The 121896-nt window shown below is 41.1% G+C and overlaps 1 protein-coding gene, 1 long non-coding RNA gene and 1 pseudogene across 31 annotated transcripts; 2 read left to right on the top strand and 1 right to left on the bottom strand.

The window, feature by feature from the left end:
• Positions 1 to 346: 346 nt before the first annotated feature.
• On the bottom strand, positions 347 to 29713 carry LOC140613763 (uncharacterized). Of its 19 annotated transcripts, none has more exons than XR_012014619.1 (7): positions 29510 to 29713; positions 24030 to 24293; positions 22595 to 22725; positions 18621 to 18679; positions 14323 to 14388; positions 9123 to 9399; positions 5144 to 5996 (listed from the first exon to the last, which is right to left on the bottom strand). It is a non-coding gene; the product is annotated as an uncharacterized lncRNA (long non-coding RNA). The 19 variants fall into 19 exon arrangements; XR_012014618.1 differs by lacking the exon at positions 9123 to 9399 and adding an exon at positions 6089 to 6138 and having other exon boundaries at positions 29510 to 29711; XR_012014623.1 differs by lacking the exon at positions 14323 to 14388 and having other exon boundaries at positions 29510 to 29712.
• Positions 21132 to 21204, top strand: LOC140614536 (U4 spliceosomal RNA; annotated as a pseudogene).
• Positions 29714 to 29862: 149 nt separating the features above from the next.
• On the top strand, positions 29863 to 116340 carry OPA1 (OPA1 mitochondrial dynamin like GTPase). Of its 12 annotated transcripts, none has more exons than XM_072792103.1 (33): positions 29905 to 30027; positions 30426 to 30643; positions 33848 to 33905; positions 37249 to 37567; positions 38223 to 38319; positions 40057 to 40164; positions 40664 to 40717; positions 41365 to 41433; positions 50027 to 50139; positions 54878 to 54931; positions 57819 to 57923; positions 59784 to 59870; positions 60992 to 61105; positions 63734 to 63814; positions 63941 to 64015; positions 64323 to 64394; positions 64478 to 64577; positions 64919 to 65049; positions 67627 to 67699; positions 67786 to 67858; positions 69786 to 69901; positions 70761 to 70825; positions 71599 to 71675; positions 77713 to 77878; positions 79873 to 80025; positions 81587 to 81695; positions 82194 to 82273; positions 85932 to 86072; positions 87848 to 87964; positions 89478 to 89571; positions 90280 to 90390; positions 111147 to 111214; positions 112244 to 112501. In XM_072792103.1, the coding sequence occupies exons 1-32, from the start codon at positions 29996 to 29998 to the stop codon at positions 111209 to 111211; spliced, it is 3327 nt and encodes a 1108-aa protein (XP_072648204.1). In that variant the 5' UTR covers positions 29905 to 29995; the 3' UTR covers positions 111212 to 111214; positions 112244 to 112501. The 12 variants fall into 12 exon arrangements, with proteins under 12 accessions (XP_072648209.1, XP_072648211.1, XP_072648212.1 ...); XM_072792104.1 differs by lacking the exon at positions 112244 to 112501 and adding an exon at positions 113406 to 116340 and having other exon boundaries at positions 29907 to 30027; positions 41365 to 41432; positions 50029 to 50139; XM_072792101.1 differs by having other exon boundaries at positions 111147 to 112501.
• The last annotated feature ends 5556 nt before the right edge of the window (positions 116341 to 121896 follow it).

Below are 121896 nucleotides of genomic sequence, written 5' to 3'. Positions count from 1 at the left end.
TCCAATTGGCTGCAGTTACTAATCAGGTTACTCTGAACAAGGTTAGCTAACTTATTCTGTACTTGAGAAATTAGGAACTGAAAGGAATTATTTATTTTCAATTTGTGCCACTGTTTACATAAACTGAGATCAGCTTTGATTAAGGCCAATTGGCTATGATCAAAACTCGCCACAGTGAAGGGATAGAAGGAACATACGTCAACATCATGAAAGCCATCCACGAAAGGGCCACATACCATTCTCAACGGGAAAAACTGAGAGCTTTTCCTTTAAGGTCAGGAACATAAAAGGGATGTCCACTCTCACCACGGTTGTTCAACATAGTACTAGAAGGCCTAGCCTCAGCAGTCAGACAACAAAAAGAAATAAAAATAGCATTCAAATTGGCAAAGAAGTCAAACTCTCACTCTTTGCAGATGACATGATGCTTTATGTGGAAAACCCAGAGGACTCCACCCCAAAATTGCTAGAACCCATACAGGAATTTAGCAATGTGTCAGGATACAAAATCAATGCACGGAACTGGTTGCATTCTGTACACTAACAATGAGACTGAAGAAAGAGAAATCGGGAATCTATCCCATTTACAACTGCACCCCAAACTATAAGATACCTAGGAATAAACCTAACCTGTACTCTACCTAGATCTGTACTCTAAAAACTACAGAACACTTCTGAAGGAAATTGAGGAAGACATGAAGAGATGGAAAAACATTCCATGCTCATGGATTGGAAGAATATTGTTAAAATGTCTAGGCTTCCTAGAGAAATCTACACACTCAGTGCAATCTCTATCAAAATACCACTGCCATTTTTCACAGAGTTGGAACAAATAGTCCTAAAATGTGTAAGGAACCAGAAAAGACCTGAATAGCTAAAGTAATGTTGAAAAAGAAAACCAAAGCTGGAGGCATCGTAATTCCAGACTTCAAGCTCTATTACAAAGCTGATCATCAGGACAGTGTGGTACTGGCACAAAAACATGCACACAGATCGATGGAACAGAATAGAGAATCCAGAAATGGGCCCTCAACCCTAAGAACCCTTTGTCATCTTCGACAAAGCAGGAAAGACGATCCATTGGAAAAAAGACAGTCTCTTCAATAAATGGTGCTGGGAACATTGGGCAGCCACGTGCAGAAGAACGAAACTGGACCATTCTCTTACACCAGACACCAAGATAAACTAAAAATGGATGAAAGGCCTCAATGTGAGACAGGAATCCATCAAAATCCTAGAGGAGAACACAGGCAGCAACCTCTCTGACTTTGGCTGCAGCAACTTCTTGTTAGACACATCTCCAAAGGCAAGTGAGACAAAAGCAAAAATGAACTATTGCGACTTCATCAACATCAAAATACTTCTGCACAGCAAAGGAAACAGCCAACAAAACTCAAAGACAACCTACAGATGGGAGAAGATATTTGCAAATGACCTATCAGATAAAGGGCTAGTATCCAAGGTCTATAAAGAATAACTTATTAAACTCAACACCCAAAAACCAAACAATCCAGTCAAGAAATGGGCAGAAGACATTTCTCCAAAGACCTACACATGGCCAACAGACGTATGAAGAAATGCTCCGCATCCCTTGTCATCAGGGAAATACAAAGCAAAACCACAATGAGATCCTACCGCACACCTGTCAGAATGGCTAAAATTAACAAGACAGGAAACACAAGTGTTGGAGAGGATTGGAGAAGGGGAGCCCTTCTGCACTGTTGGTGGGAATGTGAACTGGTGCAGCCACTCTGGAAAACTGTGTGGAGGTTCCTCAAAGAGGTAAAAATAGACCTGCCCTACGACCCAGCAACTGCACTGCTGGGGATTTACCCCAAAGATACAGATGCAGTGACACACCGGGACACCTGCACCCCAATGTTTACAGCAGCAATGTCCACAATAGCCACACTGTGGAAGGAGCCTCGGTGTCCTTGGACAGATGCTGGACAGAGAAGCTGTGGTCTGTATGTACAGAGGGATATTACTCAGCCGTCAGGAAGGACAAATACCATTACATCAATATGGATGGAATTAGAGGGTGTTATGCTGAGTGAAATAAGTCAATCAGAGAAAGATAATTATCATACGGTTTTACTCATATGTGGAAGATAAGAAATAGCACAGAGGATCATCTGGGAAAGGAGGGCAAACTGAATGGGAAGTCATCAGAGAGGGAGAAACCATGAGAGACTCCTAACTCTGAGAAACACACTAAGGGTTGCTGGAGGAGGGTGGGAGGGGGGAGGGGTTAACTGGATAATGGGTAGTAAGGAGGGCACAGGATGTGATGAGCACGGGATCTTATATGCAACTGATACATTATTGAACTCTACATCTGAGACGAAGGATGTACTACATGTTGGCTAACTGAATTTAAATAAAAAAATAAGGGGCACCTGGGGGGGCTCAACGGTTGTGTGCCTGCCTTCAGCCCAGGGCGTGACCCCGGGGTCCTGGGATCGAATCCCACATCGGGCTCCCTGCAAGGAGCCTGCTTCTCCCTCTGCCCGTGTCTCTGCCTCTCTCTCTCTGGGTCTCTCTTATGAATAAATAAATCCTTAAAAAATAAAAATAAAAGAAAAGGAAAAAATACTTGAAAAACGCATTTGTACTGTATGTAACAAAAACAGCAATAAAAAAGATGGTGTTAAGAGGGAAAAAAAAGACTGCTTGGCTTCAAACCGTCAGTTTGAAGAATTTCCTCCTGCTTTTTTTAAAAGGAGATTTTCATAATATGTGGAACAGAGACTGTCCAATTTTCTCTACTATGACATTACCACATCCCATTGAGCGGACTGCAATTTTATTTAATCTGCCAACCCCACAGATGGAAGGCCTTTGAAGACTTCAGTAGACTCCAATTCGGAAATATAATCACTCTGAATGAAGAAACCTCAGTAAACAAAGTGTGCTGTATTTGGAAGAAGTAAGGTTGTGCTGAGGTAAAGCCTTTTTTTGTGCTAAAACCCAGATAGTCCTTTGATTTCTTGATGAAGATAAGCAATCTTAAATGCTTAGACCATTTGACTTAATAAGATGTACATTTAACTTACTCCATCATAGTTCTGAAATCAGTTCCTTTTGGACTCTTCTAGTTTTCTCAGGTTGGGAAAGAAGATGGGTGGGAGCCCGCTACGTGTATCCCGCCTCTTGGGAGCTGGCTCACCCATCTTCCGTCAGCCCATCTTCTTCCTCTAACTCGAAACAGCACCTTGTGACGTTTGTCAACCTTTTATTTATAGAATTAATTAAAAAAATATTTTTATTATTTGACAGGCAAGATTGTTTATCTACACTAACGCCCCGGTTTGCATCACAATACACGTGGCAGGTGATCTGTGGAACCGCCAGTTCAGAAAGAAGTAATACTACTAATGATCACCGACATTTTTGAGCATTTGCTTTATAACAGCTACTCTAAAAGGGCTCTTATTTGATCCTCATGCCAATTCTGTGAGGAAAGAGCAAATCTTTTCTTCTGAAATTTAAGAGTTCAGCAAGATTTGAAATCTCATTTACTGTAGCTCTGCTGGCTTGCGTGGTTCACAGGATTTCTTTTGTTGTACTTTACTCTTTAGGCTGACCTTGACCTTGAAATGTAAGGTGATTTGATTGCCTTGAAAGAATAGTTCTTGAAGGTATAAAAATAATTCTTAAAATAATTCTTTCTCACTTCGATGCAGTTATAGGAGTTTTTCTTCCCGTGATCATTAGCAGCAAGTCCAGAATGGACAAGACATACTTGGATCGCCCTGTGACCACATGACAGAAGATGGAGAAGGGAAGACAAGTCCTACGCTATAAGGGAGGACTGATTCAGAGAGGAGAAGAACACATGACCAGACCTGTAGCTTCTGTTTCACCAAGTACTGTGTAATGGAGAGAACTGAGCATTGGGATTAAACGAGGCCCGAGCATCTGCTGTTTACTGATGTCGTCATCCTGGACGCACTGCATACGCTCTCCCAGCCTCAGCTGTCTTCAGGAAACAAAGGGTAGAAAAGAAAAAAAAGTTTCGGTGGTGAATGAAACCTCACACTCTAAGCAGGTTACAACCGTGGGATACGCTCACCTGGAGCATCACTAGGACTGTAGGTCCTGAGTAAGACCCTCATTCTAGTGCTAATGATGCAGAGTAGTAGCAGGGGCACTTTCCCGGACGCTCACCCTCTTATGCCACCCCTCTGCCCAGGATTGGTCTCTATGAGGATCCAGGACCCCCGGAGGGTAGCTGATTCCGTGGCATGGCCTGAAAATCCTCAGGATTGATCTGGAGCAAAATGAGAATGATATCCAGGGCTTGAGGGGCTACGCTGAAAGAACACAGGGGTTGAGCTAGAGGGCTCCCGTCCCTTTGGCAGTACAAATATCACAAAGAAAATGGTGATTACAGTTCACTGGAATTGTTGAATTGGTAAAATGTTAGATATGTAGAAAACTTAATATAAAGTGGAAAAAAGGAAGTTATAGAATAGGGACTACAATAGTGCGTCTTAGATGTTGTGTTGATAGTAATTAGTAGAACAGTAGTACGTGGGGCTGCTTCTTTTGGCTACACCTCCTGACCAACGCTGGGCATCATGCAAACTGGTGACTGTGACGACAGAGGGCGAAGAGCACTACGGGGCTCGGCTCTGGCACCGATGCGGTGGGCTTGCTGCTTTGGTGGAAGGGTGGGCGTCGAATTTCCTGCAAGGTGGTGGTGGCGGCAGGGGTGCTCCGGAGCCTTGCACACATAGTGGTTGGTTGTGCACTCGGGTAATACCACGTTCCTCTTGCTCTGCAGTAGCTTGAAGGTAACGATGTGCTCCTGCTGCTGCCAATCTTTGTGTTGAATCTCCATCGTCTGACATATCTCTGGGGTTTGGTTTTCCTGACGGGACCCCGAGTGATACAGCCAATCTCTTCTGCCTGGAATGCTGTATACTGGGAAGTTATCGAAACAAGTAATACTGTATTTTGTACAAACTTGAGAAGGCTTAAGAACTATAGAAATCCTAAGGACAGAAGTCGGTTTGGTATTTAAAATAGTTTTGTCATGTTTGTTTGAGCTGCTCAGAAATTACTTATTCTAAAATTTCATTGTGGCTCAAATAAATTAAGGTAATTTACATAATCAAGGCTCAAACATATAAGAAAATCGATTTTCAAAGTTTTATTACACTTGTAGGTTTTAATAAATTGAGCATTAAACAAAATATAAATCACAAGTGCTCTTCCTATGGGGAGGTCTCAAAAATGATGAATGTGATCAGTTTCCCGTGTGGGGGTGGGTTAGAGATTTTATGAGAATTAAACGGACTATGGCCTGAAAAGCAGGATATAAACTTTCCCTTTAAACAAATATAGTCAAGTTTTATTGTCTTTTTTCTTCCCTTGGGTGGTAAAGAGCTATTTGGTCCATTCTGGGTGTGAGGGCAACTTTCTCCAGGGCTGAGAGGCAACACCTCTCTTCTCTCCTTGAAGATTAGAATAGTGGGTTTGATAAAGACTGAGCAGCACTAGTCCTTGAGGACTGACACGGTGATGTCACTTGCTAACAACTGGGGCCCCACACTGATGGGACGACGGAGAGTCTTCCCAACAACAGGCCAACCACAGATAACGTGAGGGATGAGAAGAGACGAAGGCTTTGGCTCAGAGCACAGAAGGGGTAGTGGCCAGAGGAGAGAGGCCACGGAAGTCAGGGGAAACCAGGTCCCCCCCAACTGTGACTGTGATCCTTAGACAGGTGCCTGGGCCTCGAGGCAGCCTCAAGTGGGTCAGATGAAGAGCGACTCCCCGGGAGCCACAGTGGATTACAGCCTTGATGAGGCACTGCGCAGGATTCACAGTATGGATCTCCCACTCTCGCTAGTCCCCCTGGTGCTACTGAAACAGAAGCCCTGGCGCCTGTCACGTCGGTCATCACAGTCGTTTAACATCTAATCCCAGGAGGAGCCGGTTTATCCTCGCTGTTCTCTCTAAACAACGTTGTCTTTTCCTTGACAGCTCTGCAGAGGCGGAGAAGAAAAACCACTTTAAACAGAAGTTGAGCTGGAAATGGGAGTGGCTTACTTCAGGGAAAAGGGGGCTTGATACCCACCAGCTGCAGGGAGAGCTCTGGAGAATGTACCCGAGCTACACATGGGCCATCTTTATTTCACAATCAGAGGGACAGCACATGAAAAGCAAGGAGAAATGTCTTTGTCTATTAGGGTGAATAAAGACTCAGGTGAGTTGAGGACCCCGACTCTTCCGCCATCTTGCCGGGTGACTAAAGACTCAAATGGTATTCCACTAGACTTCTGGGGCAGGAAGAGAATCTTTAACAGTACAAAAAAATTAGGAAGCTCAGTTATCTTGACTAGACTGCTCAACAGTTGCCTAATGTTTAAAACGTCCAGTCAAAACAACTGAGTCCCATTTTAGTCCCTAAGTCTATCACGATTTGCTTTCTTTTGAAGGATGGAGACGCATGAACGAAGTCATCAATATACTGTAAAGCTCCAGCCCCCAGGGTGTGAGTGAACCTTTACTGTACTTGGGATAAAAGTTTGTACGCTGGTTATACCTTGTGCTGGAATGGTGGGGAGTGAAGCCAAATATACATTTTAAAGGAGAGGACAGAACCCTACCATTGGTTCACGCAACAAGCATTTACTAAGAGTCTACGATGTACCTCTGCCAGGCATTAGGGGAAAATCAGTAAGCAGAACACACACGGGCCTCGCCCTCATGGAGATCCCAGCTTAAGGGGCGGAAGACGACGTTAATCAAATAAGCCCACACAGGACTGCATGGTTGCATGCGTGACAAATTCTTGAGGGAAGGATTCTTGGTTCTGGAAGAGGTCAACTCGTCTGGAGCAGGAAGTTTATTAAGGAACAGACGTTGAAGTTGAGATGTCAAGTACTAGCGTGAGCCAAGAGCCAAGGCCAGGGGTGGGTGGGCGCGGGGGGCCGCAGCAGCCTGGACAGAGCTGTGCGCACCGAAGGGGCCTCGTGGATGTTTGAGGAGCTTCTGGATGACCAGTGCACTGGAACAAGAAGTGGAAGGTGGTGGTCAAGGAACCACTTTAGGCCTTGGTCTTTGTTCTCACATGGATGAGAGGCCCGAATGCTCCAGACACAACCACACTGTCCAGAGAGTCACTCTGGTTGCCCCGCTGTGAACCCTCGGGAACAGGCAGTGAGGAGCTCGGTGAGGAGGGCGCTGCTGTAACGTGTGGCACTCAGTCTCCCCCCCCCCCGCCCCCCACCGTCTATCCATCAACCAGAAGGACATCGGGTTACGGGACACTGGGGGCAATAACCTTTCTCAGGCGCTCAGCGCCGTGAGCCTGTGGTGGGGCTTGGAGGGGCCCCCGAGGTTGCAGAGGCACCCCAGCCGTGCTAGGTACTGTTAGGACGGACGCAGGGCCATGAGGCCTCTCCGACAGGACTCCCACGTCCTGCTGCACCCCATGTGCTGTTTGTCCTGTTTGAGTTCTCTCCAATCCTAACTCCTACGAAACCTGAGGAGCGCGGCTTTGGGCCAGACTTTGAGCAACCTTAATACTTAATGAAATTCAGTTCTTTTTTTCCTCTTTATTGACCCACTTTTACTTACATCATTTCGGGATTAATGAGGAGTTTTGAGGCAATGCCCACGTAAAACGATACGCTCTTTCAGACCCTAATAGGGAGAAGGGAAGTTATTTTTCCCTGGCGGAGTTATTAGTGAACTGTTACTTTTTTGTAGTGTTAATTTTTCATCATGAAATAATAAACAGTAACAACAAAATAATAGGATATCAGCCTTGTGCTCATCAAAGCTAGTTTTAAGGAATCTGAGCAAGGTTTAGGGCTATGCGTATCGCTATGTCGTAGATGCAGCAGTCAACACAGATTATTCAGGGGCAGATGGTCTTGACAAAGCACTCTGCTCCTCTCCAACTACGGGAGATTCTTGTCCTATGGGGAGAGCAAGCCTAGCCTGTGCCTCACGTGGAGCCTGCGGGGAACAGGACCCCGGCGGGGCGGGGGCGGGGAGCCTGGCTCCAGGCCGAAGCCGGGACAGCACAGCACACGGTTCTTTTTCAACGGCAGGTGTGATTTAGGCCCGACGTGAACTGAATTCTCCTAGTGCGGGAGACGCGCTGTGAGCCTAAAGCACACGGCAGTGAGTCCTGGCGGCAGAGCAAACGAAACCAAGCGGGACCCGAGGAAGGCTCTAACCCACGTAGACCCGGGAGCCGTAGAACCCACGAAGCGGCCTTCCTGCCCAGGCCGCTGCGCGTACATTCCTCGCAATCCCGTATCCTCAACGGTTTAAACTCATCGAAAAGTAGATAAAATTGTTGCATTTGTTCTCTTGAAAAACCAAAACCCAAAACCAAAGATACCAAGTTCTGAGGTATAGGGAGGGACAAACAATGGAACGCGGAGCCTTAAGGTGAGAGTGACACATTAGGGACCTGCCCTCACGTCGCAGAGGCCGCCTGAGGCCGCCTGGCCGGCCGACCTTCCGCTCCCCGCCTGTTCCACCTGCCCCGGGGACCCCCGACGGCCCAGCTGCGTCCCTTCTAAGGCGATGACTCAGGTGGAGGTAAAACCCATGTCTAAGCAGATGAAGCCGCTGGGCTGCTTGAGGCCAGGGCAGCCAGAGTAGGTCACGGGCACTAGGAGGACTCAGGGAAAGAGGCCACGCGCGAGCCGGAGACCCCGCGGAGCTGGCATCGTATCCCAGCTCAGGCCCGGGGGGATCAGGGGCCGGCTGGAGGGCAGCCGGGTGGTGTCACAGGCCGGTGGCGGGACGGGCTGCCGCCAGCCCCCCGGACAGCAGGAACTGGGGTGACGGGTGACAGGCCCGGTTGCTCAGCAATCTGGGAGGTTTGGGCTGCACATGGCTAGAGCACTCAGAAAACGGCCAACAGGACCACCTGACTCATTCGGGTGCCCGCTACTAAAAAAAAAAAAAAAGAACTGGCAAGGATGTGGAGAAGCTGAACCCCTGCTGGTGCACGTGTGAAACAAGCAGCAGCCGTGGAAAACAGTAGAGAGGTTCCTCAGGGAATTAAATAAAATCACCGTATGACTCAGCAGTTCCACTTTGCCTACAGACCCAGAGTAATCGAGCAGAGATACTCATACACCCACGTTCGTAGTAGCTTATTCACAGGAGCCAAAGCGTGGAAGCAACGGTGCCACCGCGGACGACGGACACGCAAACCGTGGCGTGCACGTGCCGTGAAATACTGTCCAGGCTGAGACGGAAGGAAATTCTGCAGGAGGCTGCCACGTGCATGAACCGTGAGGACGTTACGCCCCGTGAAACGAGCCAGTCAGAAGAAGACAAATACTGTCCGATCTCATTTATGTAAGGTCCTTGGGGTGTCAACATCATAAAGACCGAAAACACGATGGTTGGTGGGGGCTAGGGAAGAAGAAACTGGGAGTCATTGTTTAATAAATATAGTTTCAGTTTCACAAGATGAGAAGACTTACGGGACGGACGGCGGCGATGGCTGCACAGCAACGTGGACGCACTGGACCACCCAACTGTACGTACACAAACATGGTCGGGGGCGGCTGGCTGGCTCAGCTGGTCAAGCGGCCGACTCTTGATTTCCCAGGTCATGATCTCGGGGTCCTGGGATCGAGCCCCCTGTCCAGCTTTGCACTCAGTGGGAGTCTGCTTGAGGATTTTCTCTCCCCCTCTTCCCCTCCCCCCTTCCTCTAAAATAAATTAAAAAGTTTAAAAATGGTTGAGATGGTAAAGTTTACGTTGTGTGTATTTCAACAACAACAACAACAACAAACAAACAAAAAACCCAAACAAAGACAAACGTGGCTCGGTCTTAAAAGATGGAAAGAAACAACTAAATCAACTTCAACAACAACAACAACAAGAGAAGGCACCAGCAGAACGGTTAAAGCAAATTAAACCGTTTTATCCTTTCTAGCACCAGGACAGTGCCTGGAATTCCAGGGAAGCTGATGCCTGGCCACGTACGGAGGCTTCCTGAGACCAAGGAGGACTGTCCCTCGGATGGCCTCTTCGGTCCCGCTTGTGTCCTGGCAACCGCTGCTGGGTGTGGAGTCCCTCCCCGGGACTTCCATGGCAGGGCCTCCGTCCTGGCCGGAGGAGAGGGTGCATGGTCGGCCGGCTGGAGGCCACCTTCACGGCCGGGCTTCCTGACCACAAGCCCAAAGCCGCTCCATGCCAGGTCCTACTAACTGTCCCACTCTCCAGGGCCACAGCCCAGGGAGCACCACCCGGCTCTGCCTCCTGGGGCAGCAGGAGGGCTGTGTCCAGCGGTGTCTGGCCTAAGTGTGCCTTTCTAGAGTGACCTGCGACACGGGGTTGGCACGGGCCCTCCGCTCAGCCACCGTCTCGGCCTCGGGGGCAGTGCTGTCCCACTGACCTATGATGATGGAGATGTCCCGCGGTACCTGCTACGGTGGCCACCAGCCACTTGCGGCCGCGGGACACCTGAAGGGCCCAAGTGCGACTGAGGAATTGAATTCTAAATTGTAGTCAATTGTAATGATGTGAAGTTTCAGCAGGTGCATGCACCAGCGGCTGCCGCCCAGGGCCCGATCAGAAGGGACGCGCCCGCGGCCTTGGTGACACTCCGCCCTGGAGTGTCAGACCGTCTTGGAATGCGCTCCGGTTCTCGGTGGCAGAGCCACTGAGGACTAGTCCCATCGCCTTACAATCACCTCACTAATCCAGCAGCCCCCAGTCAACTGCCCCCCACGGACCCACAGGTGCCTCCAGGCACCCCGCGGTCTGCTCTCTCCCTTCAGACGGAATTCTGACATCATTTTCTACACCTGTTGGACGTTTCCTCACACCTGCGGGCCCCTGCTTCCTGCCACCTGCCCTCCCATCATGCTCTCAATGCAGCTCCTCCCATCGGTCACCAGGACTGCGGAGCAACACGTGTTGCTACGGCTGCAGCGCGAAGTACCGCCGACTGGGGGGGGGGGGGGGCTGGGGGCGCGGGGGGGCTCACACAGTAGAAATCTAGCTTCTTATTATTCTGGGAGTTGGCAGGCCGAGGTCGAGGTGTTGGAGGGGTCGGTTTCCTCCAAGAGCTCTCTCGTCGGCTTGTGGGGGGCCACCCTCTCCCTGCGTCTTCAGTCTTCCCCGTATAGTGTGTGCGTCCCGGTATCTTTGTAGGACACCAGTCATGCTGGACTCAAGCCCACCCACAGGACCTCATTTTAGCTTAATTATCTCTTTAAAGATCTCACTTCCAGACACAGTCCCATTCTGAGGTATCAGGAGTTAAACGTATGGATCTCGGGGGGCGCAGTTCAATTCAAAACAACTGCTTCGCTGCTAAATCCGACATACGCTTTTCCATCCTTACGGTGCCGTATTTCCCTGCAGCACTGGGTACTGGTGGCCACCCACACCTACAGCTCTGGCTCCCTTGTTTCCGCGACTCCACACTCCTCGGTTCTCTCCCAACTCTCTGGCTATTTCCTCTCAATCTAGGCTATAGATTCCTCGCTCTCTCTCTCTCTCTCTAACCTTGCCTTTAAATATTGGTGCTCCTACACTTGATCTTAGCCAAAAGGCCGAGAAGCTGCCTTTAAATGTCAGTTCCTGATGTGATGAGCACTGGGTGTTCTACGCAGCTGATGGATTATTGAACTCGACACCTGAAACTAATGATATACTCTGTTGGCTGATTCAATTTAAATTAAAAAAAGGAGAAAAAATGTTGGTGCTCCTCAGGGTTTTGTCCCAGTTTTCTCTTTACACACTCTTATCCACATCTATGGCTTTTGTTGCCATCTTTGTGCTGATGCTGTCCAAATCCTTGTCTTCAGCCCAGATCCCCCGATTTTTCTTCTTTAAAGTGTTGAGGTGAACTTGAGAATGCTCGTGGTGTGCCAACCAAATCTGTGCTTTGTTGACTTCTGTCAACAAGAGCAACCCTCAGTACAACACTTTCCTCCCATCTTCCCATTTCCCATCTTCACTGTGAACAAAGTACATGGACTCTGCACTCACTCTAGGGACTCTGCAGCCAGTATGGGGAAAGTCACGCCTCCCTGCACCAGACCCTCATTCAGGTTGAGTTCAAATCCCATAGGAGCTTCCTTGCACCCACCGCTCGGCTCTCCGTGGCTGTGTTTAAACTTGTCTAGTCACATTTTGCCTCCCCAAACCGACCGTAATCTTTGAAGGCAGGAGAGTTCCTTGCACATTGGAGGTGCCCACTTCATAGGTGACAAAACACACAACAGGCCATTAAGTCTGAGTGAATGAGAAAGAAGCATCAGAGGCAAAACAGGGTTGGCGCTAGGCTGTAGGCATCCACAATGTATGAAAAATGGTGGGTTCTTCTGTCACTCATTCATTCATCCTCTCATCTATTCCAACACGCACTGAGGGCCTGGTATTTGGGGTGGCTAGCGAACGCGCCACTCCTATTTCTTCATGTCGATAGGAAACACAGATGCAGGAGGCGCAGGGAACAGGCCTGCTGCACTAACGTCCCTCCTATCGGGGTGGGCTCTGGCCCTTTCCCTATTATGACACCTTTGGCTTAGGAAAAAAGATGAACGAAGTTCAAATGAAGTTCATCGTGTGTGTTTGTGTGTTCCTTAGAGCTCATACTTGGCAAACCTCAAGGGAGGACTCTGGCTGAACCCAGCGGACTAGGGGGAAAGAATCACAAAAGTCTGGGATTTGTTGACCAGAAAAATTCCCTGTGGTCGGACAGACTGCCATTTCCCACGTGGCCCTGCTCATCAGAGACAGAAGTGTCATTTTCAATTGGCTAAGCTGCTTCTTCTGGATCTTTCTTCCATGTGTTTAAATAATATGCTTCTGTATTGACTTCTCAGATTTAGATATAAACTCTTGACTTCCTCCTACGAAACGTGAGGATTTAGCAATCTTGTTCTCCTCATTCTTCCAACATAAATATATCATAATATTTGGTTAAACCAGTATTCAAAGTTAACACTGTTGTGATGATTATAAATATCTTCCCCAGCTAAGTCGTGCCGCATGGACTAACAGGGTTTCCTTTGTTACACAACTTTTTCCTCCCTGGGGTTCAAAATTCCCTTGTTTTGATTTATACTTAGCCAAAACCGTTAATCTCCTCTTAATAATTCAAAGGTGGGGCACCTGGGAGGCTCAGTTGGTTAAGTGTCCAATTCTTGGTTTCAGCTCAGGTCATGATCTCAGGAGTCATGGGATCGAGCCCCACATTGGGCTCCGTGTTCAGTGGGGAGTCGGCTTGAAGATTCTCTCCCACTGCCCCCCCACTCCCTCTCCTTCTCTAAAATAAATAAATCTTTAAAAGAATATCAAATTCATCAAGTACTCTGTTGATTTTTAAATTTTTAACACAGCCCTTCTGCAGCCCACTGGCCTCCTGCTCTCATGTGTCATCCAACTTCCCTGAATTGGATCCCCTTTTCTTGAGTCCTGAGTCTTCTTTTTTTCCTAGTTTATTCTCTCATTTTGGCAGAGTATATCCTCAGGGAGTTTCCCTTAAAGCATGCTTGGATTCTATTCAATTTTTTTTCTGTTTTTATATTTTTTAAAACTGAGAACTCTTTTTCTATGAGCTAGTCTTTTTGTTTTTCTGTTGATACAGTTATCTTTTATTATCTCCCTGAAGATATTATGGTTTTCCTGACAGTTTCTTCTGCTCTTTGTATGGTCTTGGTTTCCTCTGGATTTCTATGTTTGATTAGGATTCCCAATAATCAATGTCTATAAGTTTTTTCTTTGAAGAACTCAAGTTTCCCTAAAAAGGAAACTGCCAGCTGCTGCCTCAGGTGTCTAAGCTAGGCCACCAGGATGCTCTGACGTGATGGGAGAAAGTTACTCACCATTCATTCAGCATGCCAACTGGCCCCCAATCTTCTCCAGTATGCTTTCTGTGGGGGTGAGGGAGATGCCTCATGGGGCGGGGTGGAGAAGGAATCTAATGATCTCCCTGCATTTAGTACAGGCTTTTAACCAACACTCCAGCTCCAGAGCAGCTCCTGGTGCCTCCAATCCTGCGCCGTCAGGGGCGCTATGGGGCCAATCTGTTAGCTTCCTGCCTCCTGCACCCCATGCCCAGTCTATGAGTAACTCATCACCATCTGCTTTCCAGGTGCCAACACTGTGTTCATATATTTCTTTCCATTCTTGTTACGTTTTTAGTTTGTCCCCGAGGATTTTGTTGTCTTTAACAAAATCTTCATATTGTAATGAGGTTTTGAGAAGAAATGTAGAGAAAACAGGTGTTTATTATGTTTAGTTGAATGGTTACCATCTTTCCTCAACGGGAAAAAAAAAATTTAAAATAGATTCTGTGGAAATTCTACCTACCTCGAGAATGTTTTAATAAATCTTCACGTTTCTAGGCCCAGTTCACGGCCTTCACAGAGCTGGTGCCTGCCATAAACAGGTGAGCAATTACTATTTGTTGACCATTTGAATGAATACATGAACCAGGTGTTCACTGGTAGTGCTGCTGACTCCTTTGGAAGCTAAAGGACTCTGAAAACTCAGAAGAGGGGACAGTAAACTAGGGAAAAGTGACTCCGGCATTTGGTTGCACATTAAGAACGCTTGGGAAGAATCTAGAATTACAGATCCCTGGAGACCATTCCAGAACTAACTGAATCCTGTTCTCAGGATTCTTGGGGAATCTGCATTTTTACAAAACCACCACCTACCTCTAGCATTTTTGTTGCATGAAAAAATAAACCTCTGATGTCTAAGATGCTACTAACCATATTTTTTGTTGCTTGCAGCTGAAAGCATTCCTAACATATACATGGGGCCCATGAGATTCCCAAAACACTGACATGGAAAGGGTGACCCTTCAGAGGCATATGGAAGGGGCCTGGCAAACATCTCCAGGAGTACACAGCCAGCTGAGGGCCTCCTGGGGGAAAGGTGGTAATGGGAAATGCTCCAAGGTGCTCCCCAGGTTCCCGGTGCTGACCCGCTTTTCTCTATCTGTTCCTCTCTATTCCTCCCCTTGCCCACCCATTAGACCTACACTGGTGCCCCTGAAGACACTGGGATACGGTTGTCTGGCAATTCCTCTAGTTTCTCTCCTTGCTCTGCGTTTCTTCATGTGCTTTATGCCTCAAACTTCACTTTTTGATTCTCTATTTTAGAGTCACATAGCTCAGCAATAACTATTCTTAGCTCTTTTAATCCCTCTCAATCAACTCTACTCTTCCATGGGGCCACTTGCTTACTGTAAAAGCAAGTGGGGGAAAAACTCCACAGATTTATATCTCAAGATAGTATCTTACCAGGTTTGTTAACGATGGTCTGCCTATTGTTGCACCCAATCCCCAGTCCTACCCTCAGCAAGAGACGCTGGGTTTACTCCCTGAGCCACTAGAGGCAGATTATCAGGACCCTATGGAGATAGCAGAAATACCAAGAATTCTGGGGAGACAGCAGTGGCTAGAACCCAAGGGAGGTCCCAGGGACTAAAGAAAAGGAAGGGGAGGCCTTTTTTTCCCCCTGGGTGAAAGGAAATGGGTGAACTCTAGGGCAAAAGCCCCATGTCAGGGAGGCAATGGGAGAGGGGATACCCCAAAAGGATGGTGCACATCCTTTGAAGGTTAAAGTTGGACAAATGTAGCAGAGTAATTTTCTCTTCCTGGAGAAAAAAAATTCTGTTGCAGAAATTATGGCCAATGACCTGAGAGCTTGCCCAAGTAGGCAATGTATGTTAGGGTCAGAGGTGTGGGGTGCCCACAGACAGGATCGAGAAAGTCAAGTGATACTCATGAAATAATAGCTCTTGGGGCAAAAATTAGTGAAGACAGAGGGAAATGAGTAATGTGCTCCTTGCTGAGGAAGAGACCCATATTTTATTTTATTATTATTTTTTAAGATTATATATTTATTTATTCATGAGAGAGAGAGAGAGAGAGAGAGGCAGAGACACATGCAGAGGGGAAACAGGCTCCACGGAAGGAGCCCGATGTGGAACTCGATCCCAGGACTCCAGGATAACGCCCTGGGCTGAAAGCTGCGCTAAACTGCTGAGCCACCCAGGGATCTCCAAGACCCATATTTTAAAAATCCTCTCTCTACATGATTATGATCCTTTGGATCATAATCCTGGAGCACTTCACTGGGTGCTTGACAAGGACTCCTGATTGGTCAGGTACCAAGATGCAGCTGCAGATTATGTTTATCGTTTCACAACACCAGGACTCGAAAATCCTAAGGCTGGGATCCGATCTGGTAATCTGCTGACATCGACAAAATTCACTTAGGAAAATGCAGATGGAATGCAACAGTCTCATGTAAGGATGTACTATTTGCATAGTGTTTTTTTTTTTTTTCTTAAAGATTTTATTTATTCATGAGAGACACAGAGGGAGAGACACAGGCAGAGGGAGAAGCAGGCTCTCTGCAAGGAGCCAGATGTAGGACTCAATCCCAGGACCCCCGGGGTCACGCCCTGAGCCAGAGGCAGACGCTCAACCTCTGAGCCACCCGGGTGCCCCTGCATAGTGTTTTCATTAAAGTACTGGAGATGTTTTCTAGAGGTCTCACTAAGCAAGAAATCTAGGTGATGGATGTAGCTCACTGACCTGCTGCTGCCCCTTTCCAACTGTCCCTAGGGCAACTTCAAGGCCAACTTAGCCACTACTTAGGCAAATCAGGGGTTTTGTGATCAAGAGTCCAGAATTAGTAGTAACTCACTCTTCAGATCAGTTTTGAACTTAATCAACGATTTCCCTCTCAGTGGATTTCAGATCTGTCAATTTTTTTACTTTTTGTATTTTGAAGCTGTTATTTGGTGTGCAAGGATTTGAGACTGTGCTATTATTTCTACTGTATTGACTCCCTAATTGTTATAAAGGGTTTCTCTTTCTCTTGGGTGAGACTTCTCGTCTCATAATTTATCTTGTCTGATACTAGGAGAGCTATACCAGCTCCTTGTGGTGAATGTTTGCATGGTGACTCTTTCTAATCTCTCAATTTCAATCTTTGTTTTTATATATTTAAATGTGTCTATGGCTGAGTGGGAGGGTCCAACATGGTGATGTAGAAAGACCTTAAATTTACCACCTCTGTAGACACATTAAATCTACATCTTTTTATAGGGCAATTCCTCCTGAAGAAGAACTGAGAGCTGAATGAACAGCTTGTGCCCCACAAAAGATAGAGACCACACAGAGAACCGCAAGAGAGATGGAGACACAGTAATGAAGAGAACCCTGGGGCCTGGTGCTGTGAATTGCAGGGGGGAGGGATAGTACCTAGGGACTGTGAGCAAATTTGTCTGCCTTGCAGCACTGAAAAAAAGATGCAGTTTATTTATTTATTTATTTATTTAAAAAAATATTTTATTTATTTATTCATAGAGACACAGAGAGAGAGAGAGAAAGAGAGAGAGGCAGAGACACAGGCAGAGGGAGAAGCAGGCTCCATGCAGGGAGCCTGATGTGGGACTTGATCCCGGGTCTCCAGGATCACACCCCGGGCTGCAGGCGGCGCTAAACCGCTGCGCCACCGGGACTGCCCAAAAGGTGCAGTTTAAAAGGGCAACTAGACTATAAAGGAATCAGCCCTAGAAACTTGCCAAATGGCAGAGGAGATGCTGGAACTCTTTCTGGTTCAGAGTAGCTGGCGAGCACCACAGTTTACGTTCCTCTTCACCTTGACAATGCAGATGGGAGCAGCGTCCAGGTGCCACAGCCAGCCTGTGACCTCAGCAACCCCTGTGTCCCCAGACCACACTAGCCCTGATCACCCTGGGGCACACACACAAAAGCCATAGTATAACAGAGCAACTAAACCCAAGGCCATGTACGGAGTCAATGCAATCTCTATCAAAATATCAATGGCATTTTTCACAGAATCAGAAAAAATAATTCTAAAACTTGTTTGGAATCACAAAAGATCCCAAAGACCTAAAAACAATCTTCAGAAGAAAGAACAAAACTGGAGGTACCACAATGCCAGATTTCAAGGTACACTACAAGGCTGCAGTAATCCAAACACTATGGTGCTGACACAAAAAGAGACACAGAGATACAGGAACAGCATAGACAGTCCAGACATAAACCCACACTTACGTGGTCAGTTCTTCTATGACAAAAGAGGCAAGAATATACAATGGGGAAAGACAGTCTCTTCAACAAATGGTGTTGAGAAAACTGCACAGCTACACGCAAAAGAATGAAACTGGACCATTTTCTTACACCCTATACAAAAATAAGTGCAAACAAAATGGTTTAAGAACCTAAATATGAGACCAGAAACCATAAAACTTCTATAACAAAACATAGTAATCTCTCCGACACTGGCCTTAGCAACATTTTTCTAGCTGTCTCCTGGGTCAAGGGAAAGAAAAGCTAAAAATAAACAAATGAGACTAAGTCAAATTGAAGAGCTTTTGCCCGGAGAAGGAAACCATCAATAAAACAAAAGCCAACCTACTGATTGGGAGAAGATATTTGTAAATGAGATACCCAATAAGGGGTTAATATCCAAAATATATAAAGACCTTCTATTACTTAACACCAAAAAACCCCAAATAATCTAATTTAAAAATAGGCAGAACACCTGAATTGACATTTTCCCCAAGAAGACATTAAGCAGATGGCAAACAGACACAAGAGAAGATGCTCATCACTCACCCTCAGGGAGATGCACATCAAAACCCCAGTGAGGTATCGCCTCACATCGGTCACAATGGCTAGAATCAAAAAGACAGACATAACAAGTGTGGGTGAGGCAAGGAGAAAAAGGAACTCTGGTGCATCGATGGCAGCCACGTAAATTGGTGCAGCTACTGTGGAGAAGAGACTGGAAGTTTCCCCCCAAAATTAAAAATAGAAATACCATATTATTCAATAATTCCACTACTGGGTATTCACCCAAAGAAAAAGAGAACATTAATTAATTCAAGAAGATATATGTCCCTATGGACCCCTATGTCCACTGCAGCAGTATTCACAAGAGCCAAGATACGGAAGCAACCTAAGTGTCCAATGATAGATGAACGGGTAAAAAGAATCATGTATATATATCATTCTCAGAGTGGTTTCTTTCTTTCTTTCTTTCTTCTTTCTTTCTTTCTTTCTTTCTTTCTTTCTTTCTTTCTTTCTTTCTTTCTTTCTTCTTTTCTTTCTTTCTTTCTTTCTTTTTTTTTTTTTTTTATAATTTTTATTTATTTATGATAGTCACACAGAGAGAGGAGAGAGGCTGAGACACAGGCAGAGGGAGAAGCAGGCTCCATGCACCGGGAGCCCGACATGGGACTCGATCCCGGGTCTCCAGGATCGCGCCCTGGGCCAAAGGCAGGCGCCAAACCGCTGCGCCACCCAGGGATCCCATCTTTCTTTCTTTTCTTTTCTTTCTTTCTTTCTTTCTTTCTTTCTTTCTTTCTTTCTTTCTTTCTTTCTTTCTTTCTTCTTTCTTTCTTTCTTTCTTTCTTTCTTTCTTTCTTTCTTTCCTTTCTTTCCTTTCTTTCTTTTCTTTCTTTTCTTTCTTTCTCTCTTTTCTTTCTTTCTCTCTTTTCTTTCTTTCTCTCTTTTCTTTCTTTCTTTCTTTCTTTCTTTCTTTCTTTCTTTCTTTCTTTCTTTCTTTCTTTCTTTCTTTCTTTCTTTCTTTCTTTTTTTAAGGATTTTATTTATTTATTCATGAGAGACCCAGAGAGAGAGGCAGAGACCCAGGCAGAGGGAGAAGCAGGCTCCCTGCAGGGAGCCCAACGCGGGACTCGATCCCAGGACCCTGGGGTCACGCTCTGGGCCGTAGGCGGACGCCGACCACTGAGCCACCCAGGGGCCCTGCCAGGCACAGTTCTAAATGCCTCTCATATATTAGCTGTGTTACCATGAGGTAGACGCATCAGCACATATCACGATGCCATGGTAATAGAAGGGTGTGGAAGTACGAACCGAAGAGTCACTGAACCCCAAATTCACCACACACACCTTACCGTATTCCTTCCCTCTGTCCTTTCTGCTTTTCTAAATCTCACCCATCCTCAAGGAAGAAGCAAGAGGGCAAAAAAAGGAGACAAAGGGAGACGGGGTTCTAATTTGTGCTTGTTTTGTGTGAACCTGTGAATCCAACCCTGCTTGTTGGGAAGTCCTTGGGCACTGCGCGCTCCTATCGTCTCTCCTCCTGGAACAGGTAGATGTTTATGTATCACTTTGCCTTCCCGACATGCCGGCACCACGGCTGTGCAGGGGGTCCCCAGGTCAGGAGAGGACCGAGCTCGCCTTCCTGATGCCGTCTGTGAGCTGTCTTAGGATGACAGCACTCGCCAGCTACTGCCTCAGCTGGTCACCGTGGCCCTTCCTACTGCCAAGGCACCTCAAGACCACCCAGAGGATGCGAAAGGAGGAGGGCTGTCAACAGCCTGCAACAATGAGCAGCAGGATGTGGGAGCCTGTCCCTCTGCAAGGCAAACAGGCCAGCCTACTGGCGCTGAGGAAGACACTAGTATGGGTAATGCTAGAGGGACGGCCGTGCAGAATTACTTACGGACTGATGTGTGCTTTGTTTCTCACAGAGGCCAAGGTTGGGAACATGGTGGAAGTAGAGGATATATTTTTAGTCCAAAAAAGGAAGCAAAAAGCAATGTTCCCAAGTGTGAGCAAAAATAGCTCCAAGCAAGAGGGAGAAAGCCTCAGAACCTGGGGAGTGGAAGGGAGTAATAGCCCTGCAGGCTTTGCTCATGGCGCTGGCCCCCAAAACTGAGACAGCGTGTGAGTGGTCAGAGAGAGAGCAAACTTCAAGACAGATGAAAAACTAAATGGCAGAAGTTTTCAATGACGGAAAGTTGGAAACAGACCGAAGGGAAGAACTGGTGAATCACTCGAGCATACATGTGCGTGCCTCTGGCACGCTGCTAAGTGTTCAGCACCCAGCTCTACAAAAAAATCACGCATATATATGAACGTTTACTGTACATTTTACTAGGAATAAATGCTTATTTTTATTGCTATCTATTCAGCAAGAAGTTGCTCACATCACTGATTTATGAGTTCAAATCTGACATGAATATTGGTGGCTTTTTGCCTACCCACCAACAAGTAAGAAGACAGTGAAACAAAGACATATGTGAGAACTTAGGCAATTCATAAAAACGTGCATGACTTCTTTACTGAATCAGATAAAAGGTTTTAAATACTGAAGGAAGCTTTGCACAGTGGCAGTATCGTAGCCAATGAGGTTAATCCAAGGCGCGATTATTGCTAATTAAATACTGACGGAGGGCAGCCCCCTGGCTCTCGGTTTAGCGCCACCTTCAGCCCAGGGCGTGATCCTGGAGACCCGGGATCGAGTCCCACGTCGGGCTCCCTGCATGGAGCCTGCTTCTCCCTCTGCCTGTGTCTCTGCCTCTCTCTCTCTCCCTCTGTCTCTCATGAATAAATAAATAAAATCTTAAAAAAAAAAATACTGAAGGAATATTTCCTCAGTTTTCTGTGCTCTTCAGAATGAAATAGCCACAGGCAAAACACATTTAACCTGTATTAAGTAGTACTATTTTACGGGTTAAACAGTATTAAATATAATATTTAACCTGTATAATAGTATTATTATTTTTTCCCATAACTTCCTTAAGACTAAATGGTCAGGGGCACCCGGGTGGCTCAGTCGGCTGAGCGTCTGCCTTTGGGTCAGGTTGTGATCTCAGGGTGTGGGATCGAGCCCCTCATTGGGCTCCCTGCTAGGGGAGGTGGTGGTGTCTACTTCTTCCTCTGCCCCTTTTCCTGCCTCCCCACCTGTGCTCTCTCTCTCAAATTAATAAAATATTTTTCATTTTTATTTTATTTTATTTTTTTAAAGATTTTATTTATTTATTCATGAGAGACACAGGAGAGAGAGAGGCAGAGACACAGGCAGAGGGAGAAGCAGGCTCCATGCGGGGAGCCCGACGTGGGACTTGATCCTGAGTCTCCAGGATCATGCCCTGGGCTGGAGGTGGCGCTAACCCTCTGAGCCACTGGGGCTGCCCAATAAAATATTTTTGAAAAAGACTCAATGATCAACAAAATAATACATGGAGCCCCGACTGGTAGAGTTTGCTGACTTCTGGGGTAAATATTGCCACCATAACTAGTTTCAAGCTACCAAGCAGATGTCAGTGAAGGCGGAACTGGAAAGACATACACAGTATTGTGCTACTAGATACTTATTTCACCACACGGATATACTGGATATAGGTAGCCACATGCATAGAAAATAGCGCTTTTTCTAATTAGTGGTCATAAGTAACCTCTGGGGCCCCGCAAATTCCTAGTCCTCATGACCCTTTTGAATCTGATGGATCAGCTTTTCTGATCATGCCTGGGTGGAATCTTCTGGGGGGCTGAGAATCCTCAGAGGTCTGGATCTCTTCCAAGTATGGGGAATGGTAGTTAGGTGAGAACATTCTCCTCTTCCTGGCCTCCAGGAACCTCCTGGGCTCCTAGCAAAACCCTAGCACAGACTTAAGCTTTCACAGAGAGCTTTTACCAAAAGAACCTTTGACCTCCCCACACTTCTTTCCTACTGACATCCATGAGGCAAAGGAAATTACAAAAGCTGCCTATGCTTTCAATGGGGAAAGGAAAAGAGAAGTCTGGAAAAAGAACATAAATCCAATTTAAAAGCTTACCTCACCTCAGGGGTGTGTACAGCTGAAGCAGTCTTCAGTCTGAGTATCTACACCGGAGCCATGTTTTCTCAGCCAATACGGTATTTGGTTAGCTGTCCTTGGTGCAGTTTTTTTTCTAATTACTAGAATACCTGTGAAAACACAACAAAAATATAAAAATTTATAACCAGATTCACAGAGGAATAACCACTAAGGGTAAGACCCATGCAGCAGATTTAAAGTTTACAGTCATTGGTCAATACATCCTTTGCTAAATAAAGCAAAGTAAACCCTCTGGCCTTGGAAGAGCAGGGAAGAAAGAAAAAGATGAAGTCCGTGAAAAAATACCGTAGGAAAGAATGGAAGGAGATACTATACACGAAAGCTAACACGGCGCCCAGCACATTAAGTGGGTGTCGGCTGGTAACAGCAGTCACGGTAGTCATTACAGTAGGAAGGGCCAGTGGAAGATTGTGTCTGTGAGTTTATCATCTATGAGTTTATTCATTCGAGGAGCAAGAAAAAATTTTAGGCAACAATCCTGCATCTTTGATAGGATGAAAAAGCTTGAACTTTAAGATGTAGGCACAGAAAGATAATGGTAAGTAAAGGAAATATTTCAAGATTCACAATGCAAAAGTAACTTTCAGAAGCTGCTTAGGAGGCAAAAACGCCACTGCAGAAAAGGAAATTTGTGACATGGAACGCAGACTTGAGATTCCTTTTTAGATCGCAGGAAAAAAGAGAAAGGTATGAAAGTCATTACAGTTGGGGCGCCTGGGCAGCTAGGTCCTGATCACGGTCCTCGACATGGAGCCCCGCGTCAGACTGTGGGCTCAGCAGGAAGTCGGCTTCCCCCTGCCCCTCTGCCCACCCCACAGCTCTCCCTCTAGTCGTCTCAAATAAATAAAATCTTAAAAAAGAAAAAACTAAAAATAAATAAATAAATAAATAAATATAAAGAACAAAGATTAGAGGCACAATTTTAAAACTACAGCTATTTCCACGTGGGGCTGAGCTGCATAAACTTGTCTCTCTCTCTCTCTCCTTAGTTTAGTGTCAGAGAGACATCATTGAAAGTAATTTAAATGGAGCTATAAGACAGGCAAAATAATGCCTCCCACAAAGAAGTCTGCATCCAAATTCCTGGAACCTTTGAATATGGCAAAGGAGATTTTTTTTTAATTTTTATTTATTTATTCATGACAGAGAGAGAGAGAGAGAGAGAGAGAGAGAGAGAGAGAGAGGCAGAGACATGGGCAGAGGGAGAAGCAGGCTCCATGCAGGGAGCCTGACGCGGGACTCGATCCCAGGTCTTCAGGATCACACTGCAGGCCAAAGGCAGTGCTAAACCGCTGGGCCACCGGGGCTGCCGAGCAAGGGAGATTTAAGGAGGCAGATGCAACTGAGGTTTCCAGCCAGCTGACTTTAAAATACGAAGATCATCCTAGATTACCTGGATGGGCCCAATACACCACAAGGGTCCCTAAGTGTGGAGGAGGGATTCAGGAGCGTCGGCGTCCAAGGTGTATGATGTTCCCAAGGTCATCAGCCATTGCTGGCCTCGAGGGGAGCAATGAGCCAGGAGCCCAGGATGCACGCAGCCTCAGAGCTGTAAATGGCCAGAAGCCAGCTTCTTCCTGAGAGCCCCCCAAAGGGAAGCCGCCACCCTGTCGGCATTCTGCTTTCAGCCCGGTGACACTCATTTCTTACTTCTTACCTGGAGAACACCAAGGAATTAGGTTTGTTTTCAGCCATTACATTTGGGGTAGTTTATTACAGCCCAGTAGGAAACAAATACAGCTGGAGCAAATTCCACATAGTACACGGGCTGAGTGCCTTTTGTACTTGTCCTCTGCTCCTCCTTCTCACACCCACGAGACTGTATCTCTGTCAAATCCACCTTATTTTTCTTTCTGCATCATTTTTACCTTTTTACAACGTTACTTCCTGCGTCACACATTATGTGATACATTTTAAAACTATTATTTTTTTAAGAGATGTTATTCATTTATTTATTTGAGAGACAGAAAAGCATGAGCGGGGAGGGGCAGAGGGAGGAGCAGGCTCCTCGCTGAGCAGGGAGCCTGATGTGGGCTTGACCCCAGGACCCTGGGATCATGACCTGGGCTGAAGGCAGATGCTTTACCCACTGAGGCACCCAAGCGTCCCCATGTTAAAGCTACAATGGTGAAAACTTTCCAATACATACAAAGTGAACAGACAAGTATGTGGAGCCCTCACGTGCCTACCATACAGCTTCCATAATTACCCACATTTTGTCATTCTTGCTCATTCTAATCTCCACCCACTTTGATCCTCCCCCTCAATTAGAGATGTGTGTAAAATGCACATACGCTCACCTGAAACGTGGCACGCACATTTCTTAGCTGCACATTGTAATGAACGGATACTTGATCCAAGTAACTCATACTCCTAACATTTCCATCTTCCCGAGAGGTTCCCCGGTGTTCCTTTCCCACTCCCGACACCCATGTTCCCCATAAGTGCAACATCCCCTCCTGATTTCAGCACGTCTGTTAGACTGTCATGTTGTTACACGTCTAGCAGTTCTTTCCTATTTGGCGTTGAGGAGTATTGCCTTGTGTAAATTAATTTATCCACTTTCTTGTTGACACATTTGGCTGGTTCTAGTTCTTGGCTATTGTGAATAAAACTGCCGTGAACATTTTTGTACGAGCCTTTTTGTGCACATATGTTTTCATTTCTCTTGGATCTGAATGACTAGAATTGCTAGACCAAAGGGGAAGGGTGTGTCTTACATTGTAAGAAATTGTCAAATATTTTTCCAAAGTAGTCATACTGTTTTACGTTTCCATCAGCAGTGCCTGAGAGCTCTGGCTGCCTCGCATGCTCACCAAACTTGGTATTGTCAGTCTCTTAAGGTTAGTGCCTTTCGTACTCATCAGTTTTAGTGATATAGTCGTATCTCATTGTCGTCTTAATTTGCATTTCCTTGCTGACTAAGAACACGGAGCACTGTATGTGTTCTTTGGAGATTATCTATCTATCTATCTTCCTCCGTATAGTGTTTGTTTGAAGTTTTAACCGGGTTGTGTCTTAGTCCATTTGGGCTCCTATAACAAAATATCATAAATGGAGTAGCTTATAAAGAACAGAGATTTCTCACATTGCTGGAAGCTGGGAAGTCCAAGATCGAGGTGCCAGCATGATCTTGTTGTGGCCGCCGAGAGCCTCCTTTCTGGTTCATAAATGGCTTTTTGCTGTAACCTCAGAGTGGAAAAGTTAGGGAGCTATGTGGGGTCTCTTGTAAGAGCCAAATCCCATTAATGAGGGCTCCTCCACATAATTTAAGGCCCCCCAAAGGCCCCTAATTCCAACAAAATGGGCCTTAGGATCTCAACGTATGAATATGTGACTGGCAGGGGAATGATACAAACATTCAAAGCATAGCAGGTTGTTTATCTTACTACTGAGTTGTAAGAATTTCTTATATATTCCAGACATGCACATGTTGTCAGATAAATATTCTACAAATATTTTCCCCAAATTTGATGTTTGTTAAATTTTCTCAGCATTGTTATTTCATGATGAGATGTATTTTAGTTTGATGAAATCCAATTTATCAAATTTAATTTTGTGGTATTATGTTCTGCGACCTAAAAAATCTTTGTCTACTTACAAGTTGTAAAGATATTCTAATTTTCTTCAAGAGATTTATAGTTTTCACTTCTACATTTAGGGCTATGTCCCAGCTTATATAAATTTTTGTTTATGTATAGTAATTTTTGTATATGGTATAAATTTATACTAACTTTTATGCATAGCACGTATATTTTTCCATACAGATATCTAATTGCTCTAGCATCATTTTTTTTAAATTTTTATTTATTTATGATAGTCACAGAGAGAGAGAGAGAGAGGGAGGTAGAGACACAGGCAGAGGGAGAAGCAGGCTCCATGCACCGGGAGCCCGACGTGGGATTCGATTCTGGGTCTCCAGGATCGCGCCCTGGGCCAAAGACAGGCGCTAAACCGCTGCGCCACCCAGGGATCCCTCTAGCATCATTTCTTAAAAAGATTTCTATCTTTACTGAATTGCTTTGTGCTTTTGTCAAAAACCGATTGACTGCACAGAGATCTATTTCTGAATCATCTATTTTGGGCTCTTGAGTTAGTTGTTCTTACTTTGATACTATACTCTCTTGATTATAATACTAAGTCTTGAAGTCAGATGGCCATAAATACTCTAGTTTTGTTGTTTTGAACATTCTAGGCACTTTGCATTTCTATCTAAATTTTAGAATATTTTAATTTCTTTTTTTTTTTTTTTTAAAGATTTATTCATGATAGAGAGAGACAGGTAGAGACACAGGCAGAAGGAGAAGCAGGCTCCATGCCGGGAGCCGGACAGGGTACTCGATCCTGGGACTACAGGATCGCACCCCGGGCTAAAGGCAGGCGCCAAACGGCTGAGCCACCCAGGGATCCCCGAATATTTTAATTTCTACAGTATATGTCTGCGGGGATTATGTTGGGAATAGACTAAATATACGAACCAACTTGGTTCTAATGTCTTGGCAGCCTACTAAGTAAACCAAAACTTAAGAAAGCAATGCTGATGGGAGGGGAGGGGGACGCCTGGGTGGCTCAGTGGTTGAGCATCTGCCTCTGGGTCAGGGCGTCACCTTGGGGTCCTGGGATTGAGTCCTGCATCGGGCTCAATCCCAGGCACTTGGGTGCCTCAGATTTTATTTATTTCTTCATGAGAGACATTTATTTCTTCAGAGAGAGAGAGGCGGAGACCCAGGCCGAGGGAGAAGCAGGCTCCACGCACAGAGCCTGATGTGGGACTCGATCCAGGGTCTCCAGAACCACACCCTAGGCTGCAGGTGGCGCTAAACCGCTGCACCACCGGGGCTGCCCGAAATAAATAAAGTCTTAAAAAAAAATGTCGATGAATTACTGAACTCTACATCTCAATCTAAGGATGTACTACTATATGTTGTATAATTGCATTTAAATAAAAAAAGAAAGAAAGAAAGCAGTATCTAAGGCAACCAATCACAGTCAACTAGACTTTTTCAAATAAGGCAATCAGGTAAGCTATAGCCAATCAAATGATTTCCTTGCCTTTGCTTCCCTGTCTTCCCTATAGAAGTCTTGTCCTTTGCTCCGGGTGGCGGAGCACTCCTAACCACTTCTGGCGCTGCTTAATTCAAATCAATTTTGATCACATAAATGTTTAGAATTTTTATTATGCCTCAGTTTGTCTTTTAACAATGTTGACTCCAATCCTTCACTCTTTCATACAAAGCAAAAATAAACATCACGCATGTGTTTCTGCACATGTGGGGATGATTCAGTAGACTAGGCACCTAGGAGTAGAATTGTAAGAAAAAAAAAAAGGGTTTTGTGGAATGTAAAGGTAACCCATATATGAAAGGGGTTGCTACTATTTGATTTCTCTAATGTTTTCTAAAACAACTGAGAAGTAACAGTAGCAAAGGAATATTCTTTTAAAGATTTTATCTATTTATTCATGAGAGACACACAGAGACACAGGCAGAGGGAGAGGCAGGCTCCCTGGAGGGACCCCTGGTCACACCCTGGGCCCAAGGCAGGCGCTCCACGGCGGAGCCACCCCGGCTGCCCAAACAAGGAATTTTTGCACAACTCTGCAGTCCCGGGAAAAGCTACAGTTTGCACAGGTCAGTTGAGCAAGTTTCTGTCCGCACCTGCCATTAAAAACAGTCACTGCAGTAAAAATGATAAAGAGAATGGATGGCCAGAGTGGGGCATCTGGGGAGTTCACGACCAACGGCTGTGAATGGAAGGTTACAGATTCAGGGTCCTGACGATTAAGGGAGAAAAGGAAGGGGGGGGCCCTCGAGGGGAGGAGCGCGCCAGGCCCCTGGGTTCTGGTCCAGGTCAGGCCAGTCGTCGACTGCATCACCTCTGTGGGTCACATCGCTTTCCCCAGCTTCCTCGTAAAACACCGGAGTGCAGGGGGAACCGTGTTTGGAGTCCGAGAGCGGATTCCGATGGCCTGGGGTCGGAGCGGAGGCGGCGGGAAGGGGCGCATCTGAGACCCGAGCCCCCCCTCGACCCCCCAGGGTTGGGGGAGGAGCACCGGGAGGACGCAGAGCACCTCCCGCCGAGGTCCAGGGGCCGGGGGGGCGGGCCCGCATCTGAGACCCGACCCTCGTGACCTGGGAGGAGCACCGGGAGGACGAGGAGCACCTCCCGCCGAGGTCCAGGGGCAGGCGGGGGGCGCATCTGAGACCCGACCCCCGTGACCCCCAGGGTTGGGGGAGGAGCACCGGGAGGACGAAGAGCATCTCCCGCCGAGGTCCAGGGGCGGGCGGGGGGCGCATCTGAGACCCGACCCCCGTGACCCCCAGGGTTGGGGGAGGAGCACCGGGAGGACGGAGAGCATCTCCCGCCGAGGTCCAGGGGCGGGCGGGGGGCGCATCTGAGACCCGACCCCCGTGACCCGCAGGGATGGGGAGGAGCACCGGGAGGACGGAGAGCACCTCCCGCCGAGGTCCAAGGGCGAGGGGGGCGGGGCGGGTGCATCTGAGACCCGACCCCCGTGACCCCCAGGGATGGGGGAGGAGCACCGGGAGGACGGGGAGCATCTCCCGCCGAGGTCCAGGGGCGGGCAGGGGGCGCATCTGAGACCCGACCCCCGTGACCCCCAGGGATGGGGGAGGAGCACCGGGAGGACGGGGAGCATCTCCCGCCGAGGTCCAGGGGCGGGGGGGGGCTTTGACACGAACCATTTCAACAGGGCAGCGGGAGCAAATGTCAAACGGAAAGAACGAAGGGGCGGACTGTGTTCTCTAGTTGACGGCGCTGCCCACGCCCGGCTCAGCGCAGCCGCACTGCGGGCCCGACCCCGACCCCGACCCCGACCCCGCCCCGCCCCACCCCGCCCCCGCGCGGTCTGACCTGCGGAAGGTCCGAGCCGGGCGCCCGCTGCTCCCGCTCCCACGACGCGGCCAGCGCCGGACGAGCGCGGCCCCGCCCCTGCGCCTGCGCGTCTCGGGGTCGCTCACCGGCCCGGGGTGGGGGGGTCAGCGCCCGCGTCCCCGCCCGACGCCCTCCCTCCCGCGGCCGCGGGTCCCCTCGGTCCGTCCCGGAAGCCGCGCGGGAGAGCGGTGCGCCGCGGAAGGCGTCCGTGTCCGTTTCCGTTTCCGCTGCAGGCCCGGCGCGGCCCGTTTGTGCCGCGGCCGCGGGAGCAGCCGCGGGGGCCCGTGTCCCTGCCGGACGGCGTACGGGTGCCGGGCGGGCGCCCCCGGAAGTCGGCGCGCCATTGGGAGGCCCGCAGCGGCTGCTCGGTGCCCTTGCTGCCGGCGGCTGCGTCTCGGTCGCGCCCGGAGCCGGGCCGGGCGGGGGCGGACGGCCGAGCGCCCGCGGGAAGTCCTCGCCGGCGGGATGTGGCGACTGCGGCGGGCCGCCGTGGCCTGGTAAGTGCGGGCTCCCGCCCGGGAAGCCGCGCCGCGTCCCCGCCGCCTCCGGCCTGCGCCCGGGGCTTGGAGGCCGCGTCGTGCCGGAGCCCGCGCTGGGCTGACCGCCCCCCCCGCCCCGGGGACCCCGGCCCCTCCGCGCCTCGCGTCCCTGCCGCCGCCGCGCCCCGCCCCGCCCCCGCCGCCGCCCCCGCCGCCGCGGCAGGTGCCCGGGCTCCTCTCCCTGCGTCTGCCCGAGCCAGCCCGGGGGACCTCGCGGGCGGCGGCCCCGCTGCACCGCGGCCCTCGGCGCCGAGCGGGGACCTGGCTGCGCCGTGCTGCCCGGGCCTGCCCTGGTCCTGAGCATGAAAAAAAAAAAAAAAAAGAAAGAAACCCTTTTTCTTTGCACCTTGCATTAGGATGCAAACGTGCACACCGTCGCATTCCCATCACCGCTACGTCCGCGCGGGCCGCGTCTCTGCCGCCGGCGCTTGCAGGCTTCCCCGTCGCGGCGGCCTCCCGCGCGTGCCTGTGCAGCCGGGGAGCTCGGCAGGGCCTGCCTTTCCGGAATCCGCCTCCCGCCGCCTGCCTGAAACTTCTTTCGGAAGCTTGTTTAAGGGATGCTTGAGGGATGCAGGTAACTTATGCTTTGCATAGGGAGTGGAGTGCACTTTTTTATTTTTATTTTTTTTTAATGAAGGTTCGTTTGAGTCGGAATCTGGAACCGGGCGACCTCCAATAGTCGTAGTCAGAATGATTGCATGATTATTGTTATTGTTTTTTGTTTGTTTGTTTTTAAGATTTTATTTATTTATTCATGGTAGACAGAGAGAGAGACGCAGGCAGAGGGAGAAGCAGGCTCCGTGCTGGGAGCCTGATGTGGGACTGGATCCCGGGACCCCCAGGGTCACGACCCGGGATGAAGGCAGATGCTGCACCACTGAGCCACTGAGGCTGCCCAGCATAATTATTTGTCATTTTATGGAATTTGAGTTTATTTATTTTTTTTTTAAAGATTTTATTTATTTATTCATGGTAGAGAGAGAGAGGGAGAAGCAGGCTCCGTGCTGGGAGCCGGACGTGAGACTCGATCCCAGGACCCCGGGGTCACGCCCTGGGCTGAAGGCAGATGCTGCACCACTGAGCCACTGAGGCTGCCCAGCATAATTATTTGTCATTTTATGAAATTTGAGTTTATTTATTTCTTTTTTTTTAAAGATTTTATTTATTCATGGTAGAGAGAGAGAGAGAGAGAGGGAGAAGCAGGCTCCACACACAGAGCCCTACGTGGGACTGGATCCCGGGACCCCAGGGTCACGCCCTGGGCTGACGGCAGATGCTCCACCACTGAGCCACTGAGGCTGCCCAGCATAATTATTTGTCATTTTATAGAATTTGAGTTTCTTTTCTTTTCTTTCTTTTTTTTAAAGATTTTATTTATTCATGAGAGACACAGAGAGACAGGCAGGACAGAGGCAGAGGGAGAAGCAGGCTCCCTGCAGGGAACCTGACGTGTGACTCAAACCCGGGTCTCCAGGATCAGGCCCTGGGCCAAAGGTGGCACTAAACCGCTGAGCCACCGGGGCTGCCCTAAATTTGAGTTTCTGAGTAAAGCCACAGCCCTTGATACTGCAGTAAATTATTATTATTATTATTATTACTTTTTACCTTTTTATTTCTACCCCTCACTGTTTCCTGGAGAGACATCATGTAGTTTTACTTAAATAAAAAGGGAAGAGACTTTGCAGGAAATAGCACACTTCATTGGAACAATTGAGATATGGAGGAAAACTTTTAAGATTTGAGCTTAACAACAGACTGATCAGTACCTGGTACTCGTCTATTCAGGTGGGTGCCGTTGGGCTAAATCGTTGATGTTACCAGGGACCCCATAGAGTCATAGCCTGGAAGTGTTTCTGTGCACAGCGCAGTCCGGCTACTGCAGAAGTAGAGATGTGGAAGGTCAGGAGCCTCAAGCTCCGGAATTTGTCCTTTGCTGTGTTTCTTCCGTATGTTTGCTATGAAGGAGTACATTTAGAGTCCCGTTCTCGGACGTGTTGGGTCAAAACAGTTTTTGACATGTAAGGAGATCAGTGACTAACATTCATTTAGGTGCAATAAGTATTTGTGTGAATATGTTGAAAAAAAGAATTCGTATTAGGCAATGGTGTATAGGTCAAGAGTTGGTAGAGGACAGAGAGCACGTGAGTCTGGGAGTGACGGGGCGGTGGTTTGCTGTGCATCACACTGATTTTTAGTTTGGCCAAGTATAGAAGTCTATATTGCAAATCCTCTTCCTTCAGAACGGTAAAGGCATTGCTACATTCCCCCCCCCCCCCCCCCAGCATCCTTTGTTACTAATACAGACCCTCAGGACAATCTGATGTTTGTGTGTTTGTAGGTATCCTGTTTTTCTCTGCATGGAAGCTTTCAGGGTCTTGGCCTTATCTTTAATTTCTCGAGGCTCTGTCCAGGTGTGGTCCCCCCCACTTCCACCTTCACCCCAAATCTGGCTTGTTACTCAGTGGGGCTTTCTGTTAAAGAGATATTTTTCTTCAGTTCTGGGAAGTTTTTCTTACTTATTTTCTTCCTTTCACTTTTCCTCTTCTTTTTGTTTTTAGACTCCTGTTAGACAGAACTGGTCTTCTCAGATTGATCCTGTATGTCCATGATTTGCAAAATACAATCTGTACTTCTCATATGGTTTTTTTTTTTAAAGTAAGCATGTGTCATAATATGTGTATATACACACTTATTCTTAAATTATATATGGTATCTCTGTACTACATCGTAATTCTACCCTAACATAATTTGAAGAATAAGATACAAAAAAAAAAACCAAAACTTTTTTTTTTTTAAGTACTTTTTTTTAGAAGCTTTGGTACTTTGTTCCTGAGTCCCAGAGAGTCATTTTATGTATCCTATGGAATGCATTCCACACACATCCCCACTTTGGATACCACTTCCCTGAGTCACGTAAATTTTTTCCTCACGGTTTCTACCATTTTTCTTTATGTTCTAAGTTCCCAAGAATTTCCTTAGTACATTTTCTAGTGTTGCTATTCATTTTGTTAATCGACAATTACAGCTTTAATTTCTTTGAATTCCTTTTTAACATTTATTAAACTCTTAAAGACATGTTTAATTAAAAAAAATTTGTATTAGAATCTTAGCAACAGGACTACTTGGGGCTGGAGTTTATCTGTTTGAATATATATATATATTTAATATATACATTTTTTCTTTAATAAAAGCAAACAACTTTTTGCTATAGGTAGCAAAAAGGGATAGAGAGCTATTCGTTGATACATTAGTAGAATTTAGTGTAGTTAATGTTGAAATGACATTTACTGAGCACTGACTCTATGTCATTGCTGGGTTCTCTCACTTTTTGTTTTGTTTTGTTTTGGCTCTTCTCCCCAATAACATATGTTCATCCAGTAAATGTATTAACTGTCTACTACTTGTGAAGCACCGGACTAGGCTTTAGAAATACAAGAATAAGCAAGACAGACAAGACTCCACTGGCCTTATGAAGGTTTCAGTTTATGGTAGAGACAAATATTAATCCAATCATTACACTATTACATAATACCAATTTTATGTGCATTGAACAAAAAGTATGGGGGAGCTAAGAACTGTAGCAGGGCCCTCGAATTAGCATGTTGGTTCCGGGAGAGGAGGGAATGCGGAGGTGAACCCATTTGTGAGTAACGGGAGTTAAGTAGGTAGAAGAGTCTGTGCAAGCACAGTGGGTATCAAGGCCCTGAGTGAGGAGGGTAGGAGGAGACACTGAGGAGGTTTATGCAGGTGAGTGACAGCGATCAGATTTACATTTCAGGAGAGTGGCCTGGTCGTGCTGCGGAAAACACCTCAGTTGAGACTGTTCCAGCATCCAGGTAAGGAACGGGGGTAGAGAAGATGGAAGAAATCAAAGATTCAAGATGGATGTTGCAGGTACAAGTAACAGCACTTGAGGATGAGGAAGGTTTCAAGGATGAGCCCCAAGTTGGTGGCTTATGCGCCTGGACAGGTATTTGTGCCATTTCCCGGGGGTGGGGGGAGACAGAAAGATACCATGGATTTGGACACTTTTTTGCTATCTAAGGAGTGACGTTCAGTAGGCAGTTGGACACAAGGATCTGGAACTTAACCATTTGTATTAGACATACAAGTTTTGAGAAACCTGGGTATGTAGATGTTCATTGAGGAAATGGGCATGGATAAGATTGTCCAGGAAGAGTGGGAGGATGAGAAATGACTTTACTTCTAGTCCCATGAACTCCCAACATTTTATTTTAAGATTTTATTTATCTATTCATGAGAGACAGAGACAGAGAGAGAGAGAGAGACAGAGAGAGAGGCAGAGACACAGGCAGAGCGGGGAGCAGGCTCCATGCAGGGAGCCCGACGTGGGACTTGATCTCGGGTCTCCAGGATCACGCCCTGGGCTGAAGACGGCGCTAAACCGCTGAGCCACCGGGGCTGCCCAACTCCCAACATTTAAAAAGTAGTTGGGGAGGGGCATCTGGGTGGCTCAGTTGGTTGAGCATCTGACTCTTGATTTCCAGTGGGGTGGAGATCTCCTGGTCCTAGGATCAAGGCCCTATTGGGCTCCTCACTCGCTCAGGAGTCGGCTTGGGATTCTCTCTCACCCTCTGCCCCACCCTCCATGCTGTGGGCTCTCTTTCTGTCTCTTTTTCTCTCTTAAAAAAAAAAGAAAGGTAGCTGGGGAGGAGCTGCCTGAAAAAGAGTGGCCAGTGAGTAGGAGTAAAGCTAGCTGCTGCCAGTGTAGAGGGAGTTCCAAGGAGGGGGTGTCAGATACTGCTGAGAGAGAAAAAATGAGAATTGAAAAAACACACGCCCATTGGAAGGCGTCAGGGCACTCAGTAAGGGCTGTTTCACTGAAGTGATACAAACAGAAATCAGGTTGGTTTGGCTTTTAATAGAATAGCGAGAGCAGGGAACCAGGGCTTTTTTTTCTTTTTTCTTTTTTTTTTTTGTCTCTTTAAATAGAGAGATACTTGACTAGTGAGTCCTGAAAAGGCAGGAAGAATTCAGGGGAAATGGAGGAAGATTTGCCTTTGAAGGGAGGAGGAGTACTTACTGTAACCTGGGTGGGGGGGCTAGAGGAGGGTGGGTGCAGACGCCATGGGGAGGCAACGGTGCGTCTCCTTCTAATGCTTCCATTTTCTCTGGAGAATGGTAGGCAGTGTGGGGAGACGTGGGAGCGTGGAGGAGGGTGGAGAGCATCTGAAACGGTCCTGGCAGAAGGGGGAAGGGTGAGCTGATAAAGTTAGATTGTCGGGTGTCCCTGGGGGGCCAGGTGAGATGTCTGTCCGTCCAGCGGCTGCAGCTCTCCCCAGCAGTGCTTCGTTCCCTTGCTGCAGCCATAGATGATAGTTAGGGTCATCTAGGATTTGCATTTTGCCAGACAAGTGTGACAAAAAGCCAGGGGGCAAGTGACTTTACGGTATCTGCAAAAGAGTCATTGCAACTATGAATCGGGGAACTTAGAAGGTGGCTAAGTGGGCAGGTAGGGAGATGGAGACTGACAGGTAGAGGAAGGTAGAAGTGTCCCTGACTTGGTGGTTCCAGTGGGCTCAGAGGCGGCGTAGGGAAGGCGAGGTGGCCTGACAGGGTACTCGAATTAGAGATCACGGACAGGAGCTCTGGTGCAGCTCTTACCCCATTTTAACAGATTGAAAAACTGAGGCTGTGGAGGTCGTAATATCTCTTGGTTGCAGAGAGGTAAGCCGTGAAACGATAAAGGAACCAAAGTTCATCCGGCTCAAGACACTGAGCGGCTGTCGGGACGGAGCTGAACGACCTTTGAGCTGCATGTCGTGGAGCCGTGGGCTCCCCCCCCACCCCGATCTGGCCCTTGCTCGGTTTCTGTCCCTGGGTGGTAGCGTTTGTGCCCGCCGAAAGCTCAGGAGTGCCCCGTCCTCCTTGCCCTCGTGCCCATGTCTGCCCCCGTCCGTCCTCGAGCCGCCACCTCCCTCCAGCACCTTCCTTGCCCCTGCGCAGCTGATGCAGAGTGCCTCGTCGCTGCCCCGATCGCCAGGAGCGCACGGCGCCGGCCGTGGGCACTCAGTCCTCCCAGTTCCCGAGGCCGAGCTCCTGGATGCAGGTGCCGGCGTCGTGGGGTCTGGTGACGACTTGCGTCCTGGTCCATAGCGGGGCAACTTCGTGTCCTCCGTGACACGCAGGGAGAGAGCTGTGCTGCTCGCCTCCGTACCCGGGCGCAGGCCCAGCCCGGGGCTCCGCGTCCATGACCCACGGAAAGCACACTACCCCCCACGCCTTACCGCCAGATACGTCATGTTGGGAGTTAGGCTTCCGTATATAGATTTGGGTGAGACACATGTTCAGGTTGTAGCACGTGGCCCTTAGTATCTTCTTTTATTACTGCTTAATTAATCTTATTCTACTCAAAAACTTTCAGCCAGGGGCCTTATATATTCGTGATTTTTCCTTAACTTGGGCTAGCTCAGGACCCCGAAACCTAGGGGACAGGCCAAAGAAGAGCTATTCTAAATTGCTGGAATTTTTTTTTTCCTTAAAGATTTTATTTATTTATTCATGAGAGACACAGAGAGAGAGAGAGAGGTGGAGACACAGGCAGGGGGAGAAGCAGGCTCCATGCAGGGAGCCCGACATGGGACTCGATCCCGGGACTCCAGGATCACACCCTGGGTCAAAGGCAGGCGCTAAACCACTGCGCCACCCAGGGATCCCCAAGTTGTTGGAATTTTTGTGCTTAAAAGCAGGTTTGCGTTCACTTTGTTTCTGATTTTACTGACAGTGAATAGCAGTTAATAAATTAAGTCTCCGCCCTTTTTCTTTTTCAGCTTCAATTCCCTGGATCGGGATTGTAGCCCACAGATAGCAAACGGGAGGGCAGGCTCTGCAGTCCCACTGCGTGAGTTTGAATCCTTGTATCAGTGTAGATGCGGGCAAGTTACTTATGTGTGCGTGCCCCCTTCCCCTCGTCGGTAGAATGGAGGGAGTACGAGGGTCTTCATTGTAGGACTTTGAGCAGGACTCAAGGAGGCGGCCCACGCTGCAGCAGGGTCTGGGGCACGTGCTAAATGCCCTCAAGATGTGAGGTGTGCTAGGACACCAGGTTGGGCACATGCACACGTGTGTGTTTTCTCTTGGGATATTGCTCTTCTTCTGCCGTTTCCTTTGCACTGTTGCCCAGTCTCATCTTGGTCGCATGCTCCTTCTCTTTTTCAGTGAGGTGTGCCACTCCTTAGTGAAACGTAGCTCTGGAGTCCAAGGAACTTTACCGCTACAAAAACTGCATCTGGTTTCACGAAGTATTTATCATTCTCATCATCCTACCTTAAAGCTTCAAAGACCCCAATTCAGGACATCATTTCATCAGTTCTCTTCTTTAACTAACCTTCCATTACGTAAATTGAAACTTTCTCCAATTAAATATGGCTACCAGCCACGCAGGAATTTTTGGCCAGCCAGATTAGCTGCAAGACTCTTAAAACTGCGGTATCTCATCCTAGGATCTGCTGTTGGCGGTGGCTATACAGCCAAAAAGGTGAGTCTGATTTCCCCTCTTCTTTCGGTTATTTTAGCATGATTATTTGAAGATTTTATAGCACAAATCCCTTTTCTTTAAGTACAGTAGAATGTAATTAGATGTTTAAGAATGTCTTGTGTATCTCTACCGTGTATATATTGTTTCAATGGTGCTAATAGGGAAATGCTCTTTGCATGTTGGTTATATTTACAGATGATGAGAACGGCCTAGTGGAAGGAGCACTGGGCTGGGGTGCGGTCACCGGGATCTGATTTTCAGCGTGCCACTTAGTAGCTCAGACAGGAAAGTAGGTGGCATGCCAGCACTCCCACTCTGTGGCCGCTTCAGGAGCAAAGGCAACGTGTCCTGACCCCTAGTTTGCCTTCTATTCCACAGTATTGTTGAAAGCCAAATCATGAAACCTGTTTGAAATAAGACTATCTTCTGAATTTTTACACTTTCTGTATTTCATAAAGGAAGATTTACATATTGTATATGCTTGCCTGCTAATTTATTTTTAGAAGAGCTGAGGCTACTTTGTTTCTAAAATTTTTTAACATAATGCATCGTTCTTAACAGATCAGCGTGTTTTGATTAGATAAACTAAGGTGGTTTTTCTTTATTTTTGTTTGAGATTCAGAACATTTGATCGGCACACTTTCTTTTCTTTTAGACTTTTGATCAGTGGAAAGATATGATACCTGACCTGAGTGACTATAAATGGATTGTGCCTGACATTGTATGGGAGATTGACGAGTATATCGATTTAGGTTTGTATAATCAACATTAAAACGCGTTTCTTGTTTGTGTCTTTGGGAAATAGAAATAGTGTTATTGAGATAGTTTCTTCACTCATGAGCTTACTATGTAGCAGTTTTATTTGAATGATTAAAGTAATAGAGTATCCCCCCAAAAAAAATTGGTAGGAAAAAGAAAATAACACCCTCGCCCATCACTCTCACATAGCCGCCATTATCCTTATGGACATTTTCTTTTAATTGTAGCTAGTCTGTGTGTGTGGTTAACATTTTAGTTTCCTTTTTAAAAATTATATAGCCATAGTGAACACACACTTTGGTTTCTTATCTTTTGCTACCTAACAAATTTGTCAGCTAAACAGCCTTGCGAGACGTCACTTTCAGTGTTGTATGCTGTTACCCAGGACAGATGCACTGTGACCCCTCCTAACTGGCTAACTAGATCCCTTGGTTACTTCTACTTTTTGTAACCAGGTCCCTAAATGCCTGCTAGTGTGCGTAGTAATTTCTCCCCATAGACAGTCACTGTTCTCCTTGTTCTGTAACAGGTATGTGAGAAAAAAAATGTATTTGATAGTTCTGATTGCCAAGATTAAGTTGTGATTTAAGTAAATTTTTTTTGAGTGAAATTATTTTCCTCAGTCTCTTTTTTTAGACTTTCCTAAAACTTTAGTGTGTATGGGAGTGGAATTAATCTATGTACTTCAGTGATATCATTTTCCCAAAGATAAAACCGTGCTGCATTGACAGAGGAACCTGCCGGAATTTGCAGCACTCCTTCAGTATTTTTCTGATGTTCGTGAGGAGAGCCTTTTACCTTGATGAATTTGCGAGTGCCGCAGTGTGGGCGTGAAGGTCTGGATCCTGAAGCTGGACTGGCCAGGCTTGAAGCCTGACTCCCCACTTTGCTCTGTGTGCACATCCAGATACTTAACCTCAGTGCCTCAGTTCCTCACCCTGTAAAGTGGAGTTGATGATAACTTTTTTGTAGGGTTGCTATGAAGGTTGAGCTGGTGAATGCTTTTTACAGCACTTAGAATAATAGCTGACACATATTCCTATTTTGAGAATATTTGTGCTTTGGTCTTCTGCAGAGAAAATTAAGAAAAGCTCATCCTAATTGAGAAGATACTGTAAAGCTGTACCAAACTTTGACAAAATTATTGAGTGTTTGTAATCAAAACTATGTACCTTGACCATTTTATAAATAAAGCTAGCAAAAATAAAACCACAGCTTGCCTTAGGCTCTTAGTTATTTCCAAATAGTAACAAGTGTGAATTTTCTGAGAGTCTGTGAAAGGACAGACAAAAGTATTGGAATTCTGTTTTTGAACTTGGACTGAGTTTTCATTACTTTCTTTGAGTTTGAGCCAGGTGTGACAAGAGGCATTTCTCTCTTTTTTTTTTTTCTTTTTTTGATTCTTGGCCTCTTTGTTGTGACTTTCTCCTTAAAAATACTTCTGATTCCAATACAGTGTTAATATAGTGCTTCTGAGTCCAGGCATTTAACTTATAGATCAAAAGTGTCCATATAAGGCAGACATTTGGTGAGTCTTTTTAAACAAATTTCATGGCTTATGGAATATTCTTAGAGCTAGGCATTGTTTTAAATACATGTAGCAGTTGTAGTTGTAATAGGAAGGAAAATAGAAAAATATTTTAACTTTATACATGATGATTATTTAAATTTTATCATTGTTTTAATAGTGAAATTCTTATTTTGTGAATTTTTTTTTCCATCTTCTCCAGAGAAAATTAGAAAAGCACTTCCTAATTCAGAGGACCTTGCAAAATTGGCACCTGACTTTGATAAGATTGTCGAGAGCCTCAGCTTATTGAAGGACTTTTTCACCACAGGTAAGGAAGATTCTGTTTGATTTCACTTAAAGTTTCAGAAACCCCAGAGGAAAAATACTGAGATGTATTCATGTGTTGATTCCTATCTTTTAAGTGAAAACATTTAATACAAATGAAAAACAGATTTTTGAAAGAAGCGTGCACAAAGTTTTGTTGCTCAGTGGTTTTAAATTTTGGTTAGTGCAACAAAATGAAAATTTGTAAGAGCATGAACATGCCTGGCTTTAGTCAGTGAGGGGAAAAAAATATCTCTTGTTCCTGACAGGTAGATGAGACTTCCTATGTGCTTGCTTTTCATAATTGCTTAGAACCAATTTGGTGATTTTAAAACAAATTTAACTATGATGGACAATAATGAGTAGAATATACTGAGGTTAATCTGGCATATTTGCCCAATTCATGCCCCATCATTATATAACTCTGAGATCTCAGACGTATTTGTTTGCTCATTCCTGTCAAATTTTACATTTCTATTTCCCCTTTTGCTGATTTTTCACAGGTCACAAATTGGTTAGTGAAGTCATAGGAGCTTCTGACCTACTTCTCTTGTTAGGTGTGTAAACAGACATTTTTGCTGACCTTAACATGCCTTTTAAATGCTTCTAATAAACTAGTTGCAAATAAAATTGCAGACCAAATTTATGCTGCTTATGCTGAATTTTAAAACTCCAGAACAATATTGGGCAAATTCCTTATCGTACAGGTGAAAATAATCATTTTACAGTAAAACTAAAATTCCTAAATACGTATCTATAATTAAAACTATTAGAAAGTTTGCTTAACCAAAATACTTTCTTAAAATTGATATGATTATTTCTGATAATTGAAATGAAAAGTAATTTTAGTTTGTCTCATCTGTCCTGTCACAGTTGATATTTAAATTTATCTTGTTACTATGTAGTCTGTAATGGCAGTGGTAAATGGCTGAACTGTAAGTACTCTCATGGAAGATAATCCTTATCAAAGATTGTCTTTTTTTTAAATTGTAATTTTCAGTGATATTTTAAACATGTCCTATAATATTTAAAAGGTTTTTTTTTTGCATAAGTTACCAATATATTCCTATAAGAATAGCTTTTAATTTTCAAAAAAGTGATTTTTGCTCTAAAAATCATTTGCCTTTAAATTAACTAGACATAAGTTGAATTTGGGCCGTTGGCAGTGATGGAGAATTTAAAGGACTGCATATTTATCTTTAAGGTTCACCTGGAGAAACAGCATTTAGAGCAACAGATCACGGATCTGAAAGTGACAAGCATTATAGAAAGGTAAGTATAAAAGAGAATTCTTCACATAGGTAGTCTTGAAAGAGAAAACAGTTTTTACCTACCTGGAAGATTTGAAAACAGTAACATCTGAGGAGCAAATATAAAAGCATCTAAGTAGAGGTATTTTTAATCTTGGTGCAAAGTGGAGATACTATGTGACAGTTCTTGGAGAGCCCATTTCCTTCAAATGTGTTCTGTGAAATATTAGTTAGAAGGATTGTTTTCAACAAAGGGCATTATTGTTTAATATGTATAGGAAAAGCTGATTAAGTAAAACAAGCAGGCTTTTCTTTTCCCTAGGACTTCTCAGACCTTAATATACTTGTATACATTGTGAATCCCAGGAGAAGTCAAAGTGTACAGAGTTGTCCAGATTTATTTAGCAACATAACCCTTTTTCCATGAAATATATTCTAGGGACTGATGTTTCATGGCATACACTTAGGGAAAATATTAAGGGACTAGGAAATGGGTTATTAGGGAATAAATTGAACCTGTTACATTAATAGTGAACAGTTATATATGAACTTATTTCAGTTATGTCAATTTCAATATTTGTGTTAAAATTCATACGAAAGTTTTGGGAGAATTGCTGATTTAAAATAACATATGCATTGCTCTTTATTTATATTCATATGTTAACCTGACATTCTCTTAGTCTTCATTTTATTCATCTTTTGGAATTGGTAGCATAACTGATTCCTTGAAAGTTTTTCTGAAAAAAAAAAATCTGGACAAATAGATACATGAAAAATACTCCATGAACATTTTAAAATTAAATGTGGAGTATATAGCTTTTATATTGAAGGTTATTACGGTTTTTATAAACTGAAGGGAAATAATTTATGTTTATTTAGAAAATGGAAAGAAAATAATTCCTATGCACAAATTTCCATCTGTCTCCTGTCCTTTAACTTCGAACTTTTACGTGATATTCCAGGTTTAAATTCTAGTATTTCAAAAGACTTTCCTCTGGCCTTTTAACTAGATCTTTTGGAGAAAACATTTTAAAATATGTGTGCATATGTGTGTATGTGTGTAAGTGTATTTGCCTTTTAACTTGATCTTGTTTGATACCTTTTCCATTGACATTTTAACCAAAGGGGTGCTCATGCTACTGAGGAGAAAAATTTGAATAGCAATTAGCCTATTATGCAAAGCTTATTTTGAGGCAAGGCCTTGGCCCTTAATGCAGGTAGACTTAATGTGCAGAGAAAAGCTCATCTCATGAGGGAGAAGGAAACTCTCCTGCAGGATTAGTAGTGTGGTTTTCGAGCGACAAGATGTCTTGTTGCCTAGATCAGTTAGGGAGGTCGGCATCTCTGCTGTTCTCTGGTATGGCCTAGGATTACTCTGGTGAGTGAAAAACCTGTTTCAGGGTCTAACTCAGATAATCTCCTTAAAATCCTGCTAAGATGCTTAATGAATAATTGGTAAGTGATCAGGAGCTTTGCAGTACAGGAGAATGGATACCTGGGAATATAATCACATTCTCAGATGTTATTTTACATAATAGACATAAAAGTAAATTTATTGGTTTGTTTTATAATTTACTTTGCTTGGAGGTAAATGCCCTCATCTACTATTTCCTTATAACTTTCATAATTTATGATGATTATCTTTCTCATTAAAAACTCAGCAATTACTGTTACTAAATCTGGAGTTGTAATTAAGCTGCTTTCATTACAGTCTAAATTAGATTGTAACAAATGCTAGTATAAGAATTTACAGGAATAGTATTTCCAGCCTCAACTAGTGGTTTTAAATTCTGTTACTGTGCTACATTTCGTGTTTCAAGGCTTGGCTCTTACCTGTAAATACTCTAACTTGCGAGAGCCCCAGATCGGAAATGCTTTTCAGAGTTTGAAGCAATCATGCCTTAACTTAATGGTTGTCAGGTTTGTACCAAAATTTCTGGCCAGACTTATGCTAGAAATAGAAAAGTAAAGGTGAATCTGATTTTAAAAAAATAGTAATAAATTAAAAACATTTCTCTAACTAGAATTAAAAAGAGATTTGTCCTTTCTAATAAAAGAACACAGGGGTACCTGGATGGCTCGGTCTGTTGAGCATCTGACTCTTGGTTTTGACTTGGGTCATGATCTTCCCATCTGATGATGGAGGCTTGCTTTAGGTTCCCGGTTCAGCAGGGAGTCAGCTTCCCCTCTGCCCCATCCCCTGCTCATGCCGGGGAGCTCTTGCACTTGTGCATGTTTGTGGTCACTCTCTCTCACCCCCTCCCCCACTTCTCTCCCTCTAAAATAAATAAGTAAATTAAAAAAAACACACACATCTGGAGAAGTGCTGGCAAATAGAGGCACAATTAGGACCTTTCAAAGTGAACTGAAGTGAAAATGACGGAGTTGAGAAAGCATAAATGTTAGACTGACCTGAGTTGGACAGAGTGGATAATACAATGAACTGATTACCTATTCTGGAGTCCCTAGAATTTTGGGTACTCTGGAAAGTTGTAACTGAGGTCTACAAAATGTCTACAAAAAGCTCTAAAAGCATATATTTCTGAATAATGCTGCTCAGGCTAACTAAATATCAAGTTTCTTTGATTTTACTTAGATTTATATCCATTCGGTTTATGGACAGTAGTTATTTACATCATGTTGACCAGAAGTTCTGATAATACTTTCAATAAATTTAAAAAATGGAAAAATATTGAAACCACTTTTCAGTAAATGCTGTTAATCAAATTTTAAAATTTGTATCCACTGAAGAAAAATATTAGAAAGAGCCCTTGATGTGAACTGAATAAAATCCTTGAGACCTGGAGACTTTCAGAACCACCTGAAGACAAATTGGGAATTGAAGTAATAAGTCTATTTTAGTGAATAATCTGTAAATCTGCAGATTTCTGTATATCAATCATGACACAGATAGGTGACAAGACAACTTAGTGAATCTCCGTTAGGATTCAGTAAGATTGTCTGTTCTAGTGAAAACTAATTTGCTAAATGAGACGTTTTATTATCTGTGCTTTTGTTTTCTCATCTTTCTGATTGGTCATAAACATCTCACAGAAGTAAGCAGCATGGTTATTCTGAAGGTTACAAGCACATTTATAACTTATAGAAGATATTTGAAGGATCTTTTAAAAGTCCAAATCATGAAGAGTAATATTACTGTTTTAAGTATAATTATTAGACAATAATTAATGTTTTTCCTTTTCACACGTTATTCTAATTCTTAATTTTGTGGCTTTACTTCTCTTGTATCTTCCAGCTGAAATTTTTCTTCCCTTTTCTGTCAGATTTCTTCTTATTTTTCAAGCCTCACACTATTGTCCCCTTCATAAAGCCTTCTGACTATTTTAGTACCATTAATTATACTCTTAGCACTGAAAAGCTGCCAGCTGAAATATTATTTATTTTGGCTTGCATTCTTTCTATCATGAAATCTCTTTCCTCAGAACACCTGGGATAATACTGTACTGTTGGCAAAACTGATTGATTTAACACAGTAAAAGAGAGGCTAATTGAAATAAATTTCATCAATGCCAGCAAGTAGGCCACAAATTTTATATGTCTCTTCACTGTGATCACATGTGAATTTCTGCTGATCTTTGATATTTGGCAACTACTGAGGAGAATGAGAATGTGAAAGTAGGGCAGCCTGGGTGGCTCAGCGGTTTAGTGCCACCTTCTGCCCAGGGCGCGATCCTGGAGACCTGGGATTGAGTCCCACATCGGGCTCCCTGCGTGGAGCCTGCTTCTCCCTCTGCCTGTGTCTCTGCCTCTCTCTCTCTCTTTCTCTCTCTCTCTCTCTCTCATAAATAAATAAATTAAAAAAAAAAAAAAAGAAGGATGTGTGAAAAGTAGTACCTACGCTTCATGTTCTAAACTGTAATGAAGCAGAGTTGCTTAAGTACGATTTACGTTTCTGGGATTCCTCATGCAACAAATAATGTTGTAACTGGCAAAATGAAATTCCCACGACCAACATCATGGAGTCACCACAGATCAGTAAACTTAAGTTTCCTGAACAGCTAACTGGCAACTGTACTAGGTTAGAATCTTAGCCGGGAAGCCAACCCACTTAACGTCTTTGGGTGTAGTAGTTGGGAAGCAGAGGGATCCGAGAAGAGAAGAGGGAAGATCTGCATGGAGAAAAGTAGAATGGCAAAATAGGCAATCTTATCTTATTCCTTTATAAGCACACTGTACTTTCATGTCATTTAAGAAACATTAAGTATATATACATAATACTGTTTTTTGGAAAAAATTTAGAAGGGATTTGGTAGGAATTGGGACAATGATAATAACTATTGGTAGATTGATATGTTCATCTCTTAAGATTATCAGTTGTAGAAATTATCCAAGTAGTAAAATTGGAAATGATATTTCTGAACAGAAGCAGGTTAAATAATCCAAATGGAAAGACATATTTCCTTCTGATACCCACTAATAAACATTTTTCTGTTGACCATAAATACTTTGAGCAAAGTTATGTATTACTAGGAGGGGAAAAATTTAAAAAAATAGTTATTTTTAGCTAATCAAATAGAATTATTCAAATTTTGAAAACTAGTTTAATGCCAACAGTATTTTTTGAATGGGAGAGGAAGGAAGTCTCCAATTTCATGAAGTTCTTTTCTGGACCCAAGTTACTTTTAAAATTAATACGGCACCAGTTGTCACACTCTTCCTTAAAGGGCTAGGTAGTGAATATTTTAGCTTTGTAGGCCCTAAGGTCTCTGTGGACTACTCAGCCCGCCCATCCTCTTAGTAATTCAGATATGCCTTCGGATATATTGTAGTATTACCATTTTCTCCTTTGAAATGTGGAGTAAACCTGATGGAGTCAGGGCCACTTTGTAAATAGACCATCTTGCCAACAGGATGGTGTTGGTACAGACTTTGTAGTCACTCAGATCCTGCCCCTCCTGCTTCCTGAGCTATGTGACCTTGTTTGGACAAGATCATACTCTGAGTTGCTGATTTCCTCTTCTGTAAAAGGGGGAATTCCTACTTGATAGGGTTGTTTTGAATATTGTGTATAGCCCTTTAGCACAAAATCTGCACATCATAAAACTGAACAAATATTGGCTATGAGGGTGATGATGATGATTATTACCTTACATTTTTAATTACTAAGTTAATTGCCTATTAACATTATTTGATTCATTTCCTCCCCTTAATTTCTGTGGAGTCTGTTCTGGGGATTATGAAAAATGGGAAAATAGTTTATGGGGCTGATGTATAGCTTATTTACAGAATACACATTTTTTTTTAGAAACCCAAATTTGGATATATTTTTTTGGGGGTAAAGATTTTATTTATTTGAGGTAGAGCGAGCGAGCGAGCGAGAGAGCACACAAGCTGGGAGTCAGAAGGAAAGGGAAAAGCAGGGTCTCCACTGAGCTGGAAGCCTGATGTGGGGTTTGATCCCAGGACCTTGGGATCATGACCTGAGATGAAGGCAGACACTTAACTGACTAAGCCACCCAGGCACCCACTGATTTGGATTTTATACTAGAAACTAGACGTGCATCATTAGGTAAAAGTAGGTCAGGTCACAGTTTGATTCATTCAAAGAACAAACATGTGCCAAGCCCTACTTTAAGTGTCAGCTGTAACACATCTCAAATGTCAGGGCTTATTCTAGGTGCTAGGTGTGTGAATAAACAGAATAAGGGCCTAGTTCTGCTTTGAGTTTTTAAAATGCTGTTGCAAATACAGTATTTTAAATGTACTCCCATACGAATGACTTCTAGTTTTAAAATTATTTATAATCTTTCCTTTCAAACTCTAACTTTCAGGTTTTTGCATTTTCAGCTGATATTTTGGTTTTTGGAGTTATGCCTGATTTCTTGGTCTAACATACAATTTTTTAAAAATCTGACAATACTGTAGAAATACCATTAGACTGTGAGAGTTGTGGTGTGAAATTGACAATAACTAGCTGTTTAGAGAGTGTATCATCTGTAGTTCACAATAACTTGTTATTTACAATTATGTTTTATATATAATGTATGCGATTTTAACATAATTACATGCTGTTTCTCGAGGGAAAAATGTCTGAGCTTGGGAAAATATTTATTGAACAAAATGTATTTTGTCCATTTAAGGAATGTGTCTTGTACAGTAGTCACATTTCTTTCCCTTCTTATTCTACATGGCCTTAGCTCAAAAATTACAGTTAGGGTGAGATTTGATGCCCAAAATTGAATAAAAGGTAACCTCCTTTAGTCATGTAGTATAGTGTAAATAGTTTTTTCTGTGTCTAATTCTTGTTTTCTTCCTACTTTTTTCAGGAGGTAACAGTTAATTTCAACTATCTTCACATAGCAGTGCTTCAGTAACAGACTTGGAAGGAAAGTGAGGTGTCACTAGAAAGAGGGTGTTTGCTTATAATGTAATAGATTATTAAGTATTTACCGTACAATTTGTATATAGATACAAGCAATAGATTAGGGAAGGGTGTTTAACTCAAAAGTAAAAAGGAATCCTCTGCCTGATAGACTAGCACAGTTAAGAAATGTGGAATATTTGCTCACTGCTTTGATGTTATAAATGAGAGTACTGGTGATATGTTAATTAAAGCACAGGTACGTGGCTATGCAAGCCAGCACAAGAAACCTTTAAAAGGGTGTTGTTTTGAGATATCTAAACACTGGATATGAGAAGTAACTGTAGTAAATAACTAATAAAAATAAGTTGGATTACTCTTCTTTCTGCTTTATGAAAAACAATGATATAAAAAATGAAAAAGTGACAGATATTAGGGGAATGATGAGGACAGTGAGAGTAGTCAGTTGACATTGTCTTTCTTTGATAGATCTATCTATTGCCATAAAATTACTCACAAGATCTACCTTATGGATAACCACAGGTTTTTATAAATGTGTTTTGTGCTGTTGAATTTGGAAACAGATGATGACAGTTCAGTTATGTTACCTATCATGTTGATGTTCTCTCACTTGTCATACAGAAATATCAACTAGTTTCATCCTTTGATTTATAGTAAGTCAGTTTCATTATTGTTGGCATAGCCTAATGTATTAAATCTAAGAATCAGACAAAAATCTCACAAATTATATGCTAATACTTGCCCTTAATTTAAGATGCTTTAGTATTATATTGGCTTTTCTGTTTGTATTTACTTCTTTTAAGGAAAACTTTTATTTATAGAAGTCTTTGGGTTATAAAAGTAAATTATTAAGCCTCTACATGAGTCTGTTAATTAAAATTTGAATGTAACGTTAACCAGCATTTTAGGAAACTTTTAGTTTTTTAGTTGTCTTATATAAAATACAATGTTTTAGGCAATAATTTTAAAAAGCTCTGAAGCTATTTGAAACTGCCAATTTAGATTATTTTAATGAGTATTAGTTTTCCTAGCTCTTTCTATAATGTGGTAAAATTTGAGCCCATTGTTCACCCAGAACATTGTTCTTGTGCAGATTTAAATAGTGACCTCTTTCGTTAGAATGTTACCTCTTCTAGGGTGCCTAATTGAAAAAAATATTAAGCTTGTATCATTGTCAATTCTTAGTTGTCTTTTCTCCCACATCTCCTGAGATTTGTCATCTAATAGGCCAGCAATTACAAATACTGTGCAATTACACGTATTGAAAATTACACGTACCATGCCACATGTGAATACATTATGATAAAAATTGCACCAGTTAACATTTCATGATTATTAATGAAATGAATTTTAAACATAGGAATAGTGATTGTGTTGTACATAGATCCAAACTAGGTTTTGTTTCATTTTAAATTTTCATGATAACTGTATTACCTCCAAATCTCAGTTATGTTCTTTTAGAGTGCTTTTGCTTTAGTAATTGATACATTCTTCTGTTTGTAGAGGCCATTTTTAAACTGAATATCAAAACAGCTCATAAAAAGTGAAAACTCAAACTACTTTTATGCTGTATAAAGTTAAAACGATGCCCCAACATTGTCTTTTAATTTGCAAAAAAGAGAATCCTAAATTTTTGTCAGATAAGCTTATTGTGTAAGCATGTAGAATATATGAATTAATGTAAAGCCATAATTAACTTGATGCTTGGAAACTTAATGGTTTTGAGGAGCTCTAATCCTTAACTGAAGTCATTAGGTATCAAGGAAAAAATACTTAATAATAATTATTAGATAAGCTATTACGTATACCCCATTCAGTCTTGTGAAAATTATGGTTGAGAATTAAAAGATTTTTTCCCCCTTTTGTATCAAGCCAGGAGCATACATTAGTTCCTGTTGGCTATTCAAAAGTAAGGTTTCAAGTAATAAGTTGTTAACTACAATGCCACTTCCCTCGAGGATTCCAGTTAGTCTAGGTTTTACTGTAATTTAATATGTATCTGGCTTGTTTTAGTCAGCAGACAGAATCATTGCTTTTCACTTTTTAAACTCTGCTGTTTTATATTTCTGAGGCATCTGATTTTACTGAGGGGAAAATGGAAATGTGGTATGAGCCCTATTACATAGTGGCTCTAAAGGTACATAGACACGTTTCCATTTTTGTTATAAGCTATCCATTCCTCCCTGACTTACATCTTTTCCTTGCTTGTGCCCTTTGGTTTAACATTGTTCTCCTCCCCGATTTTCCTCTTCTCCTCATTGTAAACTCACGGCAGGGTCTGCTTGGTGAGCTCATTCTCTTACAACAGCAAATTCAAGAGCATGAAGAGGAAGCCCGCAGAGCCGCTGGCCAATATAGCACGAGCTATGCCCAACAGAAGCGCAAGGTGATGGATGGTTTAAGGGGGCTACTGATGTGTTCACACTAATCAGCCATTTCTACCAAGATCATGTCACCTTAATCCATTCATGGACTTTAGTTATGAAAAATTATTTTTGACAGTAAAAATATGAAAGATATATAATACAAATATGTAACTTTGTTGGAGTGGATAAGTAAACCCAAAATATTAAAAAAGGGATTTATATTCTGAACCTGAGATTCCCTGTGAGGGTCCATGGATTTGTATTTGGAGAAGAATCCTGAATTGTGGTTTGCTTGATCTGGTTATTGTATTGAGTCACCCTCAGTTTGTAGCCAGCTTGTCTATGGTTCTCCCAAGTTTTCATTCCTAAAGTGTAAAGGATTGCTGTGGACGACCACTATTTAAATTACTAAAGAATGAAATATACTTGTTTTAGTAAAATGGATCAACGAAAACATGACTATTTCTTACAGAAGAATATTATTTTGGTATAAATTTTGCACAGAATTATTCTTATACATCCTGATAAACTCATTGATTAAGTTTTTCTACAATTATCAGTGAAGTCAACACAAATACATTTTTACCGTGGACTACTGAAGGAGTGATGTTGGCAATTTGATATAATTCAGGGTGCTAAGGAACAGCTTCTAATAAAAGTTGGCATAAACCCATATAAATATTTGTTTATAGGTATAATCAAGAAGTCCTTGAAAATATGCTTTTGGCTGTTAGATGATCCCACGGTGTAGATCCCAAGGTTAATGTTCTGAAGAGACTTATGTCAAAATGAACATAACGGCTTTAAAGTTACATTCTGAGATCTTGACATGAGCTTAATTAAATTAGGTGACATATATTAGATCAGGAAAGTTTTAAAATCGTCTACAAATTTTAGTCAGGAAAAGAGATCCAGCCATTTCATTAGCTTCCTGTAGGTCTGGTTTGAAGTCAACCAGTATCGCAGACGATGATTTAATGCAGTAATGTTGCTTCCTAACCTTACCTCATTTGGTGATGGGTAGTACTTGAGCATACTCCTTACGGTTTCCATTTGTCTTTTCAGTGCCCCTTCCTGGCTTTTCTCAATTCCATGGCTGTGGAATCAACTCCTAGATATTAGCTTTCAGAAAATGAACAACATGGGTGGAAATCGAAAATAAGTTATTTTCCTATTTGATTAAGTTCAAGTAGATGTATTAAACCAAGAAAGGGCCTATTTTAGATGGTGCTTTAGCATTCTCTGTTCTGTATGTCGTTGAAGTGCTATTTAAATATTCTAACAAATTGTATGCTTAAGCTAAGCCATCTATTCCTTAGCTTTGTTACAGAAAGAAGAAGGAACTATGTTTGGTATGTTAGTTAGAAATATGAAAAGCTCCAGTTACAAGTTCTTGTTTTTTCATAAATGGTAAAATAATTTGAAATGAGTCCCACAGATCTGCTATTCTAAGATATGGCTTAAGATTATCAATATACTTTTGAATCGGATGATTTAAAGGATATTAGTAGTGAATAATGTTCATTTTCTACATTGCCCAAGGTTAGCAGACCTATTTTACTAGAGTATTTTCAGATTTAGAGCTGATTTCTATCTCTGATGTCATCAGATCCATGTAACCCTTTTATTCTTCATTTTCTCCATTTGTAAAATAGCAGCCAACAGACCTGCACCTCCATCTGTTTAGTTTATTGAGGCCTACTTAGTAGAGCACCAGACAGTCTGGCCCACTCTGGAGTTACCCCGTGTGAAAGTAAATGGAATTTCAAAAACAATTCACACTCTTCTATAATGACATCATTCCCTTGACTGTCTTTAAAGATCATTTCCTTACTGTATCTTCCCCCGTTCCTCCCCGTAGTGGGTACGCAGATGACTTTTCTGCCCTTCACTGTCCTCATGATCTGCATCCTAAATCGTGAGATTTGTATCATTCCTCCAGGCATTTGAGGTTTTCTTGAGGTACAAAACCACAGCTTTTTGTTGTTTTTTAATCATTCTTCCTCCCTTACCTTCTTGAAAATGTTGAGTAGGCTATCATTTTTTTATATCTTACTAGTAGCAGCTAATAAACTGTCCCTATAGCTCATGCAGAGACAGTCAATTCAAACTGCCTTTGGTAGTTTTGCCTTCTATGAATACATACACATAAATGGCAATGTTTATGAGTCCTTTACCTATGTATCTCGGTATTTCAGAATGGCCGCAATAGCTCAGTAGGAAGAAATACTTAAAATATAACACTCGGGCTTGGTTTTGTGAGGAGCTAGTAAAGGTTTTTCTCTTTCAGCTTTAGCTTGTTTCTGCGGAGGATTCCGCTCTTTCTCCATCAGTTTCACAGCCCTGGAATTGTAGAAAAGCTCTGGTTTCAAGACCATTGATACCCATTTCTGTCAGGGTGAGTTTTAATTAATTTTATAATGCAAACTGAATATATTGAACAACAGGACAAGAATTTAACTCTTGTCGTAAGTAGCAGAACTTTACCAGTGAAGTGCATCAACATTAAATATACTCAGACTGCTAGTTAAGTTATTGAATAAGTGACAGATGAAAAATCACATGTGCTATTCCCTTAAGAAAATATGTAAAAGTATCTTCTCATTATCTTTAATATTTACTTTGTAAACGTAAAGGTTTTCATCTTGTTTCCCAGAAAAGATACCAAGGTCTGATTCTTGACTCCACCACAATACCTGTCTTATAATAGAATGCTAATTTTGATGTTCCATTAAACTGAGCAGATAGGAAGCATAATAATAAAACTATGCATGAGTTATGCCTAACACTTGTGCCGGAAGGGCAAATGATAAATCTAATAAATACTCCTAAAATCCAAATTATAAAAATCTTAATAGTCATCATTACTAAATACTAATATTAGTATAAATTATGTAATTGCAAAAGTCTAATAACTTTGTAACATTTTAACTTTACATATACCCTTTTTATTTTACCAAACTACCAAGTTAACCTTCTCTAGACCTTGGCTTGCAGTAAGCATTTTTTGTGTAATTGTATTACGTTCTTAATTATTGTCCCATATGTAGAGTACTATTGCATTTTCTATTATAATTTAGAATATATTGCATGAAATCATTAAATATTCACATTCAAAACTAATACTGCTTATATATTTCATCTCAATTTAGCTGCAATCAGATGAGTACTTAATGGAACACAGTTACCTTTTAAAATGAATTGGGAATTTAATCTACATAGCAAAATATTTATGACCACATTATTAGAGTATGATGGCATGCCATGTGAAAACAATGAGTTGTTTATTTCTTCATCGGTCTTCAAGATTTTGTTCTTCAGGTTGTTGGAGCCTTCCCAACTTGCTTGTTTCCTTACATTTTAGAAGACTATTAGTAATTCTTGTCCATTTTACACAAATGAGAAAGCTGCTCTCTGTGTCTGCTTGCTATACAAGAATGAGAAAACAGTAATACAGAATTTTTTTATATTTTTTCTAATTACTGAATCATTTGGAGATTTTTAGGTATAGACTTTTAGGGAAAAAATAATATTTACATATGGTTTGTCATTTTTATTTAAAAGAAGTTTAGGGAATACTTTGAGAAAGTATTTGGAAATAGGAATTAAAACCTCAGAATATCTTTATTGTGTGGACAAGAGTTATTAATATCTACCACAAATCATTTAAATATTTTTCATATATATTTGATACCATGATGTCTTGATTGCTTAAATAGCCATTGAATGAAAGTGAACAGGACTTCCATGAATTTTACCTTGAGTTTTGTCTCCTATGAAATAAATTCATATTTATGAATTTTGATTATCAGAAATTAGACAATTATTTTGAAAGACAGAGTACGACAACTTCTGTCTTCCTCATCAGGGAGTCAAAGCACAGTTACATGGACTTGTCATAAATAACATCATTTTAATTGAAATTGATCATTGTGTTTTATATTTAGAATTACACTCTGACTAGAGCCTGTTAATGCAGTAAAGTTCTTTGTTGTTTTTGGATATTTCATCTTAGAACTATTAACATTAATAGCAATTGGGAGTAGTTTCCACAATAGCTATAAATTTTATCCTATTTTTTTGTTTTATGTTTAAATCAATTACAGTTGCCTTACTCAACTTTATCGCTACTGATGCATTCACTCTGTTAAGGGTTAGCAGATTTTATGCTGGAATTGAATTTAAAAACAAGTGCCTGGCTCCACTTAAAGCTCTGAAAATACAAGTTGTTTTTTGCATTTATTAGATATTTCCCTATTTACGGAATAGAAATGGATAATAGATGCTTAACATATACACTATGACCACGGAATGTTTTCAGTAGCTATAAATGATAACATGTATCTAGTTCCCCAGACACATTTCTGTAGGTGTCAATGCTCTTTTTCTCCAAGCATCCAAATGCCTGGGGTTGAGTGTAAAACAACCTATGAAAACTGTAGTAACCATACGTGTTGATCTCTTATTTTTCTAACAAGCCATTCATCAGAAATCACTAGAATAGCATCTGGAAAATGATTGCTTTTTAAGGTTTTATGTATTAATACAGTTACAAAATTTTGATAAGCAATTTTAATGTTGAATACAGATGTTTCTTTATTAAATCACTTGATTTAAAATTTACTTTGATTAAATATGCATATAAAGTCAGTAGTTTTTATTTTAAAGATACTTTTCAAAAAATTTAACTTAAATTTACTTTTCAAAAAATATAAATCTATTTCTACTGGAATAAAATTAATCTTTTTAAATATTCAGGTGACAGACAAAGAGAAAATTGACCAGCTTCAAGAAGAACTTCTGCATACTCAGGTAATTCTGATGTGTAGAAAGAACCAGGGACTTTATCTTATACTTAAGTTTGATGATGTGGGAATTTTTTTAAGAGAGCAAAATTTGGAGTGGTTTGATGATACAACCTTATTATCGATAGATGTAAAAAAATGCAAAAGTAAATTGAGAAGTAAAGAATACAAAAGGAACTTGATAAGTATGATTAACTCCTTTATGTATAAAAACCTACTTTTGAGTGAATCTTGTGCTTCTAATTTTAAAGAAAAACTGCTATAGAAAAAAAAAGTGCAGAAAAGCAACTTTTTCTTATAGAGACCTATGCTTGCATTTTTACATTGGTAGGCTAAAGTCATAGAAAGTTGATTTGAGTCCACTATAGTTCGAGTCATCCCTCAGGATCATTTTCCTTTACTTCTCTAAATCCCAGGACCAATCAGTTAATGACTTTTCTAAATGTATTTCTGGCACTAATTTGAAAAACTCTTCTCCTCTAGTTAATTTACCATTCTGTTTTTTTTTTTTTTTTTTAATTTACCATTCTTTTAAAGACATGTTTTTCTGGGCAACCTGATGAGTTGGTAAATTCTAGTGCAAAATTGCCTTATCACCCACTCCATCATTAATTCATATATTATTATCATTATTAGTGTATTATAATGTAATTTAAATATAGTTGTAATATAAAACAGTTATGTTAATTTACATAGATAATGATATGCAATGATTAATTTTTTGTTTTTTATGTTAAAACTTTTTAAGGAAAAACTTTTGGGAAAAAAATAAAAGCGGTCTAGATGAAATTAAATATTATATTTCAAGTCACAGGTTTTCCTAATATCTGTGCATTGATTTCTTTGATACGTATGCATTGATCCTCATGTCTGGCTCTACCATAGAGTCACTTGTGCTTTGGCCATCACCATGTATGTTTTTAAAGGCTTCCTTGCCACGCAATTCCAATCTTCAGCCAGAGGTTAAGAATCATTGGTCTCAAAGTGTAGTCTCTTGGAGCAGTTGCATCAGTATCCTTTCAAGAACTTGTTAGAAATGCATATTATTGACCCCTTCTTAAACCTCCTGAATCAGAAACTCTAGAAGTAAAACCCAGCAGTCTTTCTTTTTAAAAGCCCCCAGATGATCCTGATACATCCTTAAGTTTGAGAACTATTGGTCCTAGATCTCTGGAGGACAGCTCAGTAACACATCTCTGCAGGATGGCTGCAGATGGTACCTATACCAAAGATGGTACCTTCTCTGGAATGTAGACCCCGTAATTGATTCTGTATTTACAGAGAAATGAGCCAGTGTCCTACCACCCTTGTATATCCATTGATAGCAACTCTCTGACTTGTGCAGATTTGTAGTGTCAGCCAGTGGGCATTGACACACCGTGTGAACATTTCCCGACAGTAAGCCATGGGGCTATCTGTATCAGTGGTGTGCAATAGAAATAGAATGCAAGCCACATGTGTCATTTAAAATTCTTAGATTCCAAAAAGATAAAAAGAAATAGGTAGAACTGATTTTGGTGACATATTGTATTTAACTCTGTAAATCCCAAGTCCATATCATTTAAACATGTAATTAGTATAAAAATGGTAAAGAGGTATTTTAGTTACTCATTTATTTACTGAATGGTAAAAATCGCTGAAAAATTACGCTGAACAGTACGTCTCAGTTCCGACTAAGCACATTGCAGAGCGCCCTATGGCCCCAGGGGCTAGTGGCTACCATGATACACAGCCAGGATCTAATAATCATGCAAGAATTTTGTTGTATGTGTTACTACCACATACAAATGGACCAGTGTTGTTGAAGATGCTTACGGCAGAGTCTAGCTTCTACCTATCCCATAGTACAGTCCTACTGCAGAACGTGCATTTTTAAAATTTGACTGAAGTTGGACATTCCCTGAGGATAGAGCCCTGACTTCCTGTTACTTACTTTGTTCTTAGAAGATTACAGCAACCTAAAAATTTTCCTAATGATGATTTTCCATTTTGAAAGTCATGATATAAGTTGGACATAAACATTTTCCTGGTTGTAGGAAGAAGTAATTCTTATTAGTGTCTGAACACTGTTCATGTTTAGAGAAGAAATGATAGTATACACACTGAGATGACCAAGTAGGAAAGGATCACATTTATTTGAGGAGAAAAATGTGTAGCTAAGCATCTACTTTGACAAAACAAGCTTCTTTAAATCTGTTTTTGTATCAATATTTTAAAAATTAATGTGTAATTCTCTGGCCATGGAAACTTAACCAAAATTTGGAGAATTTGAGCTCTTGACTCTGACCTATATTCAAAACCCTGTGACCTTGGATATGCAACCAAGGGTCCCTAACCTCAGGTCCCTAATCTAGATAACCTTCGCCTCATGTAAAGATTTAAGGAAGCTAATGAAGGTAAAACACTCAGCATCCAGCCTGTTGTTACATAATACTCAGGTACTTTTAGCTGTTGTTCTTTTATATCGTTTTAATTACTATATAAAATAACATGGGTAATGGAAAGAATTTGAATTTTTGTCAAATGTCCCTATTATGAAGGCTTAAATTTTTGATATAATAGGAAATACTGTTTCAGAAGAGTGCACTTAAGGACTTGCTTCTTTAAATTCTTATATTTTAGTATTATTAAATAATTCAATTTCTTCAATGTAAATAGCAAAGAATTTTCCTAATAAAATGCTGAATTTCAATCGAAAACTGTAATGAATACCCCCATTTGTATGATAGAATTTTCATAATTTATTTTATTCTCTCAACATTTTCAAAGCTTTTTAAATGAAATAATTCATTTTAAATATTCAGGAGATATGACTTCAGGATTTTGGAAGATTTTGATTTAGACTTAATTAACTCATCTTTTTCTTATGTAGTCATGGTATTATTTTGTTACAGTTAAAGTACCAGAGGATCCTGGAGCGATTAGAAAAAGAGAACAAAGAATTACGAAAATTAGTATTGCAGAAAGATGACAAAGGCATCCATCACAGAAAACTTAAGGTATTTTCATTTTACCTTAATTTTGTTAGTTCCAGAACTTTGCCACTTCGCATTGTGCATTTGTCAATACTAGTTTTTAAAGGTTCTGTCCTTTTCTTTCTAACCTGGTATTCTTGGGAGATAGGAAAATCTATTCCTATATTAAGACACTTCATAAATTATAGTCTCCAGACATTTGTTTCGTGTGAGGCCCATAAAATCTTCATCCTTTTAACAGTTCTTGTGAATTTATTTTTTTAAATACCTAATTGTTTTTAGGCTTCTTTAATTCCTACAGCTATAAATCAGAATTGTGAGTTGAGGGACGTTTAGATATGACTTAGCATCATAACTTATTTATATTTCCAGTGAATGATTAGTCCACCATCTTCAGTTTTAAATGAATTAATATTTTCTTCTGCAAGGTTTCTTAGGCATTTTAAAGCATTTTTGAAAAAGCATATGCTGGTATTTTTATCATCAGCACATTGGTAATTACCATTATCAGTAAGTTAAATCTCATTGCCCACTAAACCAAGCTGTATGTGCTGAATTAAATTGAAGTAATATTTTTAACTTTAATCTCATACAAGTAAACAATTTGTGTGTAGTAAACCTACAGTAAATCATTTCAGAAGTATTCTGAAGCCAAAGTCCAAAGAAGTAGTTTAGTTTGACCGACATGTATTAGTAGTTCTGATGCTAAATCATGACTGCCTAAAGCAAATAGCATGGCTTTATTCACAAGTGACACATGGCAGTTGAGAAAAGTCATGTCCAAGTGTTAATATACTTTGAGAGTTCACCTCAGAAATGGCATTGTCATAAAATGAAATGGTAATGAACATTTCAAGAACTTTGTTTATTTTTTGATGGAAGGAATAGCAGTTGCTTTCTATGTAATTACTTTTAGGTGTTAAGAGATGAAAGGAAATGTGGGCCCTCGTTTTGTTCCTACCGTGCACTGAAACTTGTCTTTAATTATTACATGCTTGATAGCAGCCCTTTTTTCTCCTACTTTTTTGTTTGCTCATTCGTTCATCAGATACTTTTCTGAAGCTTATTATTTGCCAGGTACCAAGTTCTGTCCTGGTTCTAGAGAAAGAAACAATGCAGGATATCTGCCTCTGATGCTCTCACACTTGAGTCTGCCCAACTCTCATAGTACACTTACTCATTCCTACTGATTTAACAGTCTTGTGATTTCTTCTTTACTTTTATCCTTTCTGAAGTCTCTCTCTCTCTCTCTCTCTCTCTCTCTCTCTCTCTTCTGCCAAACCCCCCCCCATCTCTGATATACATACCAAACTTGATACAGGATGATATCCTTGCAGTTGGTCACCTGACTCCTTGTTTGGCCTTTGTGGTGTTAATAGTCTCCCTTTGTTTACTATTTAATATTAGTTCTTCAATATTAAACAGTAACTTCCCTCTTTTAAAATTTAATCGGAAGATTGGGAAAGCCTCAGTTAATTTACTGTATTAAAATCAGCGAGACACCTGGGTGGCTAGGGGTCCCAGGATCGAGTCCCACGTTGGGCTCCCTGCATGGAGCCTGCTTTTCCCTCTGCCTGTGTCTCTGCCTCTCTCTCTCCTCTCTGTGTCTCTAATGAATAAATAAATAAAATCTTAAAAAATAAAATAAAATTAGCATATCTCTAAATAAAACAAATTGAATAAGAAAAAATGAAATTTTATTCTATACTGTTTTACTATGAAAGTGCATTTATGTAGTTAGAAAAAAACAATATAATCACTATGGAAGAACATTTTGTATTTATCAGCTTTTTTCCCTCTTGACATATTTATTTCTAAAATTTGTTCATTGTTTAAAATTTAAATTTTAATATTTAAAAATTTTTAATTTTTAAAATTTCACAGAAATCTTTGATTGACATGTATTCTGAAGTTCTGGATGTTCTATCTGATTATGACGCCAGTTATAATACACAAGATCATCTGCCAAGGGTAAGTGAAAAATTAATACACAGTGAACCTGCTCTTTAGCAAACGAACACTAGGTTTTTAAAACGTTATATAAAAAAATAAATAAAAAGTAAAAAAAATAAAAAAGTTATATATACATACATACATACCCAGACACAATGTAGACATATATATATGTACACATCACACAGACATAAACAGAGACATATATTTTTTACTTATTTATGTGCTCTAGATGATGTCTTAAGCACTAAATGTTGTTTGACTCTTTTGGTCCTTTAGCTTACTTATATTTATGTGATGAAGCAAGGTTATCAAGTATTTGGAATTATGTATTTTTTTTTTTAATTTATTTATGACAGTCACAGAGAGAGAGAGAGAGAGAGGCAGAGACACAGGCAGAGGGAGAAGCAGGCTCCATGCACCGGGAGCCCGACGTGGGATTCGATCCCGGGTCTCCAGGATCGCGCCCTGGGCCAAAGGCAGGCGCCAAACCGCTGCGCCACCCAGGGATCCCTGGAATTATGTATTATAACATCTCTGAAACTGAAAAACCTGAACAGTGGATTAAATTTATCAGCAAGTGAAATTTAACATCATAGAATTGAAAATGTCTTTATACAGAGTAAACTAGCTGTAGAACATGAACGATCTGGTTTTAGAAGTAGTGGTTTAATTAACACAAGTTTTTATTAAAAATTTGGTTATAAATAATGGACCCAATTAATATTTTGCTATTTATATTTTCAATTTGCATAGAGATAACAACCATCTTTGTTTTAATGAATGGGATTTTTAAAATTATTTAACTGTAGATATTTTAAAAGACTGAAAAATCTCAGCAGTATTTCAAATCTATTTAAAGATAAGTTTGTATTTAAAATCTGAATTAAAGGGATCCCTGGGTGGCGCAGCGGTTTGGCGCCTGCCTTTGGCCCAGGGCGCGATCCTGGAGACCCGGGATCGAATCCCACGTCGGGCTCCCGGTGCATGGAGCCTGCTTCTCCCTCTGCCTATGTCTCTGCCTCTCTCTCTCTCTCCCTGTGTGACTATCATAAATAAAAAAAAATTTTTTAAAATGCTTATAAAAAAAATCTGAATTAAAAAAAAACTGAATTAAATGTTATTTGTTCTCTGGTAAGGTTGTTGTGGTTGGAGACCAGAGTGCTGGAAAAACTAGTGTGTTGGAAATGATTGCTCAGGCGCGGATATTCCCTCGAGGATCTGGGGAGATGATGACACGCTCTCCGGTTAAGGTAGGACAGCAGCTCATCAGGATGAAGCTCCTTGGAAGGTAGCTACTACAGTGAAGTTTGTTCATTGTGTTGAAATGAAGAATTGTAACTGAAAAGAACTGATGCTTAGTATTGGGAATTACTCCCTATTGTGGAAATTGGTGGAGGCACAGCCTAGAGGCCAGTGTGACAGGAGCCGAGGGGGTGATAGAAGGAAGATGGGAGAGGAAGGCAGAGGCATGGTGGGCTGGGCTACACAGAGCCATTGTTAGGACTCTAGATTTTATTCGGATTGAGGTCAGTGAAAAGAGTCAGAAAATGAGAATATTCAAAGTGGAGTCAGTAGATACAATTTTCCAGTTTTACTGTAAGAAGACTAGAGTACTGGGGCAGTAGCAGTTGAAATATTTTGGGTCAAGGGACAGATAACATACTGATTGTAGTGATCTAGATTGAGAAGTAAAAATGATGAGGTGAGAGAGGGAACAATTGCAGTAGCAGAGTCTTTGAGGTAAAAGGCTGGGACTCAGCATGCATTAGATAGAAGTTATAACAGTTCATCCATGGTCACAGCAAGAAAGTCTGTGGCTACAGTCTTTCATTCAACAAATACTTTTCGAGTGCTTAATATATTCCAGCACTGTTCTAGACAGTGTGTTAGTTAAGCAAAACAGATTCTTGCCATAATGCAGGGCGTGTTCTAGAAGGGGAAGCAGGCAATAAATAATAAGCAAAATAAATGACTAAATTACATAGTATGTTAGAAGTGGTAAGTGTTATGCCACCAAAAAAAAAAAAGTGGAGCCAGGTGAGGGGAGGGTGCCAGGAAGACTGCATTGAAGTGACATTTGAACCAAGAATTGCACAAAGTGAGAGAAGAAGTCATGTGAATATCTAGTCCAAGAGTGTTCCATGCAGAGAAAAAGTTAGTGCAAAGCCCCTGAGGTGGTTAGGTGGCTATTGTATTCGAGGCCAGTGTGGCTAGAGCAGAGTGAGGAGTAGCAGATGAGGAGATGAGACGAATAATGGGATGCAGGGGGAAGTAGATTATTAAGGCCTTGTTGGTCATTGCACAGACTTCAGTTTTTATTTTTAATAAAATAGGGAGCAAGTCCAGGGTTTTGAACAGAGTAATATTACCTTTTTTTTTGAGAGCAAGAGAGCATGCACACACATGCAAGGTGAGGGGTTGGTGCAGAGGAAGAGGGAGAGAATCCCAAGCACACTCCGTGCTGGGTACAGAGCCTGACTTAGGGCTGATCCCAGGGCCCCAAGGTCATGACCTAAGCCAAAATCAAGAGTTGCGTGCTCAACTGAGCTACCCAGGCACCCTATATGGTACTACTTTTTAAAAAGCTCATTGTGGTTGCTATGTTGAAAGTAGACATAAGCAAGATAGGTAGAACCATGGAGACCAGATGGGGAGCTATTGCAGTGTTGAGGTGATGTTTTAGACCAGGGAACTAGCCAGGAAGGTGATAAGAGATGGTTAGATTATGGATCTATTCTGAAAACAAAATCACTAGGATTTCTTGACGTACTCGATATAGAGAGAGGCAGTTGTTAAGATGACGCCAGTGTTTTTGGCCTGAATAAATCGCAGCATGTAATTGACATGGGGGTGTCGATTTTTTCTGGGGCTTCAGCACCTTAACCCAGGGCTGCTTGATACCCTGATCTCTCATCTTCCTTCTTCAACCCAGTAACACTGCCTCAACTTTTAACTTTTTCTCTTACGCTACCCTGTGCCACAAATCTGCAAGCACCCTGAGGGAAAACAACCATAAGAATGTGCCCTGAATTCCTCTGGGGTCTCGGACCAAGGCCAAGCAGCCGTGGTTGCTCTCTGATGCCTTCAAACAGCTGAGTTATGTTGGTTACCTCGCCTGCTTAGCTAGTCTCAGTAGAAGGAATTGTATTTTAAAAGTGAAATAGAATCATTCTAAAGAAGCTTGAAAGTTACGAATGAAAAGTAAAGGAACATGAAGTTTAGAAGTTGTCATGAAAGCCCTGATAGTTGATATATAAGTTGCTAGAGAACTGCTGTGTGCACGTCACACTCCTTGGGTGAAGGCTGCCTTAGCTCCCCTGTGGTCAGTCTTGTGTGCACCTGGGTTTGCTTCACTGTCCTGTTGGCTCTGTGTGTATTTCTCCCAGGAGGTAGTGAGGTCTAAACCAGGGACACTGGGTTCTTTGTTTCCCCTCCTGCAACACTTGACGCAGTGAACCCTCAATAGATAGAAGTTGAATAAAAGGATTGTCCTTTACCTAAATTAACCTTGGGAGTTAAATGCAAGATTTCTTTTTGTCTCTGAAGTTTGAGGTTGATGGTTTTGTGCTTAGGCTTAATAGCATTGACCGGGAAAGGAGAAGGGTGGCAGCATTTTATTCTAGGTCATGAGAGATAAAGAGTAGCCGGCAGTCTTGTTGGGAAATTATAGCACATGCAACAGATGTATGGACAGTACAGATAAAAAATTCTGTAGTCTCGGCACTGACATGTTGACAGCCTTCCGGTATATTCCTGAAGTGTACTGTGAGGGGATGCCCGGGTTTATGCAGTGCAGTGGGCCGAAGACCATATAAGGCCTATGGGATCAATATGAATTGTAAATGCATTACTGCATTTCGATTTTCCGTTGATTTCAGGTGACCCTGAGTGAAGGTCCTCACCATGTGGCCTTGTTTAAAGATAGTTCTCGGGAGTTCGATCTTACCAAAGAGGAGGATGTAAGTAGAATTTACGTGAGGTTCATGTGTGTAACTCTGTAACTCGTGTAAGCTTATGAAAGACAACTAACTGGAATATTTGTTAGCCGAAGATTTTCATAGGATTTTGTTGTTTTCCATTAATAGCTTGCGGCATTAAGACATGAAATAGAACTCCGAATGAGGAAAAATGTGAAAGAAGGCTGTACTGTTAGTCCTGAGGTAAGTGTTATAATTCATTCTAACAATGTTCTATGGAAATCCAAAGTTTATGATTTGATATAAATCATGATATTGGCATTCATGTTTAGATTGCAGCTATTCTAAAATACATAGATTTTTTTTAATATTTTAAATAATGTATCATTTTATGGGTAGTTATCTAGAATAATTAACTAAAAGGATCAGAAAAAGAGTAACTTCTTTCTGAATGGGTGAGGTACAGAATTTTCAGAATATATATCATCAATAAATTCCTAACAAACCGCCCCTGACAATTAGTTTTGTTTTTGTTTTGCTCCCTGAGTAGACCATATCCTTAAATGTAAAAGGCCCTGGACTGCAGAGAATGGTGCTTGTTGACTTACCAGGTGTGATTAATGTAAGTGTATATAAAACATATATTTTGTCTTGTTCCTATTGTGAAAAATACGTATAATGACATTTAAAACCTTTTTCTTCAAGACTGTGACATCAGGCATGGCTCCTGACACAAAGGAAACTATTTTCAGTATCAGCAAAGCTTATATGCAGAATCCTAACGCCATCATACTATGTATTCAAGGTAAATCTTATCAAAAGGTTTTAACTGCACTGATATGCTTCCTTCGTTAGCAGTCTCAGCTTTGCTCTAAATGTGCGTGTTACATAAACATACAAGATAAATATGTCTTGCCCTCCTTTAAGTCATTCATTTTATTAGTAAATAGAATTGAAGTTGGGAATATTCTGATAAATTTCATGTAGGCATCAAAGATATTTATTGACTAAAATTTCTTCTCATAACTACAATAAATGAATTAGAAATATTTTCTTAACTATAATGTAGATACAAGGGTGTAGCATATAGAAATTTTGAGATCTACTTTGCAGTTGTTACAGTGTCGTTTTTCAAATTTTTTTCAGATGGATCCGTGGATGCTGAACGCAGCATTGTTACAGACTTGGTCAGTCAAATGGATCCTCACGGAAGGAGGACGATATTTGTTTTGACCAAAGTTGACCTGGCGGAAAAGAACGTGGCTAGCCCAAGCAGGGTGAGGGAAGTTCTGTACTGTCACGGAACAGTGTCTAGAGTACAAGCTTCAGCTATGACAGGGACTCGTTATACAAACAAAAACAAGCAAACGAAAACTTCTGTGGATTACTTTAGTGGGATTTTTCTTATGAAAAACAAAGTATTAGAAAGTTTATAGTAAATTCTTAAGTGCAATTTTGAGATATAAATAAAATCCCATAATTTTGGTTTGTTTGCTTCAGAAATTCTTAGAACACTATATTAATGTTGCTTACTCTGATTTAAATCTTGTATGCTGACAGTCATTAACCACTTATTAATTAACCACAAATTAGTAACAATTGTGGTGTTTCTTTTCTAATTTGTTTTTAGTTGATGTTCATAAATTAGTGTAGACCTAGTGACACTATAGATTCCTTTTGGACATTGTGTCCTCCCCCCCACCCCCACCCCAAAATAAACATTATCTTTCCTAACTGATCAAAGACTATGAAGCAGATTTTTCTAATAGGGAAGGCACTGGATTGGGGTCAGGCCTCAGCATTCTTATCCATGCTCCACTACCAACTGTCTCTGTGTCCTTGGGCAAATCTTGTTACTTCTCTGCATCTAGTTAGTGCATAATCCATCCTATTAATCTAGTTGATCTCTTGGGTCATTTTCTTTCTGAAATTCTGCAACTTTATATGCGGGGTTCAGTGTCCCTCCTGTCCTTCTCCTGTATCAACAAAAGAGTTTTATTTCAAGATAACATTGTAAGTGATATTAGGATGCAGGTCCTGACTGAGGACACGTTCTTTACTGAGTTGTAAAGGCAGACCGTAGCGGTTGAGAGTACAGAATCTAGTCAGAGTGCTTGGTTTCAAATGCTGGCTCTAGTGTTTGCTAGCTGTGTAATGTTGGGTACATTTTTAAACCTCTTAAGTGCTTTCAGTTCCTCATCTGTTGGAAATGAAGATATTAATGGTACTAGGTTGCAAAATGAGTCAAATATTCGTTGTAAAGTGGTTAAAATAATGCTTGGCATGGTCTTACATACATGGTGGCTGTCATCTGCTATTGTATCTTGATTCCCCCATAGAGCAACTTCGGATACAAGTGTGCATCTCTTGTGCTACTGCGCAGAGTTTCTCTCCTTCCACCTGAAACTTTCTGCCAGTGTGCCTCTTGTGCTGGGTTCCCAAGATAGACCACCCCAAAGCTCACTGATTCTATAGAAGGACTCCTAGGACTCTGCACAGTCATCCTTAAACCTAAGATCTGTTAACGGTGATTGGATACAAGGCCAAATCACAAAAGACAAAAGTGTAAGAGATGGTATCCGGCGGAAACCAGGCTCAGGTTTCCGGAGCCCTCTCCCAGTAGAGTCCTGCAGTAAGTGCTTATCCCTCCAGCAACAAGTTTCTCATGAGAGACTCCGCTCCTAAGGTTTTGACTGGGGGCTGTGCATGTAGGCACCCTCAGATTCCAGACACCCAAAGGAAAGCAGATGTTCAGCAGAAACCACACTACTTACACAATGAACCACTGTTATATGGGGAAACTTTTGTATCAATGTGGTAATTGTTTACCACTGAGGTCCTCAGATGCCAGCCAGGGACGAGCAGGCCTTTCCAGGACAGCAGTCTCAGACCTGCTATGTTAACTCTTCTCTGCACAGCCTCCATGACCTTTGCTTCGCCATATTTTGAGGGGGAAGGCCTACTGTGGTGGGTAGTGGTCCTGGTATGGAGGCGGGGAGAAACGAGGTAGGAGCAAATTCTGTGCCTCCTTCCCATGTCTCTTCATTTCTTTCATTCCTTTCCCCTCTTCTCTAGGTAGTGAGTTTGTATTTCTTTTGAAATACAGTTGAAGTTTATATCAGTCCTTTTTTATGCCAAAGAGTCAGCATTAGCTCAGGAGTGTAACTTGTCTTAGAGGAGGGATTCTTATCTCAGTGTTAATGTGAACGGGCTCCTGGGAGCAGGAACACTCAAATTGTGTGAATGATAGATCTCTGTGCAAATACGCATTTTTCTGGGGACAGAGTCTTTAGTTTTTATTATATTTATAAAAGGGTTTTTGACCCTAAAAGAGATGAGAGCCAGTGGACCCGAATATTTTAAAAAAGGGAGTAAGATAGGACAGTCCAACTTGGATAGAATATATCTATTTGAAGAAGAGCATGGGGAAATAATCATCGCTGCTGCCATTTATCGAGTGCCCCTGCGTCCCTGGCACTGTGGGATGTATCATAGTGCCTCAGAGAATCTTCTCAACAGTCATTTTGAAAAAAGTAATAAGGCCTTATAGCTGGTAAGTGGTGGAGCTAAAATTAAACGAAGCCTGACCCCAAAGCACTACACATCATTCCAAGTTTTAATAATACATTTATATCTTAATAATGTATCTTTTAGTGTAGTGAAATTAAATATTTTTTCCCTCAAATAGCAATTGAAAAACATTTTGATACTTCTGTACAGATTTATATATTTGACTGAACATATATATATATATATATATACAGCATTATCGTTTGCTTTCTGAATAGTGTGTTATGCTTTAAAAACCTTATATAAACGTACATCTCAAATTTTTTTCCCACTTTTAAAAATAGATTCAGCAGATAATTGAAGGAAAACTCTTCCCAATGAAAGCTCTAGGTTATTTTGCTGTTGTAACAGGAAAAGGTATGCAAAGATGGATTATTATAATTTAAGTTTTTGTTGTCTTCAGATAAGATTAGTTTTCTTAGACCTTCACCATCTTTTCCTAGGAAACAGCTCGGAAAGCATTGAAGCTATAAGAGAATATGAAGAAGAATTTTTTCAGAATTCAAAACTCTTAAAGTAGGTATATGGTTTAAATATTTAAAGATTTTGTAGTGCGGGAGTAGCTTACACTGTTTTTATTTAAAAGTTTGTTTTGTAGTTGTTAGTTTAACATTGAGTTTCCAGAGTTTGTCCCAAATAGTGATCTGTATCTAATAGCCAAGTCCTCAACTAGTCAGAATTAGGAACAGCTTATCCTATGATACAGTACATGCTGGTATAATAAACTGCCTCTGAAAGACAACACAGACACCTCTTTAGTTGTTTTACTTATAAATAAGTATTTATTTATAGTATGCCCTAAGTGCTGATATTTAAAAATCAGCACTTAGGGCAGCCCGGGTGGCTCAGCGGTTTAGCGCCGCCTTCAGCCCAGGGCGTGATTGTGGAGACCTAGGATCGAGTCCCACATCGGGCTCCCTGCATTGGGCCAGCTTCTCCCTCTGCCTGTGTCTCTGCCTTTCTCTCTCTCTCTCTCTGTGTCTCTCATGAATAAATAAATTTTTAAAAAATCATTAAAAAATAAAAATCAGCACTTATATTTTTACTTATTTATCTTTTAAAGGAACCAATCCTTCTGGTGTTTTATGTTTATTATTATTATTTTTAAATATTTTTATTTATTCATGAGAGACAGAGAGAGAGGCAGAGACACAGGCAGAGGGAGAAGCAGGCTCCATGCAGGGAGCCCGATGTGGGACTCAATCCCGGGACCCGGGGTCACACCCTGAGTTGAAGCCAGGCGCTAAACCGCTGAGCCACCCGGGCTGCCCTATTATTATTTTTAAGTAAACTCTGCCTCTGACGTGGGTCTCAAAACTCAGAACAAGAGGTGCATGTCCTACCAGAGCGCCTGAGTGGTTCAGTCGATTAAGCATCTGGCTCTTGATTTTGGCTCAGGTCATGATCTCAGAGTCATGAGATCCCAGTCCCATGTTGGGCTCTGCACTTAGCCGGGAATCCCCTTGAGATTCTCTCTCTCTCTCTCCCTCTCCCTGTGCCCCAGCCACCACTCACACCCTTCCTCCCTCCCTCTCTCTCAAGTAAGTCAAAAAAAAAATCTTTCTTTACTTTTTAAGATTTTATTTGTTTACTTATTTGATAGAGAGCAAGTGAGAAGGGGGAGGAGCAGACTCTGCACTGAGTGCAGAGCCCTACATGGGGCTCGATCTCATGACCCCAAGATCATGACATGAGGTGAAACCAAGAGTCAGATGGTTAACAAACTGAGCCACCTAGGTACTCCTAAATAAATAAAATCTTCTAAAAAAAAAAGGACTTGCATGTTCTACCAACTGAGCCAGCCAGGTGCCCCCAACAGTTGGATTTTGTGTAAATGTATTCCGTTCTCTTTCAGTATTGGAGAAAGTTGAAGTCGGGTGGGGATGTCAGAGGGGTACCCTACATAGATATTGATAGAAATTCATGAAAATAAGATCCTGACAAAAAAAGCAAGAAAGAAGAACTAAAGGACAACTGAATTATATTAAAACCTTATATATGGAATCTCTTAAAATGGCAAAGTATGTTTGTGTCTGTATTGGTATAGTAAATCAAGATAGTTCTTGCAGACATGGTCTTGAGTGTTATCTGTAGGGACCGGAGCCAGGTGTATGGCACCTAGCTGTCCAGCATGAATAGGCACTAGCCTTGGGTTACTTAAATTTGAATTAGTTAACTTTAAAGAAAGGAAAACTTCTGTTCCTCAGTCACACTAGCCATACTTTCCAAGGGCTCAATTACCCCATGGGGCTAGTAGCTACCATTTTGGGTAGCTCAGTTAGAGGACGTTTTCTGCATCACAGAACATTCATTCAGCAGTGCTGGTGTAAGATGTGAGGGTGGCTGTTCTCATTATATTATAACAAGCACATTTTCAGACATGATAGTAATGTTGTCCTTTTTGCCATTTTTATGTACTGTAGCTCTTGTTATTTTTTATTAGGACAAGTATGCTAAAGGCACACCAAGTGACCACAAGAAATTTAAGCCTCGCTGTTTCAGACTGCTTTTGGAAAATGGTACGAGAGTCAGTTGAGCAACAGGCTGATAGTTTCAAAGGTAAGTTGGCTTTTTAAAATGAACTAACAACTTCAGACATTTTATTAGATGGCAGTCTTGGGTATCCAGCAGATTCTTTATTCCCTGAGTAGTTGCGTATTAGTTCATTTTCTATTAGATAGTATGTGGAAAGTAGAAAAAATACAAATTTTCACTTGTTAAGAACACTTTTTCCTTCAGGGGAAACATCACAAGGAGCACTTTGCAGAGTTGAAACCGAGTAGAAGGTTGGCAGTACTGTTTGGGAGAAAGCTTAGTGAACTACAGAGGACTCAGATTCCCCGTTTTTTAGGGATGCGAGAGGAATGGCCTTGGGAGGCAGAGCGGCCTGTGCTTCAGCTGTGTTGTACTAGTTCCTGAGTCCCACACTTTCCTGCTCTGTGGCTTTGTTGTCGTAGTTTCATTTGATGAGAGTATCCTTTCCCTCCCCTTTCCCCTTGGCAAGGACCCCCACAGGGTCCCTCCGCAACCCTATGAGTATTGTTGTGTTCCCATTCCACAGAAGAGAAACTGGGGCAACAGTAACTTACCCAAGTGGTGCCCCCAGCATCCTACACAATAGGTAATAGACCCAGGATTTGAATCGTGGCGATGTGATTCCAGAGTCCGTGCCGTTAGCGGCTATCCTAAGCTGTGTCAGCTCTGTTTTGTGGATTGAAGATGGAGAAACTAAAGTCCAGAAGATTGGTTTGGAAAACTGTCTCAGTGGTGAGACTCTGAGTTGTGGAGAGCCAGAACACTCAGGAACCATAGGTGTACACTCAGAAGTTCAGTTAGTACAGACGTGTGTGAGATCAGCTTTAACTACTGCAGCTGGAAAGAAAGTCCTGAAACTGGAACATCTTTCCTTCTTCCTCAGCAACACGTTTTAACCTTGAAACTGAGTGGAAGAATAACTATCCTCGCCTGCGAGAACTCGACCGGGTAATACAGATGTCTTATTTAATATCGTGTTCTAACAGAATTTGTGTTGATGAGCAAAACCTGGTCAGCCAAACTGCTTTGGTTTTGACCTTAAGATTACTAATTTAGAGCTGCCAGGATACAGCTCTCTGTTTAACTGCAGGAATGCAGTTACCTCTTCTATAGTAGTTTAGATTATTTAGTACATAATATTAAAAAGTAATTAAAGATCATAAGATTCTAAAGCAAGTGTAAAATGTTTTCTGAAAAAGTGAGGAACATTTCTTTAAAAGGTCTTAGAGAATTAATATGTGAAGTAAACTTTTTAAAAATTACATACCAATTTTTTTACCTTTTCAACATTTACTGTGGAGAAATATATTCTAATTTAGTGGGACTTCAGTCTTGGTTTCCCTTGATATTAAAATGCCATCCATTGTAAAGGAGCATCAATTTGCTGATGCAAATAGACTAAATTAATAGGCGTTGATATTTTCATATAACATTTGTTACGTGAAAAACTTCCCTGACGAAATAAATGTTATGTGAAAAACTGCACTCAGAATTAAATGAATAAGGTAGACACCCGTGTCCATGTCTTTGTCCTTATATGGCCACTGGTATTTGTGAAAAAGAGGGTAGGAGGGAACATTATTTGCTAGTCATGCGTGTTCAGATGTAAGCTCAGCCTACCAGCCTGTCAGAGGCCTTTTTTTTAGTGGTCTCTGAAACTCATGGCAGGGCAGATTGACAATCTTATGAAAATCTTACTTACTTATATCTGTATTACCTAGAACGAACTATTTGAAAAGGCTAAAAATGAAATCCTCGATGAAGTTATCAGTCTGAGCCAGGTTACACCAAAACATTGGTGAGTATTTGACCTTTTCTCAAAGACTTTACTATATGGATTATAATGAAATACTAAAATTTAGATTCATAAAGCAGTGATTTATTATAGCCTTGGCTTATCCCCCCAAACAGTAAATAGGCAATAGCATAAAAGTATGTCTTTTTGCAAAATCTAACCACTATTTTAGTCTAATTATTTAAGTGCAATAAGTTATGTATCTGTTAAGTATCTTTCAGAAGAGGTATTCTGAAAAATTACTTTCTCCATGGTCCTTTTTTTTTTTAAAGAGATTTTATTTATTTACTCATGAGAGACACAGAGAGAGAGAGAGAGGAGAGAGGCAGAGATACAGGCAGAGGGAGAAGCAGGCTCCATGCAGGGAACCGGACACCCTACATGGGACTTGATCCCCGGTCTCCAGGATCAGGCCCTGGGCTGAAGGCGGCGCTAAACCACTGAGCCACCCAAGCTGCCCAGAGTGGCCAGTCCTTTCTTTTTTTTTTTTTTTTAATTGGAGTTCAATTTGCATAACATATAGCATAACACCCAGTGCTCATCCCGTCAAGTGCCTACCTCAGTGCCCGTCACCCAGTCACCCCCACCCCAGCCCACCTCCCCTTCCACCACCCCTAGTTCGTTTCCCAGAGTTAGGAGTCTCTCATGTTCTGTCTCCCTCTATGATATTTCACACTCATTTTCTCTCCTTTCCTCTTTATTCCCTTTCACTATTTTTTATATTCCCCAAATGAATGAGACCATATAATGTTTCTCCTTCTCCGTTTGACTCATTTCACTCAGCATCATACCCTCCAGTCCCATCCACGCTGAAGCAAATGGTGGGTATTTGTCGTTTCTAATGGCTGAGGAATATTCCATTGTATACATAGACCACAGCTTCTCTATCCATCATCTGTCAATGGACACTGAGGCTCCTTCCACAGTGTCTATTGTGGACATTGCTGCTAGAAACATCGGGGTGCAGGTGTCCCGGCGTTTCACTGCATCTGTATCTTTGGGTAAATCCCCAACAGTGCAATTGCTGGGTCGTAGGGCAGCTCTATTTTTAACTCTTTGAGGAACCTCCACACAGTTTCCCAGAGTGGCTGCACCAGTTCACATTCAGAGTGGCCAGTCCTTAAGTTTAAATTCAGTATTAGTAGTTTCCCACCTCCGTGTCCTGGATGATGACCCCTTTTCTCTCTTCAAAGATTCAAAATTTGCCTATTTTTAATCTCCTCTCCTTATCTTAAAAAGAGTTCTGATCTTATCTCTACTTGTTGATTGATTAATCAGATATATACAACCCAGCTTATCTTTGTTGTTATTTGTATTTTAAGCCAGTTCTATGGCTTTCTGTAAGCCAATTAGCTTTTGAATGTGCAGGAAATAGTGTGTATACACACGCACACACCCCTGTTGGCATGCAGACACACACACAGTGAATACTACTTGTCATAGTAGGTTGTATGAGGATAATGTACATGAAAAGTGATTTGTAAACTGTTATAACTAATTATGCTGCTTATGGGAGAAAAATATGGTGCCTCTGTAAATTCCTGGTATCGTCAAATGAAATGGTTAGTTTTGTTTGGGCAGAGCAGTCTGAAATCAAAGTATACCTGAACTAAGGTGAGCAAGGAAGATAGATGTCATTTATTTAACATGCAGGTGTCTGAAGGAAATTGTGAAGGGACGAGAAGCCTGTATTTCCAGGTTGTCTATTGAGAAGGCAAGGGAGGAAAGTAGGACGTCTGGCTGCAAGAGAATTATTCTGTGACCTGCTGGATCAGATGATTCTGTATATTTTCATCAGCTTTCTTTGTTTTTTTTTTTTTTTTCCCCAGACTCTATCGCTTAACAAAAACATAGATCAAAATAGCAGATCCTAATTGTACAGTTCATGCCACACTGAATTGAACTGCATTGTACCCATAGTCATTATTGTCCAACGTACTTTTTTGTTGCATATGCCTTATGTGATATTTTAGGATGCATGACTAAGATGTTAATTATTTAATTGCCAGGACTATTTGATCTACATTTGGTGATCTGGAAGCAGTGTTACAAGTACTTTATGTCCTTTATGTGATAGTTTATTATTTACTTACCTTCTATTCTACTGTAACTATATTCTTAAAAGGTTGTTGGGGGTTTATATTTTACATGATGCATTATAGGCAGAAATTGGCTCTCAGTGTCTTCACACAACATACCTGATCATCAGAAACTGATTACTGACATCAAGCAGGAGATATTGATACACCGTTAACATTATGGGACCATTATTATAGATTTATCTATTTTTCATGTCATTTAGTAGAAGTCCACTTTAAAAAAATGGTATGATGGTACGCATATAACTTTTGGTTAGAAGTATTAAGTTTATTTTGTTGAAAGAATGAAAGGAAAATGGGTAGGCATAGTTGAGTCCCCTCAGAGTTGAGGAATTAAAAAGGTTTCTGATATCAAAATCGTAGATTTAAAGGATAAAAGGTGCTAGGTAAAGGCAGTGACAAGAAAATTGCAGAGCCGGGGAGGTGTCCCAGGTAGCTGAAGGCTGTTACCTCTGGCTTTAGCATACGCGGCAAGAGGCAGGAGAATAAACAGTAGATACAAACCAGATAGCGATTATCAAGGGCCATACAAGCCGTGTTCAGAAGCTTGAGATTTATCCCATGAGCACGGAGGGCCACTGAATAACTTTAGGGCAGATTTTCATTTTAGAAAGATCCGTAGTAGGGAAAGTGGTAGGCTGTGAAGAAGGGGGCAGTGAGCAAAGAGGCAGTTGGCTGTTGGAGTTATGTAGATGAGAGGTGATGGCAGCTTGAACTTGAAGAGTGGTTGGGCAGATGGAGAAGAAGAGACAATTTTGAAATATCTGAGAAGTTACCTAGAAGACAGAATTGAGAGGGTTTAGTGATTGGATGTATAGGTATAGAGAAGTCAGTTAAACAGTGAGTACATTTTTATCAGGTAATTACATTGCTGGGAATTTATAGGAATGAAGATATATTTGACAAAGATGAACACGTAAGAATCTTTACCGTTGTTTTCTGTATAAGTATAAAGAAATCTAAAATTTATGTTTTCTATTTGGAATTAACATACTTGATTTATTCATAGAGTGGATTACTGTGGTGCCATTCACAAACATAGGATGTTGACATGGAAAACTGTACAAGTATTATAAAGCAGTCTGTAATATCCATTTATGTAAACACAAATACTTATGCAAGCATTAAATTTTTTTTTTCAATTTTTATTTATTTATGATAGTCACAGAGAGAGAGAGGTAGAGACCCAGGCAGAGGGAGAAGCAGGCTCCATGCACCTGGAGCCCGATGTGGGATTCGATCCCGGGTCTCCAGGATCGCGCCCTGGGCCAAAGGCAGGCGCCAAACCGCTGCACCACCCAGGGATCCTGCATTAAATGTTTTTATTGATAAATCAAGCCGTGAATAATGATTGTACTACTGAAAGGAATTACGGAGGACTTCTTGCTTTTTCTGTATTGACTGAAGTTATTGTAAAGACTAAGTCGTCTGCTTTAAAACAAATTTCCATTTTGAAAAGTGTTTTCATGGGATCCCTGGGTGGCGCTGCAGTTTGGCGCCTGCCTTTGGCCCAGGGCGCGATCCTGGAGACCCGGGATCGAATCCCACGTCGGGCTCCCAGTGCATGGAGCCTGCTTCTCCCTCTGCCTGTGTCTCTGCTTCTCTCCCTCTCTCTCTATGTGACTATCATAAATAAATAAAAATTAAAAAAAAAAAAAAAAAAAAAAGAAAAGTGTTTTCATTTAAATGGAGCAAATGGAGGTAAAGTTCCTGGAGATAATAAGGGGAATGAGTAGAACTGTAATGTTAATTGTAATTTGTGTATTTGTGGAATCTTCCCTGGATGATGGTAGAATTTAGAATAGAGACGTCTACAGTCACATGACATATACTAGAAAATGTAAATAAGAGTGCAAGTCAGGGTGGCCGACCGCGTAAGCACGTGTTCTGGCCTCACGGCTCTGGAGTTTCTGTGGGGCAGTTGAGGACTCCTGGTCCAGCCCGGAAGAGTGTAGGGTGAGGAGCACATGGCTTCCACTTCCCAACTTTGAGCACCTCTGGTCAGAATGTGAGGACAACCACCTCCTGGAAGGGAGAGCCAGGAAAGGTTTGAGGATGTGAGAATGTAAAGTGGTTGGTCTGTTACGGAGCCGAGTACTGGGGGCATAATGAACGTGATTGTGATGAAGGGGAGCAGGGAGCATGGACAGAGGACAGCAGCTGGGCAGTGGAAGGGCAGGCGCGGGAAGGTGGGTGAAGATGGGTGACAGCAGCTACCTGGGGTGGACTGGACCTCAGGCTTGTCAGGACTTGGTGGTCTGGGATTTTGTTATCACCTCCTTGAAGAGGTGTCTGGGATGTCGATTCCTGGCCCACAGGCTCCAAGGAAGAGACAACAGACCGAGTCTGTTCTGAGGCGGGAGCAGCAACAAGCCCTGGTGGTCAGAGGCTGGATCCTGGCCCTTTGTCCATCTTCAGAAATCTTGGATTTGTGTTTAAAATTATATCTGAATAGGAGGCCCTGAGCAGCTTCTTTCCTTCCAGCTTGCTTCTAAAATTCTCCCCCGTCCTTATCTGTCATGAACACTGTGACTAAATGAACTTTGTCTTTCTGGTGCCCCAGGGCGTACCCTTTCCTCATGCTCTTTGGTGTTCTGGTTGTCACTGAAAAAGACCCAAAAGTTAGCAAGGGGCAGCCGCAACCAAGCCCATTGACTCGGTAGACTTGATTTTACACAAGATGTTGAGTGAATATTAGGAGCTTTGGATAGGAGGAAGTGTTGACACTCCTCAACCAAGAAAACCTTTGGCCAGGAGGGATGTTTCTGCTGCCCTGAGCTTAGTGGCTGTGTAGTAGGGGTTGGGGCTACTCTTAAGACTGACTACTTTTGGTAAGCAGAATGTTTTTGTATGTTGTAGTATTTTACAGTAGAAATTAGTTTGGGAGAAGCCAAATAAATATTTTCTTAAGAGTTCAGTTTTTTTTTTCTTGATTGAAATAGTTGTCTTTTTCTTGTTTAGACATCTGTGTTCTTGTAAGGTGCCTTTACGGCAGGATTCTCAACATGATTATCTTTTATACTGTTAACCTTTGTCATGGTGTGTTAGACCGTTTTACTTAGCAATATTTCATAGCATCTCTGTGCTCTGTGTTGTGATCTGATAAATTGTTTCAAAATCATACCAAGAAGTTCTCAGACTTGGACTCCACAGTCAATACATAGAAAGTATGTATTAATATTAAGCAAATAAGCACACGAGAAGACGCTTAAGAGTATGGGTCATTAGGGAAATGCAAATGAAAGCCACAATGAGATACCACCGTCAGCCCGGCAGAATGATTAACCATATCAAGTGTTGGCAAGACGTGGGGTGTCTAGAGCCCTCATCCTGTGCCCATGGGAATGTAGAATAGTTTAGCCAGTTTGAGAAACGGTTTGAATGTATCATAAAAAGTTATATATATAATTGCCATATGATGTAGGTATTCCAATTCTAGACATTTCACCCAAGAGGAGCAGCAGTGTGTGTCCATACAGACTCGCACGTGAATGCTCATAGCTGCTTTGTCTGGAATAGCCAATAATGGGAAGCCACCCAGATGTCCACTAGCAGCTAAATAGATAAACACATTCAAGTAGTGGAGTACTGCTCGGCAATAAAAAGAAGTGAAACGCTGATATACTCAACAATATGGATGAATCTCAAAATCTGCTCAGTGAAAGAAGGCAGGCAAAATAAGAGTATGCTGTTCGGGTGCATTTATTTACAGCTCTAGAAAATATAAGCTGATCTCTAGTAACAGAAAGCAGATCCAGTGGCTAGAACTTGTAGCCATTATCTTGATTGTGGTTATGCACCAGTGTGCTCATATGTCAGAACTTTAAATACGTGCAAATTATTGGAGTGAATGATACTTCGATAAAGCAGTTTTTAAAGCCAATATTATATTTAAATTTGGTGTTCTTGAAACTTTTTTTTTTTTTTTTTTTTAATTTCAGGGAGGAAATCCTTCAGCAGTCCTTGTGGGAAAGAGTATCAACTCATGTGATTGAAAACATATATCTTCCAGCTGCACAGACCATGAATTCAGGGACTTTCAATACAACAGTGGATATCAAGCTTAAACAGTGGACTGATAAACAGCTTCCTAATAAAGCAGTAGAGGTTAGGATATAATTTAATTAAATGGGTAAGAAGCATTATCTGAAGGGAGTAGGAGCTGTGAATTTTAGGTTTTATTCCGATCACAGCCTACTGTCTCTTCTTAGGGCCATTATGCTCCGTTTATTCTTTACTCCTCATCTCTGTGTTGGGTTAACCTTAATGCTATTACCAGTTGCTGCCATCATAAAAATTTACTATTTGGTATGATGTTGATCTGAGGGTATCGGTTCTGTTTCAGAAATAGCATGTAACAAAACTGGCAACGTTTGCTTGAATGGGAAATTCTTTAAAAAATTTGTCTGTGGATAACAATTCCACAGAATATGGAAATAACAATATTTCCTTAAAATAACTATTTTAAGGAAAATATTTAATGAATGAAACATTTCATTTGTTGAGTTTCTGCAGGGTTCATTTATATGTAAATAATCATTTTCTTAGGATCCTGCCAGCAGGTTAGACGAGGAATTCTAGGAGAGTACCTTGAAGAATGCTTTTCTGTTACACACTGGCTGTACCACTTAGTAGCTGTGGGATCCTTGGACTCCTGCTTACTCTGTTTATTTGTCTGTACATTAGGAGGATAGGTTGCCTACCTCACAGATTGTTATGAGGAGTAAGTGAACATGAAATGTGTATGATACGTCCCGGGCCCATGGTAACTGCAGTAAGCGCCAGCTGCTTTACTGTGATGATGTTCATCATCAGGGTTGATCTGCCATGCGTGTTACTCTGAAGAATGATTGTTCTAGCAAAGGCTCAGCGTGTCCTGTGCTTCTGTGTGAGGTTGCTCACAAAATTAGAATCAGCGTTAAAGATAATCTTATTTTTCATTACCTTAAAAAGAAAATGTCAACTTTTAATTCTTTGGGTGTGGTTCCCCTTTTCCTGTCCTACTGCACTCCTGGCTTTTTCACCCCTTTACTCAGTGTCTTCCTGCTTCTCTTTCAAAGAACTGACAGCTGTTGTGCCGAAGCTGCATATTGCTGAGCCCTGTCAGTTCTCTCCACGTTTACCCCTAAAATAACCGAGGGCTTACTGCCACTGCCCCATTAGCTCCCCTCACAACTGTCCCTGGCATCTGTCTGGGCCCTGTCCCACGGGTATTGTCACATCCTGAGGCTCAGCAGTGGACGTGGCCATTCTGTCTCCTGCTGCTTTTCCCTTCATGCCTGGGTGTGGCAGAAAGATGTGGATCTGCTCAAGGTCAGGAAACAGGTGCTGATACCTCACTGGGTAGTCTAGGACAGTCACGTGGTTTATGCCATGATTTCTTAATGCTTGAAATGAAGAGGGCTGAGTAAAAAATACAGCATTAACTAGCCCACTGAACCATAAGAAGGTTTAGTTCTTCGTTACTTTTGACACTGTGTTCTTCCTTTCACTGCCCAAGTAATCGGGAGTTAGCTATAACGTAGTTGAATGTTTCTCGGCTGTGATTGAAGGTACTGATGCTTTGCTTCATATATTTACATAAGGGCATAGATGTGAAGAAGTCACTGTGAAATCTTAAACTTTCTACAGTGTGGACGAAGCAGGCAGACTCCCACGTACAAAATGAAATAAGTGAGCTAAGTCTGGTGGCTGACTGGAGTGCAAACCTGTCTCAAGGGGTGGCTCCTGCTTGTCTCCGGTTAGTGTCCCGTAGGAGTGCAGGTGCAGTGCCGCCAGATAGTTCGAGATTTTATATGAAGGCTATTTATAATGCTGGCTACTAATTTCTTAAAATTTAAAATACCGCATTTTGTCTAGCAAGACATATCAGGGTGCCACACCTACCCCGCCAGCTGCCAGTGTGAGATCTCTAGGCCGGAGTTTGTATTTGCTGCCTTTAAAAAAACAAACAAACAAACAAAAAAAAAAAAAACTTGTGCTTTCATATATATTTTGTGATAAGTTAGTTGATTTATTACATCTATTGGCTTAAATTCAGGTGTTTGTCATGTTACATATTAAAGTTGTATTATAAATATGGCTTTTTCTTTTAAATCTAGGTTGCGTGGGAGACCCTACAGGAAGAATTTTCTCGCTTTATGACAGAACCAAAAGGGAAAGAACATGATGACATATTTGATAAACTTAAAGAGGCTGTTAAAGAAGAAAGTATTAAACGCCACAAATGGAATGATTTTGCGGAGGACAGCTTGGTACGTCATTTGTATATTATGGTGTCAGCCTTACGGCTTTACATACTTTCTCAAATTGATACTCTTTTTAGAGGAAGTTGTCTTTATATGACCATTTCAATTAGCTTCTGAATTTAAGATAATGAGGGAAAGACATCTTTATCTGTATATAATCAGCCCTTTAACATTTCTCTGCTATTTCTTTTGTGGCTGTCATTTCAGAGAAAAGTCCAACTTCACAGTAAACAGGCTTCTGTAAACTTCCACAAATTGTCCAGTCGCCAATACATGGGCCTGAACCGCAGATGGCTCAGATAGCTGCTGCTTATTTTACTCTTGGTGGTAATGAAAGGAATTAGATTCATTGGTTTTCTGTGGATTTGAGTCATAAAATATTAGACTCCTAAAATAATGCTAACTACCACATGTTGAATGCTTAAAAGGTGCTAGAAACTACAATATATGTTGTAAGCACTATTTTATTTAGTTCTTAAGCAGTCCTATTATTGTCCTTCTCAAAGCCCTAACACAAGCCCTGCTCTAGTTACAAAGCCCCAGCTCTTGACCTGCACCAAATCCTCCACCTCCAACAGATCTTTTGTTATGGAGAACGTTCTCATCACCATAATCAAACCTGTGTTAGCACCTGCTCTGCTCAGACACTTCAGAGGAGGCACTGTTGAAAGATAAGATGCAACAATAAGCAATAGAAAAATGCTTATTTCACTGTGGGCTGGTTGTAATTTATTTTTAAACAAATACTTGTCTTCATATTTGAAAACAATATTCATTCTTGTTAAATACCTTATTAAGATTAGCTTCTTGTGAGAATAGTGTCCTTTTTCCTTCTTCTTTTTTTTTTTTTTTTTTTGAAGACTTTATTTATTAGAGAGTGAAGGAGAGAGCACAAATAGAGGGAGGGGCAGAAGGAGTGGAAGAAATAGACTCCCCGCTGAGCAGGGAGCCCAATGAGGGGTCTTGATCCCAGCACCCTGGGATTATGACCTGAGCCAAAGGCAGATGCTTAACTGACTGAGCCACCCAGGCGCCCCAGAAGTGTCCTTTTTCATTCATTCGTTCAAAAGTTATAAAATTTAGAAATCAATTTTCTTATATAACCCATATTGGCTTATGGTCTAGACATTTTAAGCTTCCCTCCTTTACACTTTTCATTGATGTTAACAGTGAGACAGTGGTTGTTTTTCTCCTCTTTTTTTGAAAATGCTAACACAGACAATATGGCAAAAAGGAAAAGTAGTGATCTGAATCATTAATTTCTGAGAACTAGTGTTTTGGGTGCAGATTTATATGTGGCTGCATGTATAATATGCCTCTCTCTGTCTTAGACATAGCCTATTTTATTTGAGATAGGAAAAAATCTTCACTGTTCATTCTTTTGAAAGAAAGGTGACCAATAGGCAGATAATAGGACCTCCTGCACTTGCGTGTGAGGGACATACTTTTATGTTGTTTTAGGTACATCTATTATTTTGTATATTTGATAAGCTGTCAATTTGAATAAAATTACTAAAATGATAAGGCATAAATCAAATTAGCTGTTTTTCTTTCCTTGTTATTTCAGAGGGTTATTCAACACAATGCTTTAGAAGACCGCTCCATATCTGATAAACAGCAGTGGGATGCAGCTATATATTTTATGGAAGAAGCTCTTCAGGCTCGTCTCAAGGATAGTAAGTAGGGACACAGGTTGTTGAGTTTTGAGTATTCCCGGTGGTGGAGAAGTTATCCAACTTGATAATTGGGGGGAAAATGTTTTTTAAAAAATAAATAAAACTAATATTTCATAGTCTTTGTCATTAATACCATAGTTAAATATTTTTTGTGAAATTTTTCGGTCAACTGCTTAGTGACTACTGAAAATATTAAAATAGACACATGTTTATATGTACTCATTTTTAAAAACTATAATTGAATTGAAGACTCTGTACTTACAGGAACTTTACAAGCAGTTATACCTTTCAGAGATTATAAACTTATATGCTTAAATTATTTCTTATATATGTACTGTATCAATCATGTAATCTTTTTGTTTATTTTAACTGATTTTATATTGATCAAGCAGTTTGAAGTAATTAAGAAAATGACTATTTATTAGTAGTTATAATTTTTGTGCTTGGTAAGTGACAAAATTCTTGGTGAATTAAAACAATTTTTAAAAATTTTTCTAGCTGAAAACGCAATTGAAAACATGGTAGGTCCAGATTGGAAAAAGAGGTGGTTATACTGGAAGAACCGGACCCAAGAACAGGTAAAAACAAATCTTTGGTCTTATAGAATTTTGTTTAACTCAAGCATTAAAATGTAACTTTTGCATGCCTACAGACCAATCTTAATAATTTCAAATGTTTTACATCAGCCTTTTTAAAACATAATGAATCTTTAGAATAAATAGAAAACTATAAAAGAAAGGTTTTTTTTTTTTTTTTAAAGTGAAGTAGCTGTGTTATTAAAAGGAAAGGGAAATGAACCATGCCCTTTCTGTGGTAGATTACTTTGTTCATTTCAATTCCTGGTTTGAGGTAAAGCGAATATTAAAGCTATGAACAAAAATTAAAAATGACAAGGATTTCAGAGGATGTAGAGGAAATATGATTAGAATAAAACCTATAGCAACTTTTTCTTTTTTTTAATTTTTTTACTTCATCTGTTGTTACCTCTGGATTTTTGTGTTGTTGTCTGTTCAAATATTCTGTTCTTCTGCATTTTTTGCTGTTGTGTGCAAAATAGGTGTAAAAATTCAGACAGGAAGTAGAACTGTAGAATTTTTTTATTCAGTAAATATTTAATGAGCACGTCTGAAGAACAAAATGGTAAAAGCAAGTATAGTAACTTGACAGATGAGTAAATAGAGGGAAGATGTACAGAACATTTAAGGCCCCACTTCCTACCATCTTTGTATTTCTTTTTTTTTGTAAAGATTTTATTTATTTATTCATGAGAGACACGCAGAGAGAGGCAGAGACACAGGCAGAGGGAGAAGCAGATTCCCCACAGGGAGCCCGATGAAGGACTCGATCCCAGGACCCCGGAGTCACACCCTAAGCTGGAGGCAGATTCTCAACCCCTGAGCCACCCAGGTGTCCCTGATCTTTGTATTTCTTATTATGGCTTCTCTTCCTATCTAGGATTTAGTTTGACACCACATCTCATTCTTATGTTCATTCCTTAAACAAAAGAGTGAAAACAAGATACAGAACATACATAAGTGAAGGAAATAATACGAAAAAGAGGTGGCATCCAATCCCCTTTCTTTTCTTCAGTCTTTGAATCCATGTAGTTAGAGAAAGGAAACCAAGATATGGAATATCAGGAAAGAAAATTTAAAAAGTGGAAAATTACCAAATTACATGTCATGCCTGTTTTCTTACTAATTTTTTGTTTTTGTCTTAAATACAGATTTAAGTTATAATCAACACCCTATTTTCTTTTAAGTTTCATGCCTTTTTTTTGCCTCATAATCTATCAGATGTGAGTCCTAATTTGTCTTAAAAAAGTGAAGGGACAGTCTCCCTCTTCTCTTTTTTCCTAATAGGATTCTTGTGGAAAAATGAGTCATTAAGAGACTGCAGAGAGGCCAAGGAAGTGGACAGAGTTAGTGGTTGGATCATGCGTGTTTTCAGGGAGCATCGGTTATCTCTCTCTGCACATGGGCTGAGAGGATGAGGTCTGTCAAAGGGAATTTCTAGGAGATCCATCAGAGGTTTCTGATTTTAAGACTAAAAGACGCATTGATTGAAAGGAACTGGGGTGAGGCAGATAAACTCAGAAGAAAAATGGTGTCTGACCATAAAGGCTTAAGGGAAATTAGTCCTAAAGTCTCCAGAATAATCAATGATGGCAACTCAGCAACTAGTGGCCAGTACACTTGGTCTAAACACTCTCAGAGAGAAATAATTCTTAGTTGTAAGTTATTGTCTCAGGAATTTGAATCCAAAAGGAATCTCTGCAAGTAGAGGAATTAATTTTAAGATTAGTGCAGGGATCCGTGGCCTAGGAGAGGAACATGGAAACGCTTCAGAGAAGAGTCTTCCCAGGGGTTCAGGGCAGCCAGCGTAAGACTCTGTGAAACAGAGGCCATCATTGGGCGTAGGAGGAGGGACCTCAGGACCACCTGGGGAACGGTTTGTGTGTGTTATGTGTCATTTTCTGTTTCAGAAGAAAGCCCTGCCTGTAAGACTCACTGAATCACGTTCTCATTCTCTGACTTTTCTCATCCCTCCCACTCCCTGTTGAAAACCACTATTCTAACCCTCATTCCTGGAGGTTATGGTGAGGAACAGATTCTGGAAGAGGTTGAGACTGTCCCCATGTCTCACGCTGCAAGTTTAGGTGGCTATGTAACAATTCCTTCTGTCTTTTTGAATGACTGATTTAGTGGAAAAAGACATTTTAGGTCGTCCTATGTTAAAGATAAGTCTCTGTTCTGAAAACTATTTTGTGCTTTTATGTTGTTACTTTTTCCTTAGTTTTCTAGGGAAAAATCCATCCCTTTGAAACATTCTCACCTTGCCTGAGCTGAACTGTGGTGATCTCGTTCAGGGTGGATGGGAGAGTAGTCTTCTCCTGAACGCTGTGTGGTCAGGGAGCAGGTGCACAGATGGAAGTGAAAACAGGACGAGAGTTGGGGAGTATCATCTAACTGGGAGATTTCCATCTTACTTCAGACCAAGAGCAAATGTTTAAGGAAACTGTAAAATTTCTCTTCTAAATGTCGTGTTTTCAGAGAATATTAGTAGTTTCATTTATAAGCCAGTTATTTGCATTTATATTTTATTCTGTGAGTACTTGGATATCGTAGTTTGTTACAGTTTGGGGCAAAGTGCTGTGCTAGTAGCTTGTTCAGAGTAATCAGTGCATTTGAAGCTAGACTTTTTTTTTTTAACATGCAATTTTGAAAGGATTGAAAAGAAAAGATAAACGTGATTTGACACGGCATAAAAATCTTATTTTTATATCTGTCACTACTATGTATCTTTTACTCCTTTGGTCATCAGACTGTGAACAGTTACAGAGAAGAGATTGGAAGTATACTTAAGAATGATAGCCACCTGGCTGGCTCAGTGGGTAGAGCGTGCTACCCTTGATCTAAGGGCTGTAAGCTTGAGCCCCATGTTGAGTGTAGAGATTGCTTTAAAAATAAGACCTTAGGGGTGCCTGGGTGGCTCAGTCTGTTAAGCATCAGCTCAGCTCAGGTCATGATCCCTAGATACTGGGTCCTTGATCCATCTGGCTCCCTGGTGGGAAGCCTGGTTCTCCCTCTCTGTCTCTCCGCCCCTTCCCCCTGCTCATGCTCTGTCTTTCATGCTCTTTCTCCCTCAAATAAATAAATAAGATCTCTAAAAAAATAAAATAATCTTAAAGAGAGGGATGATAGACACCTTGCAGAAACAGTCTAAAGCACAATTTTAATGAAAAGAGTTTTTTAAAAAATCCAACTATGAATTTCATAGTTATCAAAAAAGACAGCAGGTGCAAGTCCTTACAGTCATCTAGTTCTTAGATACGAGGCATTTATAGAACATTATCTCTCCCCATGTTCAGGGTCCTTTTTCCTAGACTGACATCCCATCCTAAGGTCAAGAAGCTTACAGAGTCAGGAACCTGGTGAGGTAACTTTGACAATAAAACATTTCAGCAAAAGCGAAATATATAACAAATAAGGCTAAATTTCCTTTTTTTTTTTTTTTTTTTGCCTTGCCTAAGTCCAACTTCTTCTGCCTTCATAATCCAGAATACCAATATTCTGTATTCATAAGCCAAGATACTATGTTCTTGTTTCCTATGTGGAGCTCGTGTTCCCTGTGGTGCATTAGCAATATATTTATTAAAACTAGGGCTCTGTTTTTATAAGCATTTGCCAAATCATGATCCATCTAAATCACAGTCCTCTTTTAAACAATTTAAAGTTTGTGCATAATGAAACCAAGAGTGAATTGGAGAAGATGCTGAAGTGTAACGAGGAGCACCCAGCCTATCTGGCGAGCGATGAGATAACTACAGTCCGAAAGAACCTTGAATCCCGAGGAGTAGAAGTGGACCCAAGCTTGGTAATACATACTGCTGATGATATGAACTTACTTCCTTAATCTCTGTTTCTTACGGTAAAATGTTACTACTTCTCACACGTTACTTGGATATTTAAGTGCTTGATTTGACTTTGGTCATGTGTACTTTTGCTGACAAAAAACAGTCATTTTGACTGTAGAGAGTAGAGATTTCTTGTTGGTATTTCTTTAAGTGTAATGCTTTATTTGTAAGTGAGGAGATTGAGACTTAGAAAAGTGAGGTATCTGGGCAAGGTCAGAAAGGAGCTCTGGCAAAAGGGGGTAAAGGCCGCCACATCTCTGCATCACGCTATACTCCTTCAGATTGCAAAATACAAGTTCTTCTGTGATAAAATTCACTTATATGTGTGTTTTCTCGGTCACATGTACCTTATCAAATATGAGTGGGTTTAGAAAAAATATGAATGTTAAGTTTTTATTAAATTGGATAGTGCCTTAGGGTTCTATCTCATTTTCCTCACTCGGAAAATATAAGAATAAAAATAATTACAGTTTAGACTATGTTTTATGTCATAATACTTCATGATACTTATTTGGGAAATTAAAAAAAAAAACAACTTTCTGGGCTTGTGTGCCCCAGTTAGGGTGTAAGGAATCGAAACTTCATTTTAACATTAGCTTAAGTTAACTTAAGTGAAACCCAATTAGAAAAATAATTCTAAGGGGAAAAATAATCATATAAGAAATTTCAGAACCACACATAAATTCTTTTAGAGATGATCTGTTTCTGCACTTGAGAAATGAGTATACTTAATGTGATTTCCACCAGAGGTCAGAACAAGAAAAGAAACCGGGTAAAACTCAAAGCAGTTCAAGCTGTTAAATCTAGCATTATTTATAAAAATTGAAAATGAAACTGAAACTAATGATACATGAAATTATTAGTTGAATGTAAGTTTAATTTATCCACATTTGGACTTTGCCCACATATTAGGATACGAATTGACTGTGTATTTTAATTATTTTTTCTCAGCAAGAAAATCTCAGGTTTTTTCCAAGAGACATTTTGTTCAGTGTATTCTATGAAGCTATAAAGTAGTTAGCAAAACGTTATGGCAAGAATAGCAGATGGGCTACATGTCAGAGATGTGGATTCTAGCACAGTTTCATCCCATTCGTTAGTAATAATACCTTTAGTAACTAGTATAATCTCTGAACATTTCACTGTTTTCATCCGTCACACAGCATTGATGATATTTGCTATACCTGCTTAACTTTATTACTGTCATGCTCAGAAAAGGCAATGGTGTGAAAGAACCTTGAACACTCTAACAAACCTCATAGTAATGACATTGGGGGGTCATTTTGCTGTGGCAGCAATGAAATGTAATAATCAAAAAGGAAATGTTGTATTGATGGACATGGTCTGAGACCAGCTTCCTAGTCCTAACTAACTCTGTCCTTCGATTAGGCTCACAACCTCTTTTCCTTGGGGCTCTTTACCTCTATCCGGGGGAGATGATAATCCCAACCCTACTACTCTGCAGAATGATTCTATGACTACAACAATCCTTGTTAAAAACATTGTGTATTTGGAAGTACATAAACTGGTAAGGGGTCAGAGTAGTGGTAAATATAATCTTTGTCTTAAAATTTTTTTTTAAATGGTTAAAAAAGGTTGGAAGAATAATAAAATCACCATTAGTTTTAATTATGTTTTTTATAATAACTTCTGTAGCTGACCTTTCAGGATAGGTTTGGTCAACCTGCAGAGTATCCAGAAACTCTTTGGTTTTTGTTTTCTTTTTTCATTTTAGATTAAGGATACTTGGCACCAAGTTTATAGAAGACACTTCTTAAAAACAGCTCTAAACCATTGTAACCTTTGTCGAAGAGGCTTTTACTACTACCAAAGGCATTTTGTAGATTCTGAGGTAAGGTGTCCAAAAACAAAGGGAAATGCTTTTAGTGATTGTTGTTTAGATGCTTAAAAGTAAAAAGTAGCTTTAGCATTAGTTTTAAGTCCTTTGATCTACTGGGAAAAGCATATGTGGGTTATGAAGAATACCCTAACTCTTGTCTTTTCTGAGGTATTTACCAATTTATATTTTACACACTAAAAGATTGTGTATGCAGATAATAGGCATTAAACCACTTTTTAATTTTTTTTTAAGAATTAGCTTTTTATATTAGAAAGTATGTTCTCGTGGAAATGCAATAAAAAATGTAAAAAAATTTTCAAAAGGACATAGCCAGTTATTTTAATATTCCTTATTAATGAATAAGTCACTTATAATTCCCTGACCTAGGAGGAATTTTAATTAATATTTTATGTGTATGTTCAACTCTTTCTATACACTGTGTATCTGCACGTGTATGACAATAACAATCCATTTGGGTAGTGGAAATCCTACTGTAAAAACAATTTTTTGTTGTGCTTTTTCCTGTCTATTGTAATTCTTTCTTTATATCATTAAAATCTCTGCTTACTTAAAAGAAGTATATAAAGTTGTACATTGTTTAATGCCACGTTTCACAGAGTAACCCCTAGGTGGCAGCAGACTGATTGTGTTTTGAGCATTTTCTTACAAGCAGAAACGCTTTTTTAGAGTATCATTCTGAAAGAGCTATTCAGCAATGATCTTATTTGAGACTCGTAAAATGCTTTTGAGTTTTCTACAGCTTAAAATAAATTTTTATTTAAATATACTTGTGTAAAAAGTGGCAAGTTTTTTGCCTAATTGTTGAAAAGACCTCTTTACAGAATAAGCTTCTTTTAAAACATATCATTAATTTATTTTTTTTACAGCTGCATTACAAAACTGGCTTGAGTGCACAAAGAAAAGAGGTTAACCTAAGGGTGTATTTAAGCTAACATGGTTGTTAACTGAAACTAAATAAAAATTAAGGTTATATCCTGTGATTTTCTACTTGTATATAAATCATGAAATTCTTTACTTCCCAAATTGATTTGCTTTGTCATTGGAATCAAAACAAACCTCTATAGGTGAGGGGCAGTTTGAAGCCAAATCATGCAGAAGTTCATTGACCTGCAGAAAAGATTCAGTGGCTTATATCTTCAGTAGGAATGTATAGGGGCACCTGGGTGACTCAGTCGGTTAAGCATCTGCCTTCGGCTCAGGTCCCAGTGTCCTAGGGTTGAGCCTTGCGTCGGGCTCCCTGCTTAGATTCTCCCTCCGCCCCTGTCATTCCCTCCACTTGTGTTCTCTGGCTCTCTCTGTCAAATAAATAAATAAAATCTTCAAAAAAAAAAAAGGAGTATATGTATTAGGTAAAAAAAATAAAAGGAATATATGTATTAGTTAGGTCTGAGATTTTTAAAGTTTAGGGTGTAGATAATAGCCTAATTTAGTAGTTGTGTGTGTTTATGGTCATAGCTTTCATTTTTTAAATTTGCATCTGTAATCTTCATTTCCTAAATTTCAGTTGGAATGCAATGATGTCGTCTTGTTTTGGCGAATACAGCGTATGCTTGCTATCACTGCAAATACTTTAAGGCAGCAACTTACAAACACTGAAGGTAAGCCACAGAGGTATCACTTTCTAATTCTAACATCAAAAAAATAGCAATAGCATTCATTTTTAATAGACAGATATCAAAGTGATTCTTTAAAAATAGATTCACTGGGGGCACCTAAGATGGCTCGGTTGATTAAGCCTCTAACTCTTGGTTTCAGCTCAGGTTATGATCTGAGTCTTGAGGTTTGCCCTGAGTTGGCAGGGATTCTACTTGAGATTTTCTCCTTCCCTTTCCTTCTGTCCCACCCTCCACGCACACGCATGCATGCTCTCTCTCTCTTGCAAATAATAAATTTAAATGAAAATAAATCTGTTAGAAAAACTGAAAATTATCATCTGCCCATAAAATAGTAATGAAAGTAAATCATAATTGGAAAAGATGGGAGATAAAACATACCAGGAGTCTCCCTTCATTACACAAAAACTGTTAGAAAAGGACTCCTAAGCATCACTTAAGTTTTTTGGGGGGAAATCTGCACTTCTTTAAAGTGTTAGGACTTGAGAATATGAGTTTCTCTGAGGATATTAGATTCATGTTGGACAAAAGTACTATATAACAGGTAGAGATTCTCCCTATAGCTGTGAGAAATCTGAACTCTGTAAGTCTGACATGAGAAAAATCCAAACTTACTCTCCATGTATTGCTAATTTATCCTCCATATGCATTCATAATAACGATGCTCCTCAAGTTTTTGTTTACTTTGAACAGTCAGACGACTAGAGAAAAATGTGAAAGAGGTGTTGGAAGATTTTGCTGAAGACAGTGAAAAGAAGGTAAAACTGCTCACTGGCAAACGAGTTCAGCTGGCTGAAGACCTCAGTAAGTAGTTCTTCCCGCCCTCCGCCCCGTGCTGCCTTTTCTCTTTCCTCATTTCCATTATTCGTTCATCCATTTAATTGCAAACTGTAGAAGTGTATACAAAGAACTTTCTTTCCATGAACTATTTGCAAGAAAGTTGCTGACCTGTCGCCCCATCACTTTCAAGTACTTTAAGGTGTATTTCTTAGAAACAAGGATTTTTTTTCCTAGCAACCATCCAGATCAGGATGTTGACACTGATACATTGCTGAATCTAATTTTCAGACCCCATTCAAGTATCCTGTGTCGTCCTAGTATTGTCCTTTTGTGTAAGAAGATGTTCATGCTCAGCCTGTACTTTCCCTGATCCAGCTTCCTTTTTCTGGAGAATGGTATTTAGAAGTCAAGAGTAGGAAGCTAGATGTGCTGATTGTTACTGGACTATCACTGTTCACAGACTCTCTCCGTGGAAAGAGCTGGGGAACAGATTTTGCCTGCATTCAGGTCTCTGTGCACGCCTGTATACGTGTGTGGATACCTGTCCACACATTTATATCTCTGTTTCTAATCACAAGTATATGTCTGTGTTGGAAGCCCTAAGTTAACAATGATACTTTCCATTATAATTTGGTAGCTCAGGGTTCATCCTAGTAGTCTCCTTTTTCTTTGAGGAAAGAGAAATCTGGCTCCCAGCTCTCCTTAATATATTTACTTACTTTGATCAGCCTTCCCTTATGTATGCAGACTTGTCACTGTCCCCTTCGTTGCGCAAGCATCCCTTTTGCCCTGTGTTGACACCCCTTTTACCTCATGCAGGCTCGGATACCCCGTGCCATGTTACCCTTCTTCACAGACTCCTTTTCAGGGAGCTCATGCACTGGCACTGTGTAGTAGGCGGATCCCCTTTTATCCTTCCTGCCTCTTCCCCTGCGCCAGCACCTCCTGAAGCCAGGCCATGCTTTGGTAGTGGACTCCCTCTTCATCCTACATGTGCTCCAGAACTCTGCAGCAGACTGGACTGCCCTGCTACACGGATACTCGCCCACTACTGGGCCACGCCACCAGCACCCTCTTCAACCGGGTCAGGCGTTACGCCTACACTGGCCCGTAGGGCTGTCCCTTCCGTCACGCGTCCCCTACCCCCAACCTAACTTGGCCTTATTGATCACTTGGTCTCTCTCTGGAGACGTTTGGTTCTTCCTGAATGCTGGTGTTCCTAGCTTTAAAGTATTTGAGTTGCATGTTAAGATTTACTTAGAGCTTTGAGAACCCAAGGAAATCCCAGAAGGAGTGATGTTAAATAAAAATAAAAACACTGAGGTTGGTGCTTCGGTTTGAGCTTACCTCGTTTGTTACAAGCTTCTCCTCATTTAATTTTCCCAAACGGTATTTTTCCTTTCAGCATATACTTAAATTTACCATCTTGGGAGTTTTCCGGTATGTAAGAGAAAGCAGATACGGAATAAGAAGAAGTTCCTCACATTTGAAAATCATTTTTAATCTGAAGTTAGGTCACTACAATACGCTCCCTAGAATATCCAAGAGAAACCAGTGGTTTTCCTGTCAAAACCCTGCCCCCCCACCCCCACCCCACCCCCGCCAGGCCTCAGCAGCGTGCTCCTCCACTGGCACCGTCGCCTCCTCTGTTACCTCAGCTCGTCATTTGCTGTCTTTTCTGCCCTTTCTTCCCTTAATCTTTATTTTGAAGTGTATCTTATTTTAGTTCATATTCTGTTTTCTGTTGCTTTTCTTTTTGTTTCTTTCATGCCACTTGATCAGAGTAAGTTTGTGCTAACTCGTAGACGATCTGTGTTTGTGCACTGCCATTCACTAGCTGTGTTCCCTTAGGCACGTTATCTCTCAGAGCCTTAGCCTCTTTGTAAAAATGCCTCCAATTAGTTATTATATTACTAGGAGGGGCTTTGGGAAAATAACTTCAAAAACCACTTGCAAGTCCCTGCCTCACAAGTTTATGCTTTGTTAGTGCTGTTCCAGGAAGAGGTGTGCCAGTGTTGTAAGGTGTACAGATATATTTCTTTTGTATCCCTCAGGACATGATTATCAGACCGTGGAATACTTCACTGTATTTTACTAGCATATGTAATTTTAAGTAATTAAAAACAATGTATCTTTTACGTTTTCTAAGAGAGCTTTATACAACCCCATTACTTTGCAGTCCCAATTTGATAATTTAAAAAAAATGGTGTATCGCTAACACAGATTTGTGCCCATCAAACCAAGATTCATGTTATCCTGCTTTTTTTCCCCGAGAAAGTACTCCTGTGACTTGCTTGGAATGATTTACTATAAAATTATGGTTGTGTTAATGTACCAAATAATGTCATTGACAGGAAGTGTTTCACCAGTGACTCGGCTTCATCTTCACAGTAAAGGAGATGAGCCATGATATGGTCCATTAGTTGGAGAAGAATCTTGGGAGTACCGTTTCCGTACTGTTTATCTTTCATGTAACACTTAAGGATATGATCTTGGATCCCTTCAGCCAGACAATTTAGCTTTAACAGTAACTACTGTATTACTTGGATCGAAGTTTTTAGTATAGCATATTCAATTAGAATATAGCGTGTTAATAGAATTTAGAGAAAGGGAAACAAAGGAGTTTTTACCACAATTTCAGAATAGTACAGAGTAGAGTATTGTGGATTTGGGAAAGTTTGGTGCATCATGTTTTTTGCCAGTCTTATTAAACTTGCTCCATTTTAAATCTTTTTACTACTTTACTTTGGATATTCACTGATTGTCTTGAGTTAGGAAAATCAAAGAGACAAGAGCCCACCCCTTCTAGTCTCGAGAAAAGAAGTCCAACATAGGAACCAGGCCTCCTTGGAGAGGTGGACTCCATAGCTGGAACAAGAAAAGGTTAGGATGAACCTGGAGCATCCGAAGGTAACAAAGTAAGGAAGTATTTGAAGGATGATAGGGACGTCAGCAAGGTGCAAAAGCCAGCTTGAAAACACTCCCGCTGGCCAAAAGTAGGACAATTTGGGTATCAAAGTAAATAATGACAGTACAAATTATAACCCACTAAATAAAATAGGATTCCACAAATTGATAATTATATAAATGAGTAAAATGAATTATATAAATAAATGAACAGAATCAGTGATGAGGAATGGGATATTTGTATAATCACGCAAAGTATCTCCACACAAAATAATTTAAAAAGGAAAAAGAGTAACTTTACAATGGATAAGCCTGGCAATAACCACCTTCATCAAGCTGTCAGAGTTAATATTCTCGGTAACAGTCAAATCAGAACTGTTCCACCTTGCAGAATGCAGTGAAAAAAGAAAAAAAAAAAAAACCAACAGCACTTCTTAGATATTTTTGCCAAAGATGTGTAACTTAAATCCAATTATGAAGATACATCAGATGAACCCAAATTGAGGCACAGTCTGTAGAATAAGTAGCATGTAATCTTCAAATGTGTCAAGACCATGAGAAACCAGAAAATAGTGAGGAACTATTCCAGGTCAAAGGAGACTAAAGAACATGAAAACAAACAGTGTATGATCCAGACCCTGATCTCGTTTTATAGGACATTAATGGGACAGTTGGTAAAACTTGAATGGGATGTTACATAGTGTTAATTTTTAAATTTTTATTGTTAAATTGAGATTGCTTAGGAAGATATCTTTATTTATAGCTAGAACACAGTACAAATTTGGGGTTTATGGGATGTAATGACCATAAATTATTCAGGAAAAATATGTTCTTTGTAGTGTTCTTACCACTTTTCTCCATATCTGAAATTATTTTTATGTAAAAAGCGTAAAAAATGGTTTGATTTTATTTTTATAACTGGATTTGCTTACATAAATGGATCATGGTCATATGAAAATGATTTAGAAAAAATGAGAATTTGAAAACTATGATCTCTGAATATTTTGGAAGGCAGTGAGTACCTCTTGGACAATTTTTTTTTTTTTTTAAGTAGGCTCCATATCCAGCGTGAGGCTCGAACTCATGACCCGAACATGAAGAGTCACGTGCTCTACTGATTTAGCCAGTCAGGCGCCGCACCTCCTGTATATAGCTCTTCTTTCCACCTTAATTCCTTATTTGCATTATCTAATTACACTTAGAACTATCTAGTGTTGAAATATGCCCATTATGACCTTGATGAAATACTTTTGACTTTGTAGCAAATTTTATTTCAAAGGATTTTTTTAATAGATATTTAAATACAGGGATCCCTGGGTGGCGCAGCGGTTTAGCGCCTGCCTTTGGCCCAGGGCGCAATCCTGGAGACCCAGGATCGAATCCCACGTCGGGCTCCCGGTGCATGGAGCCTGCTTCTCCCTCTGCCTGTGTCTCTGCCTCTCTCTCTCTCACTGTGTGCCTATCATAAATAAATAAAAAATTTAAAAAAAAATTTATAAATACAACATCAACTTAGATAGAACCTATTTGGATTTCCAGTATAATTTGTAATAATGTGTTTAATCTCTTTATTGAAACAGACTATATGTTTAAATGCTTTCTTTGAAGAGGGAAAGATTATATAGAATATAGCTCAATTCAGATTTTTCTTTTCATAATGAGCTGTTTTATGATTTATAAAATCTATTTTATGATTGTCATCATATAAAACAACTGATAATGCTAACATCTCATAGACATTTTGGAATTTGTTCTCTGTCCCACCCTGGAAATGGAATATCTGGGCACTGGTAACAATTGCTGAGTTTCAGCAAAACAGCATGGAATTCTTTTATTACTTGTTATATGAATGTCGTGTCAACTGTTAACTAAGTTATTGTTAGTTTGGGACCTTTATATCAATTGCTTGGGAGTGAGAGCTTAGGTTTCTTTCTTATTCACTAAAGCCCGAATTATTCTTCATTCTCTGTGTACATAATCAAAGAATCATTGAGACCGAGGAATTAAGGGGGCATCACAAGTCATTTAGATCACTAAGATGTATAGTCTTTCCCTTACTTTACAATGCATTTCTTTTAAAATTTATATCAAAACTTGAAACTGTTTATGAATGTGAGTTAGTATTTAGATACTTTTCCTGTGCCAGGTATTAGCTTGTAGGCCTTGTATGCGTTCTCATAGGTACAGTCATTTTCTTACTTTATAAAGAAATGGAAACCTTGAAACACGTAGTGGTAAACACGTAAGTGGTAAAGCCAAGATTTGAGTCCAGGCCTTTTAACTACTGTGCCAAGATAAGTCGAGAAAAGTTAAGCCTTTGAGAAATATAATTACCTAAAATATAGTCCTTTGCGTTTGGAAGCTTACAGTTAACAGTGTCCTTTATGGAGTGGGTCAGAAAAGCATAGTATTAGTCATTTAACATTTAAACTTTCAAATGATATGAAAACTGATAGAACATCTAGATAAGGAAGGAACGCTAAAGTGTAAACCAAGCCACTGACCAGACTGAAGAAAGGTAATTTATGACCTGTAAATATCTCACGTTGTACGCTATCAAACTCTCCCGTAGTTAATTAGGTAGTGTGTAAGTTGCCCAGAATTCAGACACAACTTTTCAATGTGATGTGTTCATGCTTAGAGTCTTAAGATCTAGTTTTAACAGATAGAGAATCTTTACTTGAGCATAAAGATTGGTGAGGGTTTTGGTTTTTCATTTTTGTTTTTGTGGTGGTTTTATGCTAGGAGTGTTGAAATGTGTGATAATAGGCTTCAATTTATTGCTTCCTACTTCTTGTCTTTACATGAATTGAAGATGTGCTTCAGTAAAAATTGAGAAACTTCCTATTTCCATCTCATTCCCTACTTAAATGTGCAACAGTGATAAACTCCTTTACTTGGGCTTGCCACTGCACAGGCTTATTTTATTTTAATTATACAGTTTGATGTCCTTAATGTTAAAAATAGTATAGCTTATACAGCCTAGCAAATTAGAATTTTCCAATATCCGCAGCTTTTTTCTCCTGCAGTTAATTTGCTCTGCTGACTCCCTACGCGAGGTGGCAACAGCTGGCCTTTCACTGGAGCCCGGGGATTAGGGAGCAGGAGTCACAGCAGCGTGCTCGGCCTCTCGCCTCTGTTGACTGTTCTTTATTGTTTGATGCCTGGGCATCTCCCAGACAGCCAGCAATTGTTTCTTAAAACTTAAAGTTTGTTTCTCTTGGGAGTATACAATGCTGGTGGGGCTTGTCTTTGTGTCTCTTCACTTTCCCAGTCTCCTCTTATAATCCATCCTGTGCTTTCTCTTGATAATGAGAAAAGAGCAAAGTTACCAGCTTTGTATCTCAGTGTGCATAAGATTCAGTTTTGACTCTGAAAACTTAAATGGAAATTTTATTTTTCTCTGAGCATCAGATATTTACTAACAGAAATCATTATTAAACTGAAAACTTTGTCCATTATTAGTATGTTAGTATATTTTTGAAATTATGGTGATAAAAAGGGCGTGACAGCAGAATGAACCATTACTGCCATTTTAAAAGCTAAAATTGGAAGAGAAACGCACCATAGCTGCTTAAGTCCAGAAAGATCCTTTATTGGTACAGCGTCGGGAATAGAATCATTGGTATTGTAATACCATTGTATGGTGACAGATGGTAGCTAAGCTTGTGGTGCCCGTAGAATAGCATAGACTTGTCACATCACTATGTTGTACACCTGAAACTAATGTAACATTCCGTGTCAACTATACTTCAATTAAAATTTTCTTAAAGATTTTTTTTATTAGATCTAAAACATAATTCTAAGGGTGCCTGGGTGGCGCGGTCAGTTAAGCAGCTGACTCTTGATTTCAGCTCAGGTCATGATCTCAGGGTCCTGGGACGAAGCCCCACGTAGGGCTCCGCACTCAGCGGGGAGTCTGCTCCAAAAGGATTCTCTCTCCCTTTCCATCTGTCCCTCCCCCAATGTGTGTGTGCACACGCTCTCTCTCTCCCTCTCAGATAAATAAATCTTTTTTTTTTAAAAAAAAAAAACCCACTGCAATAAATAAATAAATAAAGCACGATTCTAATTTATAGGATAGTTAAGAAATATATCTCTGTGCCATGGTAAAACTTGAGTAAAAAGTAGTCAGAACATATCTAGATGGAACCCTCAGCCAGAATGATTTTGTTGTTCTTTATTTAGAGAAGAAGAATATCAGGATACTCTCAAATTTAATTTCTGTTGGTTACTCCACATTCCTAAACTTCTCGCAAACCTGCCATATCCTTGAAAGTCATTATGGATGAAAATAGTGGCCATGAGGTAGTGTGAGACTGAAAATTATCCTACAAAATGATCATTATACTCAGAATCTGGAAGTTAAAGTTATGGAAAAGGGAACTCGTATTTAAAACTATTTTTCTGGGGGTAGGGCTCTGGCATACAAATTTTAACAAGTTTCCATAGGGGATTTTTGCTGGGTACCACCCACCCTTCTGCCTCCAAGTCCACACTTCAGAGAATTCTTCCTATTTACAGGAATAAAAGTTGTCATTTTATTAATTGGGATAAAATCGACATATCTTCTTTTAGTGGAGTCTTAGAAACTGTGTGACTGTTGAAAATTGGGTAATTATTTGAACTCTATCTGAAGTAGCATATTCATTTTGTGTCTGTGTAACCAGAGAAAATTAACCTTAAAGAGGTTTGAAAAGGGAACAGGTGGCATTGAATTGTAGAAATCTAGGTACATAGGCCAGATTTTTTATAAAGACACAGTCACAGAGATTAGAGTAAGGTGCCCTGGAGAGAAAGCTTGGAGTGTAAGGACTGTAACCCCTATAGTTTCACTTATATCTGACTACCGTTACTGCATTTCTTTGGCCAATAATTGTAATTTCTCCTGACATCTGGCACATTTCTGAGCCGTCTTTTCCCTTTGTCTCCTTTTCATGTCTCTCACTGTGTCTTCTTCCAGACTATTATCACTTGCTCAACCAGGATTTTTCCTCCTTGCTACTTATTTACCTTCCTCCACTGATTAAAAACCTTACCAGTATTGTTTAATTGAGCAGAAGGCAGACTTCCCACCTTAAGCAACTGTATAGATCAACTGAAATAACCAGTTTAAGAAAGAAAAATTTGAGGGGCACCTGGGTGGCTCCTCCGTCAGTTAAGCACTTACCTTTAGCTCAAGTGTTGATCCCAGGGTCCACGGCCCTGTGTCGTGTGTGGTCCTGCCCGCCCGCCCCCCCCCACCGCCTCCCTGCCCAGTAGGGAGTCTGCTTCTCCCTCTGCCCCTCCCCCTGCTTGTGTGCATTCTCTCTCTCTCTCAAATTTTAAAAATTCATGTGTATTTATTGTTCTAAAGTGATACAGTTCTTTCATAAATTCACCATACTTTGTATGGTATGTGTGGTATGTTCCGTGACTGTCTAATTATGACCTTTTAATACAGATTCTTTATCTGTCTGTATCCGCGCCCTCCCCCCCAGCCCCACCCTGCTTACAAAGGAGGAAGAAGGAAGCTCACTCTTCTCCTAAGGAACTTTCTAACCCTCTGTCCTGCCAGAAAGCAGGAAAGCCACCATATCGTTTCTCTTGTAGAGCAGCTTGCATTTGCTGCATTCACCCCTGTCTCCACCCGCCCACTCCCCTGCTGACACCCTGTGATACGACTTTCATTCCTAATGATACCACTTCTAGGACACCAGTGATTTCCTAATTGCCAGCCCCGTCCAGTTTACCAAAACGCTTTCATAAGCTTTTGTGTTTGTTAGGCATTTTTAAGTTGATTGGAATATTTTCATTCTTTTTGACATTTATGTACCTTTTGTGTATTTTATGGAGTGGTTATTAGTAGAAACTAGTATATTTTTAAAACTGGAAAGTTTGGAATGTTTCTCTCGTCCATGCAGAAAAAGATTACTTCTTTCTGTTTTGTGTTATCAGTTTGTGAAGTCTTGAAGGCACCTGTTCAGGGTAAAAGCAATTGGATTTTAAATTTTGCCTTTGTGAACTAATATTTTTCATAGTAAGGTGAAATTGACAAAGAAACTAAGGAAGGATTATTTTTACCTTGAGTCTACGTAGGTGAAGTAGACTCTGCTTTGTGTTGTAGCCAGAGAGAGAGAGAGAGAGAGAGAGACATGGCACAAAGAATACAGTAATCCTCGGGGAGAAGCCTCTGTGTTAGAGAAGTAGTTATTTACACACAGAATTTCATGTGACGAGCCTGAGTGGTGTGCTTTCCAGGTTATTGATGAGAAAATCCAGACTCAAAATGGGGCATTTAGAATCAAACACATTTTTCATGGCCTAAGTCTTATCTTTTAAAGGCAGCATTGAGGATATTGATAAATTGGTGCAAGATTAAAAAGATATTTACTTCTCTGTTATGTTATACAGGTTACTGGTGTTCAGTGTTTTATTAGCAAGTATATTCTTTTTGCCTTAAACTCAATTTTAACTTATTAAAACTAGGAATAAAAATGAGACAGGTCTTTATCATTTTAAAGTAGATTATATTTATGTGTTTTGATACGTGTTTATGTGTATATTGTGATATACAAAAAGGCCAATGTACATATTTTCAGCTAGAAATGAGACTTTTTTCACCTAATCATGCTTGCCACTTCCTTACTGAGAGTTTAAGAATGAAGTAACATCTTAAAGTTGGGATTAAATTTTGATTGTTTTGTTTTTTTTAATTATGTTTTATGTTTTCTTTCCGTTGCTAAGGTGGAAAAAAAATGAAATCTACTCATTGAAACTAAATCTAATCATAAAACAACCTACTGGCCTGTGAAACACTATGTTAAAAAAATAAAATTAAGCAAGATATGAATATATTTTTTTTAAAAGGAAAGGTCTTTTTGGGGGGGGCAGGGGCGGAGCCGCCGCCCCCCGCCCCCCACCCCCCACCCCGCCAAGCAACAGTCTTAAAGGATGAATTGGTGCATGTTAAAACTGGTAATCTCTATGAAGTAGGGTTCTCAGTTCTCAGGGTAAAGAGGGGAGTAAAAGGCAAAAGAAGTCTTAACTGTTTACTATTTTATACATTTCTAAACTGTTTCTTTTCCCAAATAAGCATAATTCAAAATTGCCTTAGAAATTTCATATTCTTAATTACTGTATTCGTGGAAATGACAAAGCTAATTATGATCAATTTTAAAAGTGACTGAATATTTTCCCAATAATTTCTTGGTGATAGTCATGCCATGAGACATTTCATGGGACTAGATAGTAATTGCACATCATGAGGTCTTCCCTGGTGGTTGGGATTCACTTTGAATTCTTTTGATTTCTAGTAAATGCCCACTGTGGATCTATATCTGCAAAATGAGTTTAAGTCTTTCTTGAGACTGGTAAAAATTTCAGCTCATGCAACCCATGTAAGATGATAGATTTTCCCTGCCTCATTGTTACCTACTACATATGGAAATAGTCCATTTTAATTTCTCTTAAGACAGCTGTTTCATTTCTTCCTTAGTATTGTCCGTTGTAGAAATGAGTTGGCTGTTTTTTATTCACTTCAGTTAGATCTGTTTCCTGGTGAAGGAATTCAAGTCTTTCTAACCTCGCCTGTTTAGTCTCCTTGAGGCACCACTTCATTCTCTGAGTCATAGGTACAGACAGACTGCCTGTCTCCACCAAGTACACTACCAGGATTTGAGGCGTTTGTTTTAATCCCTCTTATTAGCATAGAACTGGTACATGTATATATGCATCATGGAAATTAGAAAACATAGATGGCAAATCTTTAAAACAATTGGCACTACCCAGAGATAACCACTGTAACATTGTATTCTAATAAAAATTTTCTATTTTTTTTTAACAAAAATTTTAATGTGGTCTTAGGGACATAATTTCTGCACATTTCTGGAACATTTTTCCTGAGGACATCTTAGGTTAGCTTTCCCTTACCACCACCAATCTTCACTTCTTTGCCATTGCTCGTATTTCTGGTCTCTCATTTATCAGAATAAGCTAAATTTCTTCTCCTTTTCTTCATATGGTACTAGTTACTTTAAATAGGTCAGGTATCTCAAAGGCTATATTCTAGCAAAACATACACAGAACATTCAAAACGTACACTCTGCTTTGAAAGCTAATCCCCACCTGTATCCAGGACCCGGGCACTTCCTGTGTGTGTTTATGCCTGCATTATGTCTGTCCTTTCTCCAAAGATGCTCATGTCATCCCCATCGTAAGAATGCTCTGCCTTGATCTTGATTCTCTTATCCAGAAAAACCTTCAAACGTTTGCCTGCTACCACCACTTTGAACCATCCACCCTCATAGCTTTGTAATCTTTTTTTCTCACTTCTGCCAAATTTGTTTTTTCCAAGATTGCTGACAACCAAGAGAAAGCAGTGGGGCAGGGGAGCATTAAGGAATTGAAAGTATGTATTCCCGTGTAACTGCAGTATTTGGTACTTTGGGATCCAAATCGTGCTTGGAGCTCTACAACTGTCTCTGACGTTTGTATACAGTTTTACACTTTATAGAAAGTGTTACATATTTCCGTGGCATAGGAGGCTCGCTTGTAAGGTATTATCCCCATTGTTCAGATGGGGAAATTAATGTTCGTTGAGGGAAACGATTTAGCCAGTTACGTAAATATTTTTGGCAAAGCTGGAGCTCACAACATGTGTTAGAGGTAGTATCTTCTTAGATTTGTTTTAACGATTCTACTCTTTAGTCTTTGGGTTTTTGCTTGTGGGTAAGCGAGTTCATGTAATTTGGCTTTCTTTTTTATTTTCAGTGTGCTAGTTTTTGAACCTACTCTCCTAAACTAATTATTAGGAATCTTGAACAATGAATTTGTCTCCTAAAGACATAATGTAATGGTTTCATTCTTCGAAAAAGATCAATATACAGATTTATAAATCTGTGTATTCTTTACTGCTGTTTCAATTTTGTAATTTGCCTTTTCTGTAGAAAATAAGAAATTGTGGCAAAATGCAAAGGTGATTTTCTAAATTAATGAATATGTAATACTGATTCTGAAGTTATTTTCATTTCTTTGAGCCTTATCCTGACTTCTGGAACCAGCATCAACAATGATGCCTCTTTACAGGGTTATAGTGAGAAATGACTGAAATTCAGTACAGAATCAGCCTAACAAAACATGAATGCCGGTAGCTCTTCCTGTGATAAGTTTAATAATAATCCTTTGTCCTGCTGCAGCATCATAGTTAAGAGATATAATTGTATTTCATTTTTGTTTTTCATCTCGCTTAAATCGTAGCTTTATTAAAACCTGCAATTGTTAGTTCCATATTTTTTTCACAAACTTTTGGGTAGGTTCATAAATCAGAATTACAGTGTCTGTTCACATATTACTTTTTTACTTTTAAAAATTACATTAATGAGCTGACTGTTTAAGAATCATTCTCATGATTCATTCATCTGTTACGCCTCCTTTTTAAGGCTTCAGTACTGAAGGTCTTTTGACAAACCAATATTTATAACAGTTTGACAGCAGGATGAGGAACAGCGTTTGTCTTTGTAACAGCTTGAAGAAAGACCCTTTCCAGGACCCAGTCATGCAGTTACAATCTTGACCTCTTTCTTATGCTGGGAACATACATACAGCAGCACCTCCCATGTGTTTTCTTGTCCCATTGACTGTCCATTCACTTCCCATCTGTTTTGCAGCCTTAAAGGAACAGAAGGGGCCCTCTTCTTATAAATCTGTCTTCACAGGTGATAAATGATGTCCTGTCTCTTTAAAGGCTGCCTGGGTGGTTTTCCTTTTCTTAAAATGTTTCAACTTTCCTTCTAACAAAATTCAGAGTAAAATGTACTTTTAAGAAAAAGAGGGAAATAGAAAAGAAAAAAGACGATGAGTTATTTTAAAGCTTTCTTAATTGATTTAGACCGAATATTTTATTGGTCATTTGGCTAACGATTTTTTAGTCTTCTCAACTAATAACCTAAATCATATTTTAGAAATTGTTTTGATATTTAGATTTTTCTGTGGAGACAGAAGGAATATATTCATTTTGAAATAGTGTATTTAAACCCTTTGGTGGGGGAATAAAACAATGTATCATTAATGAGCTAAAATATAACTTTTAAAGATTTTTTTCACCATAATTTGAGTAGACAGATGTAAATAATGTGTAACATTTTATGTACTGGGTACAGAATAAAACAATTCACAGTAGATGATTATTAATCTTATTTTTTTTACATTTATTTAGTTTTTTTTTAAGATTTTTTTAAATTTATTCATTTATGATAGAGAGAGAAAAAGGGGCAGAGACACAGGCAGAGGGAGAAGCAGGCTCCCTGCAGGGAGCCCGATGTGGGACTCGATCCGATCCCGGGACTCCAGGATCACACCCTGGGCCAAAGGCAGGCGTCAAACCGCTGAGCCACCCAGGGATCCCCTTTTTTTATTTTTTACATTTAAAAGACAATCCTGAATCCCATAAAAACTTACCATTTTTTTTCTCCCATTGCTAAAAAGAAATGCTTTAATATATGTATTTATATCATTGGATTTTCCAAACATTGAGCAGAAATAAAAATGTTTTCTCCCATGCAGAAATTACTTATAGAAGGTTAATGGAACTAAATTAATGGACGATTAATTGTCCCCTCAATATATTTTTAAATTACTGATTTTAAAAACATTACCAGCATAAAAAGACCACTCTTCAAGTATTATGGCATATTATATGAATCAGCTGCCTAGTGGTACACCTTCTATGAACTAGTTTGTTAGGTTGTTCATTAATTCCCTGCCCTATTCCAAAAGATACGAGGCAGCTTTTGCAAAGATCTATCCTTTACAAGATGTAAAAATGCTTAAGTGGAAAGTTGAGTGAAAGGAAAGAAAGTTAAGGCAAGTGGAATGATGTGAAACTTGGGATAAGATTGGTACCCCCTCAAAATACTTGCTCAGGGGTTCTCTTGTTTTGCAAGTGACCTGAAAATTTAGCTCTGAATTTCCTAGACAGCTGATGCAAAATGGAAAACAAAGTCGATGACGTGGTGTTGCTGGTGGCTGACAGACACACCGTTGCTTAGTGGAAGCATAGGTGTTCCTAGTATACAGCGCCTCAGGGAAATTTCCTTCATCCTCACTGAATTATAGGATAAAGTAAATCAAGTGACTACATATAATCATGAGTTTCACAGGGCTCTTTACTGGGTTTTGGCTCAATGTAGGCTAATAGCATAAGCAGTTCTAGGTGAAATCAAAATGATGCAGTCCAGATACGTAGCTGTGTGACTTATCTAAAGATAAACTTACGTAGTAGCTAATGTCTAGTGTCCTCCATACAATCTTCCATAAATATGAATTCTTCTTGCAGCTGAGCCTTTTAATAACAGGTAGCACAAAGTTCAAGGTTTTACACTCATTGACAGTGACAAAAACCTGGAAGGAGCTACTCTATTAATTAAGAGCAGTTCCATAAGCATTAATAGTTAGCCGAGATGAAATTACGATTGCCATTTACTTATGAAAGTGAAAGACCCAAGTGTAAGGCTGCTCTGTGTTCATTCATACGAAGTCTTATGGAGAATTAGCTTTACTATATCATGAAAGTGTTTTAAGTGGTTTTGATTATATTAGCTAAAAGAGCCTTAAGAAAAGAGAAACTAGAAGAATATAAAGTAATTTGTCTCATAGACTTTCTTAAGGCAGCTTTCTAAATCATACTGTTTTTTTTGGGGGGGGGGTCTAATTATAGCAAATTTTTAAAATGGTCATCTTTAACGTTTGAATTACGTATTGTTAAGTAGATTACTCAACAGTGAATGAATATCCATAGACATCTATTGCATAGCAAGTTCTGTGCTAGGCCAAGTGATATTAAATAACGGACTTTTTTGTACGTAGGTAATTCATGCAAGCGGTCCCACATTGATTTCTATGCTGGGGGTGGGGATGGGGGTGGGGACAGTATAAAACTGGTATTTCTAAAATTATATAGCCCTGTGAGGATAATATTGTCATATGCAGTTGAATTTTTACTAGAGCTTAATATCCAATAAATAAAAAATACTAAGCAAATAAGACAAGTTTAAAAGGATGCAGTTAAAACATATAATCATAATAATATATTTCAGTCCTAAGTTTTAAAGCAATACAGGCTTTGAATGCTTCTGGACAGATTTCCTTACTTTATAGATAAACTAGAGCTGTGACATGACTGTGGTTGTGAAGTTAAAGGCAAAGCTGGGGCTAGAAACCTGCTTCTCCTGACTGCTGCTGTCACATAGCTTTTAATCCACTATGTCCTCATCTTTGCAAAAACCATATAAAATTACTGCTCCCTTGATTATTAAAGGTGTTAGACTAGGGGTTTGTAGCATTTGTTGTCATAAAACACACCTTTCATTATTGTATACTCCTGTGAAGTCTATGTTTTGGAAGATCTGTCTACAGTAATCTTTTTCCTTAGAAACACAGAGTTACCATTATATCTTCTATCAGCCTAAATAATCATTGTTCCTAAGAAAACTATAAAGTAGATATAGTTTGGGCCAAAGATTTCCATTTGAACTTTTGAGACAATGAAAATGACCCAGACAACTCTATTACCACCTTCAGCAGACCCCTAGAAGTCAGGGACCCCGCCTAGCTTTGAAATTACCATCTCAGTCTCAAATAGCTTTCCAGGACACAGGAAATGATGCCTCCTTTTTCTGTAAGAAGCAGAAGTATTCTGTTTGTCTTCATTAATGAGTGTTTAAAATATTCATGTCTATTTGTAGGGAAAAAAAACTATAGTGCCAAGATTCAGGGAAGTGTCGGATTTAGCTATACGCCTTTGACTATCTCTCTGGTTTTTCCTCTCATCGATGTAAAAGGTGCACAATTTTGACTTGTGCTAAATCTAAATCTTTTTGACTATACCTTTGAGAATCTTAAACCTGGTCTCTTGTTCACCTTTTTTGTTTGTTTTCTTTCCTTGTTTCCCAGTACTCTGGGTAATTCCTCTAAATACTGAACTTCTAATGAGCACTTACTGTATAATTGCCTAATAAAAGGCAGGCCTTTTTAGGAGCAACATATATCACATGTTAAAAATTGTTCTTTTAATTTTCAGTCCTTTAGTGATCAGCTTTTTTACAGCAAAATCTCACCTACAGGGTGTCTTCAAACTTGGTACAAAGTATGTATGCAGCATGTTATAAAACAGTTCTGTTAAGGTACATTTTGATCTTTGGATGTGTGGTTTACTTAAAGTACACTGCCTTAGTAAGTTTGCAGTTCGTGTCTTTGTGCTTTCTCCGAAAACCTCAGAAGTTGTAAAAGATTTATTTCAGTGCATGTGGTAGTGTTTTGTGTGTGGTTCTTTGTTCCTGTTCTAAACTGTTATTAACCACTGAAGTGAACCTTCTCCCAGGTTTGGCCTTTTGGTATTCACAGTGTATTCAAAACCTAATTACAGATTAGTCCAAATTTGAGACTTTTAGAGCAAGTATCAGAAGATTCAAAAAGAAACTGAGAGTAGCAGTATCATTTCATGTGGAGATAAAGGGACCCAAAACATGAATGGGTGTCAAGTCATCTGAAGAAAAGAAAAAAGAGAAGGAACTTCATTCACTGAGATGAACGGTTTATGAGGTGGGGATTATGGGAATATTCATGACTCAATCAAGAAGTACAATGAATTGATGTTTGAAATAGTTCATCTTTTAAGTAAACATTGGATAAATGGAAAGTAGACTCCATATTCACTACATGTAGAATTGCCTATTTCAGAACCGAAATAGCAGTTCAAACAGAAATAGCGGTTTGTTTAATCCCTTCCTGAGTTGGTTTAATTTATCAAGTTAATCTAAAATTTTATAAGAACTCTCTAGCTATAAATATTAAATGCAAATATTTAATAGAAAAAGGAGTTTGTTTTGTAATTAGCCATGCTAATCTGTGCACACATTTCCGTGGGAAATTTATAATAGCAAAATAGTTAAATACAGTAAGATCTTGGGACTTGAGAACACTAATACTGGGACATTAATTTGGAAGGATCAGAAAGTAGAAAGTTTTAGTTGCTCACACTTAACCCTATTTTTATGGATAACTCTATTTTCTGTACGTAGTCAGGTGGCATAGTTAGTATATAAAAGTGCTGAAAACTTAGAATTTAAAATGAGTGAATTCAAATACGAGAAATAATGCTGTTATTTGTAATATAGCTTCTTTGCAAAGAATGAAATAGTCTACTTTCTAAAGCTCTGTGTGTGTATGTGTGTACACGCACAAGGTCAGCATATTTTAGTCTTAATAAGTGTAATAATTAAATTGAAGTTTCTCTTTCCCCTGGTATTGTATCGTGAGATCTGAGTATTCTCTGTTCAGTGTTGCTTGTGTGGTTCGGGTGACCCAGCAGCTGTCCCTGATCTTCATTGTCAGTGTGTACGCTGCCTCCTGTGCCCAGGCTGGCTCTGGTTCTTAGCTCCTGGCTTCTGCCCTCTTGGTCACTGGCATAACACCCAGGAAGCCCGTCCAGTGATGTTTTCTTTCTCGATAACCTATAGCCTTTATTTTCTGTGCTGTATTTCTGGGAACTTCGGTTACCATTTATCAAGTATCTATTGAGTGTGTATATTGAGTCTGACGTTGTAGACATTGAAGATGCTGGACTTTCTTTGTTCAGCTTCATACTTTTGTATGGTTTTGCAAGGATTTCTTCAAATGTGTATAGATGTAGTCTTCTCAAGAGGTAATACGTATTGTATGTTTTTTAGTCCTTCCTAGGCTCAGAACTACTTAGGAGAGTACTTGGTAACTATTCCATTCCCAAACTTTTAGCACAACATATCTTATTGCACATTAAAGGTAAAACTTAAAACAAATACACTTGAAATAATAGCATTTGTTTTGTTACCATTTAGAGTCTATATATGGTAGCAAATTTAGTATGTTTCTGAATCAGAAGCATGTCCCAGAGCTAATAACTCTCCAGGCTTCGTGTCCTCGTCTTTGAGAGTGACACTTTCAGGGTCGTATGAGGACCAAATGTAACATGGGATTTTTTTTTTTTTTTTTTTGAAACACAGGATTTAAAATCATCCCAGAGTAGACACTTCATAGACTTAGAATGAAGTAGGTAGGAGGTGACTGAGGAGTTCTTCTCAAAGGCAAGAGGGCATCTGTGTGCCCATATTACTCCCTTGAGTGCACTGTATAAAATGAAGGGGCAAGAAATGAATTTTTAAATTTATAAAGGATACATTTATCACAATTACCCTTTTTTCTTTTAACATTTACCTCTTTCCTCTCCTCTCCTCCTCTCCCTGCTCCCCCGCCATTACTTCTCAGTGACTTACTTAAGTAAATACCCTTTGTGTCATTCTTGAGGTTTCAGAATACGGTGGCATGGTGTCCTGATACTCTAATTGTAAAATATTTAGTAAAAACAGCTTTTTAAAAGCAAAATTTGACAATTTTATTCTGTGGTTTTCTTATTAAAGTAATTAGATAAGTCTGTTTGCTTTCATTTGGGAAAAAAATTGCCTGTCTTTAATTTTAGAAGTATTTGAATTTGATTCGGACTCTACAGTTAGTCACCTGCATTAGAGTAGCCCTTGGTCTCTTTCAGTACAAACAGATCTTGCTCTGAACAGTGTCTCGTGAGTGATGCTACTGTACCGCCCGCTCACAGATTGTCCAGCTATGGATGGAGGTCAGTGACAGGGAAAAGGATGGATGGAGCTGGCCCTGCAGCTGCCTGATTGTACTCAGATCATGGAGCAAATAGAATCAGATTTCCTCTCTTCATACAGTACAGGTTTCCCAAGGAGAAATAGTTCTTAGTGAAATGTTTAAAGGGGTTTCCAAGGCTTTCAAACACCTGTTTAAATTTCATGCGTTGTGCTATTTAAGCCAGATGATTTTTTTAAATACCCTGTTCATTTCCAAATTTCTCAGAGGCCATATAGAAAACTCCTTTTCTCCTACTCTCCCTCCCCTTTAAAAAAAAAAAAATTTCTCCAGCTGATGAACTGCACTATGTGGAACTCTCTAAAATGTACTGAAGAAAATAGGTGAAGCTATTTCTAAGCAACTAGATGAATTAATTTTAAAAATAAGAATGTGGCCTTATTTTGAGAAAGGATGTAGTTTACGGGGTTTGACTGTTCTTTTACAGATAGTACAGACTAAACTTCCAAGAGATGGGCTAGGATTATTTTTTACCATTTCTCCAGTTTACTTTTGCAATTAAGGAATTATTGCCACCTCTGCGATAACTATTCTCATATTTGCTCAGTAAATAGTTTGATTAAAAAACAGTAGGGTTTTTTTTTTTTCTCTTTTGATTTTGTGATAGTCTCAGACTAATACCAAGAGGTAGAAGTGTTAAATTACTGGCAAAAAAAAAAAAAAGATGAAGACACTATGTTCTTGATATGCAGCCTTATAGGCTTTGTTGAGTTCCTGCACTGCTAATAAGAATTCATAAAGAGGACAGTTCTTCCTTTCATTGCTGTTCATCACAACTGCTTCAGTAGCCCTTGGTCTCTTTCAGTACAAACAGATCTTGCTCTGAACAGTGTCTCGTGAGTGATGCTACTGTACCGCCCGCTCACAGATTGTCCAGCTTCAGAAATGTTTATGTCTTCAATTGCAGATTATTTTTAAATATAAAATATAGAAGTGCTGAGGTGCCTGGGTGGCTCAGTCACTTGAGTGTCTGAAACCTGAAGTTTCAGCTCAGATCATGAGCTGAGGGTCAGGAGATGAGCCCACGTCGGGCTCCATGCTCAGTAGAGTCTGCTTGAGATTCTCTCCTCACTTTGCCTCTCTTCCCACTCAAACACATGAATAAACAAACAAATAAATAAATAAAATATTACAATGATTTTTCCAGATACAAAGCAGAATGCTTTACAGTTTTGCCTCTAGACCAATAGTTTTGAACCAGTCACTTCACTTTAATTGCTAATTCCCACTAATATGTAGAATTATGTTAAACAGGCAAAAAATATTTGTTACTGGGCTTACCACAAGCTATATTTTAAAGGAGGAGTTGCATGATTAAATTAGCGATGAAGTAGAATAAATCATGACTTATTTATTTATTTTTTTGACATTCAGAGGTTGACGTGTACTGTGACTAGTTTATTTTTCTGTGAAGGAAATCTTTCAGAGAGAAGGTATAGATTTTATTTGGAAGGCTGTAAACATGAAAATATAAAATTCAGATAAAATAATCTAAGTCTTTCTCCAGTACCTGTGGTGTTTTTAAACTTTATTAATTTATAGCTAGAAAAGTAATTTTTTTGTATGTATTTTTAAAGTGTTTTTCCCTTTTCATGTTTGTTGCAAATATTTCCTACAATTTCTTTTATCTTTTAAATTTAGGACATTTTGACATATAAAGTATACGATTTAATGTGGTAATACTGGTAATCTTATCCTTTATAACTTTTCCCATTTATCCTAGAAAGTCTCTTTCCAGTCTAAGGCCTATTAAATGCTCACCTGTATTCTCTTTTAATTTTTAAAAATAGTTCCATTATTTTATTTTATATTTTCTTCTGTTCCAGATATTGCTGAGTCCTTGGTTGGACTCCAGAGAATCAGAGAACTCCTTAAAATTCTATAAGCAGTTACATATGTTTTTATACATACATTTCTCTACATAGATTCCATAACTCTTAAAACATTCTCAGAAGAGTCTGTCACCAACCCCATAGTCCTTCCCTTTCCAAAAAATTGTTAAGAGCTACTACTACAATCCATTTGAACCTTTTTTGGATATCAGATGGTGTGTGGTGCTAAAGTAATTTTTTCCCCTTTTCCCAAATAGAGTATCCCAGACCATTTATTGAATAATTATCTTCTAAGATTTGTATTGTCTTTGAGAAAGAAATTCACTTTTAACTAATTTGTTATCTTTTTTTACTCCACAGAGAAAGTTAGAGAAATTCAAGAAAAACTTGATGCTTTTATTGAAGCTCTTCATCAGGAAAAATAAATGGTAATAAGTCAAAGTCCTCTTCCTGCATTGGTACTGACTAGATGCAAAATTTATATTTTTTAACTTATTATTATAGTTTATCATTGTATTTGACTATATCCTGCTTATTCCTTAATAGCAATTTTAATGTAATTAAATCATTTTAATGGCAGGAATCTCTGAAACTAATTCTACATTTCATATGTGTAATGTTCCTTTTCAATACTTGATTGCCTCTGGCTGAACTAAAAATATTCCCTAGAACTCATTTTGGACAGAACAAAGGTAAACAAAGCTAAGCTGTTTCATAATACGCATGTGGCTCGTCAGTTTTCTGCATGTAAAGAATTGAACTGTAGCTCTCATTATTTTATTCCTCATTGTTCACGTTCAGTGGATAATTACGTGTGTGTTAAATTGCAAAGCATTTATTTGGCTTGATTAATAATCCTAACTGTTGTTCTTAATCTTATTCTCTTATATTTAAAAACATTTCTCCCATTTAAAATTACTCAGATAGCCTTAGAATGTGGTACTCTTCTGAATGCGTGGACTCTTAGTGTAGGTCTCTAGTCTGGCGTTGGAAGCATGTTCCAAGTAAAGTATTACATATTTAAAGACTTGCCTTAGTAGCATAGTAACCTCCTAATTATTGCTAAAGAATTCTAATTAGTAAGTCTTTTGCTTTTTATTGAAGAAGTTGAGAAAGGGAAAATGCTATAATTAAGACATTATTGTGTATTTAAAATATTTAATTCATCACTTTATCTGTGAGCCTCACCCTGTAGGCAGCCTGCAGCCTGCCCCGTAGGCAGAACTGGAAGGAGGAGAAGATTCCCCTCCCCAGCTGCATTCATTTCAAAAGAGGCTCTTTACCCAAACTGTGGGTCTTCCTCCACTGGAGGACAGTATATTTGAGAAAGCAAGCTAGAAAAGGAAGCACAGCTCAGACCCTTATCCCTCAGAACAGCTTACTAGGGATGAAGGAGAGAGGAAGGAGTTAGAAAGCTTTCCAGTAATGCTTTGTCACTTTGTTTCCTCTCCGGGAAGCGAAGTACACCTGCTACTGTGGATGGTGTGGATGGATGCAGAACGTATCTAGAGACTAAATATCAGTCGTCTTTAACACAGCCCCAGACTAATTCATTGCTGTTCAGTGCCTGTGTTCATAAATGCTTTACACAACTTCGTGTATGAAAATTTCCTGTTAAAGCCATAAGGTTGTTATGATATCTTCCTTGTTGTCATAATTATTATCAATAATTAATGTGAGAAATAAACATTTTGAGAGCCTTTTTGATTTGGAAATTCTCCTCTTCAGTACCAAAGTTCTCTTGATAATTTTGTTTATAAGTGTGGTTCGGGACAGGTGGGGGTAGGGGGACATTCATGAAAATCACAGAAACCCATTAAAGATATAAGCTGCCTTTCTGTCTTTAATAAAATGAGGAAGCCTAAAGCGAGCCAGTGTTTTACACAGTGGCCAGTGTCACTTCCCTAGCTGGTCAGTGTGACATGTTAGTGTTACCGTCGCTCCTGGGAACATGCCTTTTCCTGCCAGACTGTGTGTCTCAGGTGGAGGCCAGGGCAGGCCCCAGAGCTGAGTTGTGATGATTAATCATCTATGGGGAAACCATCCCAACTTTGTTCCTTACATGTCTTTAGATTCTACAGCCCTTCCCAACCCTTGGGATGTATAACCCTGGGAACTGTTAGAATTATCTGTGTGTTGCTGGACACATGATCTGTTTTATACCTTGCGGATCCATTGAAAAGAATAAATGTGGCAAACTAGTAGTCGCCTTGCTTCATGCTGACCATTTTATAAAAGGTACCAGGCACTTTAAGGATAGTTTCTTAGTAATAGTTTTAACATGTGTGGAGTTCCTCAGCCTGAGAGTTACACGTAATTCATTCCGATAATTGCTGATGATTATATACCCAGCACAGCCATATACAGATTCCTCCTGCTGCTTGATTTTCGTGTGTTTTTAAATTTTTTCCATAAAAAAATGAATTACAGTATTTTTTGGTTCATACATCATGTTAGTAATATCATTCTTTTGTTATAGTAGGTGATACTTTGAAATTAATAAGACTAGCAGACAGGCAGTTAAGCTTCAGTATTTTTAGGATCATGCAGTAATAAAATTTAGAAAGTCTGCTTATGTCTCCTCATGCCTTAATTTATCAAATGTGTTTATTTTTACAGAATCCTACTCATAATATAATCACCTCAGCATACATGTGAAGAAAGAAAACTCCAAAGTCTCTTGTCCTGCCTTTTTTCCTTCTATTTCACCTTTCTAAACATAAAATAAAGTCATGGGATAAAAATAATTTATGCGTGTTCGAGGCACTTTAACCATCAGTTGCCTTTCGAATGCAAGAACAGTGGAAATGGCATTAAAATCCTATTTTACTGTGTTGAAGTGACAAATTGAGATAATACAAGCGGTGTGGCCCTTAGGGTCAGTCCTTGAAGATAAGAAACTTGCTCTCCTGCTTGTCTCATTTGTGGTGGCACTCGTTCAACTAATTCATGAGGGGATGTTACGCAGTGTCCATTTTTTTCCGGGGAGAAAATGCCAGGTGTTGTGAAAAGCTATCAGTTGTATATAAGATGATGGTAACCCGCGGAGTTGTTGTCTGTATCCGTAACGTTCTATGTGCAGAAGCTGATGATGAAAATTCAGTGTACATTTATCATGTGAAAAGAGGACTAGCTAAGAGCAGAGCACCTCAAATAAGTTAATTTGGACGATCACAGCTCCATGTCCAGTGAAAGAGGTCCCGCCTCCGGTGACAGCTGAGAGCGCTCGCTGCCTTCGAGGTGAAGTCAGCAGCGCTTCCTTGTTCGCTTCCGTTGGCCCTGTTGTCCTTTCTGCACCCATTTCAGATTCATTCATTTTGAATGTTGTATAGGCAAGCCGGGTTTTGTTAACTCGCGGGGTTTTTTGAGCCTGTTGACAGAGCTACTGGATTGTGACACAGGATAAGGAAGACAAAGAGTCATCAGCTGACTGATTTCATGTAGACGGTGGTCAAGCATTTCAGGTGGGCATCGGGAAAAGCGAGAACGAGACTACTTTCTGTTACAAGACTCTTTTAAATAGGATTTATTTCAACAGAATAATGTTGACCACCTCCCTCTTGGCTGAAGGTGTAAAAAAGAAAAACCTAAGATTTGGTTCATTGCTATTCAGTTATAGTCCCTTCACAGTGTTTTCTTGTGTTTCATACAAATAACTTTTATTTATTGGCTAAAGGACTTTAAAGCACAGAAATATGCCATTTTTGACTTAGATAGTCTTTCTCGTCTCTGCTGTTTGTTGCCATTTCATTAAGCCTTTATTATTCTAATAAAAAGGCCCATTGTGTGACAGCTTTTATTTTATAGTTAATTTTACAGCTTTTTTAGAATTATGGTGGGTAACAGTTCCCTTGCCACCCCACTTTTTTTTTTTTTTTTAATTTAGCATCAATATATTCTTCACTGTGATTCCTTTCAAGGTCTGATGACAATATGCAAAGTTGGAGGGATATCACAAAGTTATTTCACAAATTCAGAATCTGGTGAATATTTGTTTTATACTGTCTGAGAAGAAAGGTAGATCGAGCTGCACACGGCTGTCAGCAGCCCACATCGTTCTGTGGCCGATAAGTAGCCAAAGACATTTCACGTCTTTCAGCCCTAGGGCTGATGGGTGAACAGAAAGGGAGCAGAGCCGCCCAGCGTCCTGTGCCGAATTTGGAGATGACCTCACTGGTTAACTCCTCTAACCAGTGCTGCTTGGTGGCAACTACCCCTCACGGAAGCAGGCACCATGCAATTATTAATATTTTTATAGTTGTAAAAACACAACGACCTACAACTATAAATCTATTTCTGAAGAAATAGGACCACGTTTATTTGTGCTGTGGATAGGAAAAATACCCTCAGCTGTATGTCTGTAGATGTTTCCCAAGCAAAAGGCTGATGTTAAGTCAGTACTTTTTTCACATCTCTTTGTATAAATCTAAGAAACAGGGATGGGAGGGTCTTCATTTCGAGGTCAGTGTTTATAATTTAAACTTACAAATAGATGATAAAAGTTAATGTGATTAAAAATCCCACGTAAGAGTCCAGACACCACCTCCTCCCCCGCAGTAATAGGATTTCTTTCTATCATGGACTACGTATTTTTTTCTCCTTTTTAGCTGATCTCATTCTAAGCATGCTTTTTTTAGTTTCTTCCTTGAATGTTAGGTTGATAATATGTTATTAAAAGAAAAAAATAAAATTCAGATTCTCAACGGTAAACCCGGTGTGTTGTGTCTATAGTTCAAAAATCACAAATGATTCAAATTTAAACAAATCACTTCAGAAATTCAACGTACAGGAGTCAAGTACTAACTCGAGCAGGAATCCTTTGTTTCTCGTGGCAGAATTTGCCAAGAACGGAGCGAGGAGAGCTCCGTATGGAAGACGAACAGCCACACAGAGTAGGAGTGTCCGAGCTCAGTACTGGTGGGCAATGCACAGTAGCAGACAGGCCGCCCTGCTGCTTCACGGGGCCGCGGAGCCCCAGCTGCAGGTGAGCCGTCCGCCTTTCCTGGTGGCTTCGTCGTCTCCTCTTTGTGTTCCCTCCGTTTTTCAGGCTTTACTCCAGTGGGCCCGTTCCCACCAGCGGCGTGGCCTCCACGTGCAAAGGAGGTGTGTAAAAATGAGTAGGGAACATTGCAGAGTGGTGCTTCCTCACCGTATAATTTGGGAAATTCACCCGTGATAAAGGTTCAGAGCATAGGCTTAAGAGGTGAATTCCTTGACTACTTAATAATTGTATATTTCGGATGTATTTATCTGCAGAAAGAAATACGGTATTTTAGTTTTCCTGTAAGAGGGATCAAAATAATGCTGGTGTTTGCCGTAGTTTCAGGTACTTCAGGAGTACAGAGACGCGCTTACAAATACACTTACTTTTGAATGATCATGGCTATGTGTTTAAATACCTAAAATTCAACCTGGTGTTTACTTGTGCACTGTGAATGAACTTTGTATTCTTGAAACCATCACACTCCGCGTAGACGTCACTGCAATTTATATTTTGCCTGTGCTTAATTAAGGTCATTTGTGTAGATGAGTAATTAAAGATATTTAAGTCACATCCCGATTCTACATTGGAGAGCATCTTGTAACTTCTCTTTGTATTAATGAGGGGGTGAGAGAGAGAGGAGAGACCTGTGCGCACAGGGTCCTCATGTGATCTCACGGTGCCACCAAATCCGTGGTCTCACAGGCCGCCTAACGTGGCTCTTCTGGGTCCTTACACTTCACATGCTTCACGTCTCACACTTGTAATCCACGGTCAGACAATGCTGTCTTTTTTCGTGTCTTGATACTTGTCAAAACATTTTGCTAATTTCTTTGATAAAATATATTAAAAATGTCTTTTAATTGGATTTTGCTGCCACGGCCATCATTTTCATTGATGATGCTACCACGTTCATCCGTACGGGGCCTACTGCAAAGTCATACCTGAGTCTCAGAATGGGAAGGACCCTTGAGGATCCCTTACTTTCATCTACCACTTAATTGTGAACTCCCTTTTCTCATTCTTTTCCCCCAGAACTTTGCGTCTAATTGATACTTCTTGTCTGTTCATCATTCGATGTGTAAAATAAGGCAGCAGCGCATAGGTGTGCTGTGCCTTCTCCAGGACTGCTGTGGTTGGCTGAAGTCAAAACTAGGGAAAGGTTCAAAGTCGTGATTGCTTCACTAGGTGGCACCTCATAGCTGGATGTGCTTTATTTCGGGTGAGTAAATGTCAAGAGACAGTCTTTGAATTCCTTTGGAAGGTTTTTGGGGAAGAATGTTTCAGTCTCATCAGCCTGAGACACACTTGACACAGTTAACAGGTCAGTCACAGTGTGAGGCTCAAATAGTAGTTTTACTTTAATTTTTTTATCCTTTGTACACTTCAAGGTCAAAATCTTCATGTAATGGGGCTCCTGGGCGGCTCAGCGGTTGAACGTCCGCCTCCGGCTCAGGGCTGTGACCCCGGGGTCCCGGGATCGAGTCCCGCATGAATAAATAAATAAAATCCTTTAAAAAAAACTTCATGTATCAAAAAAGTTTGAAGAATTTACTTTCTATCGATTCAATAGTGATTTGTTTCCTTCTCACACTTCCAATTGAAGTATTAAAATCTTCTTAAAAACTACTCATTCTTTATTTTTTAATTTGAATATAGTTGACACGTAATATTAAATTAGCTTCAGGTATATGAAAAATTCACAGATGTATTGTTTAATTGTATTCCAAACTTTTTTTTAAAGATTTTATTTATTGTTTATTCATGAGACACAGAGAGAGAGGCAGAGACCCAGGCAGAGGGAGGAGCAGGCTCCATGCAGGGAGCCTGACGTGGGACTCGATCCCGGGTCTCCAGGATCACGCCCTGGGCCGAAGGCAGGTGCTAAGCCGCTGAGCCACCCGGGCTGCCCTATTCCAAAATGTTTTAAAATAAACACACCCAGTTTGTAAGAAGTAAAACGGTCACATTGTGCACGTACTAAGCTAAGCTGATGGATGTAGAAAACTTAAGAGCTAAGGTGAGCACCGCAGAAACTGTCAAAGATGAGGAAGCAGCACAGTCTCAGGACAGTTTAAACGTGAGTGACCTTTATGCTCAAGAGGACAGTTCCATAAAGTAAGGGCAAGAGAAAAGTACATTGTCAGGTTAAAGAAGTACCTTGAGATGCTAGAGTTGAGTCCGTAGCTTGAACACGCGCGTGTACGGTCACTGCAGACGAGCCTGCTCGCTTCGCAGGACCGGCGTCGAGCTCGTGTGTCCGGCCACGGGGTAGGGAGTCCCTCCACCGTCTTCACAGCCGTGCGCTTCCTTTCTTCCTTCGTGGTCCAGAGTTCTTCGTCGCTTTGAACTGATGAATCCAGGTGTTAGCCTGGTTCCTGTCCTGCTGTCTGAGAAAATGTAAAAAACTCGGGTTTTAGAGGCCCACAGGCCCCGAGCCCCAGTGAGGGCCCGGCCACCGCCTCCGGCCTCCCGCCTCCCGCCGAGCGGCCTGAAGCGGAAGGCCCTTGCCGTCGGGGGTCAGCGGCGGCCTGGAATGGAGGGTTTCACCCTGGCGGCCCGGGCCTGGCACCGACCGGAGGCTGGTGAGGCCCGAGCTGCCACGCACGAACCCCGCGGCTGCACCCCAGGTTTTCTGAGGATCAGGCCAAGGCCTCGGGGGGCAGCAGTGCCCGGGCTGGCCTGACCCCCCGCCCCGGTTCCCTCCCTTGTCCTCGGCTTTCACGAGTACCGCGTGATGTGCCCACTAGAGCAAAGTCCGCTTTTCTGCAAAAGGTACTTGGCAGGAGTAGAACCTCGAGCGTGTCCTACCGTCGGAGGCCGCCCAGTAAGGATGGCCTGGAGGTCTGGGGCCAGCAGCCCTACCCCTGCCGCCCCCCGTCTGTGCCGCCCCCATTGGTCCCGCAGCCCTACACCTGCCCCCCCCCACACACACACACGTCTGTCCTGCAGCCCAGGCCGCAGCCCGCTCCCTCGCTCCAGCCCCCAGGAAGGCGCACATTCCTTCACTGCTCCCCGGAGGAGTCCCCAGCCTCTCGCCTCCAGATGCCCCGTGGGGGTGGCCGCACGCCCTTAGCACAGCAAGTGCTCCCCGTTTCCCTGCCAAGAACCGCCTTTGTCTGCAGGGTCTGGGTGGGCAGGACCCGCACCCGCCGCAGCCCGGCTGTGCCTCGGTGACAGCTCGCACCCCACTAGGCCGGGGGGACGAGGGGACGCCCTCCCCAGGGCCCGTCCAAGGGCTTCGCAGGCCGAGCTCACAGCGGTCGCCGGCCCCGGCGCCCTGGGACCCTCCAGAAGACCCCGAAGCCCTTTTGGGATCGGTCTTGCCGAAGGTTGAGCCCCTGGAATTGGGGGGGGTTAAGTCTTGAAGTTAGGAAAACCTGAATCTAGCTCGAAGGCGCCAGCATGACTGGTGGTTTGCGCTCCCTGCCACAGGCAGCGTTACTGCCATTTCGTCGGCGGGGAAATTGGCCCGGAAGTCACGGCACTTGCCCAAGGTCACCTGCCCAAGGTCACCCTAGTGGGTAGCGGAGTCTAGGTTGGAAAGCAAGTCTGGTTACGAACCTGTGTGCGGTTTGCAGGATCCGCCGTCTGTCGCGAGTCCCGAGAGGACGGAGCTCGCTTGCGAGGCGACGAGCTGAGCGGCTGCGGCACCCCCGGGCACGGGCCTCCGCGACGGTCCCTGCGACCCAGGACGAGCTGCAGCCCCGCGTCTGCCCCAGGCCCCCAGCGGCAGGAGCAGAGATGAGGACTTCGTGGGTTTCCTCAACTCGTTACTCTCGTTGATTTTCCCACCCGACCTAGTGGATTCTCGAGAAGGTTTAGGGTTAGCCCAGCCGCTCAGATCCACAAGTGTTTCCACCCCCGTTTTTAAGACCTTCATCGAATATTTCCCCAAATTTTGACTCCCTTTTTGTTTCTAATAAACTTAGGCTCTTGGCAGAAGCTTCTGCAGTCTTGACTCACTTTGCAGAACATCGTACACAGTTTATTTAGTTTTCTTGCCTTGCCTTCCTAGTTTCCCAGCACGTCGAGCGTGGAATCGATGTTCCCTTGGGCCCCCCTCCCGAGCCAGTCGACCGCCCGCTCCCCTGCCGCCTCGGAGGGGGCTCTCGGCTCGAGCAGCCGCGGCCCCGTGAACCCCGGGCGCACTCTCGGCCTTGCCGGTTGTACTCGCGTGGCCGAAGCGGGACCGTGAGGCGGCGGGTGAGGCGCCGGGCACCCCGCCGGGCACCCCGGGTGCAGCTGGCCGCCTGGGTGCCCTGCCACGGGCTGCGCCTTTGATGTGAAGACACCGCACGTCGGCCACAAACCTGCGTACAATGGGCCTGTTCTGGTTCGTGTGAAGATCGACATCCCTCTGCGCCGGGCGACAGGAGCCACAATGCCATTAGCATTTGCAAAGAGCGGGTCCTCGGGGCGCCGGGCTGCTCAGTTCGTGCTCCTCTATTGTGCGGGCGCCACAAAGACTCGGAGGGCTGGCAAAGGCCGCTCAGATGTGCTCCTCGCCTCCCGGCCTCCCCACGGGCTCCGAGGTAGGTAAATGAATTCCCAGGCCCTGGTGGGCGGGGATCCCTCCCTGACCTCGTCCCTGTACCATTTGTTTGCAGGCTTGTAGGGGGAGAGGAGGACATTCGGGGATCCTTTGTGTTGGATGGTTTCGGGCAGGTTGGGGAGTTCATGGTGACTTTGTCCGACGCCGGCGGAGCGGAAAGCCCCAGCGGGCCGGGCGTGGCTCGCTGCCCCAGCCTCCTCGACGCCGCTCGATGGGAGTGTGGACGGGGGAAGTTTCCAGAGCAGATGCGAAGGCGACGCATGCACACGTTTCCCGTCTGGCCATGGAAGCGAGCTCTTCCCGCGTCTATCAGATCAGTGGTTCTGTGGGCGAGCGTGGCCCTTGTTCTTACCTGTACCATCGAATCATGAGCAGCACAGCCGTCGTTCACGCCTGTCGCTGGGTCACCTGTGCAACCGGAGGCGACACTCAGGGGCCCGTCCAAGCCGGCGCCCGCGGAGGCTTCCACTAGAGAGCGGAGGGGTTTGCAGAGCATCTTTTTTGCCCTCAGCTTCACTTTTTTTTTTTTTTTTGGTAGCTTTATGGTTTTATTAACACAACTGACCCGCACATAAGCCGTCTACTCATTTCCTTCGCTACGCAGCCTGGCGTTGGGATTGGTGACTCTGATGGCCAGCGGGGCTGCTCTTTCCGCAGTGGCTTGCGGTCCTCGGAGGAGACACTGTGAGCAAAGTAAGATTTGTTGCACATCAGCGGCACCTCCCGTCCTTGACGTTGTGCACGAGGAACTTCGGGAGCCACTGGGCGGCACGTGCTTGGTTTTCCCGTTGCTCCCGTAACCAACGCCGGGCACCAGGACCTGGCCCTCGAATCCCCCATGTGCCCTCCTGTCGGTGCCTCTGGGTTTCCGCCAGTTGCACTTAATTTTGACCCATCATCTGTCTGACTCCTGCTGCTGAACCTCTCGGTCCTCTTTAACGATCTTGGGCTCCCCCAGAGGTCTCAGGGTGGCCGTGACGCCCGGCAGTCGAGACTCCTCTGGCCTCACTTTATCGGGCAGGGAGTTTGGTCTCAGAACGATGACAGCTCGTGTTTTGCCAAAGGAAGAAAGCGGGCGGAGGGCAGAACCGACCGGCTCAGTCAGCGGCCGACCCCCAGCCGTCCGCCGCGGAGTCCAAGGCAGGGCTGTGCTCCCAACGGAGGCTGCCCTTGGGTCACCCCTTGGGGTGCCATCAGGCCAGTGACCCTGACGCTGCGCCACAGCCCCTCTGCCGCTCCCGTGCTTCCCTGCGTCGCGGGAGGGTGAACACAGTGAGGGACAGGCCGCGCCCAGCAGCTCCCACCAGGGCACCGTGTGGGGTGGTTCTAGTTCGTTCTGCTCGTTGCCGTTAACTCCATCATCGGTGTAGGTGTCGGGGGGAAATGGGACCTGGGGCGCCGGTACGGCCTGCAGCTTCAGGCGCCCTCGGGGGCTCGGGGGTCCCCCTGCTGAGCACGGGGCGGCCCTAGTGCTTCTGTTCCTAGACCATCTAAGGCCACAAACCAGGGCCTCCAAAGTCGCGGTTTGTAAAAGAAGCTGGGGATCTAGATATGCATTTAAAACTTCCCTACTT

This window comes from Canis lupus, chromosome 22 (assembly GCF_048164855.1).
Source record: "Canis lupus baileyi chromosome 22, mCanLup2.hap1, whole genome shotgun sequence".
Lineage (NCBI taxonomy): Eukaryota > Metazoa > Chordata > Mammalia > Carnivora > Canidae > Canis > Canis lupus.
This window is presented reverse-complemented; position numbering and strand designations above follow the sequence as displayed.

Excerpts from the sequence above, each read along its gene's own strand:
- OPA1 (XM_072792103.1), top strand. The coding sequence starts at position 29,996 with ATGTGGCGACTGCGGCGGGCCGCCGTGGCCTG. Across the intron at positions 30,644-33,847 it reads GGGATGCTTGAGGGATGCAG|GAGAGTGGCCTGGTCGTGCT; the intron begins GTAACTTATGCT and ends TTTACATTTCAG. Across the intron at positions 64,395-64,477 it reads ACTTACCAGGTGTGATTAAT|ACTGTGACATCAGGCATGGC; the intron begins GTAAGTGTATAT and ends TTTTTCTTCAAG.